Source organism: Manis pentadactyla, chromosome 6 (genome assembly GCF_030020395.1).
Source record: "Manis pentadactyla isolate mManPen7 chromosome 6, mManPen7.hap1, whole genome shotgun sequence".
NCBI lineage: Eukaryota > Metazoa > Chordata > Mammalia > Pholidota > Manidae > Manis > Manis pentadactyla.
In genome coordinates, this window is record NC_080024.1 from 45,733,633 (window position 1) to 45,857,490 (window position 123,858).

The 123,858-nt window shown below is 40.7% G+C and overlaps 1 protein-coding gene across 1 annotated transcript; it reads left to right on the forward strand.

The window, feature by feature from the left end:
* Positions 1–58,869: 58,869 nt before the first annotated feature.
* On the forward strand, positions 58,870–121,440 carry LOC130678845 (SPATS2-like protein). Its single transcript, XM_057504321.1, has 10 exons — positions 58,870–59,030; positions 59,728–59,815; positions 68,554–68,800; positions 84,974–85,180; positions 86,525–86,660; positions 106,338–106,396; positions 112,243–112,352; positions 114,865–114,967; positions 117,684–117,904; positions 120,685–121,440. Exons 1-10 carry the CDS (start codon positions 58,870–58,872, stop codon positions 121,078–121,080), a joined length of 1,728 nt encoding a protein of 575 aa, XP_057360304.1. The 3' UTR covers positions 121,081–121,440.
* The last annotated feature ends 2,418 nt before the right edge of the window (positions 121,441–123,858 follow it).

Genomic DNA, 123,858 nt, shown 5'->3' on the forward strand with positions numbered 1-123,858 from the left:
GTGAAAAAATCAGACATTATGGCTTGCTGAAATCAGAGTAACAGGGAGATGTGACTATGGAAGAGTATCCGAGACCTCTGTGTGTCACTGGCTTTCAGGACAGAGGACAGGGGACATGAGCTGAGGGATACAATGGACTCCAGGTTCTGGAAAAGGCAAGGAAACAGATCCTGTGGAGCCTCCAGAAAGGAGTGCAGCCTTGGCAACACCATGATTTTAGCGCTGCAGAACTGTAAGATAATATATTTGTGTTCTTTGAAGCACTAACTTTGTGCTAATCTGTCACAGCAGCCTGATGCATTCAGTTTCCTCTCCTGTTTAATGAGAATAGAATGATGTACGTCACAGGTTTGTGGTAAGCATTAAATAAAATAATCTGTGAGAAGTACTTAGCATAGGGAACATTGTGACATATCCTGGCCTTGCTGGTGTTCAGTCAGGCAAGGTGTGTACTGTAGGTGCACTTTTCCCAAGTTTAGGTTGCTGATAGATTTGTTTTCGTCAGTGACAACAGTCAAATTTTATATTGGCCCTCTCACTTTAAGGGGACTTTATAGATTTCTCCTCAGATTTGTTCTGAGCTCATAGAAAATGTCCAGTGTATGGATCTTGAAGAAAAAGCAGGGTAGAGCCTGCTGTTTGTATTGATTTTATATTTCACTTGTGCAAAGTTCCTTTTAGTGACTTCCACATACCACCAACTCTTATTAGGACCTTCCCCAAACCTATTCTCTCCCACTTTTCTTCCCCTGCTTTTGTGCTGTCTGAAGAAATATCTGAAGCCTTGGTGGGGTCTGTGGAGAGGCAGGGGGGAAATGCCCAGCAATAATAGGAGCAAAGCGCCAGCTGCTAAGCAACCCAGTGAGGAAGGGGGCCCCCAGGTGGGGCTGCCATTCCAGAGAGAGGCATTCCAAGTGTGAGCCTGACGGGCCTGGGAAGGAGGAACTCAGGTGTAATGGGGTTTCTTACCTTAAGGAAAGTGTGTGTGTGTGTGTGTGTGTGTGTGTGTGTGTGTGTGTGTACTTTCATTCATTTCTTTTTTAAATGACTAAGAAAAGCCTGCTGAAAATGAGAATCTTCACAATGTAACATTTACCAACGTGCTTGAGGAAGCCAGTTGGGTAGAGCCTGCTGTAAATGAAGTGAAGGCTACAGGTTTTTCTTTATCTTTGTTGAGTCAGTTATTTTCACAGAGAACAGCTTTTGCATTATCACAGGAAAGAAACCAACAGAATTGTATCCTACTACCCAAGTGCTAAAACTACATGTGTTTACATATGCTAGCTTTATTCCTCACAGCATTGCTGTAAATGAGATATTCTCACTCTCATTTCCTGCTGTGGAAGAGGGACTAGCCTCCCAATATCACTGTGAAACAGAAGTAGATGTATTACCGCCATTTACAGCTAAAGACCAGGAGCTCAGGCAGGGTGGCAGCTGGGCTGGTTGACTGGAACAGCAATGCGACTGCTGTCCCGGGCTGCTGCTAGCTGGGTGCCTCTGCAGGACCTTTCCACTGAGGCCATGCTTCAAGGCCTGGGTTTTAGTCTTCAAGATCCATACACTGGACTTTTCCTATGAGCTCAAAAATGCTCAGACTCTATAGTGATATACTCAGGCTAACAAAATTTTATATGGTTGATGGATCAACCAGAAAATTTATGTCTTAATTTTTTGGGTGGCATTACTTTCTTTCAAAAGACCACATCATCCCCCTTCCAGTATCAAGGAAAGACTTTTCTTGCCCTCCACACCACTCTGTCCCAGAGTTCTTTCCAAAATATGCATCTGGCCATTTCACTGCCTTGCTTGTGACCCTTAAGGGATTCCTTGCTGCTCTAAGGATTGAAGTCTAGACTTCACTACCTGAGTCACAAGGCTCTCTCTCTCTCTAGACTCATCTCTTCCCTCCTCATTCAGCTCTAGAGACACTGAACTACCCGGACCTGAATCTTTGCATCTGGGCTTGGGTGTGTTTTGTTTCCTCTGCTAAGATCATGTTCTTCCCCTTTCTTCTCCCTTCACTGCATATCATCCACCTGGCTAAGTCAGGGCCAGCTTAGAGCTCACACTCATCTAGAAGCTTTCCTTGACCTTCCTAATCTCAGTTTTTGCCTCTCCTCACCTCCAAGTCAAAGTGCTCTGATAAAACCTTGTACATCCTCTGTATTAGCCTATGTTGACTTGTGTTCTGTTTGTTTGTTAGTGATCCTCACCAGGACCAAAGTTCTCTGAAGCCATTGATTTCACTCTTCTCCTACCTAGTACTTGGCACAAATAATGTATATGGGAGGTGCTCAGTAAAATATTTTTGTTCTTACATCCATCTGTTTTTAGCTAGAGGAAGTCAATGAAGTCTTTTACTAATCTAAGAATTTCAAGTGAAGGACGCTAAATGAACTATTAGATGAGAACTGCAGTATCAAATAAGAAAAACTCTTCAAATTTTGCTGATTATCCACAGACTTAAGTTAGTAAAAGACATAATGCCATATATTAACTGTGTGAAATACTTGATATGAAAATAAAGGGGAGAAAGAGAACAGCTAACATGCCAGAAATACAAGTATGAATGTCAAATGTAAACCATTTCAATAGTTTATACATGATATCTTCTCAGTTAATTCCCTGGTTAAGGAATCCATGTCGAACTACAAGATTGTATTTGACTTAGACATTTTGAAAGTCACTTCCTTCTGCATTACTAATGCTTATCATCGGAATCAGAATCTTACTATGTCTCAGGTACTTTTTGCTTGTAAATTAAACATGTTTAGGTATTTCATTAATATATTATATATAATAATCTTAAGTAGTAATTTACTAAGAGTTCCTGTACATGTGATTAATTTTTCCTCAAATTTGCTCTGTATATCCTGGTAATTGTGACTAATTCAGGACTTCAAAATAGACTGAAAGTTTTTCAAAAATTCCTTCTTAACCTTACTGCAAAGTCTTGATCAATATTATTGATACACCATTGGGATAAAAAGATCACTACAAGTGATTTTTACTCTCTGTTTTAGTTTAAAGTTTCCTTGCCCAGTGCAGAATTTCTTTTATCTTTGGACAAAACTGTGTTTGGTCTAGCTGAGACTAATCAGAATTACGGGTTTTTTCTCCACTACTGTCCTGCATTGTTGCTTATATAGCAATCCATGATGATCTCTGACCTCCTGACTCAGCAAAGCCCACTTCCAGGTCAAGTGGCCTTGACCTTGTGTGGACAGATCACATTCTGTCAGCAGCACACCAAAGACAAATGGATTTGTTGTTCCTCTACTAGCAAGTTAATCTGAGCTCAAATCACTACTGATGAAAATGATTTGATGACTCAAAATCTTGGTACTAAAATCATGATGAAATTATATACTTTCCAAGAAAATAAGAATATATCTCCATTCCATATGGAAAATAATTGCGGTTATTTTAAGGACAGCTTTTGTATTTAATTATTGACTACTTACTTTGCAAAAGTAGATTAAGAAAATTAAGGAAGTAATGTCATATTTACCTGTCCTAGTATTGAAAGTAAATTCCAATTTTTATGCTACATATGGGGTACATGGATACGCAAATTAAAGCTCAAACTCTGAAAGTTACTGGTCATGTGATGAGCAACTGAATAATATTGTGAATTTGGTTATATTCTTTTAGCATGTTATTTCCATGTAGGTGGTACGGCATATAGTTTATAAACAATGTAGTACTTTGTTAGCTCTGATTTGTTTAATTGTTTAATTGAATATTTCAAATTACATTATGGGAAAATAAGAATGTTTTCATTAACAAAAGATTGAGAAGCCCTGTTTGAACTAAGGTCTGCAATTTATAAAGAAGTTTGGTCAATTGCAGAATTTATGGCAGAGAAGAAACAGAAGGAGAATGAGATGTTCTAATGGAGCAGGAACCCAGAATCTAGGGGACGCAGGAGTGGGGGTATCCAGAAACCCAAGAGAGGACACTTGGTGAGGTTAAAAGGAGGAAGGAAAAAGTAGTGTCCAGACAACTTCCTTGCACATAGTAGGCACTCAATAGTTTCGAGTGAATAAAGGAACTTAAACCACCCAACCATATCATGCATTGGTTTAATTTACTTCTAATACAGCACATAAAGTGATACAAAGGTAATTAGTAGGAATAAGAAGAGACAGGCTATTTGGGCATCTGCTAGAAGTCTTATTCGTGTTTAAATAAAAACAGAGTCTCAGATACCAATTTACCTCATTGAAATCGTCATCTCTAGGAGGGTAAAGGAAAAGAAGGGAACTGCTGTTTTGAATCTAATTTTAACTGAGAAGAGATTAGTTAATGAATAGAAATGGAAAAGAGCTTCATCCATTTATTTCAGTAAATTTTATTGAGTGCTGTGTACCAAACACATGGAAGATTGTGACATTGTCATTTTAGCTTTGTTATAACCAAGAATCACATGATGGATATAATCAACTATTTACTACAGACTTTAGGAAGAAAATTTCAAATATTTAGAGAAAAAGTAGATATGATTCTAAAACCTGAAACTCAAAAAGAGAAGATAATTAAAGAGATGGGGAACCCAACCCTAACATTCCAATCAGGGCCTTCTTTTTCTCCCAAAGCCCCTCAATCCTCCCTCCTCAAATCCAGTATCATGCTGGATCATGATTGCCTTTGTACTCATCTTATTTACTTTGATTTAAGCTCTAAGAGGCCAGGACCTCACCTATCATGTTTATCTTTGTATCCCCAGCAAACAGGACAGTAAAGGCACATAGCTGACACCCAGTATATTATACACACACAATTCTTTAAAAATATAAAGAATTAATCAGTAAACAATAATGTAATTCTGATAACATAAGATGAATATTTTTCCAGATTGTCAAAGATAATATGCACACACAGACACACACTCCAAGGCTAACAGTCCACAATTTTCTAAATGATTAGAATTAGAGGTTTGAAGGTTCTAGAAAATGAGAGATGGCTGTGGCTGCAAAGGGCATGCCCAGATTAACCTAAAATATGAATGACCATTTAAAGAGGAATGCAAGGGGAGGCAAATAAAGAAGAACAAATTCCAGAGAAAGAGACAATCCCACTAGAATAGTGTCAGAAAGCCTAGAATCCAGAGTGAGCTGAAGTATGTAAAAAATTCTAAAACAACACAGAAGACTTAAGAAGCTGGCAAGGAACAATTCCACAGAAAATGAAGGTGATAAAATAGGGCAGACATAGGAAGCTGGAACGCTTGTGATGTCAAGTGAGTTGCACCCATTTTTGAAAATGACATAGTTATAAGTTCTGTCAAGACTGGATTACTATTTTTATTGTATTTTTTATTAAAGAAGTTTGTAGAAAAAAGTACAAGAAAGGGAACAGGGACCTCTGATGAGAAAAACAAAGGACTATTCATCTCTTCTTATTCTTAGCTTTAATCAAGGATCATGATTTCCCACCTGGTAAGGGTACAACAAAAAGTGAGTAAAAGGGAGTTGAGGACCACAGTAGCACAATACCAGATCTTTAATCCTGCATCACAGATTGGGGTCTCCTGGCCCAGACTGTATCCACAGGCCTGAGAACTCACGTCTGTAACTGTCCCACTCCAGCCAGCCATCTGGGGGGAATTTCAGCAAGTGGAGAAAAACCCCAGATCCTGGAGATTAACACAAAGAGAAAACCCAGCAAAATCTTAGAATTTATTCTGAAACTTTTGAGAACTCTCAGAAAATAAAGCAATAATCATTAGGCACCAAAAGGAAGTCAAGCAGGAATAAATAGATCTCCTCTTCAGTAGTATAACTGGAAAGCAAAATGAAGAAAAGGTATACGATTTGCTATATATGAATTTCATCAAGCCAGTTTTCAGTATCTCAGGGTTTCATTATAGATTTAATGGAGATAAATGAACTGAATAAGAGAATAGTTAAGTGGATTCGCAAGTAGGTGAATTCACATAACCAAACCCAAACAGTGCTAACGAATGGTTCCATGTGATCATAAAGGATGATCTATAGACATCTACTCTGTTTTATCCTAGTTCTCTCTTTATCAAGGACTTGAATGATGATGGGTTTAATAAAAATAATAGAAATAACAGACATCTGTTGAACTTTTATGTGTCAAAGGCTTTTTGTTACTCTCTATGTATTAGTTTATTTAACCCTTACAAAAGTCCTGTGTATGTGATACTTTTATCTCCACTCTGTGAGTGAGTAAACTGCAGCACAGAGGGTTTCACTTCCTCCAGTTAAACACTGAGGTGTTGAGGTGGCAGGGCTGAGACTCAAGCCCAGACTGTTGATGACGTTAAGTCATGTAAATGATCTCCTTCAATTTGTGGATGACCAAAGTGAGGTATGCAGGGAAAGTGGAAAGCGATAGATTTGTTATCCAAAAGAACTCTAACAGACTGGAAAGACTGGCCAAATTAATCAGGAAAAATCAATTAGAACCAAATAACTCATGCACTTAAGTTCTAAAAAAAACAACTGCAAAAGTAAAGATTGGGGAAATGGGACTTACTAATACATCAAATGAGAAAGTGTTAGGGGTTTCATTTAATATAGGCTCATTATGACCAATGTATAGTGTGATGTGATTGTCAACAAAATACAATCTTAAGCTGCATTAAAAAAAGAATAAAGCTGTAGAATGAATATACATATAAAAATTAGAAGACTCAGTATATATGTTGAGAAGACAACACTATGTCACATGAGTCAATACTGTCACTTTCAAAAATAAACTTCTAACAGTCTGACAACACAAAATGTTTTATCCATAAAATAATTTAGGTTCCAAATAAATGCTTTCTGACTCTAACATCCTGTGATTCTGTGAATGATTTCATGTAGAATAGAGAAAGCATACTTAAGACACATCTGACAGTCTTGGAAGAGTGGTCAGGTTTATGGTGTCTGAAGGCACAACTAAGAGCTTTGCGTGGGAAGTTAGAGGAAGGCTGTTGACTCAGTTTCACCTAAGAATTTTCTCACAACTAGTCTTGTGCAGAAGAAGCTATGTTAGGAGGCATGGAATCTCCATCATGGAACTTGAGGAGATGCTGGATGGCCAGGTAATGAGGATACTGGAGAGGAGATCCACTTACAGGTTGGGAAGATGGGTGACCTCTTAGTCCCTTGTAACTCCCAAGATCCCAGAAGAGTAGACAACTGCTAGACCTCTCCCTGTGAAACAAGAGGTGAGGGATGGATGTGGAGTGGAGTGTTGAAGCTGTACCAGCTTGCAGGACTGTGGGGAAGTTGAGACCTAAAGATGCTTTCCATGGGAATTAGATTGAGTTATAAACCAAATCAAACAAAAACATCTAGTTTAGAGAGAACATATTTGTTTGTGCCTTCCTGGTAACATTTTCTTTAAATTTTGTTTCAGTGGTAAGTCACAAATTGTTTTCCAACAAAATCATGTGTTTGGAAGCACTTCTGGCCCTGCCTATAGGCATGCTCTTTCCATGACCATCTCAGACTCCCAGGCACCAAAATCCCAAAGGAAATAATTCACTTCTGGGAGTATGCCCAGTTATCAGCCAGACCTAACTTGGAGTCATTTTAAGCCTACAGACAATACACAACTAAGGCAGAATTAACCCACTCTAGATGCTTTATGGGAATCTTAGACTGAAAAGTAAGGACAAATTATAAAACCACATTGTCTCTCCTTTGGGAATCCTGAAGTTGCAAGGGACTCAGAGGTCCTCCACCTTCCTGAACTGTAAGTGAATCTCTTCTCCAATATCTCACTAAGTGGTCATCCAGCCTGTGCTCAAATTCTGTGACAGGAAACCCATTACCTTATAAGACAACTTCTGCCATTTAAGGAAACCAGATACAACGAAAGAAAGGCAACACAAGGAGACAACAAGTAAAGGAAAGGGTGGGCAAAAATATGGAAAATGGTTTTGGAAGTTTGCTCTACTTCTTCACCACAGTGATTTGCCTTCACTGAGAAGTAGAGCAAACTTTAAAACAGAAAACATTGTCCTTTTTCCATTGATGCTTTCTTATCCCATTTGGCCAAGCCAGCTTTACATTTCTGATTCTAATTCTTATGAATGCTAAGACTTCCCAATTAGAATGAACCCACCAAATAATTTTTAAGTGATTCCCTTTATTTGCACGGAACCAAAAGAATGGCAGCAAACTAATGGAATAAGCAGAAGCTTGGGGATCTGTTTCAGAGGTTTGAGGCCCCACCTTGCTGGTGATCACCTGTGCAACCATGGCTTTAGCTTCCCTATTCCTGGTTCCTTCATCTGTACAACAGAGATAATAATACCTACCTTGCGGAAGCATTGTGAGGAGTCAGGGGAAAGGCATAAACAGATAAAATCACCCAGTGTAGTGCCAGAAGGGGGTTTTGCTGTGTTCAGTGTTGTACCCCCAGCACCTTGGACAGTGCCTGGCACAAAGCAGGTGCTCAGTAAGTGTCTGTTAAATGAATACTGAATGACTGAGTGAATGTGCTCTGTATATGGTAGCTCTTGCAAAAGGCACAGCAACGTTATCAGACATGACAAGTCTTTATAAGGCAAGGGGCTGATTGATTATTCAGAGGCTTAATGAAGGAGAATGCTTTGTCATAGCTGAATTAATTTTTTCCCATCATGCAGTATAGCTTCAGGATTTTTTTTAAATTAACCTAAATCTATGACCATTATATATTCTTTGTAGTTTTTCCTCAGTATTACCCTATGTTTTCCATGAGATTTCTAGAGTGGTCTGTTTCTGTCTAGTCATATATTTTTGAAAGCGTGAAATGAAAAATGAAACCAAGTTATGTCTGGTGGTAGCCACTCAGAAATGGATTTTTTAAAGTAGATTAATTTTCAAACACATTTTCTCTCCTTATACTTCCTCATATTTTTAAAAGAAGCATTTAGTTAAACAAACAAGAATGTCTTTTCCGTGTCTGGTTATCTCTTTTTCAAGACTGAGTTTGGTAAATTACATAATATTAGCTTTGGTTTATCTCCCAGGATGTAAAACCAGGTAAAAATAAAACAAAATGAAATCTTTAATGTAATTTATGAGTTGCTTCCGAGAGGTAAATGTAACTCATCTACATAGGTTTTATTTGTTTGGGAACCTTTGATGTTCGTCAGACTATAACAAACATTATTGTAAAACTAAAAAGGCAAAGAATCAAGTTGCATAATTTGAAATGGTTAAAATAAAAAGATACAGTTTTTAATTCAGTATTTCAAGAATAATAGAGAAAATAGGATCTAATTTCAGAACCTTATAACCGAAATAGGATCTAGTTTCAAAACCTTATAACCGAAAACCGGAGTGGGACAGAGAACTAGGATGAGGTGGGGATGAGAAGGAATGCTCCCATTGGCTAAAAAGGAAAAGAAAACAAGGGTGTTATCTCTTTGCTGCATTACAAACAAGACAAGCATGTAATTGAAACCACACCATATAACACCTTTTCACATACGGCCTTCTGATGTTGTCTAATTGCTTACTGCCTGCTAATCTTATCTCCCTTCAGGAGCCAATCTTAAAATTATATTGCATTACAATTAGCTAAACACATTGCATGTAGTTAAGACATATAGTGGATCCCCAATAAATACGTATTGACTGACTTCTGTGTACTACGCAGGTAGGTTTTCTTCCTGGCCTTGTACACGACTTACTTGTTTCTGCCAGAAAGGTTTCAGTTTTGCTTTTCTTCTTCCCTGAAAAGCCATTCCTATCATTGCTAGTACTGCCTCAAAAGCAGTGTACAACAGTACCTCCTCTTTGAAGCCCTCTCTGATTAACCCACCTAAACTAAATCTATCTCTCCACTCTAGAAGTCCCTTTTATAAAAATGGTTGTAGTCATTTCAGAATGATTTCTTTAAGATTCTGTTACTGGCATTCTTATTTCTCTTGGCTCTGACATCCCACCTATGCCACACAATATCCACCCGTCAAGAATAGGCACTAAGTCTCATTTCCCAAAGGGACATCCCTCCACATGCAGTGTCCAGCCCATGGGGAGCACACTCAAAGCATATGGCCTGCTACTAGATGATGAAATGTTTAGTATTAGTAAAAAATCAGAGAGCCCTGATTGTCTCTCTCAGTCCTCCGAGAAATGGGGATAAATGGAATCTAGGCTGCGAGAGATGGGTCTTTTTCATCTCACAAGTGACCAAAACCTAATACGTTTACACCTCAAAATTGCTTTAAGGTAGATTGGAGGAACAGAAAGTCTTCCAAAGGAAAATAATATATGGAATTTCATTTATTCAAGAGGCCTGTACAATATTTGAACTACTGTACAAAAAATAGTTTTGATTCATTCAAACTTTAGAAAAATGATTTGGAAGGGATTAAACTACCTGCTGCTAAGGCCTATAGATCAGAAGCATTTGGTACTTTCTGAACTTCCCCCTTTGTGAGCTGAGCCAACGGGCAAGCTGGAGCTCAGTGCAAAGTAGAGAGGACGAGGTGTCTGGACTTAGGCCTTTGTAAACTAAAGGAGTGAGCGGGCAGGCCATGAGTTTTGCAAAGAACCCATAGCGTGCATACATATGTGTGTCAATAGCAATAAAAACCCGTATCTGTGGGTGGGGAGTTACAGGGGTGTACAGTGGTGAGGTTAGTGGTTAAATGTGTTTGGTATTGGGTTGGAAACCAATTATTTTTTGTTCTTTCATACCTGCAAGTATGAGAGGGTCAAAGTTCAGTCTTTCTCTTTTGGACCAAATATAGACTTTGACCAAGTACAGGCTTAGAAGGCTAGTCTAGTGTGACCTGGTTATCCTGAATGCAAGTCTCTGAGTTAACAAATAAATTACTAGAATATGTTGGGGAAGTTACCTGGTTAAAGAGATGAGAGATATAAGGCCCAATGTAGGAAGACATGGACGGCTTTCAGTGCTCGTTGAATAGACCTTGACTCTGAGAATGACTAGAACGCTGCGGGATTGGAGATAGGGCAGCCAGGATAGGAAGTGGTTTTAAGGGTGGGTAAAGCAACGTGGCTAGAATGGCTTTCGACATTTCTGGTCTTGATGGTGAAATTTAACGTGACAACCCAGTACTGGATGTTGAAACGGGGGAGTAAATTATTAAAGACTCATTGCAGCTTAGAAAGGAAAAATACAATGAGAGCACTCTTACTCCTCTTTCCCATGCTTTTATTGAACATATAATTGTCAGAAGCATTCTACTAGGTGTTTTGGAAAAGAGAAGGGAGAAGGGGAATTTATCAGAGACAGGCTTTTTAAAGGGAAGGAATTCTTTTCATAATTCTTTCAATCTATTAATAGCTTGTATATTTGAAGAATTAATTTTCCCATCACAACATATTTTAGGTGATGAATTTCTAGTGTTAATTACAGTTATAACTTGACAAAAATTCACTAAGATAGTAAATATGACCTCTAGAATTTTGAGCATATCATAAAATGGTCAGAATGAGTTTTTATTATCTGTGATTACATTAGAATAAACTCAAAGGCATTAAAGTCATATTAATTCTCTTTTATCTATCTTGGTACAATTACCTGAAATCAGAATGTACGAATGGAGATTTGGTAAATTTTAAGTTGTTCTCTAATTAGCTCTAAGACTTTATTTGAACTTTGTTCTGTTATAACTGCTTATTGTCTTCTAAAAACAAGAACCTTAGCTGTGAATTTGGTCCCTAGAGCGCTGATCACACCCGGTGGCAGCAAGGCTGGAAACCATGACCTGTCATGGACTCTGTGGGGAGGAGGTATTATAATTTGGGATTTACTTTTGATTGTGCTGAAGTTTTAAGAACATAGAAAACAAGTGATCTTGTGGACATAGTTGGAGTCCAAAGAGTTTACATCCCCTTTTTTCTACATTTTTTATTGAAGTATAGTTAATATACAATATTATATTGATTTCAAATATACAACATAGTGATTCAACAGTTATACTCATTATTAAAGCCTTACCCCACATAGTGTAGTTACTATCTGTCAACTTAGAAGGATGTTACAAAACCATTGACCATATACTCCATGCTTTGCTTTCATCCCTGCATCTAACTTGTATTATGTTTGCAGTTTTGTGTCTCTTTATTCCCTTCACCTGTTTGACCCACCCAACCCAACCCCTCCCCCATGGTAACCATCAGTCACTTCTGAGTGTCTGTGAGTCCACTGCTGTTTTGTTCGTTTTGTTTTGCTTTGTTTTTAGATTCCACATGTAAGTGAAATCATACAGTGTTTGTCTTTCTCCACCTGGCTTATTTCACTGGGTGGTTATTGAGATGGGTGGTGATGATGTGGACAAGAGAAATCTGACCCTAAAGAGAATAGCACATTTTTAAGAACATGTTGAATTTACTTGTTAGTTTTTAAAAAATAAAACCAATAAACAGGTAACATGTATAGGAGCATCTTGCCAGTAGGTAGAATAAACCTGACAGGTAAGAAAGCATTCACCATGCGGCAGAGGAATGCTAATAAAGCGTGCCATGTGCCCTCCCCCATGCTTGCAGCGCCTGAGGTCTGCTGCATTGATTTTAGCTGTCCTTTGCTCTTTTGCTTCCATTTGCATTCTGCTGCTGCAGGGAGGTGGTTTGGCACTTTATGCAAAAATGGTTAATTTTCATTCATACGCATTTGCCAGTACTAAAATGGAAAATTCAAAGCGGGGCCTGCCATCAAGGGTGCTCTGTGCTCTTCGCTGTGTCTCTGCGCAGCATATACAAGGACATGCGATTCGGGTGACTCTGCCCCCTGAGTGAAGATGCTCTACCACAAAGGTCTGAAACTTGGATCAGCACATCTTGCCCTAGATGTGCTCAAGTGATATTCTAAGTGATTGGAAGCTTTTATCTGCCACTGGAAGGAGGCCGTTTCAAATAAGTATTGACTGTTGATGACCTGTTTAAATAAAACATTCAATTTTCTTTCTTCCCCCACAAAGAACTTAGTAGGCAGCATGTTTCTGAACCAGAGGCTAACCCTGCCTTTCAACAGAGGCAGAGCCAGGGCTTTTAAGTGTGAAATTTTTTTCTGACATTTGCCCTTAAAATGCTTTTCAGTGGAGTTGTTCTAACGGTGAGTTTAGTACACTGAAGTGTCTTTGAATAAAAATGCAACCTTGAGATTTTTTTCCCTACAAATTAAACAGAAAAGCCTAGGTAAGTATCTTTATGAAATTCATATTTCAATCACTCTTCTCTGTTTCATTGTTTATGTGTCCTCATTCCTAATAATTAAAGCAACTTTCCCCTAAGGAACAAGGCACTTCACAAGAACTTTTATTAAACTATGACAGTTAAACCACAAAAGGAAGAGCTAAGCACTTGGAATGTAAGAGACCTCCATAATTACAGGACCAGATAAAGAACCACACGGGACTGAGGGAAAGGGGAGAAGGCACAACACAGAAGAGAGAGAGATGAGGCAATGGAAAAATTAAGCAATAGAAAACTTGCATAATGTTAAACTTAAACAAAGTCCCAGTTTTAGAGAAAGAACACTGTTTTCCTCTTCAGCTGGCCTGCAAGTACCCTAGGGCTTGTCCTCGAGAACTGCCTAGTTCTCAGCCAGTTTAAAGGTGATCTTTCAGAGAAATAGCCTAGGACATCGGAGACAGCAGCCTACACCTTTTATTTTTTTAAGGTGAATTTTCAGGTTTCTGCTACCCTAGCTGCTGAATGCTCCCATCACCCCCCATGGCCCTTACAGACATGCAGTACAGCAAGCTGAACAGGACTGTGGAGGGCACATGATCTGAAGGATAGAGAGTATATTGTCCCAAAATGTGACTGGAGAAGGTCAGGACATGCTACGTAAAATATGCTGCTTTCAAATATTGACTATTGTGAGCTGCAGGTACCTGAAAACCAGCAAATGCAAGGAGAGATGTCCTCTGAACATCCCTTACCTGCCTAAAATTCCTCCAAAAGAAACTCACGTGTCATCAGTCTCCTCCGGGAGTTTCACCCACTGGGAAGATTGTTGACTTGTCACAGGCAAGGAGACTAGATGTCAGCACCACACCTAGATACACTTTGGCAGAAACTGTCACACCTCCTGTCTGTTCTTCCAGGGGCTCATTCATCTTGCCTAAAAGTCATTTACTCTCCCGTAACAGTAATCCCCCCACCTGCCTTGCCACCTTGCCCTGTTGAGATAATATTTAATCTTGAGTTCTAAGCCACCTCTTTGAGTTTCTCATTTTCCCTGGGTGTCTCCCAGATGTACATAGGTATGCATGTTAATAAACATCTGGCTTTCTCCTGTTAATCTGTCTTTTATTACTGGGTCTCAGCTAAGAACTCAGAGGAGTTAAGGGAACATGATTTTTTCCTTCCCTGTAACTCCAGCTTCTTATTCTACAGCTGGAGACTTGAGGCCCCCATGCTATACTGTGGCAGTCTAGAACCTTTCCTCATATGTCCCATCAGGATTAACAGTGTCCCATATAAACAGATCTGCCAAATTTTACCTGTCTTGTTTCCCATTCTCTCAGAGCACTACTCCCTGCCAAGGGCCAACTGATGGCAGTAGAGAATGAAATCCATTAATCTTCCAGGGGGTAATAGATGCAGTAAACTGGGTGAAAATGCAGATGTGTTTTATGAAGTTTATTCAGGTTAGGCACTCAGGGAGACTGCTGGATCCTTGATCCCAGAGGCTTTTTGCTGCTACCTCCAGTCGCATGCCATAAGTGACCCACAAATCAGTCCTGATTCTCTTCCTCTCTGAGGCAGCCGTGAAGAGAGGTCTCGGGATCTGTGTGATCGCAGCACTGTCTAGGCTGTACCAGTCAGAATCATAGGCACTTTCATTACTTTAATGTAGAAAGAAGAAGCAGTTTAAACATTAGACCCTGGAACATCGTGGACTCCCTGAGCAACATCTTCCAGCCAAGGAAACAGTTTGCCGGCTGAGGGCCCACTAAACGCAGCTTTTTACACCCTCACCTAAGGTAGGAAGCCACATGTAAACAATCATCTCTTTATAACAAGCACATTCCTGCCCATTCCTGCGTGAGTTAGTGGTTTTGCTCTGCAGTTTGTGTGCTCTGCATGTGTGCAAAGCATACACCACGTGCCTGCCCCACTTGAGAAGGCGATGCCCAGGATCGGTTTTATTCTGCTTGCTGGATTCTTACTGAAGTTCACATACAGTGAGCCCGAAGACTTGTTTAAGATGGTTTTGAGGTGCTATAAGTGAAAGGAAGGGAGCGACGCACAGCAGCAATTCACCGAGAATTCCACTTTATTAGGGAAAGGTGTTGGGTTATATAGGAAGGGGCATGGGGTGATTGTGGTGTTATTTCTACAGGGCTGGTGGCCATTGGCTAGGTGCTGGGATTGGGAGGGGGGAGAGAGGTGATTGGGCTTCAGGTGGCACCAGCGGGAACCGAGGACTCGGAAGAGAAGCAGGAGGTTCGCCATCTTATGGGTGGGGGCCCTTCATTCCCCCCTTTCTCCTCTATGGGGTTGTGGACGTTGCTTTCTCTCTGACAGCTTCCTGCTGAATGGGGGCGGAGAAGGGAGTGAGGGCTTGAGGATTGGGGGGAAAGGGTTGATAGGACTCCCCACAGTAAGGACGAGTAGATGTGGACTTCTTCAGGTTGGAAATCAATGAAGGTTCCCTGTAACCATAGGTCGAGGACTTGTTGATTCCAATGGTGCCAAGAGGATACGGGTGCCAGAAGCCAGGCGTCTGCGGCCACTGTTTCCAGGAACAGTTTCCAGCGGAGAGAGGGGTCCATCTCAGCATGTGGTGAGGAGGTTACGTGAGGGTGAGGGATCTTCTGTGGCTAAAAGCTGGTAGTTCCTGAGTAAAAGCTGGTTGAAAGTTTGATTAGAGATTTTACCGACTTGGGATTTGATAAACTTTACTATACAAGGTAAGAAGAGACAGGCAAGGAGAATGATTATTATGGGGCCTGCAATGGGCCACAGCCAGGTGAGGAAGGGGTTTGTTAGTATTGAAGAGAATGGGTTGGAGGAGTAATACTGTGGGTACCGGGAGTTACTCATGTAGTGAATGGCACAAGGCCAGTAGGGACATACCTGTAGGTGTCTGGCCATTGCCTGCAACAGGCTTGTTTTTGGTCATAGAGGAAGCAGAGGTAGGGAGAATAAAGGTAGCTGCTAGTGAACACTTCGGTGGAGGGAGGAAAGTGGAGGTATAAAGGCTCGGAGCAGCCTTTCAGAGGGCAGTCTGATGTGGCAATGAGGGCAGTAATTTTTGTTTGATGCTGTGTGTAAGTCTGTCTGACTTTGAATCGCCATACAAAGGAGGCTGGGGTGGTGGGGAAGATGATAGGAATGAGGAAAAAAAACGAGAGAGAGCGAGGGAGCAGTAAAGGAGGAAAAAGTCATGATTTGGGTATGGATGGCAAAGGAGGTGAACGGGATTTTGGAGGAAAGAGGACAGTAAGGTCAGGAGTCTGGAGGGAGGGAGAGTCTGTAAACTTTTGTAGGTTAAGAGATCCTTTAGGTGATGTGGGGACAGAATGGTAAGGGGCACCCCGAATGTCAGTTTATGAGCTTCCTTCTGCAAGAGCTGTCCAGCGGCTAATGCCCGTAGGCAGGGGGCCCATCCCCGAACTGTGGGGTCTAATTGCTTGGAAAGATAAGCTACTGGGGCAAAGGATGGGCCATAATATTGGCCTAGGACTCCTAGAGCTTGACTGGACCTCTCATGAATGTATAATGAGAAGGGCTTCAACAAATCAGGAAGATGGAGAGCTGGGGCTTCTACAAGGGCTTGACAGAGCTTAATGAAGGAGTGTCGGGGTGAGGAGGATAATGGTTCTTCAGGGGGGCCCTTGCTGAGGTCGTATAGGGGTCTTGCCAACAGGGAGGGAAGTTAGGGATCCACGCTCTAAAATACCCAGCCAGGCCTAGAAAGGAAAGGATTTCTGTCTTGGTTTTGGGAACAGGCATGTCAGAGAGGAGCCGTTTTCTGTCTAAGGTAATGGACTTTCTTTGTTGAGATAGAAGAAATCCGAGGTAAGTGACAGAAGGGGAAGAGATTTGAGCTTTGACAGGGGATACCCGGTAACCTCTGGAAGCTAGAAGGTTAAGTAGGGAGGCAGTGTCAAGTTGAGACTGTTCCCACGAGGGACTGCAGAGTAGAAGATCATCTACGTATTGTAATAAGGTGGACTTGGAAGCCTTGTGGCAAAACTGTCCAAGTGAGTTGTTCAGAATGTCTTGTGTATGGGTCCATCCAGGTGAAGGTGAAAAAATCTTGGGAGGAGGGGTCTCGGGAGGCCAAGGCAGGGCAGCAATAAAAGGGTGTATGGATTTGGAACTAAGGGATGGATAGGAATGATGGCCCTGTTGATGAGGCGAAGGTCTTGGATGAGGCGGAAAGATCTGTTGGTTTTTTTAACAGCTAATATGGGGGTATTAAATGGGGAGTGAGTGGGTCTGAGGTACTTTTTGTTTAAAAGATCTTGAATGATGGGTTGGAGGCCTATGAGGGCTGAAGTGGTTAGGGGGTATTGGGCTTGACAGATATACTGAGAGGGGTCACGTAATTTGATAGAGGCAGGAGGACATAGAGCCACGGAGGGGCTTGTAATGTCCCAAACTTTGGGATTTACAGGGTGTATGAGGGCGGAACTGGAGCTTTCATTGGGTAGAGGGGAGTCGTCAGCTATGAGGGCCATTAGAAAGGGAGTACTGGGGGCTGTGGGAGTGGATATAGTTATGGAAACATGGAGGAGAGAAAGGATGTCCCGTCCTAGTAAGGGGATGGGACACTCGGGCATAACCAGGAAGGAGTGGGAGAAAGGTATGGGATTGTCTTGGATTGTGCATAAAAGGGGGGGGTGTTTAATGGGAAAATCTGTTTACCTCCTACCCCGACTATAGGAGTAATGGCAGGTGTGGTAGGGCCCCGGTATTCCCGCAAGACTGAGAAGGTGGCTTCTGTATCTAGGAGGAAGGAGATGGGGCAACCATCTACTATTAAAGTAACCCTGGGCTCCTGTGTGGTGATGGAAATGGTCAGGCGAGAAGCTCCCAGGCCCCGTCAATCTTCTTCTGCCAGCCCCACTACGGCGGGCTTAGGATGGGGTTGTTCGTCCAGCCTCCCCTTCGGGTGGCTGGGCAATCAGACTCCCAGTGGCCCTTTTTGTGGCATCTGGGGCATGGGGTGGTAGGAGATCTGGGGGAGGGGCACGCCCTTGACCAATGTCCTTCTTGTCTGCACTTGAAACAAGCTCCTGGGGGGGCTTGTTTGTAGAAGAGTGCCCAGGTTGTGGTTTTATCAGCTGGGCCAACATTTGGAAATTGGCCTGATCAGCCTTTTGTTTACGGCATTCTTTCTCTTCCTCCCGGTTATGGAAGACTTTAAAGGCCACTGTTAGGATCTCAGTCTGTTGGGTAGCGGGGCCCTGTTCTAACTTTTTGAGTTTAGCTTTAATGTCAGGGTAGCTTTGAGCTAGGAAGTATGTCATAAGGACATGTCTCCCGTCATGTTTCTGGGTCCAGGCTGGTAAACTGTAATAGGGCTTGAGTGAGTCTGTCTAAGAACTCAGAGGGTGTCTCCTCCCTCCTTTGAATTATGTCTTGGAGCTTTTGAAAATTGACTACTTTACGAGCTGCCTTTTTCAGACCTGCTATTAAGCAGGAGGCAAAAATATCTCGAGAGCGGAGACCCACAGCGGTGTTATAATCCCAGTGTGGGTCTTGTTCAGGGACAGCAGTGGGGCCAGGGGGATAGGTGGGGTCAGGCCTGTGGGTTTCGGTGGCGTGCGTTTGGGCGAAGTCCCAAACTCGTCTATGCTCTTCAGGAAGGAGGGTATTGGCCAGGAGCATGAAAATGTCATGATGTGTGAGGCTGTATGATTGGAGGGTCTATTGAAACTCTCTGATATATGTCGTAGGATCAGTGGAAAAGGAATGTAGGCATTTCTCAAGTTGGGCTAAATCTCTTAAGGAGAAAGGGACATGAACGCGCACGATGCCTTCGGATCCTGCTACCTCCTGGAGGGGGGCGATAATTTTGGGAGGCCCTCAGGACCGAGTCTGAGGAGGACTGAAGGGTTCTGGCTCAGTCTGTGGGGGAGAAACAGGTGATGGGGGCAAAGACAGAGGAGGCTCCTGGAACTTAGTTAGAGGGGGGCTGAAAGGCTCAGGCTTGAACTGCAATGGGGGTGAGGTGGGGGAGGAGATGGTAGTGGAGGAAGGGGGAGGGGTTGTTGTAGGAGAGGAGAGGGAGGCAGCGGCGACAGCGGAAGAGGGTGGAGGGGTTGTAGGAGGGGGAGGGGCTGAAAGGGGAAGCCTGTATGGCGGAGGTTCGTGGGCTGGGTCAAAGGTAATCGAGGAAGGACTGGGAGTGTGGGGGGGGGGAGGGAGACAGCTTGCAGGCTAGGAGAACTTGGGGCGGGAAACAGGTGGTGCAGAGGCTGGGATTTTGAGCTAGGAGGCGAAAAGCTTCAATATAGGGAATCTCCTTCCATTTTTTCAGGCGCTGGCAGTAGTTAAAGAGATCGCGAGTGATGTTAGGATCAAGAGTTCCCCCTGCGGGCCATTGCTTGTTATTGTTTAGGGGCTATGTTGGCCAATCTTGGGATCAGTATCTGCGGAGAAGTTTTGGTTTTATATCAGGCGTCAGGGAGAGGGTAGTTAGATACTTGGGCAGGCATTCAAGAGGTGAGCTTTCAGGGAGGGATGAGGAGGCTCCCATGGCTAAAGGACAGAGAAGGAGACAAACAGGGGAAGACGAACGGAGATCCTCGGACTGGGAGCAGACGGCAAGGAGACAAAGGGTGTCCCCGATGATCCTTGTTGGTCTGCGGAAACTCGTATACGAGTCGGTTTCTTAGGAAGTGTGGGTCGTCACCCAGACTTCTCTAAGAAGGCAGAGTGCCGGAATCACGAGGAACCTAGTACTAGGAGTTTTCGGCGGAAGGAATGGAAGGAGGGTGGGGGAGAAAGGGAGCGTTCTCATCCACAAAGGAGTCACCTCGTTTATGGCTGTTGGAGGAGGGGCCTGAGCGTCCACCGCAGCCGTGAAGGCCTGAGGCGGGGAGAGTTCCCTCCTTGTCCCCGAGCGTCAGGGCCTTGCCGGACGATCACAGACAATGGCGCTGCGATAGCTCGGGGAAGAGTGGCCTGCTCCGGGGGAAAACTTACCTAAAGGCCAGAGAGGAGTGGTGAGTGTGAGGAGCCAGCGCCGGAAAAAGAGGACGAGGGCAAGCTGCTGCTGGTGTCGGGGGAAGACGGGGCCCAGTTGGGGTGTCCCGTCTCCCGGGTTTCATCACCAATGAAAGGAAGGAGCGACATACAGCAGCAATTCACCGGAGAATTCCGCTTTATTGGGGAAAGGTGCTGGGTTATGTAGGAAGGGGCATGGGGTGATTGTGGTCTTACTTCTACAGGGCTGGTGGCTATTGGCTAGGTGCTGGGATTGGGAGGGGGGAGAGAGGTGATTGGGCTTCAGGTAGCGCCAGCGGGAACCGAGGACACGGAAGAGAAACAGGAAGTTCGCCATCTTATGGGTGGGGGCCCTTCAATAAGCACAATGGCTGTGGATGGACTTCAGATCCAGACCACCTGGGTTTGAACTCTGGTCCTGCCACCTACTGTGGGACCCTGATTACTGAATTCAGTTAATTCTGAATCTTATGCCTCAGCTTTCACATGTGTAAAATGAGAATAATCATAATTTTTACTTTATAGGTGTATGAGGATTAAATGAAAAAACTTGTGCCATGTACTTAGCAGAGTGCCTAGTACATTGTAAGTGCTCCGTAAGGGCACTAGTTCATTGATAATATGTTGGTAAAAACACTCCTTAACATGATTTGTAGGAAAATGGCCCCCCATTTATCTCTCCAGGCTTCTGTGAAAATCTGTTTGTTGTGTACAGTGATTGGGATCAAGGAAGAGACAGTGATTGGGATCAAGGAAGAGGCCCCTTTCTTAATATTCCCAGGATAGAGCAGTGGTTCTCTAAGTTCAGTTGGTTAGCATCTGAGTACCCTCCAAGGCTAGTTAAAACACGAGCTGCTGTGCTCCATCCCCAGAGCACCCCCCCACCCCAGGCTTCTGGTGAGGGGCAGAGCATCCGTATTTCTAACAAGTTCCCAGGCGCTGCTGGTATTGCTCATCTGGGAACCATTCTTCAAGGGCCACGGCTCCAGGACAGCGCTCTCCAACAGAAGTACCATGGAAGCCACGTAGGCCATTTTAAATTGACTAAGTCACATTAAAAAGGTAAAAAGAAATGGTTGAAATTAATTTTAATGTTATGTTTTATTTAACTCAGTATGTCAAATACTATTATTTCAACACATCGATATAAAAAAATACTAGGACAGTTTACATTCCTTCTTTGTAGTGTCATTGAAATCCAGGGTATTTTTCACTCCCAGCACATTCCAGTTCAGACTAGCGACATTCAAATCTGGCTTCACATGAAGATCACTCAGGGAATTTCTTTTTTCAGGCCTCAATCCCCCCCATACCAATTGCACTGGGGCCCAGACATCTCTCTTTCTAGAAGCTCCCCAATTGACTATGATGATTAGTCAGATAGTCAAGTTGGTCCCCAACCTCTACCAACTTGCTCATTTTCCCTCTCTTTGCCTTACAGTCGGGATATTTGACACTTTTGTCTTCCCTTCAGCTATGTTATGATAATTTACAAAATATTCTATTAACAGCCCCAATTATGCAATATGATTTTTATGCTTTTTAAATCATGGAAGAATTTTGCATAAATGACCTTGCAAGAAATTGTCAAAATCATCATTTTTAAATTGCTCTTATGTATTGCTCTGGTTCCTTAAACCCAATTTTTAAAATATGATATAATAGCTGAGAACCAGAAAGTTAATCTAAGAGCAGTCAGATTTCAGAGAAACAAAAGTGAAACTTTAGCACTGCTTACACAATAAAACATGAGGAACAGCTGAGATAGGGAAGTCAGAACGCATTTTGGCATTTCAATACATTGTTTTAACTTTAATGTTTTATATGACTGCATGAGAATTATAAATGTATTTTTTTAAGCTCAGTTTGGTAGTTGATCAGACTGTCATGTATATATTAAATGTCACTGAATTATGTTAACTAGAAATACTGAGACAAACTTCCTTGCCAGAATTTACACTCTTCAGATTTATTTTTCATAAAGAATACTTATCTTTACTGTAAAGTAATAGATTTTCTTACTGGCATTAATACATATTAAGTAAGACCTTTGCATAATGAGTAGTTCAGATACATATAACCTTGTACAAGGAATGACTGGTAGTAACCATATTTGTGTTTTGTTAATTTTACACTGGAGAAGTATATAGATGGTATATGGGTGATAAATTGTGAAATTCTTTTATGTGGGATTGTTATCTTTTCCTTATAAGTTTTTGACTTATATATGGAGTGTATAATGAAGTAACATTAATCTGTTATTTCATAAATAAAATTTCAGCCAATTTTTTTTCTCTAGGATGTATATAAACTTAGATACTATCTTTGTAAGGTTATTATTGAAAACTAAACTACAATTTTAAGGAAGAATATTTCAAGTAATGCTTAAGCTATTGTAATGTTGCATTAATTTCAGGACTTGTATTTCTGGCTATTTTAATTTTGTGCTGATTGACATGCATGGAAGGGAACATGCTTCCATGGATTTGAATGGTTAGGCCTCAGTAACTGGTCCGTTACAAGGACAGTCTTAAGAGATCAGAATTAGAAACTGGGTTCTTTGCCACGAAATCAGAGATCCCCATACCTTTCTTGTGGATTAAGGTTTGTCTTTGGATCAAGGTTTGTCAGGAATGGACATCAGTCATGTCCAGTAGTAAGCACTACCAAGTGTGGTGACAAAGTATGATGGGAGGGAAATAAGGAGGTCTGTGGGCCCCAAGTACCTGTCACTCGATAGCAGCATCTGAGGCTTCTCAGATTAACCCAGGAGTCTGCATCTCTGAGGGCTGGGGTTTCAGGTTGCTGCACTCCAGGCCTGTCATTTTGGAGATGACAGTAAGTTTACTGAAGGAAAACTTCCTTAAGTATCTAAGCTAAAGAATTAAGATTCACATCAAGTTGATCTGACAGTCCAGGTCAGAGCAGAAAACAGAATCCTAAAAGAATTGGGGCAGAGCACAGTTTCATTCTCACAGGGAGGAGGGACTCAGCTCAGGAAAGGTAGTGAGCATGAGACGCCATGCCACTTCTGAATAATGTGGAGGGGCTAGTGGCAGAGCGAGGGTGCAGACACTGCGAGGACTTTTGGCATGCTGGAGGCCAGCTTTGTCCTAGTGTTTGTCCTGATCAATAGAGACTAACTTGCCTACCCACTTAAACTCTTAATTCTGTAAGGCAAGCCAAATTTATGTTCTATTTAGATTAAAATCCCTCATCCAGTTTCCATAACTGGAGCTGTAGCTGATCTCCCAATCTCTGTTATACACCAGCCAGAAAACCCTGATGTGGAGAGAGCATTGGAATCCACCTGCAAGTTAGAGCCTGGAGAGGCAGCCTTCCACACAGGGGGAAGAAATTTAAGAGAGTAAAATGGGCAAAGAACAGCTCCCTGTAATTTTTATCTTACCTTTCCATCTGAGAACAATATATATATAGTAATACCTTTCTACCCTCATAGCCAGAATTTTCCTTCCACACACACACACAATCTTACTGGCATCACTACCAAGGAAGAGTCTTCCTTGACTTAGACTTTGAGGTCAAAGCAAAAAGGAATGGCCCAGGAAATATGAATGTATTTCATCCTATGAATAGAGTTCACCAGTCAGGGCTGCCACTTCCTCAGATCTCAGAAATTTAGGTCTTTAGAAAATGCTTCACACCCCAATCCTAGACATCAAAGCAAAACAAAAACAAAAAACTTTTCCTGTCAGATTTCATACATCTCTGATGGCAATAGTAGATGTGTTCAGGAGATTTAGCCGACCTACTCTAATGGAAGGAATTGTGGCTCACAGAGCCATCCTAACAAATAGCACCAAATCCAGCTGTTACCTTCAGTCCTTTCTAGTTCCTGAGGTATGACCTGTATCTTCCTCCCTCCTTATCCTCATTCTCTCACACATGCATGCATACGCTATCACTTGCAGAAAACTCCATATATGCAGAGTATGTCTGCATGATGCCAGAACTTCCATTTGAATGAGAAAAGCAGCCCTCAAACACGGCTGTAGACCATCTGGCAGGCATTGTGAGGACTGATTAAAGGTTTCACTTTTTACCTATGACTTGCCAACAAAGACTCCTAATCATTTGTCCTTGCACCTCAATTACCATTTTTATCCACTCTTAATAGATAATCAGAAAATAATCCCCTTGTCTTTTACTAGTAACTCTCAGGAGCAGAAATAAATGAGAATTAAATGCACCTATTATGTGACGGCTCATATTATTTACGTGCTCCCATATGCCAAATCAGAGGGTATAGAATTTACCATTTGGAAGTTATTGAAATGGGGACTGTATTCATTGGGATGGGCACTTCTTGCAGAGCATATGGTATCTATTACACAGGTCTCTCCTGCTAGCATGCCCAAATGCATGTGTCAGTGGCAATATTACTTGGAAACTTAGACAAATTAAATCTTGCTGTTTCTAATATTTGATAACATACAATAATGTATCTATGTGGATTCCTATTTGAGTAGTAGTCGAGTTCCGATTACATATTGTCAAGCTTTCATCCTAAATCAACAAAAGGTAATGGATATGAAATTATGTTTTCTCTAAGACCTAGGTTTAAAAGAAAATAGTGGGGAGAAATCACAGAATTTTTGCAAGATTTGTAGCAAAAGTCAAAAAGAACATAAGAGTTTTCGTGGTTCTTGACTGACAAAAACCATTAAACATGCAAATGGGTAGTATATTCATATCTTAGACTGTCTTCTAACTGCTAATTTCTGAACCCATCTGTTAGCTCTATTTCAAAAAGAGATTGAAACTATTAAAGACTTGAGAGCTATCTTCCATAATAACAGTGAAAGATGGAGATCAGATAAGAAGAAAGATAATACCACAGCTTATTAAAAATACAGATCTTCTCAGAATGAGCCACTGCACAAAAAAGATTGAACACTGAGGGCAGAAAACCTAAAGAATTTGGGGGAACAAAAGACTTTTGAGCAATATAAAGAGTTCATTTGAGACTAGAGGTCATGAATTTATGGTCATTAAAAATATGGTGAAGGTATGTATGTACTGATCCAGAAACGTGTTCATATGTTGACAAATGAAAAAGCAAGTCTAGAAACTGTTATGTACAGCATTTCTTATGTTTGAATCTGGAAATATTTCTCCTGTTTCTTCCTGGAGTACTTTGGGGTAGTTACATACATGCAGGAAAGACTCAATAAATGTTTGTTATGTTATCTAGAGGCTAATAAAAGCTTTGGGACAGTAAGGAGTTTGATGACAGTGCTTATTAGTTAAGAAGGGTACCCTTTTCCTCCTCTCACTATTTTGGACCACCTTTCTCGTCCATAATAAGAAGCACAATTTGGGTGCATACCCGTCTGTCTTTGTCACTTTTCATGTCAATACAGTATGAATCAAAGATTTTACATTGTCTTCTAGAGTTATTGTAACATGCTTTTAGAACATATCTAAAACAAGTGCTTAGCTTGAAAGTATTTTCACATTCAAAATGGTATTTATGGTTATGGCTGAATGAAATTGTCTACTCTGTTGAAGAGAGCATAAAAATAACACATTGAGAAATCAATTCAAAAATTTTTATTTTTTTTCTCCTCTACAGGGCTTATTCCACTGGAGGCAAAATGGCTGAGCTCAGTACTCATGTGAATGTCAAGGAGAAGGTAAGATACAGTTATATATTGGCTTGCAGAAACTTCAGACTGGATAATGGAGTCCCAAACCAGTAAAAACTCAATTACCATGGAAGAAGGTTTGGAGGTTTACATAGTAAACCATTACAAATGGTTTGGAAGCTACACAGTAAGTCTGACACACTAGAAAACCATTCAAGAGAAAGAATTATAAGTAACAATTATTGAATGTGTGTTAAGCATATTGCATTCATTTTCTCATTTAATTTTAACCATTACCCCATGGAGTTAGTACTGTTGTTATTCTCATTTTACAGAGGAGAGAACTAAGATGTAGAGAAGTTTGGTAATTTGCCTAAATTCACAATGCTAGTAAGGGATGCATCTGCAATTTGAACCAGACAGTCATTCTACAGTTCATACCCTTAACCACCATGCTGGGTTCTGTCTGCGAGCGAGGGCATTTTGTTGGGTCTCCAGAAATGGACTCACATAGAGACGTCCCAAGCATTACCTAGTGGTCATGCTGAGTAGCCTTTAAAGCCTTTTTCAACACTGAGAGTTCATGACTGAAAATCCCTAGATGCTGAATACACTTCAAAGCCCTTCCACATCTGTTCTCTTGTGTGAAGTTTCCTCCACTTAGGGTCACAGCCCCTCACTTGCCACATATGCTGCCTTGCACTATGATCATAAACCATAGACCATATGAGACCCTGGAGATTAATTTTTCCAACCCCTTCATCTGGCACCATGGAGACTGATGCCCTGGAAGAGATTTGTCTGTGGTCGTACAGCAGAGCAGGAGAGCCTAGACTGGAACTCTCTCCATCTTCCATAGAGCCAACTCCCACCCCTCTAGACTGAAAACTGCTGGAGGGCAGGAGTTTGTCTTTGATCTCTTTGTATCCTTGTAGTACCTAAAATATACAGAGTGAGGATAAGAGAAGTAACATTTGTGGGGTTCTATTTTTCCTCTCATTTGGTGAAGGTATATCAGATGCTGTGGAGATGGTCCTGAACATGTAAATGAGATTTCTACTTCCCTGGATTTTTAGGGCAGGGAAACAGAGGAAACATGAGAAAATGTAAATGAACACAATCATTCCAGATAGTGATAACCATCATGAGGGAAATGCAGCAGGGTGCTCTTGGGGGGCTACATTAGATGGGATTGGTCAGGACAGCCCTCCCAGAGGAGGCAATATTGGAGCTGAGCTAAAGGCAATGGGAAAGAAACACCACTGCAAAGATCCGAGGCCAGAGCATTGCAGATAGAATGCAAAAGCAGATGCCTGGGGTGGGCTAAGTTGAATGTCTTTGAAGGGCAAGTGTCAGTGTGGCCAGAGTAGGCAGAGGTATGGTAATGGGAGATGAGATCAGAGAATACAGCAAGAGCCAATGTTGATAGAATGTTGGCTCTTATCTTTGTTCCTGGACCTCTTCAGAGTTCATGAATGGAACCCAGGATTCCACAAACTTGGGTGAAAAAAGATACATTTCATCTAACATCTACATATAACATCACTGACGCTAACGTCTAAATGAAATTTGGCATTTCCTTCAGTCATGAATGTAGGCAAAGGGAAAAAACAACCCACAGTAGTAAAGTCCCTATGACTTGTCCAACTGAGAATCACAGATATCCTCATATCAAATTACATTTGTTGCAGAAATCCCAAAATGTTCTTTGTTCATCACACTTCAAAATTACTGTAGTTATAGAAACTGCTGCTGTATTTTGTTACTTGATGTTGATAAACATGTATATTACTGTAGCATGAATTTTTCATTAATACTTTAACTTTATTTCAATGTGTTTGGTTTCCTTTATAATTAAATGTATTTTATTTAAAACATTTTTCTGAGAAGGACCCATGGGCTGCACCAGACCACCAAAGGGGTCTGTGGCCTGAAAGGTTTAGAGCCATTTAGGGCTTTCTTCATAGAGCAAAGATAGCTGTTGCAGGGTTTTAAGCAGGAGCATGACTTGGTGTAATTATCTTTTTAAAAGCTCACCCTGGCTTTGTCAACTACTGGTGCTATTTTATAGATCTTCATATCAAATAACATTCCTGTTTGAGAAGACATGGAGGCTTAAAGTAAAGTGACTTGGTCAAAATCAGACTATCTGGAGGAGCAGGGTTTCAGACTCAGCTGTGTGTGGGTCTAAAGCCTGTGCTCTTTGCACTACATTACTGCTTTCTGGATTTTTCCACCCAAGTACCCTCCAGGGCACAGAAGAACAGACTTGTTACCCCTGGTCCCTAGGGATGTGGTCAAAACAACTTCCACCAACATACACTTTCCTTGGAGTCTTAATGTGTTATCTTTAGAAATGATGCAAATTTTATACCCATTGTATTCCATAATATGTTCCACATGTTATTTTAATACAAAACTGTTTTCACTTGTTGAGCATTGAGCAAACAATTAGAGGAAGATGTGCCCTTTTATATCGTGGCTTCATATTCTCCCTGGCTTAAAGTCATACACTCAGATGAGCCCGTGTGTCCCCCAGTTTGAGAAGCTGGATCCAGCACCACACTGCTGACCGAAGACTGGCCCCTTCCCAAGCCTGTTGGTGGATGGATTGGACAGCTCCTAGAGCTGGGTTATGGGGAGGAAAAGCACTTAAAAAAACCGTCACACATGGGGCGGAAGATGGCGGCGTGAGTAGAGCAGCGGAAATCTCCTCCCAAAACAACATATATCTATGAAAATATAACAAAGACAACCCTTCCTAGAATAAAGACCAGAGGACACAGGACAATATCCAGACCACATCCACACCTGAGAGAACCCAGCGCCTCGCGAAGGGGGTAAGATACAAGCCCCGGCCCCGCGGGAGCCGAGCGCCCCTCCCCCCAGCTCCCGGCGGGAGAAGAATAGGCAGAGCGGGAGGGAGACAGAGCCCAGGACTGCCGAGCACCCAGCCCCCGCCATCCGGGCCAGAGTGCAGGGCCCTCGATACTGGGAAAACAGGGCAGCAAGAACAGTGAGCAGGCACTGGAGGCTGGGCGACAGAGGACATAAGAAAAGCGCGCGACCATTTTTTTTTTTTTTTGCTTTTTTGCTGCTTTGTTTTGGCGAGCGCTTTTTGGAAGTCTTAAAGGGACAGGGACCCCAATACTAGGGAAACAGGGCAGAAAGACCGGTGAGCAGAGGCCTGAGGCTGGCACCGGAGAATAAAGAAAAACGAAAGACCACCTTTTTTTTTTTTAATTAAAAATTTTTTTTTTTTTTAATTAAAAAAATTTTTTTTCTTGTTTTTTTTTGTGGTCGTTGTTTTGTTTTGGCGGGTGCTTTTTGGAAGTCTTAAAGGGGCAGGGCGGGTCACTTAACCCAGAGGTAGGGAATCCGGGATCTCTGGGCACCCTAACCCCTGGGCTGCAGGGAGCAGGGAGGCCCCTTACGGAGATAAATAGCCTCCCAGCAGCTCCTGCTCCAACGCGACTCCACTATTTTGGAGTAGCTGCCCGAGCCAGGCCACGCCCACAGCAACAGCGGAGATTAACTCCATAGCAGCCGGGCAGGAAGCACAAACCCTGTCTGCGCGCAGCTGCAAAGCACAAGCCAGTAGAGGCCGCTGTTCTCCCAGGAGAGGAGGGCCACAAACCAACAAGAAAGGAAGTCCTTCCAGCCGTGACTCGTCCCAGTTCTGCAGACTATTCCTATCACCATGAAAAGGCAAAGCTACAGGCAGACAAAGATCACAGAGACAACACCAGAGAAGGAGACAGACCTAACCAGTCTTCCTGAAAAAGAATTCAAAATAAGAATCATAAACATGCTGACAGAGATGCAGAGAAATACGCAAGAAAAATGGGATGAAGTCCAGAAAGAGATCACAGATGCCAGAAAGGAGATCGCAGAAATGAAACAAACTCTGGAAGGGTTTATAAGCAGAATGGATAGAATGCAAGAGGCCATTGATGGAATTGAAATCAGAGAACAGGAACGCATAGAAGCTGACATAGAGAGAGACAAAAGGATCTCCAGGAATGAAACAATATTAAGAGAACTGTGTGACCAATCTAAAAGGAACAATATCCGTATTATAGGGGTCCCAGAAGAAGAAGAGAGAGGCAAAGAGATGGAAAGTATCTTAGAAGAAATAATTGCTGAAAACTTCCCCACACTGGGGGAGGAAGTAATCAAACAGACCACGGAAATACACAGAACCCCCAACAGAAAGGATCCAAGAAGGGCAACACCAAGACACATAATAATTAAAATGGCAAAGATCAAGGACAAGGAAAGAGTGTTAAAGGCAGCTAGAGAGAAAAAGGTCACCTATAAAGGGAAACCCATCAGGCTAACGTCAGATTTCTCAACAGAAACCCTACAGGCCAGAAGACAATGGCATGATATATTTAATACAATGAAACAGAAGGGCCTTGAACCAAGGATACTGTATCCAGCACGACTATCATTCAAATATGACGGTGGGATTAAACAATTCCCAGACAAACAAAAGCTGAGGGAATTTGCTTTCCACAAACCACCTCTACAGAACATCTTACATGGACTGCTCTAGATGGGAGCACTCCTAGAATGAGCACAGCACAAAACACCCAACATATGAAGAATCGAGGAGGAGGAACAAGAAGGGAGAGAAGAAAAGAATCTCCAGACAGTGTATATAACAGCTCAATAAGCGAGCTAAGTTAGGCAGTAAGATACTAAAGAGGCTAACCTTGAACCTTTGGTAACCACGAATTTAAAGCCTGCAATGGCAATAAGTACATATCTTTCAATAGTCACCCTAAATGTTAATGGGTTGAATGCACCAATCAAAAGACACAGAGTAACAGAATGGATAAAAAAGCAAGACCCATCTATATGCTGCTTACAAGAAACTCACCTCAAACCCAAAGACATGTACAGACTAAAAGTCAAGGGATGGAAAAACATATTTCAAGCAAACAACAGTGAGAAGAAAGCAGGGGTTGCAGTACTAATATCAGACAAAATAGACTTCAAAACAAAGAAAGTAACAAGAGATAAAGAAGGACACTACATAATGATAAAGGGCTCAGTCCAACAAGAGGATATAACCATTCTAAATATATATGCACCCAACACAGGAGCACCAGAATATGTGAAACAAATACTAACAGAACTAAAGGGGGATATAGACTGCAATGCATTCATTCTAGGAGACTTCAACACACCACTCACCCCAAAGGATAGATCCACTGGGCAGAAAATAAGTAAGGACACGGAAGCACTGAACAACACAGTAGAGCAGATGGACCTAATAGACATCTATAGAACTCTACATCCAAAAGCAGCGGGATATACATTCTTCTCAAGTGCACATGGAACATTCTCCAGAATAGACCACATACTAGGCCACAAAAAGAGCCTCAGAAAATTCCAAAAGATTGAAATCCTACCAACCAACTTTTCAGACCACAAAGGCATAAAACTAGAAATAAACTGTACAAAGAAAGCAAAGAGGCTCACAAACACATGGAAGCTTAACAGCACACTCCTAAATAATCAATGGATCAATGACCAAACCAAAATGGAGATCCAGCAATATACGGAAACAAATGACAACAACAACACTAAGCCCCAACTTCTGTGGGACACAGCAAAAGCAGTCTTAAGAGGAAAGTATATAGCAATCCAGGCATATTTAAAGAAGGAAGAACCAACCGAAATGAATAGTCTAACATCACAGTTATCAAAATTGGAAAAAAAGAACAAATGAGGCCTAAAGTCAACAGAAAGAGGGACATAATAAAGATCAGAGAAGAGGTAAACAAAATTGAAAAGAATAAAACAATAGAAAAAATCAATGAAACCAAGAGCTGGTTCTTTGAGAAAATAAATAAAATAGATAAGCCTCTGGACAGACTTATTAAGAGAAAAAGAGAAATCAACACACATTAACAGAATCAGAAATGAGAAAGGAAACATCACAATGGACCCAACAGAAATACAAAGAATTATTAGAGACTACTATGAAAACCTATATACTAAGAAGCTGGAAAACCTAGAAGAAATGGACAACTTCTTAGGAAAATACAACCTTCCAAGACTGACCAAGGAAGAAACACAAATCTAAACAAACCAATTTTCAGCAAAGAAATTGAAGTGGTAATAAAAAAAACTACCCAAGAACAAAACCCCTGGGCCAGATGGATTTACCTTGGAATTTTATCAGACATACAGAGAAGATATAATACCCATTCTCCTAAAAGTTCTCCAAAAAGTAGAAGTGGAGGGAATACTCCCAAACTCATTCTATGAAGCCAACATCACCCTAATACCAAAACCAGGCAAAGACCCTAACAAAAAAGAAAATTACAGACCAATATCCCTGATGAATGTAAATACAAAAATACTCAACAAAATATAAGCAAACAGAATTCAAAAAAACATCAAAAGGATCATACACCATGACCAAGTGGGATTCATCCCAGGGATGCAAGGATGGTACAACATTCGAAAATCCATCAACATCATCCACCACATCAACAAAAAGAAAGACAAAAAATACATGATCACCTCCATAGATGCTGAAAGAGCATTCGACAAAATTCAACATCCATTCATGATAAAAACTCTCAGCAAAATGGGTATAGAGGGCAAGTACCTCAACATAATAAAGGCCATATATGATAAACCCACTGCCAACATCATACTGAACAGCGAGAAGCTGAAAGGTTTTCCTCTGAGATCGGGAACTAGACAGGGATGCCCACTCTCTCCACTGTTATTTAACATAGTACTGGAGGTCCTAGCCACGGCAATCAGACAAAATAAAGAAATACAAGGAATCCAGATTGGTAAAGAAGAAGTTAAACTGTCACTATTTGCAGATGACATGATACTGTACATAAAAAACCCTAAAGACTCCACCCCAAAACTACTAGAACTGATATCGGAATACAGCAAAGTTGCAGGATACAAAATCAACACACAGAAATCTGTGGCTTTCCTATATACTAACAATGAACCAACAGAAAGAGAAATCAGGAAAACAACTCCATTCACAATTGCATCAAAAAAAATAAAATACCTAGGAATAAACCTAACCAAAGAAGTGAAAGACTTATACTCTGAAAACTACAAGTCACTCTTAAGAGAAATTAAAGGGGACACTAACAGATGGAAACTCATCCCATGCTTGTGGCTAGGAAGAATTAATATCGTCAAAATGGCCATCCTGCCCAAAGCAATATACAGATTTGATGCAATCCCTATGAAACTACCAGCAACATTCTTCAATGAACTGGAACAAATAATTCAAAAATTCATATGGAAACACCAAAGACCCCGAATAGCCAAAGCAATCCTGAGAAAGAAGAATAAAGTAGGGGGGATCTCACTCCCCAACTTCAAGCTCTACTATAAAGCCATAGTAATCAAGACAATTTGGTACTGGCACAAGAGCAGAGCCACAGACCAATGGAACAGACTAGAGAATCCAGACATTAACCCAGACATATGTGGTCAATTAATATTTGATAAAGGAGCCATGGACATACAATGGCGAAATGACAGTCTCTTCAACAGGTGGTGCTGGCAAAACTGGACAGCTACATGTAGGAGAATGAAACTGGACCATTGTCTAACCCCATATACAAAAGTAAACTCAAAATGGATCAAAGACCTGAATGTAAGCCATGAAACCATTAAACTCTTGGAAGAAAACATAGGCACAAACCTCTTAGACATAAACATGAGTGACCTCTTCTTGAACATATCTCCCCGGGCAAGGAAAACAACAGCAAAAATGAGTAAGTGGGACTATATTAAGCTGAAAAGCTTCTGTACAGCAAAAGACACCATCAATAGAACAAGAAGGATCCCTACAGTATGGGAGAATATATTTGAAAATGACACATCCGATAAAGGCTTGACGTCCAGAATATATAAGGAGCTCTCACGCCTCAACAAACAAAAAACAAATAACCCAATTAAAAAATGGTCAGAGGAACTGAACAGACAGTTCTCCAAAAAAGAAATACAGATGGCCAACAGACACATGAAAAGATGCTCCACATCGCTAATTATCAGAGAAATGCAAATTAAAACTACAATGAGGTATCACCTCACACCAGTAAGGATGGCTGCCATCCAAAAGACAAACAACAACAAATGTTGGCGAGGCTGTGGAGAAAGGGGAACCCTCCTACACTGCTGGTGGGAATGTAAGTTAGTTCAACCATTGTGGAAAGCAGTATGGAGGTACATCAAAATGCTCAAAACAGACTTACCATTTGACCCAGGAATTGCACTCCTAGGAATTTACCCTAAGAACGCAGCAATCAAGTTTGAGAAAGACAGATGCACCCCTTTGTTTATTGCAGCACTATTTACAATAGCCAAGAATTGGAAGCAACCTAAATGTCCATCAATAGATGAATGGATAAAGAAGATGTGGTACATATACACAATGGAATACTACTCAGCCATAAGAAAAGGGCAAATCCAATCATTTGCAGCAACATGGATGGAGCTGGAGGGTATTATGCTCAGTGAAACAAGCCAAGCGGAGAAAGAGAAATACCAAATGATTTCAATTATCTGTGGAATATAAGAACAAAGGAAAAACTGAAGGAACAAAACAGCAGCAGAATCACAGAACTCAAGAATGGACTAACAGGTACCAAAGGGAAAGGGACTGGGGAGGATGGGTGGGTAGGGAGGGATAAGGGGGGGAGAAGTAGGGGTGTATTAAGATTAACATGCATGGGGGGGTAGGAGAAAAGGGAGGGCTGTACAACACAGAGAAGGCAAGTAGTGATTCTACAACATTTTGCTATGCTGATGGACAGTGACTGTAAAGGGGTTTATAGGGGAGACCTGGTATAGGGGAGAGCCTAGTAAACATAATATTCGTCATGTAAGTGTAGATTAGTGATAGCAAAAAAAAAAAAAAAAAAAAGGGCAGTTCCTGTGTGGTAACCTCCAATGAGTTCTACACAAGGGTATAAAGGGCATATAAAAGTGTAGGCAAAGGGTCTGTTTGTGTTTATACAGAGGATCAAAGCCTAATTGGGCTACCCCGAAAATGAACTAAGATACGATATGAAAAAGAACTTCCAACATCTGCACTCTCTGGAAGACTCATGCCAGAAGATGATCATCAAAAAACCCCAACAAAGATCCACGCACTGCTACAGCTGTAGATGCACTCATCCCACCAGTTCCTGGACTTGCCATGGGAATGAGGAAGGAGATATCTAAGCTGGCCTGTGCATACAGTAAAACAACAAAATTGGACTGGATCTATACTGTTGGAACTCAACCAAGAATTTGGAGAAGTGCAAATTGTAGCGCTCCAAAGTCTTACAACTACAAACTATTTACTGTTAAAAGAACATATGGCATGTGAACAGTCCCCAGGAATGGGTTGTTTTAATTTGTCTGATTTCTCTCAGACTGTTCAAGTTCAGTTGGACAATATCCACCATATCATAGATAAGTTTTCACAAATGCCTAAGGTGCCTAACTGGTTTTCTTGATTTCACTGCAGATGGCTGGTAATTATAGATATGCTTTGGTTATGTAACTATACTCCTATTATGTTAATGTGTGTGTGCAATTTAAGTAGTAGCTTAAAACCTATACATGCTGAAGTTACTCTACAAGAAGATATATCAAAGAAATAATCAATCTTCCCATGTTTTCTTCCGCCTGCTACTTCTATAGCTTTTCTTCTTCCTTCCTAATTACAACCCTTAAATAGAATTCGTGCCTCATATCAAATTTACCGAGTATCATAATTCTTCCAAGTGGTAAAGATACCTCAAGACAAATGCTGGGCATAGAAGCCACAGGGCATAAATATGCAAAGATGTAAAAAGCTAACTTTTTCAAACAATAAGGCTTCTCTCTCACTTACCAACTTCACATTTCCCTGTATGGCCCCGGAAGATGACTGGTTAGCCAGAGACGGGTAAGATTCCTCAAGGGAGGAACAACCTAAGACAGGCACAGTCGCAGGGGGGCCATCAGGTGAGAAATTGGGGATCAACAGAGGTGAGGCTTAGAACCTCACCCCCCCTGTTCTGAGAGAAATCTTCTGCATACGTGAATGTTTTATTGCCCTGGTCTAGCTTGGATTAACACATAGTCTACAGGCACACACCTGATCATCTACATGTGCTCTCTTACAACACTAAACTATGTTTTCTACCTTTATCTTGTATCTACCTACCACTTCAGCATTTTATTAAAAATAATAATAATAAAGAGAGAAATGTGGTATTCACATATAAATCAAGTATAAAAACCAAATGAGTATTCATATTTGAACTGACTGTTTATAGTTCATAATGCATGAGCAAAACCGAAAGTTTCTGTGATGACTGCCCTTGTACTGTTCACTATGTAACTTATTCATTATGTAAGAATTTGTTCTACATGTAAAAACTTGTTTGTTATGCCTCAGAAGATTGGAGACTGACAAAAATTAGGCTTGGGGTGGAATAATGATTGTGCATTGAGCATTGACTCCCCTATACAGAATTTTATTGTCGTTAACAACCATTTGATTAATAAATATGAGAGATGCCCTCACAAAAAAAAAAAAAAAAAAAAAAAAAAACAAAGAAGGACAGACTTCCAATGGTAAAATAAATTAGTAACCGGGATGTAATGTATAGCATAAGGAATATAGTCAAGATATTGTAACAGCCTGGTAGGGTGATAGCTGGAACCTAGAATTATGTATATAAATGTTCTACCACTGTGTTGTACTCTTGAAACTCATGTAATGTAATACTGTGTGTCAACTACCCTTCAATAAAAAATAATTATTAAAAAAAAAAAAAAAAAATCGTCACACAAATAGTGACTCTGTGACATCTTACTACATTGATGGACAGTGATTTCAATGGGGGATGAGGGGGAGTTGATAATATGGTGAATGTAGTAACCACAGTGTTTTTCATGTGAAACCTTCATAAGAATATATCAATTTAATATTAATAATAATAGTAATAATTATTATTATTATTATAAACAGTCATAGCAATTGATTCCCTGCAAAAATAGCGAGCAGATAGACCAGTAGCTTAGGCTCAGCACGTAGAATGTCTTAGTCAAAACAGACGTGGCTTTGAACTAAAAAGGGGAAGCAGGCAGATCTGTCAGCACACAGGCCCCAGCGCTCAGCGTGAATGCTCCTCGCTCTGGCTTCGGCACTGCATTCATCCCCTTGCCCTGATCAGTGTCACACATGCATGTGAAGATTACAGTACATGGTGTTTTTGTCATTGCACTTTGGGAACTTACCAAAATGGTGCCATTATTTTGAAAGAGGATGATGTTAAATTGTAAATATTATCAATCTGCATGACAATGAAAGTAGAGCTCCTCTAACTTAACTAGTAAATCTCATCTTCCTATATCAAAAGGTTAATAGATTTCTCAACTCAATAAAATAAAACATAATAAACTGAAAATTCCGATCATTTATAATTTTACACTGATTTATTTTTGTACATTTATTTCCTTTAGTTATTAGCTTTTATGGCTGCTTTATGATTAATTTGTTTCTCAATCTGTCAGATAGCAATGACATTTTAGTTCTGAAAATTAAAAATAATAACCGCTATACCTTATATCATAAATTATAAGCTTGTAGAAATCTGAGAACGAATCTATGCAGTGTTCTTATACAATATCTGGTCAAGCACTGTGGGAAATTAAATACTTAGAGAAACCTTGTGATGAAACGACTCCATCAGTTTTCTCTAGTGTGTCCACACGCCATCAGATGGATTAAAAAGGAGTGGATGCTTTGGTGAGGAAATCATTTCTGTCTTCAGACAGCTTTTACTCCAAAGGAGAAACCTAATAACTGAAGGTTTAATATCCAAGACAGTTGAAATTTACCAATGACACTCTGTGTGGCACACATCTGTGTGATCTGACCCTGTCTTCTTTCACACCCTTACCTGTTGCCACTTCTCCACATGCCCCTTCAATGCAGCTAGGCTGACCTGGAATGTTTCTGCCTCCAGGCCTTTGCAAAGGCAGTTTCCTCCCTCTGGGATGTCCTCCTCAGGGATCCGATAGTCTCACTCACCTCCCCGTTTGGAACTCTTTCAGATACCGCCCTTCTCCCTCCCCCAGCTCCACCTGCATTATTTGCATTCCTCTGTTCTTTTTTCCATAGGGTTCTGTGCGTTTGGCACTAGACCTTCCTGGGACTGTGCTTGTTGGTTGTCTTCTCCCCTTGTGGGACTGTGTGCCCTCTGGGAGCAGGCACTGAACCTTTCTCATCTTTATGTACTTGGGTGTGACACATGGTGACCCCCAGTTACAATTAGATAAATGAATGGCTAGTGAATGAGTGGACAGGGCTGCTTGAGTCATGAAGTTTTTTAGTGGATTACATTTACCACACAATATTTTCAAAATTTCAAGCCTTCTTGAAAACTGAAATGTAGGTTAATGGAAATGTCATCCCATTTTAAGTGCTCCTTTTGCTATTAAATAAAAAAAGTTTTAAATTGCTTCTAAATTCAGAAACTAAGGTTACTTAGGTTGACTGCCTGTATTTCTAAAGATAAGCAATATTTTTATGAGATAGTTGCCAAATATAGGTTGTCTTAGGTAGGTTTCAGCATAACAAATGAGGTCTTTTAGTAAGTAACCAGTCATACCCCACTACATCAAACAACAGCAAGAAGGATAGAGGAAGAAAAAAATCCCCATATCTCACTTTGTTAAGGAAAACAGATACCAGAACAAAACCTTTAGGCTAATCAAGGATCTTATATTTAGGGCATCCTCACTTTTTATAGCTCTTTTCTAAACAACATATTTTTAAATGAATTCAATAGTAGCAACTCATAAATGAATTAAGGCTAGGGCTCAGTAGTGACTATTATTTGTCACGTGAGACAGTAGGGTGCCAAGTTAAATTGATTCATAAAATTTAGGTACAATTCTCAACTCAGTAAGAAAGGATTATTAGAACTGGGCATAGACAAAATAAAATTCTTAGCCATATATTTCCATGCATTATTATAAATCAATTTGAAAAGAATATTTCTCAGCAATACAATTTGGTAATGAAATGCAAAGGGTATCCGTGTTTGTAAAATGGGTTTACAAAATAATGTTTGCTGGTGATCAGATAACTAATTCCAACAAAGAGTGATCCCCTAAGAGTGATCCACCTTAGGAGCCTGAGGATACCTGGGAGGTGAATTCCAGTGAAGTCAGGTCATAGAAAGAGTATGGAGTTTAGAGACAGAGGCAGAGATCACTAGCCCCACTGTTACTAGTTGAATAGCCTGCAGCAAGTCACTTAACTTGTCTGGGCCTCCATTTCCTAACCTGTAGACTGGACATGGTAATAATACATACCCAACAAAGACATCAAATGCAATTTAAAATGTAGAGCTTTATGAGTTCTAATTGTTTAAACTATAAAGGATCTGGGAGAGCTCATCTGTTCATTTTGCAATTTAAAAAATGGAAAAGGAAGGAGCTCTAGTTAACAATTTTGTTTGGAACTCAAAATAAAAATTTACATAGAACTGAAATAAAGAAAACCAAATAAAAAGCCCAAATGAGAAAAAGACATAAAACTGGACTTGACTTTTTCATATTTTTATAGCTATTGCTAGGCCTCACAAAAAATAAGACTAGAAAATATGATGATATGGAAATGGAGAACAGCTTAGTCTGTAATGTCCTTGCTGAGCTATGCCACTTATTGTGAATAGCTTTTAGAGCTGTTAAAATTATACAGGTAAATTGGATTGTAAACAGTAATCATACAGAGTGATTAAAATGAAGGAAGAGGGATATGAAAGGGGAGAAGTGCCTCTTGTCCACTCTGGGAAGAGAGAGGGGTCATCTCAACATTTCTGCAGGTGACCAAAAGAGACTCTTTGTCCTAGAGTCTGTCTTCAACAAGTGGGCAGATGTTTTATTATTATTTTTCCTGTAACTTTCTTGATCTATGTTTTACAAAGTACCAAAATAGAGTTCAAGTCTGTTATGTGGAGTGGAGTATGGTCAAAAAAACCCAAGCATTTGATTAAAGAGATTTTTGCAGGACCAGTGAATCTTCAAAATATTAACTCCAGTTAATAGAGAACTCATTGCATGAACTGTGGGACAAGTTTTAATGATATGCCATTCTTTTTGAAGACCAGGCCTTGCAAGCTTTGGGACACATCTTCATTTCATAATTTTGTAGGAGTGCTTAAGTCAATTTAGTCCAATCCTTGGATTCAAACAGCAAACACAACACAAACTACACACACAGCTTTGAGGGTTCACCACAGACAGGTCTTGTCATCATTTTCTTATAGGAAAGGGTCATTAAATTTCCCTTTCAAAGAAAGGAGAAACATTGACAATAGTTACTGCCTGATGCTTATGTACAGAACTGCTGTTATTGTTGCTTGGCAACTAGAAGAGGTTTGACAAGGAGTCTAAAGAAACTGAATGAATAAATGGAAATGTCAGCATTGGTTTCAGGGGATAAGAAGAAATTTACTGTTGTAGGATTAGCATCACATTGCTTTTTCCAAACTACATGATTGGAATTCACAGTGTTTCTATTCTGTTTCTCCTGCCCTCCTTTCCTTTCAGCCTCTCATCAGAACCCCTTCAGCACTGTGGTTGACAGGTATATATAACGTAGGAGGCTGATGCTAGAGAACACAGAGCATGTCAAAAATTAAAATCTCTGACAGCAGGAAAAACGTTGCCTCTGTTGACAGTCCCTTGGTTATATGGGTACTTTACCAATATTCTAGTTCTTTCGCACAATGATCCTTCATATTAAATCGTCCCATTTTTACATACTAAAAAAATAATAAGGCTGCAGTGTTTTCTTCTCTTCTGACCTTGAGCACTAAAAAAAAAAATCTTTCCAGGTAGACAAGATAGCTAGATAGATAGATGGTAGATGATAGATAGATAGATAGATAGATAGATAGATAGATAGATAGATAGATAGATAGATTCAGGATTTAAAAGTATGCTGTTTATATTATTAATGTTAAAACCACTTTTTTCACTGTAAGTCATTTTCCATAGCTTGATTGCAAGCTCCTTATAACACAAATGGAGTTTTAATATATTTGTGTATTCAATACCTCTATAATAGTAATATCACAAACTTTATGCCTCCAAAATATTTGTTAATCAATATTTAGTTGAACAATTGGGCAAAGGTTCTTTAACAGTGGTTCTTAGCTATTGGGAAGAAGGGAGGAAGAAGTAGACCCTGTTTGGGGTGAGCATTAGCATGTCAGTGGGGAAAGACAAGAGTAATTAGAAAAAGCATATTTGTGTTCCTTTGAGTCCTCTGTGAAGCAGAAGCCAAGATGGGATTAGGTGAGCAAGAGATTTCTGGGGGCCTGCGAGGGAGAGCAGCAGGGGAGGGGGAGGGCTTGTACAAGAGAAAGGAGAGGGAACAGGAGCCGGCAGGCAGAGTCTATGACTTCCTTGCAGGCCTGGCTCCTTTGAAAAAAGAGGGGGAAGAAAGGAAAATTGGGTAGAAAGAGACTGAACTTGCAGGGAAATTCCAAGAAAGTTCTCACAAGCTGATGGGGAGTCCTTGAGCTAAAGCTGCCCACTGGATGATTCCCGCTTCCCTCAGAAATGACCCTTCACCAGCACCCTGCACCTCAAGCACCGACTGGGAGCATCCTGGGGGGAGTGTGACTTGGGTGCCAATGCAGTGATAGGCCCAACGGGATGGTAGCTGGGCTGTCAGTCAGCTCTGCTTCCTGCAGCAGGAGATTTCCACAGCCACCACAACATTCGAGAGTGGAATCATATTTTAAATTTAAGAAGAGATTTAAAATACCTATTTTGAAATAGAACCATATAAAAGAAAGTGTGACATTTATATGTTTATTGAGAAGAACTAATGAGAAGTTTGAGAACCACTGTCAATTAGTAATTCATATGCAAACCCTAGAATTTCCCTTCCCTTAGCAAGCTGAGCCTGACTGCTACTAGTATAGGGAGTCTCCTCAACTTCTAGGGCAAACAATGATTTAAGAATCTTATTTTCTATTAAAAGTATACTCTCTTTCTAATGACATTTAAGGAAATAAAGAGATGTGGTAGTTCTGCTGAAAAACTGTGTGTCTTTTGATGCGCCGTGAACCTCTGTGGACTTCAGTTTCCTTATCTGCCTGCTGAGGGAATTCATATGCAGGGTCTCCAAAACCCTTCCAGCTCTAACACCAGGTGAATCCATGGTCTTTCCCACCTTATAAGTGCCTTACAAAACTGAAATAAGGGACTCCACCAGAGACCAGAGAGCCAAGCGGCAGCCTTCATCCAGTGACAAATTTGCTCCTTCAGCTTGAACGTAGTACGGAACCTCTCTGTCCTCAGTTCCTTGTAGAACAAGGGAATTTGATTCAGCCAGCTCTGAGGGCCATTTGTGGTTCTCTAGTGCTGCATTTCTGAGGCCGCCCTGTCTACAGACCCTCAGAACTCTTCTGTCAATCCTTGAAGATAATTATCAATAAACATATATTGAAATGGTGATTGGGGATCAATTATATAACTTAAAGTTAATGGGTTTTTTCCTTTTATTGTGGTAAGAATATTTAACAGAGATCAACCTCTTTGACTGTACAGTACAGAATCGTTCACTATTGGTGCAATATTGTGCAGCCAATAGGAACAGTGGTTGCCAGGGCTGATGGAAAAGGAAATGGGGAGTTGTTGTTCAGTGGGTGTAAAGGGTCAGTTATGCAAGACGATTAAGTTCTAGAGACAGGCTGCACAACATTGCACCACGATGTCACGAGGAAACCCAGACTAGCCCATAAGGAGAGACACAAGAGGGCCCAAGAATACATGAAGAGGCAGAGATGCCTAGCTAGGCCTGCCCAGCCAGACCCCAGCTGCACCAGGATCCCTCTCCCTTACTCCACCAGCTGCTCCTGTCTGCCTGAGATGCCCCAGGGCAGACCCACTCAGATAAACCCCTGATCCACAGAAACACTGAAAAATGACAGAGTGATTGTTGTTTAAACACAAAACGTTTTGGGTGACTTATTATGCAGCAGTAGATAACTGGAATGCCCTCTCAAAAAGTAAAACTGTTCTAAACCAGAACTCATATTTTTGCAATTACAATGTTGCCTAGATAATGGAGAGGTCTGCATGAGTAGACAGTGCACGCAGGTAGATTACTTAGTAAGTAAGCAGTAATACCTAAAAAGAAGTCTGTTGTTTGCCACTTTCTTTCAATTTCCTTTCACACTGTCCCTTACCTACCTTTGACTTCCCTTCTATCTCTTATTCAGGGACCCCAGTTCTAGATGGATGTTAGAATCTCTGGGAGGAAAAAGAATACAGTGGCCAGGCCCAGATATAATTGTTCAAAGTGAGACCTAGGTATAGGTATGCTTTTAAAATTCACCAGGAGATTCCAGTTTCAGCCAAAGCTGAGAACCACAGCTTGTTGCTGACGATGCCCAAATCTGTTTCTGGCTCAGTTCTTCCTTTGAGCTGCAGATTCACAGATTCGTCTGCTTTCTAGATATCAGAACAGGGGTGCATACCTGACCTCTCAAGCATAGTGACCATCTCCACCACTCTTTTCTCAGGAAATGATACCTAAATCCACATAAACGCTAAAGCCAGAAACCTGGGTGTCATCCAGATTCCTTCAGCTTCTTCATGCCTTACATCTAGTTAAACACAAATCAGTCGCTTCTAAGTAATTTGTGAGTCATTCTCTATACTGCTCCGTCTTGGTCTCTTTTCTCTCCCCTGGATACTGCACTGAATCCTAACTAGCATCCATTGATCTCCTCCAGCTCATCCACATAGAAACCACAATGACCTTCTTAGATACACAAATATCATCCTTCGCCTCTGGTAAAACCCATCAATGGCTTGCCCTTAGAATAAGGGTCAAAATTATACAATGGCTTGCAAGGCTCTGTGCTCTTTTGCCCCATGCCTTTCTGATCCAGCTTCATCTGAAATTCCCTTCCTTTTAACATTTAATGCTCCAACAATCCTGGAGCTTCATGCTTCTAGTCACTCTGTCCTGACGGTGAATAAATGTTGTATACCTTTCCTGGAATACTCCATCCCTTTTTCCCTTCCCCTCCCCTGTCTTGGTCCTAATGACCCTTCATCCTCAATTTAAATGAACTTCAGTTCTCAGAGGAGGCTTTCCTGACTCTCTAGATGAGGATGGCATTAGATAAAAGCATCTATACTTTCCCTTCTGTAACATTCCTTAAACATCTGTGTTCCTAGACTATAAATTCCAAAGCTGGTCGGGGAACATACCTGTCACAACAGAGCAGCTGATAGCAGAGTGTCTACACTGTGAATGAAAGAATGAATGAATGAAAGAAAAAATGAACATAGATTAAGTGATAAGTATAAACTCTAAGGGAAGTTCTTCTGGTAATACTCTGGTCTCTGCACTTGGCTTTGGCCCATCCAAAACTCAATTTGGGTAGTGTATAGAAGATGTCAACTATTTTTGAAATGATATAAAACTGGAAGGGATGGTAATGCATTCCCTGTTCTGGGTGGCAAAATAGATAATAGCTAAAAATAGGTAAGAGCTAATAATAGATAACAGATGGTTGGAGCAATGGGTCAGAGTATCAGAATGAAATTTAACAAAGTTGAATGCAAAATCCTACCCTTGTACTTTAGTTGTTGCACAAGTACAGGACAGGAGACACTTGTCACAGCAAAAATCAACAATCCAGGGTGTGTTAGTAGCAAAGTAAGCTCTGTGTGAGCCAGTAATTGATGTGGATCCTAAAAGAGCTAATGTGATATTAGAGTCCTTTAATGAATAAATGGGCCCAACCAAAACAGGTGCAGGCCCCACAGTCATCTGATCTGATCCAACCACTTCTGGAACAAGGTGCTTCATTTCAGTCAGGTGCACTGAGAGAAGACTGACCAGGGTGGTAAAAGCTTGGGAAGCACGGCTTGCAGAAAGGTCCTGGAGAGCACAAATTCACACCATAAAAGATGGAATTCTGGGAAACACTTCAGTTCCTTGAACAAAGTGAAGAGCTGGTCTTTGGGAAAAGGATTATACTTACACCAGAAGGCAGAACTAGGACCAAGGACTGGCAGTATCAGCATCTCTCTGGCTCTCTGACCGATCACATCTTATCATCAGCTTTCTCATCCTCTTGCTCTCTAACATCTGCTCTGTTCTCAACTGCTTCTCTCATCCCTCGGCCTCTCCCTAGTCCTTCAATCTATCATCCCCCTCACAGGCCACAGATGCCTTAATCACCTACCTTAGTGATTCTCACCCCTGTACCCTGAGCCCTGGGATTTAGCACTATGTTGCCTGTGGTTTGCAACCCTGGATCATTCCTTTTCTCTGCTCCTGCTAGCTCCCTGAGAATTGCTAGGGAAAGTCATGCCAGTTGGTTCCATGATGAATCTGTGCTATCCAGCATTCATGGGCCTTCAGTCTTGCTCAGCGATCTTTCATTCATCTAGGCCATTTCTTACCATGTTCCTGTAAGGCAACACTAAACCTTTCCCCAGATGAAAAAGATCCCTTACATTTTCCTCTTCACAATCTCAACTTTTTACTCTATCTTCATTCTTCCTCTCCCTCCTTTCTGCTTTTCTCAAAGAATTCTGAAAATAGGAGAAAGACTCTCCCCTCCTTTCCAAAGCTTGCTTTTCCACCATCCCCTGCTCTGATCCACCCACCTGTGTAACCTGTGCTCTTCAGCAGTTTTCACAAGCTGTGCTTTCCAAGCTCTTAACCACTCTGGTCAGTCTCCTCCAAGCGTATCTGAATGACATGTGGTCCCCATAAGTGAAGCACATTGTTCCAGAGGTGGTTTGATAAGAGAAGGGGGCTGTGGAAAAGCAAGCTTTGGAAAGGAGGAGAGATGCCATTTTGATGCCATTTTCTTTCATTTCCTTGGGGGCTCTGTGTCATGCTTTATGTCCTGTCTTTCCTCTTCCCAAATTCTTTCTCACTGTCGGCTTGTTCCCTCAGACAGTGAACATGCTCATGCTCTTTGGGAAGATTAATCGTGCAGTGATTGCCCTAAGATGGATTGGAGACAGGAGAAACCAAGCCAGGGAATTCAATTAGAAGGCTCTACCCAGAGCCCAGGTGCAGGGCAAAGAGAACCTATCCTGGTTATGGAAGAAAGAATAAAGATGTGAGTCAGAATTTTGTTGTCAGAATGACTCTCGAGTTAGTTGTTTATGACTTGCTTTCTTTTCTTGCTATTTTGTCAGCTTCTTGGGAGCAAAGATTGTGTCAGATTAATCTCAGTTTCCCTCACAATATTTGGCTTGAGTGTATAGTTAGAATTCCCTCAAAATGTATGTGTGGGTGGAGGGGAGAGCTTCAGAAGATACCATTTCAAAAGAGGATAGTTGGTGAGAAAGGCAAAGACATCTCCATCTAAGGAGGAGAAAATGAGTAGATCTGGCCCATTGTACTAGTTTCCCTTTGCTGTAATAAATCACCACTGACCTGGGGCTTCAAATAACACAAATTTATTAACTTCCGGTTCTGGAGATCAGAAGTCCAAATGGTTCTCACTGGGCTAAAACAAGGTGTCAGCAGGGCTGCGCTCCTTTCTGGAGGCTCCAGGCGAGAATTGGTTTTCTTTCCTTTTCCAGCTTCTAGAAGGTTTCTGCATTCCTTGACTCATGGCCCCCTTTCACCTTCAAACCCAGCCATGGCTGGTCAAGTCTTTCTCACATCACATCACTCTGACACTGACTCTCTTCTTCCTGCTTCCAAGTACAAGAACCCAGGATAATCTCCCCATCTCATGGTCATCTGATTAATAACCTTAATTCTATCTGCAACCTTAATTTACTAACCTAAGCTATTCTCAGGTTCTGGGGGATTAGGGCATATGTCTTTGGAGGCCATTATTCTGCCTACTACATCCTTGGACAAACAGCATGTGCATCATCAGGGAGCTTGTCAGAAGTGCAGACTGTCAGGCTCTGCCCTGGGCATCTAATTCAGAATCTGCACCCTAATCAGATCCCTGGGGGACTTGAATGTACTCTATAAAGTTTGAGAAGCCATGACCAGACCATCACTAAAATCCGCTCTACTTTAAATTTCCCATGACTCTATGAAGACTGCATTTTTTTTCCACCTTTGGATCTTCATTATTCCTTCTAATCCTGGTTTCCTACCCCTCAAAAAAGTAGATTTTTATTTGTACCCTTGGTGCTAATTCCCAAAACGTCAGCCAAGAGGAACATGACAACACCTCATGCATATTTCTTTTGCTGGCAAAAAAAAGTAGGTGTTAGAAAAGGCAATTAAATTACAGAATTATTCATAATGCACAAGTATTAGTCTGCAAAGTGTTTTCATCCCCACAAAGATTCATAGAACTGCCTTCATTAATGTGTAGATAATAATACTAGGGGGGTGGAGCCAAGATGGCGGCATGAGTAGAGCAGCGGAAATCTCCTCCCAAAACCACATATATCTATGAAAATATAACAAAGACAACTCTTCCTAGAATAAAGACCAGAGGACACAGGACAATGTCCAGACCACATCCGCACCTGAGAGAACCCAGCGCCTCGTGAAAGGGGTAAGATACAAGCCCCGGCCCCGCGGGAGCTGAGCGCCCATCCCCCCAGCTCCCTGCGGGAGAAGAATAGGCAGAGCAGGAGGGACATGGAGCCCAGGACTGGTGAACACCCAGCCCCAGCCATCCGGACCAGAGCGCAGACACAGTGCGTGTGCGGGGCCCTGGATACTAGGGAAACAGGGCAGCAAGACCTGTGAGCGGGCACCAGAGGATGGGCGCTGGAGGACATAAGAAAAGCGAGTGGCCATTTTTTTTTTTCTGTTTTGTTCTGGTGAGCACTTTTTGGAAGTCCTAAAGGGATAGGGACCCCAATACTAGGGAAATAGGGCAACAAGACCAGTGAGCAGATGCCTGAGGCTGGGGCCGGACAATAAAGAAAAACGAGGGGCTATTTTTTTTTTTTAATTTTTTTAATTTTAAAAAGATTTTTTTTGTGTGTGGTCATGGTTTTGTTTTGGTGGGTGCTTTTTGGAAGTCTTAAAGGGGCAGGGCGGGACACTTAATCCAGAGGTAGGGAATCCGGGGATCTCTGGGCACCCAAACCCCTGGGCTGCAGGGAGCAGGGAGGCCCCTTACAGAGATAAATAGCCACCCAGCAGCTCCCCCTCCAACGCAACACCACTTTGGAGCAGCTGCCCGAGCCAGGCCACGCCCACAGCAACAGCGGAGATTAACTCCATAGCAGCCGGGCAGGAAGCAGAAACCCTGTCTGCATGCAGCCACCCAGCACAAGCCACTAGAGGTCGCTGTACTCCCAGGAGAGGAAGGCCACAAACCAACAAGAAGGGAAGTTCTTCCAGCCATCACTCGTCCCAGCTCTGCAAACTATTCCTATCACCATGAAAAGGCAAATCTACAGGCAGACAAAGATCACAGAGACAACCCCAGAGAAGGAGACACACCTAACCAGTCTTCCTGACAAAGAATTCAAAAAAAAATCATAAACATGCTGACAGAGATGCAGAGAAATACGCAAGAGATATGGGATGAAGTCCAGAGGGAGATCACAGATGCCAGAAAGGAGATCGCAGAAATGAAACAAACTCTGGAAAGGTTTATAAGCAGAATGGATAGAATGCAAGAGGCCATTGATGGAATAGAAACCAGAGAACAGGAACGCATAGAAGCTGACATAGAGAGAGACAAAAGGATCTCCAGGAATGAAACAATATTAAGAGAACTGTGTGACCAATCAAAAAGGAACAATATCCTTATTATAGGGGTACCAGAAGAAGAAGAGAGAGGAAAAGGGACGGAAAGTATCTTGGAAGAAATAATTGCTGAAAACTTCCTCAAACTTGGGGAGGAAATAATCGAACAGACAACGGAAATACACAGAACCCCCAACAGAAAGGATCCAAGAAGGACAACACCAAGACACATAATAATTAAAATGGCAAAGATCAAGGACAAGGAAAGAGTGTTAAAGGCAGCTAGAGAGAAAAAGGTCACCTATAAAGGTAAAACCATAAGGCTAACATCAGATTTCTCAACAGAAACCCTACAGGCCAGAAGAGAATGGCATGATATATTTAATACAATGAAACAGAAGGGCCTTGAACCAAGGATACTGTATCCAGCACGACTATCATTCAAATATGATGGTGGGATTAAACATTTCCCAGACAAACAAAAGCTGAGGGAATTTGCTTCCCACAAACCACCTCTACAGAACATCTTACAGGGACTGCTCTAGATGGGAGCACTCCTAGAATGAGCACAGCACAAAACACCCAACATATGAAGAATCGAGGAGGAGGAACAAGAAGGGAGAGAAGAAAAGAATCTCCAGACAGTGTATATAACAGCTCAATAAGCGAGCTAAGTTAGGCAGTAAGATACTAAAGAGGCTAACCTTGAACCTTTGGTAACCACGAATTTAAAGCCTGCAATGGCAATAAGTACATATCTTTCAATAGTCACCCTAAATGTAAATGGACTGAATGCACCAATCAAAAGACACAGAGTAATAGAGTGGATAAAAAAGCAAGACCCATCTATATGCTGCTTACAAGAAACTCACCTCAAACCCAAAGACATGTACAGACTAAAAGTCAAGGGATGGAAAAATATATTTCAAGCAAACAACAGTGAGAAGAAAGCAGGGGTTGCAGTACTAATATCAGACAAAATAGAATTCAAAACAAAGAAAGTAACAAGAGATAAAGAAGGACACTACATAATGATAAAGGGCTCAGTCCAACAAGAGGATATAACCATTCTAAATATATATGCACCCAATACAGGAGCACCAACATATGTGAAACAAATGCTAACAGAATTAAAGGTGGAAATAGAATGCAATGCATTCATTCTGGGAGACTTCAACACACCACTCACTCCAAAGGACAGATCCACCAGACAGAAAATAAGTAAGGACACGGAGGCACTGAACAACACACAAGAACCGATGGACCTAATAGACATCTACAGAACTCTACATCCAAAAGCAACAAGATACACACTCTTCTCAAGTGCACATGGAACATTCTCCAGGATAGACCACATACTAGGCCACAAAAAGAGCCTCAATAAATTCCAAAAGACTGAAATCCTACCAACCAACTTCTCAGACCACAAAGGCATAAAACTAGAAATCAACTGTTCAAAGAAAGCAAAAAGGCTCACAAACACATGGAGGCTTAACAACACACTCCTAAATAATCAATGGATCAATGACCAAATCAAAATGGAGATCCAGCAATATATGGAAACAAATGAAAATAACAACACTAAGCCCCAACTTCTGTGGGACACAGCAAAAGCAGACTTAAGAGGAAAGTATACAGCAATTCAAGCATATTTAAAAAAGGAAGAAAAATCCCAAATGAATGGTCTAATGTCACAACTATCAAAACTGGAAAAAGAAGAACAAATGAGGCCTAAGGTCAGCAGAAGGAGGGACATAATAAAGATCACAGAAGAAATAAATAAAATTGAGAAGAATAAAACAATAGCAAAAATCAATAAAACCAAGAGCTGGTTCTTTGAGAAAATTAACAAAATAGATAAGCCTCTAGCCAGACTTACTAAGAGGGAAAGAGAGTCAACACAAATCAACAGTATCAGAAACAAGAAAGGAAAAATCACGACGGACCCCACAGAAATACAAAGAATTATTAGAGACTACTATGAAAACCTATATGCTAACAAGCTGGGAAACCAAGGAGAAATGGACAACTTCCTAGAAAAATACAACCTTCCAAAACTGACCCAGAAAGAAACATAAAATCTAAAGAAACCAATTACAAGCAAAGAAATTGAAGCGGTAATCAAAAAACTACCAAAGAACAAAACCCCCAGCCCAGATGGATTTACCTTGGAATTTTATAAGACATACAGGGAAGACATTATACCCATTCTCCTTAAAGTTTTCCAAAAAATAGAGGAGGAGGTGATACTCCCAAACTCATTCTATGAAGCTAACATCACCCTAATACCAAAACCAGGCAAAGACCCCACCAGAAAAGAAAACCACAGACCAATATCCCTGATGAACGTAGATGCAAAAATACTGAACAAAATAATAACAAACTGAATTCAAAAATACATCAAAAGGATCGCACACCATGACCAAGTGGGATTCATCCCAGGGATGCAAGGATGGCACAACATTCGAAAATCCATCAACATCATCCACCACATCAACAAAAAGAAACACAAAAACCACATGATCATCTCCATAGATGCTGAAAAAGCATTTGACAAAGTTCAACATCCATTCATGATAAAAACTCTCAGCAAAATGGGAATAGAGGGCAAGTACCTCAACATAATAAAGGCCATCTATGATAAACCCACAGCCAACATTATACTGAACAGCGAGAAGCTGAAAGCTTTTCCTCTGAGATCGGGAAAAAGACAGGGATGCCCACTCTCCCCACTGTTATTTAACATAGTACTGGAGGTCCTAGCATGGCAATCAGACAAAACAGAGAAAGACAAGGAAACCAGATTGGTAAAGAAGAAGTTAAACTGTCACTATTTGCAGATGACATGATACTGTACATAAAAAACCCTAAAGACTCCACCCCAAAACTACTAGAACTGATATCGGAATACAGCAAAGTTGCAGGATACAAAATCAACACACAGAAATCTGTGGCTTTCCTATACACTAACAATGAACTAACAGAAAGAGAAATCAGGAAAACAACTCCATTCACAATTGCATCAAAAAAAATAAAGAACCTAGGAATAAACCTAACCAAAGAAGTGAAACACTTATACTCTGAAAACTACAAGTCACTCTTAAGAGAAATTAAAGGGGACACTAACAAATGGAAACTCATCCCATGCTCATGGCTAGGAAGAATTAATATTGTCAAAATGGCCATCCTGCCCAAAGCAATATACAGATTTGATACAATCCCTATGAAACTACCAGCAACATTCTTCAATGAACTGGAACAAATAATTCAAAAACTTATATGGAAACACCAAAGACCCCGAATAGCCAAAGCAATGCTGAGAAAGAAGAATAAAGTAGGGGGGATCTCACTCCGCAACTTCAAACTCTACTATAAAGCCATAGTAATCAAGACAATTTGGTACTGGCACAAGAACAGAACCACAGACCAATGGAAAAGACTAGACAATCCAGACATTAATCCAGACATATATGGTCAATTAATATTTGATAAAGGAGCCATGGACATACAATGGCAAAATGACTGTCTCTTCAACAGATGGTGATGGCAAAACTGGACAGCTACATGTAGGAGAATGAAACTGGACCATTGTCTAACCCCATATACAAAAGTAAACTCAAAATGGATCAAAGACCTGAATGTAAGTCATGAAACCATTAAACTCTTGGAAGAAAACATAGGCAAAAACCTCTTAGACATGAGTGACCTCTTCTTGAACATATCTTCCCGGGCAAGGAAAATTTGTTGTTTTACTGTATGCACAGGCCAGCTTAGATATCTCCTTATTCATTCCCATGGCAAGTCCAGGAACTGGTGGGATGAGTGCATCTACACCTGTAGCAGTGTGTGGATCTGCTAAGGTCAGATCCTCCTTCTGCTGACAAATTTGAGAGATAAACATGAGTGACCTCTTCTTGAACATATCTTCCCGTGCAAGGAAAACAAAAGCAAAAATGAACAAGTGGGACTATATTAAGCTGAAAAGCTTCTGTACAGCAAAAGACACCATCAATAGAACAAAAAGGAACCCTACAGTACGGGAGAATTTATTTGAAAATGACAGATCAGATAAAGGCTTGTCATCCAGAATATATAAAGAGCGCACATGCCTCAACAAACAAAAAACAAATAACCCAATTAAAAAATGGGCAGAGGAACTGAACAGACAGTTCTCCAAAAAAGAAATACAGATGGCCAACAGACACATGAAAAGATGCTCCACATCGCTAATTATCAGAGAAATGCGAATTAAAACTACAATGAGGTATCACCTCACACCAGTAAGGATGGCTGCCATCCAAAAGACAAACAACAACAAATGTTGGCGAGGCTGTGGAGAAAGGGGAACCCTCCTACACTGCTGGTGGGAATGTAAATTAGTTCAACCATTGTGGAAAGCAGTATGGAGGTACATCAAAATGCTCAAAACAGACTTACCATTTGACCCAGGAATTGCACTCCTAGGAATTTACTCTAAGAATGTAGCAATCAAGTTTGAGAAAGACCAATGCACCCCTATGTTTATCGCAGCACTATTTACAATAGCCAAGAATCGGAAGCAACCTAAATGTCCATCGATAGATGAATGGATAAAGAAGATGTGGTACATATACACAATGGAATACTACTCAGCCATAAGAAAAGGGCAAATCCTACCATTTGCAGCAACATGGATGGAGCTGGAGGGTATTATGCTCAGTGAAACAAGCCAAGCGGAGAAAGAGAAATACCAAATGATTTCACTCATCTGTGGAGTATAAGAACAAAGGAAAAACGGAAGGAACGAAACAGCAGCAGAATCACAGAACTCAAGAATGGACTAACAGGTACCAAAGGGAAAGGGACTGGGGAGGATGGTTGGGGAGGGAGGAATAAGGGGGGGGAGAAGAAGGGGGGTATTAAGATTAGCATCCATGGGGGGGTGGGAGAAAGGGAAGGGCTGTACAACACAGAGAAGGCAAGTAGTGATTCTACAACATTTGCTATGCTGATGGACAGTGACTGTAAAGGGGTTTATAGGGGGGACCTGGTATAGGGGAGAGCCTAGTAAACATAATATTCGTCATGTAAGTGTAGATTAATGATACCAAAAAGAAAAATAAAAGGCAGTTCCTGTGTGGAGACCTCCAATGAGTCCTACACAAGGGTATAAAGGGCTTATAAAAGTGTAGGCAAAGGGTCTGTTTGTGTTTATACAGAGGATCAAAGCCTAATTGGGCTACCCCGAAAATGAACTAAGATATGATATGAAAAAGAACTTCCGACATCAGCACTCTCTGGAAGACTCATGCCAGAAGATGATCATCAAAAAACCCCAACAAAGATCCACGCACTGCTACAGCTGTAGATGCACTCATCCAACCAGTTCCTGGACTTGCCATGGGAATGAGAAGGAGATATCTAAGCTGGCCTGTGCATACAGTAAAACAACAAATTTGACTGGATCTATACTGTTGGAACTCAATCAAGAATTAGGAGAAGTGCAAATTGTAGCGCTCCAAAATCTTACAACTACAGACTATTTACTGTTAAAAGAACATAAGGGATGTGAACATTCCCCAGGAATGGGTTGTTTTAATTTGTCTGATTTCTCTCAGACTGTTCAAGTTCAGTTGGACATTATCCACCATATCATAGATAAGTTTTCACAAATGCCTAAGGTGCCTAACTGGTTTTCTTTGTTTCACTGGAGATGGCTGGTAATTACAGGTATGCTTTGGTTATGTAACTATACTCCTATTATGTTAATGTGTGTGCGCAATTTAAGTAGTAGCTTAAAACCTATACATGCTGAAGTTACTCTACAAGAAGATATGTCAAAGAAATAATCAATCTTCCCATGTTTTCTTCCGCCTGCTACTTCTATAGCTTTTCTTCTTCCTTCCTAATTACAACCCTTAAATAGAATTCGTGCCTCATATCGAATTTACCGAGTATCATAATTCTTCCAAGTGGTAAGGATACCTCAAGACAAATGCTTGGCTTAGAAGCCACAGGGCATAAATATGCAAAGAAGTAAAAAGCTAACCTTTTCAAACAATAAGGCTTCTCTCTCACTTACCAACTTCACATTTCCCTGTATGGCCCCGGAAGATGACTGGTTAGCCAGAGACGGGTAAGATTCCTCAAGGGAGGAACAACCTAAGACAGGCACAGTCACAGGGGGGTCATCAGGTGAGAAATTGGGGATCAACAGAGGTGAAGCTTAGAACCTCACCCCCCCATTCTGAGAGAAATCTTCTGCATACGTGGATGTTTTATTGCCCTTGTCTAGCTTGGATTAACACATAGTCTACAGGCACACACCTGATCATCTACATTTGCTCTCTTACAACACTAAACTATGTTTTTTACCTTTATCTTGTATCTACCTACCACTTCAGCATTTTATTAAAAATCATAATAATAAAGAGAGAAATGTGGTATCCACATATAAATCAAGTATAAAAATCAAATGAGTATTCATATTTGAACTGACTGTTCATAGTTCATAATGCATGAGCAAAACCGAAAGTTTCTGTGATGACTGCCCTTGTACTGTTCACCATGTAACTTATTCACTATGTAAGAATTTTTTCTCCATGTAAGAACTTGTTCGTTATGCTTCAGAAGATGGGAGACTGACGAAAATTAGGCTTAGGGTAGATTAATGATTGTGCATTGAACACTGACTCCCCTATACAGAATTTTATTGTTGTTCACAACCATTTGATCAATAAATATGAGAGATGCCCTCACAAAAAAAAAAAAGTACACACTTCCAATTGTAAAATAAATAAGTAACCGGGATGTAATGTATAGCATAAGGAATATAGTCAAAATATTGTAACAACTTTGTATGGTGATAGCTGGTACCTAGAATTATCATGTATATAAATGTTGAATCACTGTGTTGTACACCTGAAACTAATGTAATACTGTGTGTCAACTACCCTTCAATAAAAAATAATTATCTACAAAAAAATAATAATAATAATAATACTAGTAGTTCAGCAAGTAAAGCAAAACATACACAGAAGAGCTGTTTTTAAGGCATCTCTGAACGGCTCAGCATTTGAAAAATGTGACCAAAGCTGATTATAAAATTCTTTTCAAAGCTGCAGGAATGGTAAACCCATAAATAACTCTGGTTTCTCTCTGGTGTGAAAAGGAGCTTGCTGGCTGTTTGATTGTTGTCCTTACTGTAGCTCAGGAATATCCAAGCTCTTCAAAGCTAGGACCAGCCATATTCGGTGTCTGAGACCTAGGAGGCACTTCATAAACTTTGGGCTCAAATGTTTTCTAATACCATGATGCTTTGTGCTGAATTCCAGAGATGCAAAAAAACTAATAAGTAAAACTGGAATATTGCAGTGCCCATCTCACCAGGCTCCCTACTTCCTTTTGTTCATTTAGTCTTTCATCTGTCAACAAATATTTGTGAATCATCTACTGAATGCCACCCATTGTTCTAGAGTCTGTGGATATAAAGATATGGTCCTGGTCCCTCAAGAGCTCACATCCCAGTGGGGCAAGCAGTCCCAGAAGTAAATAATTACGGCAACATGAATGCTAGAAGAGGTGCGTGAATAAGGCTCCTAGGTCTGTCCTCTCTGATCTGTCATTCACATTCTAACTGGATTTATCTTTAAAATCGTCCACTTCATCCCTTTGCCAGTTAGATTAATCATTTAGCTTTATTGTTTTGATTTTCAGCCCTAACTACTAATGTTGCCTCTAAGCACTCACTACTTGCTCTAGAAAATGAAACCCAAATTAATGCGAGTAAGAAAGAGGTTATTAGAAGGGTCTGGTATAAAAGTCATAGAACTTCAGAAGAGTTAAAGATGCTAGAAAGGCAGGACGTGAGGGGTCCTAATTGACCCCTTTTCAGCTCCACTCTGTTCTCTCCCTTTCTGTTGAGTAGTCCCGACTCCCAAGACAGAATCTGAGTGGCCCACGTTGTCTTTTCAGCCAAGCCACTTCCTGGCCACTGCAATCATTGTCGCTATATTCTGATTGCTTCCTTCATATCATTAATTTAGCATGAATGGCAATTATATATTTTTTTAATTTAGATATTTGTATCTGCTTTCCTCTCTAGGTTTGGTAGTGACCATAAATGTTTTGTTACTGCCACATCCAGCCCCTAGTGCAGTGCCTCATCATAGAAGGCAGTCAGTGAGTAAGTCAATGAAAGGATGAGGGGGGAAATGAGCACATGCTGCTAGTCGCTCAGGAGATGGGCTTCCTTATGGTGCCCATTAGCGTGCAGGAGGGAGGGATTGAGAGAATCTTGGATCCACTGACCCGCAGAGAGGCTGTGGAGGAAGGTCCTTAAGGAGGGAGGCCTACAGGGCAATCTCCCCCAAGTACATCCTGACCAACACTCTAGCCACATGTTCTTTCAATTTCAAAGACATGCCTTTACACCCAGAGACCCTTCTCCTTTGTGGCCCAGTATAAATGCCCCAACCTTATTTTCTTTAAAATTTATTGAGCAGCTGACTTATGCCAAATTCTGTATCAGACACTGTACATGCATCATCTTTTTCCATTTTTACTGAGACTCTGGCAGGTTAATTCTCATTTTGCAGCTACAGAACTGTTTCAACAATTTAAGCAGTTCATTCAAGGTCATAGAACTAGCATGTAGCAGAGCCAAGATTAGAGCATAGGTCTGTCTGTTTAATTCCAAAGCTCCTTCCGTGACATTTGGCTGTCTCCTCTATAGTAAGTGTCCTCCCTCCTCAGACAAACCTAGCTGCTCCTTTCTCAGAGTAGCACAGTACCTCATTGGTGAAGACAGCATAGCACTCTTACACACTCGCAGGCTCTGACACTTCCAGTTCCACTGCTACACTGCCCCTCTTATGGTAGGAACTGTATCTGCTTCCCCTTCATGGCCCCAGGGCCTGTCACTTAGTAGGGGCTCAACCAGTATCTGTCTGCTGGACTGACCTGTGGAAGGACAGGCACTTACTATACTAGATCATATTTTTAAAACTCCACAAAATGCTATACATACTTTATTATAAAGACAGTAAAATTATCATGTTTCATAAATATTCTCTCTGGAACTCTGTTCTTGAAATTGAAAGAACATATATATATTCTCCCTACCTGTATAATGTTTAGGGCACATCACAATCAACTGAGACTCACCCCCCTGTTATTGTGGATGGAGCAGTGGGATGGCCCAAACGCACCGGTGGACTATTCCTTTGATTCCCAACAGCAACCTGTTAAAGCTGCAAACTGGCTTTCTCTCATTCAGTAGTTATTAAATACCTACTCTATGCATATTATTACTCACTTGGGAAAAATTAAGAGGAGGATTCTGTCCTCGTGTCACTTACCATAGAGTAGACACAACATGAACACAAATACTCAGGATATAAAGTAGAAGGTGCTAAGGGTTAAAAGACACCTACTTTATAAGGGCTGTGGGAATTGAAAGGAAGCAGGGATGGTTGAGAAGGACTCATGGAACATGTGGCATTTCAGCTGGAATATAGGATTTGGACAAGCAGACACATCTCAGGGCCAGGGCAAAGCTCACACAGAGGTAGGAGTAGGGAGCCAACCTTTGCTTGGCCAAAAGGGCAGAGCAAGAAGGGCACTTGGAAAAGCAGGTTGGAGCCCAGTTGCTGCTGGCCTTGAATGCTAGTGTGTAGTGACTTAACTTTATTCTTAAGTAAGGGGGTAAAATGGTCATGGTTATACTTTAGGAAAAGCAGTCTGGACAGCAGCCTCAGAATGAATTTGCAGGCGAGAGATCAGAAGCAGAGAGAGCAGCTATTTTATGTTTATTTGATAATACTGGGTCTTCAGGGATCACACAGCTGTGTAGGTGGATTGAAAACTTTGATCATAACCGTTTTTGAAACCAAGGCAGTCTAAGTGACACATCAGTAAGCCAAGAAGAATTTCGAAGGAGTCATCACAGACAGTGTCAAAAAATGTACAGTGTGAAAGAGGAAATCTGCTACAGCTCTTAAACCAGACAGCTCAGGTCCGGGGAGGTAGGTTAATGTGGGAAACTGAAATCAAACAGCGTCTGTGAAAGCCACTCTGCCTCGCTTCTGAGTGCGGGCGAACTGCCAGAGGGCGGGCCTGCGGCAGAATGGGGCAAAGTCTTTTCGCCAGACAGAAAGCCCCGAGAGAGGAGGGAAGGGGAGCTTACAACGCTGAAGGTAAAATCCAAATAACTTACGCAGCGCAAGAGGCAGATTTCTCAATAGTAAATTGCATTTGCCAAACCAGATTGAAATTAGTAGAAGCAAAACAGGAATGTGATTTAGGAAAGGTAAAGCAGCTCCTAAATGAACCGCTAACTAGCAGTCCCGATTGTCACCCAGCAGCCTGCCCTGCCGCCCGGTCCACCCATCCTGTACCACTCTGTTTCTGGCAGGAGAGCCCCTGAGGGATGCAGTTCAAGTGCCGCTTCCAGCAGGGGCTTCGGTGTGACGCTGCGGCAGCAGGCTCAGCAGCTCGGGCTGTGGCTGCCAAGTACGGGCTGTGCGCTGAAGCACCGCCATACCAGCCTCTGCAGACCAGCTCCGCAGGCGCGAATTTTATGAGTGCACCGTATGCAAACCATCATTAGTCACGCATTGATTGATCCATTCCTACAAGAGATTCATTTCCAAATGCAAAGGCAGCCTTTCAACACAGCCTCAGTAGAACACCATCTTTGTCATCCGCTCATATATTTAAGGCTACTTCAGAAGGAGGTCTTTTTTAGTTTTAAATGCTTAGACCCCCTTATGTCTCTGCTACATCATGCATAGAGACTCTGTGAGGTACCTGTATTTTTTTATTATAAAATATTAATTTTATTATTTTTGTTAGTACAGAAGTAATATGTATTTTATAATAAAAAAAAGAAAACAAAATGCATACAAAATTCTACCATTCAGAGATAACCACCATTAATATTTTTTTTCTAGTTTTTTAATACACACATGCAAGTTTATTAAAAATGAAGATCAGACTATATGACTATGTATGGTTTTGTAACTTGGTTCTTTTTCTTAATATTTCATGAACATTAAACATCTTTCTCTCTAATTTTAAAAGTCTATAGAGTAGTGCAAAATGCTTCTCTAATAGTACATTCTTTATATGTAATCTTCATGTTAGAGTTGATTTTTTTTTAACATTTGTTATTTTTTAATGAACAGTTATTGAATACATATATACAGTCCCTATTCTAGGTGGTAGTCTGTATCTAGGTCTAGAAACTTCAGTTAAACTTTGAGTTTTTTTTCTGTTGTTGTGGCAGGAAAACCCAGATCCTGGAGCAGAGCGCAAGTATAAGGCAGGCTGGAGGAGAAAGTGGTGGGGGGCTTACTCTCAGCCTGAACTTTTGGGTTTGATGCTATAGACTCATGAGGTGCTTCAGAGATCTCTTGTGAAGCCCAAGTGGTAAATGGGAGAAGGATTTTGTTTTCTAACCCATCCCTCTGCCTGTTTTTTTGTTGTTGTTTTTTTGTTGTTTTTTTTTTGAGAGGGCACCTCTCATATTTATTGATCAAATGGTTGTTTACAACAATAAAATTCTGTATAGGGGACTCAATGCACAGTCATTAATCAACCCCAAGCCTATATCTCAACAGTCTCCAATCTTCTGAAGCATAACGAACAACTTCTTACATGGTGAACAAGTTCTTACATAGTGAATAAGTTCTTACATGGTGAACAGTGCAAGGGCAGTCATCACAGAAACTTTCAGTTTTGATCACACATCATAAACTATAAACAATCAAGTCAGATATAATTATTCATTTGATTTTTATACTTGATTTTTATGTGAATCTCACATTTCCCCTTATTTCTTTTTTTTTTTTTTTTTAAATAAAATGCTGAAGTGGTAGGTAGATGCAAGATAAAGATAGAAAGCATAAGTTAGTGCTGTAAGAAGGCAAATGTAGATGATCAGGTCTGTGCCTACAGACTAAGTATTAATCCAAGCTAGACAAGGGCAACAAAACATCCATGGATGCAGAAGATTTCTCTCAAAAGGGGGGGGGGGGATTGAGGTTCTAAGCCTCACCTCTGTTGACCCCCAATTTCTCACCTGATGGCCCCCCTGTGACTGTGCCTGTCTTAGGTTGTTCTTCCCTTGAGGAATCTTACCCGTCTCCAGCTAACCAGCCATCTTCCGGGGCCATACAGGAAAATGTAAATTTGGTAAATGAGAGAGAAGTAATATTCTTTGAAAAGGTTAGCTTTTTACTTCTTTGCAGATTTATGCCCTGTGGCTTCTATGCCCAGCACTTGTCTTGAGGTATCTTTACCGCTTGGAAGAATTATGATACTCGGTAATGTTAAATATGAGGCACAAATTCTACTAAAGGGCTGTAATTAGGGAGGAAGAAGAAAAGCTATAGAAGTAGCAGACAGAAGAAAACATGAGAAGATTGATTATTCCTTTGACATAACTTCTTGTAGAGTAACATAAGCATGTATAGTTTTTAACAAACTACTAATTAGATTGCGTACGCACATTAACAGAATAGGAATGCAAATACATAACAAAAGCAGACCTACAATTACCAGCCATATCCAGTGAAATCAAGAAAACCAGTTAGGTAACCCAGGCATTTGTGAAAACTTATCAATAATATGATGGATATTGTCTAACTGATTTTGAATAGTTTGAGAAAAATCAGACAAATTAAAACAACACATTCCTGGAAACTGTTCACATCCCATATGTTCTTTTGACAATAGATAGTCTATAGTAGCACTATTTTGAAGCACTGCAACTCACACTTCTCCTAATTCTTGGTTGAGTTCTGACAATATAGAACCAGTCAAATTTGTTGTTTTACTGTATGCCCCGGCCAGCTTAGATATCTCCTTCTGCATTCCAAAGGCAAGTCCAGGAACTGGCGGGATGAATGAAGCTACAACTGCAACAGCGCCAGGATCTTTGTTGAAGTTTTTTGATGGTCATCTTCTGGAATGACTCTTCCAGAGAGTGCTGATGTTGGAAGTTCTTCTTCATATCGTATCTCAATTCGCTTTCTGGGTAGCCAAATTAGGCTTTGATCCTCTATAAAAACACAAAAAAACCCTTTGCCCACACTTTGATATGACCTTTATACCATTGTGAAGAACCATTGGAGACCACCACACAGGAACTGCTTTTTTTTTAGAGAAAGAAATATTATCAGAAAAATGCGCTTCCATAGCTGATCATCTGACACCCTTTAAAAGATCAAAATTAAGGATATGTAAAGCATGCATTAATCGTTGATTTGCAGTTAATTTTATCCTATCAGGAAGTAATCCCCCCCTTTTTTTGTTATCATTAATCTACAATTACATGAAGAACATTATGTTTACTAGGCTCTCCCCTACACCAAGTCCCCCACACAAACCCCATTACAGTCACTGTCCATCAGCATAGTAAGATGTTGTAGATCACTACTTGTCTTCTCTGTGTTGCACAGCCCTCCCCTTTCCCCCACCATCCACATTGTACATGCTAATCATAATACCCCCTTTCTTCTTCCCGGCCCTTATCCCTCCATACCCTCCCATTCTCCCCAGCCTCTTTCCCTTTGGTAACTGTTAGTCCATTCTTGGGTTCTGTGATTCTGCTGCTCTTTTGTTCCTTCAGTTTTTCCTTTGTTCTTATACTCCACAGATGAGTGAAATCATTTGGTATTTGTCTTTCTCCGCTTGGCTTATTTCACTGAGCATAATACCCTCAAACTCCACCCATGTTGTTGCAAATAGTAGGATTTGTTTTCTTCTTATGGCTGAATAATATTCGATTGTGTATATGTACCACATCTTCTTTATCCATTCATCTACTGATGGACTCTTAGGTTGCTTCCATTTCTTGGCTACTGTAAATAGTGCTGCAGTAAACATAGAGGTGCATCTGCTTTTTCAAACTGGAGTGCTGCATTCTTAGGGTAAATTCCTAGAAGTGGAATTCCTTGGTCAAATGGTAAGTCAATTTTGAGCATTGTGAGGAACCTCCATACTGCTTTCCACAATGGTTGAACTAATTCACATTCCCACCAGCAGTGTAGGAGGGTTCCCCTTTCTCCACAGCCTCACCAACATTTGTTGTTGTTTGTCTTTTGGATGGCAGCCATCCTTACTGGTGTGAGGTGATATCTCATTGTGGTTTTAATTTGCATTTCTCTGACAACTGATAACTAGTGATGTGGAGCACCTTTTCATTTGTCTGTTGGCCATCTGAATTTTTTCTTTGAAGAACTGTCTGTTCAGCCTCTCTGCCCATTTTTAAATTGGATTATTTGCTTTTTGTTTGTTGAGGTGCGTGAGCTCTTTATATATTTTTGATGTCAAGCCTTTATCGGATCTGTCATTTATGAATATATTCTCCCATACTGTAGGGTACCTTTTTGTTCTATTGATGGTGTCCTTTGCTGTACAGAAGCTTTCAGCTTGATATAATCCCACTCATTCATTTTTGCTTTTGTTTTCCTTGCCCAGGGAGATATGTCATTGAAGAAGTCACTAATGTTTGTGCCCAAGAGATTTTTGCCTACATTTTTTTTCTAAGAGTTTTATGGTTTCATGACTTACATTCAGGTCTTTGATCCATTATAAATTTACTTTTGTGTATGGGGTTAGACAGTGATCCAGTTTCATTCTCTTACATGTAGCTGTCCAGTTTTGCCAGCACCATCTGTTGAAGAGACTGTCGTTTCCCCATTGTATGTCCATGGCTCCTTTATCGAGTATTAATTGACCATATATGTTTGGGTTAATGTCTGGAGTCTCTAATCTGTTCCACTTGTCTGTGGCTCTGTTCTTGTGCCAGTACCAAATTGTCTTGATTACTATGGCTTTGTAGTAGAGCTTGAAGTTGGGGAGTGAGATCCCCCCTACTTTATCCTTCTTTCTCAGGATTGCTTTGGCTATTTGGGGTCTTTGGTTTTTCCATATGAATTTTTGAACTATTTGTTCCAGTTTGTTAAAGAATGTTTTTGGTAATTTGATAGGGATTGCAGTGAATCTGTATATTGCTTTCGGCAGGATGGCCATTTTGATGATATTAATTCTTCCTAGCCAAGTGCATGGGATGAGTTTCCATTTGTCAGTGTCCTCTTTAATTTCTCTTAAGAGTGACTTGTAGTTTTCAGAGTGTAAGTCTTTCACTTCTTTGGTTAGGTTTATTTCTAGGTATTTTATTCTTTTTAATGCAATTGTGAATGGAATTGTTTTCCTGATTTCTCTTCCTATTGGTTCATTTTTAGTGTATAGGAAAGCCACAGATTTCTGTGTGTTGATTTTGTATCCTGCAACTTTGCTGTATTCCGATATCAGTTCTAGTAGTTTTGGAGTGGAGTCTTTAGGGTTTTTTATGTACAATATCATGTCATCTGCAAATAGTGACAGTTTAACTTCTTCTTTACCCATCTGGATTCCTTGTATTTCTTTGTTTTGTCTAGTTGACGTGGCTAGGATCTCCAGTACTATGTTAAATAACAGTGGGGAGAGTGGGCATCCCTGTCTTGTTCCCAATCTCAGAGGAAAAGCTTTCAGCTTCTCGCTGTTCAGTATGATGTTAGCTGTGGGTTTATCATATATGGCCTTTATTATGTTGAGGTACTTGCCCTCTATACCCATTTTGCTGAGAGTTTTTATCATGAATGGATGTTGAATTTTGTCGAATGCTTTTTCAGCATGTATGGAGATGATCATGTGGTTTTTGTCCTTCCTTTTGTTTATGTGGTGGATGATGTTGATGGATTTTCGAATGTTGTACCATCCTTGCATCCCTGGAATGAATCCCACTTCGTTGTGGTGTATGATCCTTTTGATATATTTTTGAATTCAGTTTGCTAATATTTTATTGAGTATTTTTGCATCTTCCTTGTGCTACAACAGTTTGATTTTAATGTAGATAAAGCAGTGCAAGTCTTCATGGATGGTGAGTATACATGACCCTTGCACCTGAAGGTTTTAGAATATTTTATATTTTTTGTATTTCTTTCCTTGAGTGCACTGAATACCAATTAGTTACTAATTCTTTAGTTCTCATAAAAATATGCTAGACTTTAAAAACATATCTACATAATAAGAGCAGAATTTGGAGGTTCTTTTTTCTCTCATTAAAGAAACATAAAACAGACTGTAGATAGTTTCCAAAGGATCTCTATTAAAATGCTGCCAATTCCGCTGTCTACCAGTCATTCCTTTTTGGTATTAAACATGTTCTTTTTTTGTTGCTGTCCTTGTCAGTGAAGGATCATGTGCCTCATTCCTGACCTGGAAAGCCATCTTCACTCTCACCCAACAGTTCTCCTTGACCTAATGACTGCAATCTTTGATCCCAATGGTCTGAGAGGACTGGTTAATTCTTTAATATCCTTAATCTAAGATTTTGAGATTGTTTAATTAACCAGAATATCAGTTCATCTTATCTACCACTAGAACCTTTCTGCTGTTTAAAAAAAAAAGATGTGTTTTTTAGATAACCCTTTGCCAGTGATGTCCTGGAATCTAAAGTTTCAAGAATGTGTTTATCCTAAAAGTTTATAACCTTTGGCTTTAGATTTCCTATAAATTCTGGGGAAACTCTCCTTTCCAAATCAAATTAAACAAGTTCCATTTATGAACAAAGTTCTCATACCTGTCTTTAGTTACCATATGCCTTCTGTCCTAGTATTTGTTTCTATTTTGTAAATATGGACCTGCTATTACCTGACAGATAAGATGAGGGAAGGCCTATTGGCACATTTCTCAGTTATATCCTATTTGCACTTAATTTGTTAAGGACAGTTTGATTTAACTTTTTTCCTAGGAGTAGAATAACCTTTCTACATCTCTACAAGTATAATTAAATTTCAGACAAATTCTTAGAACCAGGCAGCACACTCACATTCTGATATCTGCAGTCAAGGGTTAGGGTCCTAAATGAAGTAGAAATGATTATCATGCAAAATAGACTTGCAAGCAGACCACCATGCATAACTTTACTGTTCCTCCCTCCCACTGCTTCCTATACTAGCAGATAGAGAATCTTCTGTCATAAAGAAACCAATAGCAGAGAATGCAATATGAAGCTGACTTTGCACCATTTGGTGCAATTGGTGTTAAGAAAAATTTGGGGGGATTTATATGCACATCCTGGCTCAGATGAACTCCCTTTTCAGGTTTCACTGCCAACATCATCAAAATTTAAAAAAAAAAAAATCCTGTAGAAAAGGAAAAAAGGTTCTTAGCCCCGTTCCTCCCCACCCTCCTTTGGATTGAGGCCCTCACATTCCCTGTTATGAAAGTTTTTCTTACAGAGTGACCCTGATGAGAAGCACAGATGCTCAGTAACTGATAAACTGCCATCAAAAGCCTTTTGTATTTAAATGGAGCACCTTGTTTTGTCCTTCTTGAAATTGCCACCTTGTCAGTGTTGAGATCACATTAAAAAAAGAGCTTATTGATTGCCGAGAAACCTCATTTTGGTTAGGCATCAATCAAAAAACTTGTTTAAGAACCACTGAGAACCAAAAATATTTCTTAGAAATCACTTACAAGGCCTATTACAAGCACCATTTCCAAATGGCTTAAAAATCTCCCAGCAGTTTCAGTATAACTACAATTTAATAATAACAGTTTCAAAATCCTTTGTAAACAAGGTATTTCTTCCTCAGAATTAGTCTCTAAAAGCTCATTGTCCAAATTGCAAATAGAATCTATGCCAAAATATGAAAATTAAAGAAGTAGTTGAGTACTGTAATGGAAAGCAGTAAGCAACTCACCTTCCTCTGATTAAAAAGAGCAGCATTTAACATTTTTTAAGATTTAATTTTATTTAGAAAGCTGAAGTGTAGCTTTAAGGAAGAACTACCGTAATGACTATTAGCCACTGGAGTGACTTAAAAAGAAACCTAGTGAATATAACTTCCTAAAGTTCTTCCAAAGGAAAATACTGGGAAACATTCATTCTCTGGGCAAATGAGAGAAAGACCAGCTTTCTGGTTAATAGAAGTCTGAATTACAGCTACTTTTAAGTGCAGTCTTATTATTTCTAGTGCATGTAACTCAAAAAGCCATAACAGAGGCACTGAATTGGAGACTTTGAATAGATAAGAATAATTAGCCTGTCTAAATGTTAGTCAAAGCAGTATGGCCTTCTGCTTATCTAACAGTGACAGTAGACTGAATAATTGGTACCTTAGTACTTTGAAATTCATTATAAAGACCAGCCTGAAGTTTACCTTGAGTAGCCAACACACTCATTGTAGAGAACTATTAGTATAATGAGATTGTATGAGAATGCTTAAAACTGTTAAAAGAATACATTTAAGAGCTACTCTTTTAGAAGTACCTATTTATATGAAAACAGCTGATGTCCTCAGGACCAGTAACTTATTCTTGAAATTACCTCCAGGACTGTTGGAATGAGTGAAAGAACTTGGTTAGAGGACATGGAAATAGTTGTTACAACTGACCAATAGTAAAACATTTTCTTGTAAAATATTTCGTAACTTAATCGGGTTAGGCTTTCCTTCTGAGTCCATACAGTTCATTCTGCAGATGTTTGTAGATAGCATTGAGAAAACCTGGACCTCAGCTTGTCATTTGATAAACTTATTTTATTTCAAATTGGAAGCCTTGCAAAGACCCAGCCAAGGTAAGGAGAGCAAAGTTGACATCAGATAATCTGTCCTCTTTCTCACCTTTCAAGGTGTGAACATGAGTAAAGGCAGAAAAGGAGCAGCAGAAACCGAACAGAAAGCTGTGATTCACTTGACTAGTAATATTCAAAATCCCATGTTTGGTCCAGAAGATTATAGGCATTTTGATTCATATATCAAACAGAACAATTCTAATTCTGCCTATGGCAATGAAGCTATCAGAACATTCTCAAGATATATTTCATCTTCTCTAAGACAACATGATGATAAAAAAAAAAAGTAAGCTTCATGTAGTGGGGCTTAATATTTTGATAAAACCAGGATCATGAATTAAATGAAAATCTGGAAAGAAAAATGATGCTGGCATTTTTATTAAGGTAGGATTTATCAAAACAAATGAAAAGCCAAAAGGAAAGCCTTTGCTACCAAGATGGAAAGACAGAGATTAATTTTGTGTGGTGTTTTATTATGTGAATAGATGTTGAAGATCCTTTGTCTTTGTCTAGGCAGTGCAATTCAAGTTCTAAAAGAATGGAATATGACAGGAAAAAAGAAAGTAAGATTAATATTGATTGTAAATTAGTAACATCTTCAATCAAAACCTTCCTGGCTGTTATCATTTTAACAAGACTTCCAATTTCGTGCTTCTTTCAAATATGTTAATATTGTATACCCAGAAAGCTTCCAGATTCATGACTATCTCCAATTATCAGCCATCCTCACTACTAATGTCCTTGTTTTCTGTTCAAGTGTTTTTAACCACCAGGTGTGCTCTAGAAGTCCCAGAGTTTGTCTTTATAAGTATTAAGGGGAGCCCAGTCACAGAATTCAAAGAATTCAAGACATTAACTTCCTGAACATATCCTGTAGCACAAAAGAAGAAATTAGGGAGTAGACTTGTGTATGAAAATCTCCCAGCAGTTTCAGTATAACTATAATTTAATAATAACAGTTTCAAAATCCTTTTTCAAGTAGCTTTAAAGCTCCTTCCCCCAAACTCCGTTTTCCCCAGAGGATCAGAACCTTAGTGTCCTCCTTGCCTCCCTCACCCCCATCACCTCTTTAAGCAGCAGCAGCTAGTCTCCCATGACTTGATAACCGATGACTGAATTCCAGTCCTTTCAGGACAGCCATCCCAAAATCTCATTATATTGCCATTTGTATACAAAGCACTTCAATTTGCTCAAGTACTATCTTAGCCAGTTAAGGCATACCTTGTTATTTTTTTTACTTGTAAAGGAACTTTTTTTTTGTTTACTATTTTACTGGGTAAAAGTTACACAACCTACTGTAAGAAAGAAGATACTTATGTTAATTTGGTTGGCTAATAAAGATGTGGGTGTCACCCATTCTATTAGAAGAACTGGAAAGCAAACCAAAAAAAAGGTAACAAAGCTCATTTTGATCTCCCCGATTCACCTTCTATGTCAAGGGTCTGAGCTGAATAATAGTATCTCCTCGTTTGTTTCTCATTCTAGAACAATAAAAGGAAAAGAAGCAAGTCCAAGCAGCATCCAGGCAACAAAGACGCTAAAGACAAGGCAGAGAGGCCCGAGGCGGGGCCCCTGCCGCCCTCGCCACCGCAGGTACAAAACGGCCACGCAAATGGCTGTGAGAAGGATAGCTCGTCCGCCGATTGCGCCATCGAAAAACCAGTGCTTATCCCTCGTGAGAAAAAGATCTCAGTACTCGAGGAACCTTCAAAGGCACTCCGTGGGGTCACAGGTCAGTAATCCTCAAGTAAAGTTACTTAGGAAGACATAAAGGAAAAGCATGCAGGCAGAAGCCATTGGGATGGTCATTGCTACTGTCGGTATTTCTGGAAGTGAAAGGTTGTTCTTCACAGTGTAGTCGGATTCAAACAACTTCCTGCAGGAGAGGCCAGGGTCGGGGGGAATGTAACAGGGATGAAGATTAAATGCTCAAATCTAGCCCTGTACTAAGTCAGAGGATTACTTTCTTCTAAAAAAAACTTAGTTCTGGTCTGTACTAGGATTATAAGGAAAATAGAAATTCCAGTTTAAAGAAATCTCTTTATAGACAACTCTGCTGGAGTCAGAGGGAGGTAGAATTGGTGACAAGTGGAAATGTTATTAAAGGGTAGACCAAATTATTTTAACTCCTGGTATTTTATATTATCTGACAGGACATAATCTCCCAGGGTGGTAGAATCTGGGATGTTAATTATTTTGCTTTATCTATATATTAGTTAATCTATGAAAGGCACTGCTTCGCCACTGTAGGGCCTTTCATCATTTCCTCTCTAGTGACCCATTTCCATTCTGAAAAATAAGGAAACTGGTTTGGAATGTACTAGATCATTGGTCCTCAATACTATCTGACCCAGTGCTCCACTTTTATAACATATCCTAAAATAAAACCCACACTTAGTATAATCTACCTGTAAACAGAATTTCAATAAAGTAAAAAATATAAGAAACCAAGAACAACTAAAATAGAAGACCTAGTAAAATGGTCAAATGTTCACACCCATTTTGTACGTAAAAAGTAAGACAGTAGTCAACTGGATATTGTGGACACTGTTTCTTTATATTTCCCATGTGAAGTAAGAGCTAAATAAGTATTTTTTGTGTGTAAACATGAAGTCACTGTGCATGCAACAGGCACAAATACAGACTGCCCCAGGGGTGCTGGTTTTCAACTCAAATACCATGACTGCTGGTGTGGTCAGCCATGTCATTTTCCATATGGTGAAAAACTTGGTAAAGTTCTGAACATCATAAAATACATTCTTTTCTTAATTTACACAGTAGTTGAATCCTGGAAATCCAAGTAAATCCTGGAAATCCATAGGAAAACTGTACCAAAAATACTTTGTGTATATAAAGTCATGAGAAAAAGTTTGGGGTCATTCTTTATTATATGGAATTCCTGTGATTGTAAGTCATCTAGCATCCTGCCCTCCCCTCCCACACACACAATCATTTTTTAATGTTTAAAAATGCCCTCAGTTTTTTTTTAAATGGCTCCTAAAAAGTGGTAGACCCCTCAGTGAGAGCCAGTACACTAGGTGATTCCCAAAGTCAGTCTTCTAGTTATAAAATCCTGGGTTTACTCAATCAGTGGCTTTTTAAATCCTTACATGCAAAGCACTGTGCTCTTATGACACGGTAGATTCAGAGAAGCATGTGGTATGCTCAGGGTTCTGCGGGAATCACATTTGGATATGCTTGAAGAAAAGGCTGTGCACATATGGGTGAATTATGGTTTGGAGAAGAGTGCCACCTCCACCTGAGCAGCCTAGGAAGAAATCATGGGGGCTGTGGGCATGGGAGGGCCAGTAGACTTGAGGTGGTAGAGGACTTGGAGGGTTAGAAAGAAGTAGGGGGAACTTTACTCAGCTCCCTCGAATATTGCCTGCCTGCCAGCTGTGAGGCAGTGCTAGCCTCTGATAAGCCAAAGGTGAGTAAGCTGGGGCCCACCCTAGGGAAGAGTTCAGTCTAGCAGGAGACAGATGCAAACAGAAAAGCCTATGGTGACACATACCAAATCAGAGGTAACAGTGAGGGAGTGTTAAATAGCTGATACACTCTACAACACACTAGTAAGTGTTTAGATTGCTCACAAAGCACCACTTTCCTTCCATAAACATATTACCTAACAATTATATTAATAGCCAGTGCTGTATTTAGGACTTTATCCTTAATACACAATGATTCCTTAAAACAAACAACAATAAAAAGAACTATTTTCATTTAGAATCGAAATTTCCAGGAATTTTTTAATTCAATTTTAACTCTGCATACAATTCTGAGAATGTTTTGATTTGTAGTCAGGGCAAGAGAAAGAAATTAAATAATTGAGTGGCAGATTCCCAGCTTTGCTTGTAATTGCTTTCACATGAATTACTTTCCAAATCTAATTACTCAAGTTGCTGTTTTGATATCAATCATAGACTAAAAGCATCACACGTATATTTGTTCATCTACTTACAATTTATACCTTCTTCCTATAACAATTTGGTAACTCTGTCGAGTATATGACATGAGAGCAAATTCAGTATTGAAGCACTGCACTTCACAATGGCTAGCTGCCTTGAGAGTTGAGCACCCACTAGAGGAGTTCTCTGCACAAGGGGGCTTTATAAACCCTAATGTGAAACTCTCTGTGAAGGTCGTTTATTGCACAAAGAGCCACACCAACATCCGTTCAGTTTCATAAGTTTGGCATGAAGGCATTGAGTTGTGTCAGTATTATTTGGTAGTGTTTCTGGTTCAGTATAAATCTATGCTTCATGTAAATTCTTCTAATAAAGAATAAATGATGGTTCTGGAAGCTTATTAGATGCTTTTGCAAAAGGAAGGGAATCCTCCTAGTTGACCATCAACTTCATTAGCAGCTCCTCTATTATGAGGGCAAACTTAAAATAAGTTTGTGACTAGTTAGGTTTCCTTTCCCCAAGATAATGAAGGTTCATCAGCTAGTTGATGTCAAATGATTTTGAAACTCTTGCTCAATCTATCAGAAGTCCTGAGACCTCTAAGAGCTCTTTCACAGATGAGTGCTAGGACTTGGACATTCTGCACCCCATTTGGGGTAGATGCGTGGAACTGGAAAGGGTAGGAGTGAGCCTTTGATCCTGGCCACTCGCTTTATAGCTGAAGAAACCAAGGCTTCCTGGGTTGAGAAGCTGGTAAACCCACAAGTCTGTGGTAACTTTCTTTAGTTTGGAAAAACCTGACTCAAGTCCATGTCGTTTTATGCATGCTTTGAGCATTACTGCTAAAACAAAGGGCTCCCTAACTCCTAAAAATGAATAATTGAAAAATCAGGAAAAACTAATCATAACAAAGCCATATAATGATATTCTGTACTTGAGTGGGTTTGAAGTTTAAGCCTGAAAGAAATCTCCAGTCTGCTTGCAGTGGAGCATTTATCAAGCTTTCCAATAATAAGAATAATAAGAAATGGCTCAAGAAAGCCTGCCCTGCATGCCCAGCTGGGCCAGGCTGTGAACATGTGGAACATGTGTTTTATCTTTTTATAACACCTTGACATTCAAGATGTCTCTTTTTAAAAGTTTTAAACAGAATCATTTTCTGGTAGGGGAAAAGTTAGCATTAAGATGTGTGCAGGTGGTTCAGGGGTGTTAGTGTGACTTCCTACATGAAAAATAATCACCAAAGCATCATGATTTCAGGCTGTAAATATAGCCCTGCCGAGTGGGACAATGCTGCATGTCAGCACATAGCATAGGAGTTTGGGAGTCGGATTTAAACTTAGTACAAAATTACTTCTTTAAGGCTTGGAGTAGGTTTTTCTGTACTTCAGAATTTTTAATAACAGCTCAAATTAGATCTTTTACATAATCCAGTCATGATCAGCCTGTGTCCAAGTACCAAATCAGACATGTTGTAGATTAAGGTTTATTTTTACCAAAAGTAATGCTAAAGATCGTTTTTATTTCTAAGGCTCCATCTAAATGTCTAAAGCACATTGTGACTTAGGGTCCAATTTTTCCCAACGTCTCTCCCGATCTACTTTTCTTAGGGCTCAGATTGTTGAAATGTACAGGTGCTTATCACCGTATAGCTCAGAAAGGGACTTCAGATTCCCGTGTTGTCTTTCTCCCACTGGACACGGCTCCCACTGAATACAAAAGGAGCAGGATTGTAGGCCACCTAAACGAAAAGATGAATCAAAGTTTCTCTCAACAGGCTCCACTGCGATAAACTTGGGGTGGGGCTTTCCTTGGCTTCAGCATCTTGTGTGGGCCCCCAGCAAGCTTCCTTTGTATCTCTTCATCTGGTAAGGCATCCTGGGAAGCCAGCTCTTCTGCTTACCAGCTTACCTGTCACCTGTCTCAGACAGAAGGCTCCATGCTGAGTTCACTGACCTCCATGAACTGGACCTCACAGTCTGCCCTGTATCATAGGAGCAGCCTAGTCATCTTACCTTTACAATATGGGTTCTGCTTTGGCATAGAACTGCTTTCTCATTCTCAAGGTGAACTGAACCAAATGTGAGAGAAAGGGTCCTGTTATTTTAGAATGTTGGCTGCTTGTCAGTCATTTGTGCTTTTCATAAAAAAGAAAAAAAAAATCACCAGACTGTTGATGATGTGAGGTTCCCCATAAGATTTCCAAGCAGATTTTTTATGCTGCTGTTGGCCCTAGTCTCAAGTTGATCTCCCCTGTTTCTCTAAGCTCTACATTGGGCCAGAGGATTAGAAAAGACCAACAAGAAGAAAGCAGCTCACCTAGAACTTAAATAGTAAAGCTCAATGTATATATTTCAGGCTTTCAGCAGTGCCAGCTCTCACATGGAAGCAATATAATATTGGAGCTAAGAAACAGGGCTTTAGCATGAGGGATGTTTGGATCAAATCTTGACCTCGTCACTTACTAGGTCTGTGACCCTAGACAAGTTGACCATTCTGTGTCTCAGTATCCTCACCTGCAAAATAGAAAATATAACTCCATTTTACAAGGTGGTTGTGAGCAGTAAGTGAGATACATAAAGTGATTAGCCCCGCATCTGGCACAAAGTAAACCTGCAAATCATTTATTTATCCATCTTGTAAATATTTTTAAGCATCTTGACATGTGCCAGGAATTCTTCTAGAAGAAGTAAACAGGACAACAAAGTTTTGCCCTTATGGAGTTGACAGATATTTTTGAGGATGGGGAGAAGAAGTGCATAATATACCAGAATACCACTAAGTTACCAAGATGATTATAGGTTTCAGTAAATGTTGTGAAGGCAGGGAGGAGTTGAGAGACTAGAGCAGGGGTCAGGGCAGAGAGGGTGTGCAGCAACTTCAGATAAGGCCATAATGTGACATGAGTGAATGAAGAGGGGACATTTAAGCTGAGATCCAGATGCCTCAACTCACGTTCTTTCACACCAGATTATGATGGTCTGAACAGCTCTTGTTTTATTTAAACCTTAATTAGGGACTTTAGCTGAAACTCTTATAGAGTTATAACCATATGTTTTTACAGTTTTTTAAAGATCTAACACCTTATTAATATTTACAGCTGATATTAAGTAATATTACATGAACATGCAGTTTTGAAAATTTGCATTTTAAAGCACATAAGCATATCTATTGTTAGTCTTACTCCTCCTTAATAATTGTTTTAGCATCTAAATGCTTAGGCTTCACTCCTATTTATAGTTGTGTGTTGTTCGGCAGCAGCCTCAGCTTCCAGCAGCAGCAGTGTGTCTGAATTGCTCAGGTAGAATTCAGGGAAGCCTTAGAATGCATTTCACTGACTTAGACCTCTGCTTCCTGTCTCTGTGGATGATAAAGCAGAGACAGATACAGGATGTAGCGATGTGAAGGTACAGGAAATAATGAAACCCCTCAGGTCTTTTTCTGCTCTGGGTAGAGTTCAATCCAGAGCCCTCTCCTTTCTCTTTCTCATTTGAAAACTACTTTTGCTGCAGCTCTACAGCAAAAATACAAAAATCACTCATCTCTGAGTAGTTAATACCTTCATAATTTCTCATCCATAGCTTATTATGTTGATTTGTTACAAATTAAATGGAATGCACTCCTTGCAAAAAATAAAAGGCTTTCCAAAAATATTTTTGAACTTAGATTTAAATGGCTCTATCAAAATGCATTAAGAATTAAATGTTTTCCAGGGAAATAAGTAGTGAAACAAATCATGCCTACCTTGTGTCATTGACAGCTCAATCATCGACTTTATTACCTATTATCTTTTAATATAAAAACGATAAATGTATTAATGATATATTAAGCCTTGTGAAGACAATGTAAATAAAACTAAAAGATTTGTTTACAGTCAGAAAGTTACCAGCTGTATGATCTCTGAACTGATCAAGTTTATAGGGCTTGAATGAAACAATAAAGTCTATTTGTATTTAATAAAGACATTATGAAAAGGCATAACTGACTGCCTTTTCTAAGACATATGTCTTCAAAATAAACCTGTTTTGGTCTCTATTACGAAGTTATTGGTTCCTCTGTTCATTACCCTGTCTTGTGGCAAAATAAGAATGGTGAAACATGCAAATCAAAGCACACACTCACTGCAATGTGAAGAGTTTTCTTGGGGCTTCATCACTAGGACCATTATTTTGTTACATCTTAAAAGAGTTCTCTTTACTCAGTGTTCCATTTCTTCACTTTCTCACTCATCAACCTATTCATTATTACATCATTACAGACCCATCACTGGAAAGAAATTGCTCCCTCAGGGGCCTTCATGTATTGAATCTAACAGACGTATTTCAATCCTTACGTAGCTCCAGGGGGAAACCATGTTCCCAGGATGGGGCAAATAAACCAGTGAAACCGGTGAAGCTGAAATCAGTCAAGGGAAAAGTTAGATGGGAGAAGCTCTTTATTGCTTACAAGAGGCCTGACTCTGTGGTCTCTCTCCTGCAGCTACTCTCGCTTTGCCCTTCCTCACCTGTCCTGGAGTGCCCTCGCCTCTCCCCCACCCCTTCTGGGAGAAACTCCATAGGTGGAGCGCCAGCGACTGACAGGTGCCAGACCAAGTGCACAGCAGAGGGGAGGAAAGGACAGCTTCTCTCCACCCCTTGTTCCTGGAGGCTGCCAGAGGCTGCACCAGTAAACACCTATTGTTGTGTAAAATGACTAGAGCCAGGGGAGAGGTTCTGGAAATGTTGCACTTTTTACACACACCTTACATTACCTTTTGCATTCTGCAACATTCAACACTGTTTAGAAACCACACTATCCTTAACACTCTCTTTTTCCTTTGGTTTCTGTGATATGACTCTCCCCTGATTTTACCCTGGATCTTCCTTGCTTTCCTGTTTCCTTTGAGGGTCATTCTTCTACACCTAACTGTTAATTGGTGAACTGTTAATTGGTTGGTTCCAAGTTCTTTCCTCATGTAAAGTTAAACTTTTCTTACTACCATAGCCAAGCTTTAATTATGTAAGTTGGCTCACAAACTCATCTTTCAAGTCCAGGCTACTCTTTGAATTCTAGGCTTTTGACATTTCAAAGCTCTTCAACAACATGCTTAAAACAAACTCAATGATCTCCCTTCCCAGTCTTGGCTTTCTTTTAACGTTCCTGATCTTTGGGTACCATCCATCCAATTGTGCAAGCCAGAAATCTAGGCATCAGTCGTGACATTTTCCCCTCTCTCACCCATATCCAATCCATCACCAAGTCCTGTTATTTCATTTCCAAATATTCCTAGAATCCTTCTGTTTCTCCCCATCTCTACCTTTGCCTTTGCACCAAACCCACCATCCTCTCTTTCCTGTATTGCTGCAATAGTCCACTGATTAATCTCCTGGCATTTTCTCTTGGTTCCCCTCTGAATCATTCTCTGTACTGTAATCTTTTCAAAGCACAAATCTGAACTTTTAAGACCAAGAATCTTACCCTGGCCTCCAGGCCCAGCATAGTCTGTCCCTGGTGTCCTGCTCCAGCTCTCTCTGCTCCGGCAGTACTGGTCTCCTTTTAGCCCCTCTTACTGATCATGTGTATCAGTCAGGTCAAGTCAAAAGAGAAAAGCCACACTGGTTATTTGACTAGGAAGAATGAAATACAAATACAAATATTTACTAACTACAGTAGGAGGTGGTTAACCACTAAAGGGGGGAAATGAGCACTCTGAACAGTCTAGACATGTCAAGAGAACAGTTACTACCTCTAGGAAGATTGGACAATAAAGAAACTAGTACTGGGAGAGCTGTCCAACCCAAGACTGATTGAGGAAGGTGTGTGGCTACCAGAGGAACATTCAACCTTGTAGTAACAAACATAATGTGTCACAGGGCATGGACTAAACTGTTCTATAGAAGAGACCTATCATTGCCAGAGGATGTAGGTAGACTGGAATAGCTCAAAGCCACTGCCAGTCACAGGGGAAGCAGGACAAACAGCATGAGATGGCTGCAGCCCCTCTGCATGGCTGCTGACCCCTATGATGAATAATAATAATAAAGGACCAGCACCTAGATGAGAAGTGTATTCCTGTTCTGATTGCTCTGCAAGGTCACTTTATTGCCCTCTGCTGACAAAGCTAACATTTTGCTAGCTGGCAAAAGAGTTGTTTACAGAGTCCAGACCCAGTGTCACAAAGTAGGGCAAAAAAAATGTGGATTTGAGCCGAAAGACAATTGCTTGATACCTGGCACACAGTATTTCCTCCTGCCTCATGTGCTGTTTCTGCCTGGATGCACTGTCCTGCTCTCTTTACCTGATTAGTTCATGTGATTTCTGATGAGTTTAGGAGTTATTTCCTTGGGAAATTCTTTTTTACAACCTTAGGTAAAATATGCCAATTATAGATTTCAAAATACTATGTACTTGTCTTTCATAACACTTATCACAGTTGTAAGTCAACATTTATTTGCATGGTGATTTGATTTATCTGTCTTCCGTAGACTGCAAGTTCTAGAAGGAGAGGGACCATATCTATCTATGATTACCATTAAATTTCTGGTGCCTAGAACAATAACTAGATATAATATGCACTCAAACAAGCCTTCCTCATGGTCTCTACTGAATTATTAGTGAAAAGATATGTGGAGAAGTGTCGGTTAAATTTTTTAAGTCATGCTGCTTTTTAAAAAAAATTATGGATTTTGTATTTCTGATTTTAAAAGGTTTTAAGAAGAATTTATACTAATTGAAAAAATTTGAAAAAGGCAGTAAGCTTTAAGGAAGGGAAAAAAATACTATCTTCCAGAAACAACCACTATTAAACTTCACTTCAGAATTTTTTAAATGCACATATATGGGATTTTTAACAAATACCATAATATATAGTATGTATACTTTTGTTTTCTTTTTACTTACATGATTTGGTAAACACTACCTCATATCATTACATGTTCTTCAAAAACATGATTTTAGTGGCTACACTGCATTTTTATGAATTTGAAATACTTCTTTTAACTACTCCAAAGCTATTACCCATGTAGATTATTTCCATTGGTTTGGTATTATTAAAAATGCCTTAATGGCCATTTCTTACATATAAATCTGTATAAACTATGATTATTTCCTTGGCATATTTTCTTAGAAGTGAAATTTCGGTTTCTAAGAATATGAGTATTTTTGAAGTTCTTAATATCTTGCTGTCCAAAAAGACTGCACTAATCTCATTGTTTTTATTTGTAAAAACTATTAGTAAGGAAATAGAATGTTTTTCAGATGTTTAATTTCTTTTTGCATTTCCTCTTTTGTGATCTTTAAGAACACTAAGATCAATGATCAAAGAACCACCAATTATACTATCATCAGTTGTCATAAAACACTATCATATTCACTTAAGTGCTTTTAAGGTAATGGTAGCAGCTTTAAATAACACACATTAGGAATTTTAGACATAATTTTATAACAACACAATTAAACTTGTTTTTTTCCAAATAAAACTACTTTACAATACTGGGTTAATTGTCATCAAATGATGTGCTTTACTGAAATGACGTGTGTACGGGAGACTGCAAAACCATCTTAACTGAATGGGTTTAAATAATTATTTTAGAACAATTCTATATGTAATACATTTCTTAAAGTTAAATTTGAAGTTTTTGTGTACTTCCTTCAGTCTGCTTACAAGTACAGTAAAGTTTCACTAAAAAGCAAAAAAATAATGAGAAAAAAGAGTTCCCAGAAACTTTCAAATCTGAACACATACATAACTGTACATATATTATGAAAATCTTTGAATCCAAGTCCACATATTTCTCCCAAGAGGAAGATTTCTTTTCTTTGATGTTGTTAACAAAGAACAACTACCACAGTTCATGTTTCGCTGTGTAAAATAAATCAAGTCAAGGAGAAGTCAAATATGTAAGTTGATACCAAGATCCAGTAACTGGAAAACTGATAGTTCTCAGTATTGGCAAGAGTTAATTGTGAGGACAACTGCACACATTACAGCTGAATGTAAGTGGGGGCCAACTGACTGAAAATCATTTGGCAATGCATATCATAATTTTTTCAGAAAAAAACCATAAATTTATACTTCTTCATCACAAACCCCATTCAGTGATAGTAAAGGAATTTTTAAATGTAGAAGTCCACAATAATGAAGAAAAAGGAAAAGAGGGCCTCAGTATTTAGAAGAAGGAAAGTGGAAGAGGATTTACCGATGAAGCAGAGGATGGGAAGCTACAGCATAAAATTCAAAGGGAGAAAGCTTTGGCAGGGTTAAAGATGACTGCCTAGAAGATTATGGGGAAGCTCTGGATTCAGAGTCAGCAGATAGTATGGAGGGCAAGCTTAAGGAGAGAGGTATTAAACAGAGGAATTATGTGTTATTTTGGAGGACAAATTCAGTGTTTCTTAATGTGTCATCCACAGTGTTCAGTACCCAATTTTTAAAATTACAACACATGGGAAGAAACAAGAAAATGTGACCTACAATGAAGAGAAAGATTAAACATTGGAAGCAGACCTGTAGACAATTCTGACGTTGGAAAGAGTAGACAGGAATTTAAAATACGTGAAAATTTTTTTACAGAAGAAAGATGGACATATAGGTGAAGAGAAGGAGAATATCAGGAAAGATAAAAGGAATGAAATGGAAACCCTAGAACTAAAAAGTACAATATCTGAATCTTTTTTAAGTCATCAGATGTACCTGACAGCAATTTGGACAATTAAGAAGAAGGAATCAGTGAACTCAAGGACAGGTCGAAAGAAGTTATCCAAACTGAAGAACAGAGAGAAGAAGATTAAAAGAAAAAAACAAACAAAAAAATGATCCTCAAGGACTTAAGTGGCAGTATCAAGCAGTCTCATATATATGTAATTGGGATCTCAGAAGGGAAAAAAGAAAAGAAAGAGTGGGGGAGAGGCTCTATGAAGAAATAATAGTCACACTTTTTCCAAATTTAATGTAAAACAATGATCCACATACCCAAAAAGCTCAGCAAAATCCAAGCACAATAAATCACAGACAATCACACCAAAACACATCATAGTCAAACTACTGAAAGTTAAAAATGAAGAAAAAAGACTTCAAAGCAACCAGAGGTGGGAAAAAAAAAACATTACAAACAAGAGAACAACAAGAACAAAGGTTAACCTATCCAAAACAATACCTACCAGAAAACAATAGAATGAAATCCATAGTGTAAAGAGGGAAACTACCAATTCATAATTGTATATCTAAAGAAAGCATCCTTCAAAAATGAAAGTAAAACAAAGATATTTTCAGATAAACAAAAGCTTAACAGTAATTAACAGTCACCAGCAGACTTGAACTACAAAACAAGCTAAAAGATATCCTTCAGGCTGAAACTAAATGATATCAGATTGAAATTTGGACTGCAGGAAGAAATTAAAAACACTGAAAATGGTAGCTATATAGATTAAAACAAAAGGTTTTACTTTCCTTAGTTTTTTAAAAAGACAATTGACTGTTTAAGCAATAATAGTAACAATGTGTTGTGAGGTTTACAACAAATGTAGAATTAGAATATTTAACTAATTGTACAGTTGACAGGAGTGGGTAAATGGAATTATACTATTATACAGTTTTTACATTACACATGAGACAGTACAATATTGATTCAAAGGACACTGTGATAATTTAATGATACATACTGTAATCCTTAGAACAATATCTAAAAGCACGGAATAAAGAGTTACCACAGAAAAGATAATGCTGACAATTACTAGAAAACCAATTCACCTAAAAGAAGTTAAGAAAAGACAAAAGAAGCAAAGAATAAATACAACTCAAAATGGTAAACATGACCCAATAATATCAATAATCACATTAAATGTAGATAGACTAATCACAGCAGTATTTACAATAATCAAGATATGGAAGCAAACTAAGTGTCCATCAGTAGATGAATGGTAAAGAAGAGGTGGTACATATACACAATGGAATATTATTCAGCCATAAGAAGAAAACAGACCCTACCATTTGCAACAACATGGATGGAGCTAGAGGGTATAATGTGAAATAAGCCAGGCAGAGAAAGACAAGTTCCAAATGATTTCCCTCATTTGTGGAGTACAACAAAAAAGCAAAACTGAAGGAACAAAACAGCAGCAAACCTACAGACTCCAAGAAGGGACTTACCAAAGGAGGGGGGGTTAGGGAGAGTGGGTGGAGAAGGAGAAGGGGATTAAGGGGCACTATAATTAGCAATCACAATATAGATAGGCCATGGAAAAGGCAGTACAGCATGGAGAAGACAAGTAATAACTCTACAGCATCTCGCTACACTGATAGACAGCGACTGCAATGGGGGTGGGGGCAGTGAGGACTTCTTAATATGGGTGAAACCACAATGTTGTTTATGTGAAACCTTCATAAGATTGCATATGAATGATACCTTAATTTTAAAAAATGTAGATGGACTAAAAGCTAATTGTAAGGCAGAGGTTGACAGACTGGATAAAAGAGCAAGACCCAACCATGCTTATTACAAGAGATAGACTTTACATATAAAGATAGAGTCTTCCATTGCTTATTCATATTTTACATACCAGTTGTTAAGGGGGGAGACACATTGTCCCATTTATCTCCTATGACTAAGCCAGGGCTTGCACATAGTAGGGACTTCATACATATCTGTTGAGTTAAAGTGAATCAGAAACCAGAACAATACTTAAGAAGTTATATACCGTCTATGTTAGGATTTGGTAAGTATTTTTAATAAAAGGAAGGTCAGGTAATAGTTAAATTCAGAAGTATATAAGCTTCTAGGAGCCATGTTTAGATGTATGAATAAGGATTAAATTAAAATGTATATAATTTTTATTAAAATCTGAGCCAATTGGGTATTTTCAGAGATAACTTTTCTTTCTGAGATACAGCTACTTTGGTTCAATATTTGATGAATGTTGGATAAAGACACAGCCAGAGACTCATATCAAGCTAGGCTCTCTGTAATGGAAAGGACGTAGGAATGTCTAGTACCAAAGTAATGCTGATTCATTCATCCACTCGCTCCTCCATTCAGTGTTCATCACATACCTACTAGGCACCGGGTATATAGTGATGAACAAGATGTACATTGTACTCTGTTGCCACTTTTCTCGTGTAGAAATCTCAGAGGATATTTTAAGGTTTCACTAAAATCAATACTCTCTCAGTCCAGAATATAGATTAGTAGTGGTTATAGACTGTAGACCAACAATCTCATGCTCCTTCTGGTTTATATTAGTGCTATCCAATAGAAATGTAATGTGAGCTACGCATGTGATTTTAAAATTTCTAGTAGCCCCACTAAAAATCTGAAGAGAAACAGGTGAATTAGATTAGTAATATGTTTTATCTAAATATATCCAAGATACTAGTTTAACATGCAATCAGTATATTTTAAATTATCAGAGAAATACTTTTAATTCTTTTTTTGGTACTAATTCTTCAAATTTCAGGGGGGTATTTTACACTTACAACATGTCTCAATTCAGACAAGTCACTTTTCAAGTGTGCAATAGGCACATGTGGCTAGTGGCTACTTTAATTGGACAATGAAAGGAATCATCTCCAAGTCAGCTATCATATATTGAAGTTTACAAGTGGATTCTAGAAAGATAGTGAACTGATGGTACTTCTGGCCTGTAATGTTAGAGGAACATAGCTTTATTCAGGAAAGAACTCCCATTATTGCTAGAAATACAGGATTTTGGTCAAGATGAACCTGATTCTGTTATAGCTGAATAAGCCTCCACCAATTTTCATCTGAAAGAACCTCAGAGTCTCGCTGTATTTGGAGACAGATCTGTGCAGCCAATGTGCAAATATATCCTAGTAGTCTTTGAGAATTTCAACTCTTACCAGTTACACCAATAATGAGACAGCTTTTCAGGACCCTAAAAAATACTGCTAAACTTCTCAATAAATATTTGGTGGACTGAATGAGGAAAGGAACCAATAGCCCACATGTAAATTCTCTGACACACAAGCAGAGTATTTTCAGTTCTAGCTCAATTGTATTCTCGTCTTCCTTTTAAAATCCTTTTGCATTGAAATAATTTTTTCTTCTATTGTAAGGTCATTTTGTCCATTAGGCTATAGTATAATTCCCCTAAGGCTATAGTATAATTCCCCTATTTTCAAGAATAAGACTAATTTACCACAACATATACAGTGCCGTGTATTTTAGATTCTTAATTTACAATGTTTAATCAAGGCTGAATCTTAACTATGATTTAGAGAAGAAATAAGTTGGAACCAGCCTATATGTAATCACTGTTTTAACAGAACATTTACAGAGACATCAAAAAATGAGCTGTTTGTCTTTCTTAATAGTTTCTCCAGGTGGGTGGTGCCACCCATCTTTACCCCAGCAGAACCACCCTGCGAGTAGAATCCTGGGCCCAGTGCTGAGTGAGAATCTCTGAAAGGGGTGTCTGGGAGTTTGTATTTGTAATGAGTACTAAGGGAGAACTCATGCGCCCTGAAGTTTGACAACTACTGCCCTACTGTGAATTCCATTTAAATCTGTCTCATTACTGGAGGGAATGCTCTTTTCATCATTTAATTACTTCGTTCACACCTTTGCTGAACATTTCATTGTGTACTGTAAATTTCTCTTTAAGTAAATTTTAGAGAGGAATCATCATTCAGCCCATGAAAGTATGTTGTGCTATCTTGATACATAAGTTATGAATGATGTATTCAACTAAAGTCAATTTACACTTATCATTTACACTGACTATGACCCAGATTATATTCTTTTGCACTTTCTGAGTGTAGTCTCTGTAATATTTGTGATATGTTGGGAAAGATGTTTTTTGTTTTTTGTTTCTTATTTTTCTATGAAATCATTTTAAGTGTATTTTTTTTCAGTCACAGTTCTACAGATAGAGACAAGCACTGGGGCTTCAAAAATGAATCCAATTTTAGTATTTGCCTTTGAGGGAATCATAGGCTCGTAAAGGCAGGAGCAAGGAATAGACATTTAAGCCTGTGTTAAAATACAGTACACCTAGTTTTTAAGGGGTACCATGGGAGTAGAGAGAAGTGAGGAAGGCTGAAAAGAGTCTGGGCTTTATATAGATGACGTGCTCTGGGTGGGAGCCAGTCAGCCAAAAGAGTGAAGTCATTCCCACAGGGTCAGTCAGGACAGAGGGAAGATCAGAGCATGGTTCTCCCAGACCCGAGCCTGCACTCTTCTACCACACCCAGCCTTCTATAAGAATCTGGCCTTCAAAAGCGCAGTGGCTTCCCTTTTTTCACACCAAAGCTCCCCTGGTTGTCAGAAAGATGTTAAGGGTGATTAATTTCCTTTTCTGGCCGCTAAGGTGCCATTTAATTCACTCCAGCAATAACTAAATAGAAACCTACCTTTAAAAGATGTCAAAAGCAAAATGCTGCTAATTTATTGCCACATCTATTAAAACTCCAGAGAGAATCTGACTCCCTAGAGTTTATATGATGATGATGCTTCCTGATTTAATCCCTCCACAAATTAGATGAAATTATTACAGTACCTCTTGTCACTTCATTCTTGCTCTATCTCCAATCATTCTTCTGCCTTCATTAATTCAGAGTAAAATATCACAAGACATTAATGGAACACTTGGAGGCAGGAAGGCTACTTTTTTATAGCCTCAATATGAAATTGTACTTCAAGATGCCTAAGATAAAATAAACCCTGTTCATCTCATGTAAGCCTTGTAATAAACCTTCCTGGACAGTTACAGGCGAGGAAACCAAGGCTTAGAGATGTAAAATGACTTGCCTAGGGTCACCCTGCAAGTGGCAGAGCCAAAGCACTCACCCAGGTCTTCTGACTCCAAGTCCAAGGCTCTTCATATTTCTAGTATATCCTTTAGTCTTCTGGGGATTCTATTAAAACAGTTTCTCGACTGTTTGCAATGAAAGGCATTATTGCCAACATGTAAAGCCAAACAAGAATCTTGGCATCCCCCCATTACTCCATCATCAGTGTTTTTAGTGTATCACTTCACAGTCATTATTTGGTGTTTTCTTACAGAAGGCAACAGACCACTGCAACAGAAACTATCCTTAGATGGGATCCCCAAAGCTATACATGGAACACCAGAGAGGTCAGATGGCCTACAGTGGTCAGCTGAGCAGCCTTGTAACCCAAGCAAGCCTAAGGCAAAAACATCTCCTGTTAAGTTCAATGCCCCTGCAGCTCATCTTGAAATAAAGCCAGATGAGTTGGCAAAGAAAAGAGGTAAAGTGATTTCTTTTGCACAAATGATTCACCATATTTTGCACACACAGAGAAGTGCCAGAATGACAGACCTTTCCAAATGATGCTGCTTGGTGAAGAGAGATACATGTGAAAGTACCTTTCTTTTTGTGACCCACTTGGATTGAAGGGCAGATGTGATTCCTCCCACGTTAATCCAAAGTCTTGAGTGTTTAAGAGAAATCACATCCCCTTTCTCTGCCCCACTGTGGCCACTCTTCTCTTTGTAGGCATGGGTGAATTTGCACCACAGATACTTTCTGCCGTGATACCTTATAAAGCAAATGTTAATGCGAGAGCTCTTTTAGAAATGCAAATGCTGAGTGTTTTCCTGATACACAGGTACTTACCTTGCATTAAATGAAGATGAGTCTGGAGGCTAATATGTCTTCTTCAGGTATGATGGACACATAAGTTCAGTTCTGTGTTAGAACTTCAGGCAACATAACACTGCAAGAGGGTTTCATATTTGACACACTATGTTTTTATTTTTTTTTTAACTTTGATATACTTTATATGTAACTGCTATTAAAAATGAAAGGGGCTAAATCACTTCCTTTCTGATTCCCAGATTAGCATTCTTTTCATGCAGCCTCTACTGTATCTGATTTCCTTGGTTTCAGTTTGATATACTCTCCCGTTTTTCTGGAAGGAGAGTTCTTTCTTCTCAGAAACATGGCCTTGTTGGGATAAGAACAGTTTGCCTATTTGCCCTGCACTATCTGTAACCATGGTGACAGTTTCAGGAAATCAGGCGAGCTTGGTGCCCCGAGAGCTTCTTTAAGTGCTGCGGCTACAATTAGAGGCCTGGCTCAGGACTGGTGGGGCCAAAGCCGAAGTACCTGGCACCAGTGCTCCATCCTCGCAAGCTCATCTGCACCGTCTCCCAATCTCTGTGTCACCTTCCTCTCCAGAAGCCCTGCTGGCTTTTAACCAATCAGAAGTGGTGTTGACACAGAGAGCCAGCAGCACAAATGGCCTTTAGACATTAGATTCTAAGAAACTGCAGTTTGTAATAGAACAAAATGATCAGAGCCTCTCACCCAAGAGCAAAGGAGACACGTCTGCTCCTACTGCCCACCCCTGCCCCCTGCCCAGAGACACCCCCCGACCCGGTGAAACCCCAGCAGCCTCAGGGGCCATACAAACCACCCACGCTGGCTTTTAAAGACTGGGTTATAAACAACCTCTTAAAGAACAAAAAATAAATCTCTTTCTTTTTATTGGTCAGGGGTGAGTTAGTTGCTTTCTGGTTGATGTTTAGCTCACAAATAAAAAGATAAAATATTCAAGTTAACAGTTTTTTTTCCTTGACATTAATTTTAGGCCCAAATATTGAGAAATCAGTGAAGGATCTGCAGCGCTGCACTGTGTCTCTCACTAGGTACCGTGTCATGATCAAGGAAGAAGTGGATAGTTCAGTGAAGAAAATCAAAGCTGCCTTTGCTGAATTACACAACTGGTAAGTACTTTGACTTAGAAACCATAAATGTGTGGCACTTGAGCTGTTCCTACAGGTAAAAGCATCATATGGAAATCGTTGTTTATTTAATACATAAACATCACAGAACCACCCTTCAGCAGATTTTTTAAAGCCCTGCAAGCAGAGGCATATATATCTTGGAAATAAAAAAGAAGAGAAAGTGTTTGAGTAAAAAGAAACCTGATACACATAATTCATTAGAGTTTGAAGTTGGCTCAAAAGTATGTGAATGATGTAGAACACAATCTCAACAAAGAACAAAAGAGACGATATTTTTGACAAATCTCTGGAAGGTTTATATCATGAGTGCTACTAAGAAAATATATTTTCCAGCCTTATCATTATAAAATAAGATAAAATCCCTTAGCAAAACTCAGTAATATCTTACGTGAGTCCAGCAATAGAATCCCATTCTTGAGTATCTTTAAAACTGAAATTAAGAAATAGTACCCTGATGTGGTTTGGGTCCTGCCTGCCCTACTCTGTCCCACTCTGCAATTATTTTGATGGAAGACATTTCTTTGAGCTCTGTGTATTTGCTCATGTCCACAAATGGAATGAAGTATCTGTTAGCAAAGATTGTTATTATCAGTAGAAAAATGTTCTCACTGTATCAATCAAGACTCAGTTTCAAATGACAGAAACTCAAGTCCACTAGTTAATGACAAAGGGGATTTATTGGCTGATGTACATGAAAATTCCAGAAGATCCCTGTAGGCCCTCTGGTTCTAAGCCCAAAGTGTTACTAGGATTCGGTTTCTCTCTCTCTCCCCTCCCTTCCCTTTCTCCCTTCCTGCTCCTCTCCCTCCTTTCCTCTCTCAGGGTCTCCCACAATCTCCTGGTTTTGCTTTTTCTTGGCTTCATTTTTAGGCATGATCTCTCCATGTGGCAGTGAAGATGACCCTGGCAGCTCCAGGCTTTTACAATCCTCAGTGCCTATGATCTGAGGGGAACTTTATCTCCAGCAGTCCAACAAAAGCCCAAGAGCCAGCTCCAATTGGCTGGATGGCTCGTGTATCTGTCTCTAGGCCAGTCTCTGTGGCTAGTCTCTTCCCACTAACCAGCCAGAGTCCTGTGCCTGTCACAGAGTTACTGGTGGCGTGAACCCCACCTTAAGCCCCTGAACTGACAGTTGAAGAGCTAGGGTTCCCCAGAGGGAAATCAAGACTCTAAAGAGACAAAATCTAAGACAAAACACATATCCATAATGCTCAGACTCAGATAACTTGTACTTGTTCCCTGTTCTATCATTGGCCTCCCAGTGATTCCAGAATTTGGTCACATCTTCTGCATATTTTTCCTTTCTAAGTCCTTCCTTTGACACTGATGTGCTTTGTAGCTGATTATAGAGTCATGTAAAAGTAAGGATCATGCTTAACCCTAAGAATTTTAAATTTTTGCATTTTAAACCATCTACTGCATATAAGATCCCAAGGGTGCATAAGACATCAGGGACTTGAAAGAAAACCAAATCCTTTCATTCAATTCAGTGAAGAATCATTTGCCACCACCCTGTCACAGCACCGTGACCCTAATGGGATTCTTCTCTGTTTTATGAGATTGTAACCTTACTGTTTGTTCAACACAAACAAACTCCACGAATATGTTTAGAAGTACTTAGAGAAGGTAAAGATGCTGTACAAATGAAAGGTATTATCATTATCGGTGGTGGTGGTGGTTTTCAAATGTTAACAATGACTTTTCCAATCTATCCTTCAGTTACTCTAACACATATATATATATACAGACACTCAACTTCCCAGCCTGTCCTCTAGAGCCAGAGTCAGCCAACTGTGTCTGTAAAGGGCCAGCTAGTAAATACCTTAAGCTTTACAGGCTCTAATGTCTCCATGCAGCTGCTCAGCTCCAGTGTTACGCCTGAAAGCAGCCCGAGGTAATGCAGAAAGGCAGGGGGCCAGATTTGGCTCACGGGGCTTGTAGTTTGCCAGCCTCTGTCTGGAAGCATTAGTTAGCTGCTCAGAGAAGACCACTCTGTCTGACCCTGTTGTGTGGCATTTTAGAACAAACTCTTCCTCTGAGGCCTCTGTGCGATACCTTCCACCTGAGTGACTCACATCCAATTGACAAAGTGTAGCGGTGACCTCAGATTACTTCTTCCCTCCAGCTGCAATGTGTTCTTTTATTTTTTTATTTTATTTCCTTAGTAAATGAACATCACATGGGTCACAAGACAGCTTGAGATTTATAACAGATATTTTGAGTGTTTTACTCCTCAAAAGCTGAGAGTGTGGGGTTAGGGAAGTCAGCACCCAGGGAACTTGTATATCTTTTCTCCGCGTGTAATTCACAGTTTATTTTAAACTGATGGGAAGGATCACTTCTGAATGAGCTCTGCCAAGTACTACTACTGTGTAAAAGTCACCTAGTTGAGAAAATGGCACTTTTCCTCCAAATTAAAGAAGAAAACATTGAGATCAACCATTTTCTGTATGATATTGCTACAAAATGAATAAATTCCAGCACATTTTCTGATCCAGTCCTTAATAAAAATGATCCCAAATCGTTACATAAATGTTAACTTTAAAAAAAAGCATTTTTTTAATCAACCATTAACATACATTTCTGCCAAATGGAAAAACTTTGCCTCTGTTCCAAATAAGCCTGCAGCCCAGCCAACATGAGGATGTACTTGAATAAAGCCTCCCTCTTGCCTCTGAGGAGGAGAGAAGGAGGAATTTCAGGGATTGTGGTTCTCTTAAAAAACAGCAGGTCACAAAATTGAAGAAGGCAGCTTAAATGTTTAAAAAAATGAAGCTTTCCTATTGGTGGTAAAATCACCACCTCTGGGCATTAGAGAATTTAAATTCAGCGTCATTCATTTAATATAATGGAAAACTTCAGGATTACCTTGGAAGGCATATCCAGCTTTGGAGGGTGTGGGCCATTGTCTGGAGATTTCCAGAAAGAGTGCTGGTTCTGAGACAAATGCCCAGTCTTTGGGTGCACAGGCCACGATGCCCTCCTAGCTCTGCTCCTCTCCTTTCTTCAGGCTGCCAAGCTCTGTCACAAGCGTTCAGCTGGCATTGCTTGTAGTTCAGAAGCAAATAGAAACACTCAGGTAAGATATTCTAAATATTCACTTTGCTACCCAAGGGCCAGCCTCAGGAGATGATCCTGACTGAATTCCCCCCAAACGCTGGTGGAATTCATGGGAGTGATGATTTTGTGAGGCTGGGAGAATGCCCTTGTTTGCACATGCTTGGAACCAAGTGAGTAAAATCAACTAAACACTCTCCTTTCCAGTCTGGCTGTGAAGAATAGTTTATTCAGTACAATTATTGGAGAAAACCATTAACTAGCTTAATTATAATGTCAAGATTGGCATTTAACACAGGACAGTTACTCAGGGACTAAACGACCATTACGTGAATCATTCTCATTTTCCCAGAAAGAACTGGGTATTTAAGAGGGGAGCAAAGATGACACAATGCTCTCACAATATGTCTTAACAAAAAATAAATTTTGTAGCACAAGCGGCTGTGTGAAAAGTCACATCAGAGAGTCACATGAAACAGCTGGTTTCTTTTCTGCACGCTTGGCCCCCTACCACAACTGGAGAACACTCATCCTTTGGTATCATAGCTGCCAGATTTAATGGCTTTGTGTGCAAACTAGTCCAGCTTCTCATCACAAATCGGTGTGTGTGTGCATGTCCAAGTTGACAGGAAAGGCTTAAAATGAGCCATGAAACATCAAATTAAAAAACCATTGAAGGAAGAGAATAATATTGGATAGTTCTGTGATATGCTGGGAGAGAAAGGATTCTGAAATAGCGCTGTAAAAATTGTGAGGTGCTATTGTCCATTTGACAGCTAATTAAAAGCACCCCTAAAGAAAATAGAAGATGGTAATGAGGCAGAGGGGTAGAGAGTGCACCCAGAGGCTGGAGGGGACAGTATTTTTAGGCTGCTTTGCTTTCAAATAGGAAAGAGAGATAGTCAAAGCGTGCATTCTGTACAGAGGGGCCAGATGTTCCTGTACCTCATGGTATTTTTTTTTGCTGAAGCAGTGCCAGGTCTCGATAAGCAGAATTTGGAGTAGGTCAGGAGTTTCAGCAATGCCTAGGGGAAGCGCTTGCCCGCTACCCCTTTCTCTGCCTACTTTCTCTCCACCTTGGCGTTTCCTCCCTCACAGCAAAGATGGGAAGCTCCTGCTGTCCTCGACAGGCCAGGGGATCCCCCCATGACATCCCTCTCTGCAGGACAGGCACTTGTCATGGAGTCCCCACGTCCCTATCCCCTTCTCTTTAACCACTGAGACTCACTATTGTGTCATGGTGACCTCGTCCTGTTGACTGTCATGGGTCCTCCTTCCCAAAGCGACATATTTACATGTTAACAAATGGTAACAGAGTCTGTTGAGAGTCTCTCAAACAAATAACTCTAAAGGAAAAATTTCAGGCTGAAGAAAAAGCTATTTTGAAATAAGCATATCCTCTTCCAGCCTCCCTCAAATCCCACTCCAAAACAGGCCTCTCATCTGCTCTGGAAGCGCTGGTGGTGGCCAAGCAAAACCACACACAGACCCCCGAATGGTCAGCAGGGGGCCCCACACACAGACCAGAAAGCATCACTGTGACATTTCCGATAGTGTGTCCTTACCCTGGGATGTGGGCTGGAGGCCTCGCAAGGGGGACAATGCCAGGGGCTTCTTGCACTTCAAAAGAGGCAATGCAGCAACGTGTCCCACATCCCAGCTTGCTGCTCCTTGGCTGCCCAAATAATGTCAAATTCTTGGGGCATGCAGCCTTGGAACAACTTCCATTTGAGTCCAAATAAGAGACGGTCTCTTCTTTTGCTTGTTTATCACATAGCAGGATTCTTTCCTCATTGGTCGGTTCCCCCAGCTGTTCCCCAAGCTTTTAACAGCTTTTTGGTTAATACCTGGCTTTCCATCTAATGCTAAACACCTGGTTTTTCTCTGCTCATTGGGCATTTTATTTGTTCTCTTTGTGAATTACTTAACATTGACTGAAAAATGGTGCCTATAAACTGATATTTACTTCTCTTCATTCCAAAGTATATGTGGATGCATACACTATAATTAAAACCCTTAGAGCTTTGTGGTCGTTCTTGGCCGAGGTACCACTCCCAGAGATGCTGGTGTCACTGGTCTGAAGTGGACCCAGGAATAGATTCTCACTGGTTTTTTCAAAGAATTCTAGGTGATTCTTTTGTGCATTTGTGGTTGAAAACCATGGGTTGAGAATCCTGCAAAGTGGGGAGTGACACTGAGCACTGTTCTCAATGGGAGAATTTGCCCCCCTGCCCACCAGGAGACTCTTGGCAAGTCTGGAAATATCTTTGGTTGTCACAACTGTGGGGAGAGAGTGCTGCTGGCATCCAGGAGGAAGAGGCCAGGGATGCTGCTAAATACCCTGGAATGCACAGGACAGCCACCCCCCACCCCATAATGAGGACTTACCTGTCCCAAGACATCAATAATTGTGACAAAGCCTGGGTGAGAGGAAAGGGAGAGAAAGAGTGCCTGGTGCTGCTCGCTGGCTGTGGCTCCCGGAGGGAGGGGCAGGGGTTCCTCCCTTCGCGACACCTCTGAGCACCTGCCGGCCCCACCACCCGGCCCCAGTTGCCCTCCTAATCCACTGCTGGAGGGGTGAGTGAGGAAACTTCCTTTCCAGTTATTTACATACCCACAAGCATAATCGTAGTGTCTTTTCTTTTCATATCAGTGCAGTAGGGAATCCTTTTTCCCATGCTGCCTGGAACATAAACCTAGCTACACATTTGAAAGGTCAAAATTATGTTTTGGTCTCCTTAAGACCAGAAAAACAATTATATTGAAGTGTAGAAAAAACAAAGGCTTTACTATTTTTGTCTATTTTTCATTATAGGTTTCAACTCAGTTCTCAGGAAAAATGGAAAAATTAAGAACCAGAGGTTGTATTTAACAATAGACAGTCACTTTCATTAGCCATTCTGTCTCTACCTGCATCTTGTTCTCGTTTTACAATAAAACCAAATATTGCGGTGTGGACCAGGATTAGGATGAAGATCTGAGGCATGTAATGATAAATAACAGTAGGGAATTGTTCCGTTAAGTATCTGTTTAGGGGATTAATATTTTTCTTTGACTTCAGCCAGGCAGCAAAATTACTTAGTGTTCCTGGGCATACATGGCATATGTCCAGCTATTCTAATGCCAGTGACATCCTCAGGTGTGCCAGCCCTTGTGCTATTTAAACTGAATGAAAACAGAAAGTCTTCTTGCGTTTCTTACTGTGCAGTAGTGGATGAACAAATGCATGTTGACCATTTAATTACCCTCTCCTAATTAAGAGAATCATTAGAATTGTGGCACTGTGTATAGTCGGGTTAGATAAGCATAGGAAAAATATGTATCAGGTGAAACAGGACTTAAAATCAGAACTGTGTCACACTTCTGTGACACAAGCAAACCTGGGTTTTGAGTTCAGTCACATGGAGGATGTTGACGTAAGCATGGGTAAAGCGTAGAGACTCCATTTTAAAGCCACGTAGCTAAAATAGCATGCATTCTTAGTGCACCACCAGCCTGAAAAGTATGTGGGTAGCATGCGGTCCATAAAAAAAAAAGTGATGCTTTTCTATGCACCATGCATCAAGGAATGATTGTAATGGGATTACCAGTGGAGCTGACATTAGGAATCTTTTCAGCCATTTAGCATTGTTAAGTAATAATTTTACAGACATCAGTTCCCTATTAAAATATTGGCCAGTGTCTTAAATGACTGCTAGATTTTGCCAGCTCCTTGGACTATATGTATAATGAAGACCAAAATCAAGAGTTTGCATTGTAATCTTTTATGGTTTTTAAAAGAAATTTAATAAAAGGTCTCTATGTCATTGTGCTCTGGAAATGAATATAATCTACCCATTGATCAAAGCCTGTACAAACAAGACTTTAAGACTGATCCCTTTCCTTCACATCAAATGGTTTTTCTAAGGGCCCACCTGCTTGTGACTTGTACAAAGGAAATTAAACAAAACCTATCCCTTCTCTCTACCCCCAATATTTGAGATTATGCCAGCATATTAAAAGAATGCACAGCATGAAAATGAATGTACACCTGGCAAAGGATATCACAGTAACTGAAGAGGCTAATAAATACATGTGTGCCTCAAGAGAGCTGTATATATGGTTTCTGTTGCTGTCCTAGCTGACAAATTGCCCAAAATGACTCCTTTTCCTTACTTTGCACCAGTCCAATAAACAGAAATAAGCTCCAGGATCCATTCTGAAATTGTGTAGAGGGTAAATACCATATACATGGAGAACTCAAGGTTCCTATGACTTTGTAACTAAGGAAGGTCCCCATGGTACAGTGTACTGCAGATCTTGCCTTGTTTGTGAATATGTATCATTCTAAAGAGTTGCAGCTTGCTCTTTAGAGGTGAAAGCTTCTCTTCCTGCTTTCTTTACTCGCCGAGGTTTTTCTCCATGTTCGATGTTTCCCTGGGGTCATTGCAAGGACTGGGTGAATCAATCAACATGAAGGAAGAGCTGGTTGATAAATTTAAAAAGTACAGAATCAAAACCACAGTGAGATATTACCTCACACCAGTTAGAATGGCCACTATCCAAAAGACAAGAAATAACAAGTGTTGGCAAGAATGTGGAGTAAATGAAACCCTCCTACACTGTTAGCTGGAATGTAAATTGGTGCAGCCACTATGGAAAGTAGTATGGAGGTTCCTCAAAAAACTTTAAATAGAAATATACAACACAGTAATCTCACTTTTAGGAATTTACCCAAAGAAAAGAAAATGTCTGTATCAAAAAGATATATTCCCTCTTATGGTTATTGGTGCATTATTTACAATAGCCAAAATAGGGAAGCAACAGATGTCCATCAGTAGATGAATGGATAAAAAAAGAGGTGGTACATATACACAATGGAATATTATTGAGCCACAAAAAAGAAAGAAATCTGGCCACTTGCAACATGGGTGGACCTAGAGGTATTATGCTAAGTGAAATAAGCTAGGTGGAGAAAGATTAATACCATATGATTCCACTTATATGTGGAATCTAAAATTAAAAAAAAAAACAAAATGAACAAAACAGTGGTAGACTTATAGGCCCTGAGAAGTGACTAGTAGTTACCAGTGGGGAGGGGCTGGAGTGGGTGAGCAGGGTGAGATAAAGAGACACATAATATCAATAATAATATAACTTGGTCATGGGGATGATAGTGCTGCATGGAGAACATGTCAATGGTTCTGTAACATCTTTCTATGTTGACAAGACAGTAACTACACTAGTTGGGGTGGGGATTTAATAATGGGTGTAACTGTTGAATCACTATGTTGTATACTTGAAACTAAAATAATATTGTATACCAACTGTACTTCAGTAAAAATAAGTGAATAAATAAAAGACTAAATGTTAAAATAAAAAAAAAAGTACAGAACTGGCCTTTTTGGTTTTGGTATAGTCCCCGGGAAACCAGCATAAATAGCATCTTGTATTAATAGCCTTTCTGAGCTACATGTGTGATTACCTCCATACGTTATGTCAGCTGCACACTCAGCATTGGAGGCCAGCTTTCCTTTCACTGCTGCCTTCTTTGGGGAATAATAGACCCACAGTAAGAGCTGGAGGACAACAATTTGATACTGATTTCAGCTTGAAATCTGAAAAGATTTCTGAATCTTTTCAGTCAATGAAAGCTACCAATCAAACCAGCTTGGTGACATGCTCTTGAATAGGAATTGTTAGTTGTCACCATAGAATAGAAATATAAAAAGGAATTAAGCCATTTGTCCCATCTATACAATCCCAGAGGGAGAGTATGTATCTTTTGTGTGTGTGTGTGTGTGTATGTGTATGTATGTTTAAAATTTACAACATAATCCATTTTCACTGGGAAAGAAATAAGTTTGTTCTTGTAGGTTACTTTATAAATATAAAGTAAGTTACAGTTTAAAAAGTGGGATGTCTTAAATCACAGTTTCAGAATGGATCTTGGAGCTTATTTCTGTTTATTGGACTGGTACAGAGCAAGACTCTAGTCTCTTAGAGTGAGAGCAAGGAGTTATTTGGGGCAATTTGTCAGCTAGAACAGCAACAAATTATATAAAAGCAACTCAAAAAAATTCTTTGTGTATATACTACATTGTTCCTCCAATGACTGTAAATCTCTGGTTGTTAGCAGGCCATATTGTAACAGAAGTCACATTTTCTGAGGCTTATTATTCACTTAATTAGGAGGCATGAGGTGTAGCGTTAGTTAGAATAGGGTTTAAATCTCATCTTCACATATTCTAGCTCTGAAGACGGTTGAGTTTCTAAACTGCTCAGCTACAAAATAGGGACGCTGTCAGTTTCTAGGGATTTTATGAAGATTCGTGTACAAGATATGCATTTCTCAGATCATACTAGAAAATCTCTAGCCTGGCCCATGACAGAAGTTCAATCTAGGTTGGTTCTCTTCCCTTTCAGATAAGCATTTAGTAGACTTCTTTCCCTCTATACCAAGACACTTTCCCTTTCTATTTATTTAATGTGCAGCAGATCCCAGCTATGAGTCATGGATATTTCATCACAGCTTTTGACCTTTCACTGCATGATGAAGAGAGAAGGACCCCTGATTCTGAAGGGCTACAGGTGACACCAGATCAGCCCCCTTCCCCTTTCACATCTTGCCAGGCCTCTCCACCTTCTCTTTGCCTTTCTTCATTCATCCACCCCACAGGTAGATGCATGTGTGACAAGCTGGTGCTTCTCATACTTTGGAATGCACGGGTAGCATGTGGGCTCTGTTTCCAGAGACTCTGATTATGTAGGTGTCAGGCGGGGACCAGGAATCTGCCTTTAATGAGTACAGTGGGTACCAATGTAAGTGGTCTAAGGACCACACTTGAGGAAGCACTGCTAAACATACTGAGGGTTAAAAGACAATCTCTTTCCTAAAAAAAAAAAAATCCAAGTTCTAATGAGAGTAGACAGAAGCAAGCTGTGTAATGCTGTAAGGCAAAAACTGTAATGGAGCTGTGTAAGGAGGAGCAGAAAGTCTACACTGGCTGGTTAGTTAGGGAAGGGTCCATGGCAGATATGACATTTGAGCTGGCTTCTGAAAGAAGGCTAGATATTTGCCAGACTGCAAAGGGAGAGCGAGGATTCCAGCCAGAGGAAACAACACTTGGAACCAGAAGCAAGAGAGGCCACAGTATGCTTGGGGAGCAGTACATTCCCTGTCTCACTCCATCAGTGAGTGAATTTTGAGCACATCCCTCTCACACCAAGAAATACATGTTTGGATCATATATGTGTACTACTGTTAATCTGTATACTAAAGATTAGGAAAGTCTACCTCTTAAAATAAAAAGTTAGTACATGGGGTTTAATATTTTATTATTTTAAATTTTTAAAAAATATTTTTTAATATTTTGTACTTTCATTATGTAACATTTATTATTGGGAAGGCAGTGGGCTAGGGCAGTTCCTGAAGAGGAGCGGCAGCATGCGAGACTAGAGATGCTGGTGGGGGGAGCCGTCCCGCCCCTCCCCTTTCCGAGAGAGCCGAGGACCCTGGGAGCCCACCCAGAGGCCAGGCACACTCTCAGCTCGGCCGGCAGCCTTGGCTGGATGTGGGCCAGCGTTTCTGTGGCTTCTTGTGCCACATCGGTGTCTTCTAGTTTCTGTTCTTAAGTTACTTGTGTTCAACAACCCCCAGCTCACACCCCCAAAAGAAAAAAAATTGAAAAGAAATGCAACAGTGTTGAGAGTGGTTGGCTCTTTTTAGGATATGAGGCAAAGACATATTTTGCCTTATTTTGTTTCATTTTGAAATTTGTTTTATTGTGTCCTGCTTTCTATATTTTCCATTTTTTTAAATGAGCGTGTAAACTGAGGTAAAAAATGTGAGGTGTGTTACCTCAGTTCCGTAAATGGTGCCCTTGTGTTGTAAGACGTGAACATCCACAGTTGAAATTTTGCTTTCTTTTCCCAGAGATAAAGTTTTACTTTTGTTTTTTTTGTTCAAGGGGGTGGTGGTGAATCATATAATTTTTATAGCTATGGAAACTGAAATACAGCTACTTTCCATGAAGAGTGATCTCTGTGGAAAACAAAGAGATAATTAGCAAAGATGAGAAATTACATTACTAAGCAAAATCATATTAAAAGTCTGAATAGAGGTATATGAAGATTATAGATTTTTTAGCTGAATATGTGGTTTTGTGGGGTTTATAGAACTTACAATATTTTGCAATCTGATATCATTTTTAAAATATCAAGAAGAAAAAGGAATCCCTGCAGTTGGTTTGTTCAGTTAACTCTGTCCTTTTTGAGGAGTGCCAGGATTTTACAAGTGTTGGAAATTAGTCCTCATGCTAAATCTGCACGTGTCTCATTCCAGCAATGCACCTCAGACAGCACGACAAAATAGTCATTAACTGTGATTTAAATCACTTCACGATTCCAGCCCTCAGAATAAAGAACCCCAATTCTAAAAAGAATGCAGGTTGTTGTAAGGCCTAAATGCAAAGATCTGTTCAGAGAAGATGACGGACCCAAGAATCCCAACAAAGAACTTAACAGAGCCAGCCGCTCGATAACGAGCCCTGAGTTGTATTGGCAATGGCAGAAGTGGAGTGGGCTAGGCGAGGGGGTCCTGGGGTGGACTTCTGAGGACACGATCACACGGCAAGTGGAGGAAAAGGAACCATGGGGTGGGTGAGTGGTGGGACAGTGACCAGCATACAGAGTACAAGGGAGGGGACAGGCTGGGGGTGTGGGGAGGAAAAATAATGTTCTCTTTACCCTTCTGAGCTCTCAGTTGGCACTCCTAAGAAAAGAGGGATTAACAAGAGAAAAACAAACTAGTTTTATTAACAGTTTATTAATGATTAGATGTATACCTCTAATACATTGGGAGAGGTCCAGGGAAAAATGAAGAACCCAAAGAGGTGGCTTAGAATTCAGGGGTAAACACCATCTTACCAGGGAAAAGGCTGGGGGAGTTGGGGAGGAGATGTAAGCCCCTTAAGAGAGAGTAAGTGGCTTTTAGGAAGGATGAAGGGGCCCGTAGAATAGACAGAAGGTGGGACTAGTTTGTGGCAACATGCGTCTGGGTGTGGTGTTGACTTCTAGTCTCCTCTCCTGTGACAAGAGTCAGCAAACCACCTGGTTGGTGAAACTCCTGGGGAGGTAGAGGATTTATGATGATTGAGTTCTGTCTTCAGGCAGGTAAGGGGAGTTCAGAGAAAGCCTCTCACTGCATTTGCTATTGTTCGGGTGCCTCACCTCACATTAATCAACATACCAAAGTGCCCATTAGGGAGTGGCATACACTGGTACTCTTCAGGAGGCAGAAGAGAAAGGAGGTGTTGGAAGTGGCAGCACGCCAGAGCATGAGCGCCATGTGCAGGCACCAGCCGTAAGTGTTAGAGCTGCCGGGCCTCCTGCCTAGGAAGAGAAGCACACATGGTCTTGCTGCATTTGTGCCTGTCAAGCCCGAGACACAAGCTTTGTTGACAGCAGTGACAGCTGAGAAAGGAGTAAGCTGAAACTCCTAAGTGGTCTTGCCCTGGGTCAGAGAAGTCCTGGTAACACTGGGGAAGTTGGGCTGGAAAAGGCATCTGTGGTAGCAGTACCTTCAGTGTCGAAAGGAGTTTCTCCACCTGGTGGGCAAACCCTCTCATGCATAGATGCCAAAACTCCTGGGTGGTACAGGCAGCCTATTCCATCAGCTCCAGCATCCCAGCTCAAAGCCCACAGAGTGGCCGCTGGGTCTGCCAGGAGCTCATCTGGCCTCCTCTGGGCAGTCCCAGTTCCTACTCCCAAGGCAGCGGTAAGGAGCAGAGCCCACAGTGGAGGGTTAGGGGCAATGTTTTTACATTACCTTTCTCTTTAGTGAAAGAAACAGAAATTCTTTATACGAAAAGTCTGGCTTGATGGCTTGTTAAGCATTTGCATGCTTTATGCTTTTTGGTACAGGCCAGAAAGCAGACACATCACCTTAGCATTCATTAGAATCCCTTCTCCCAACAATTCCCACCTTCTTTCTCTCTGACGGGCTGGGGGACAGGTGGCTCTTCCTCAGCAGGACACCCTGCCTACACCTGCTGGGGCCTCGTCTCCTGCCTGAGGCCCAACCCCGCTGGCTTTGTGCAGCTGGGGAGTTAAGGTAGCTCCAGCTGGAGCTCTCCATCCACAAGGAGGTCCTGAAGCAAAAGTGTCTGGGATGAGAGGGTCCCAGCCAACTTCTCTCACTATAGCCTCCCTGAGGCAAACTCGTGGAGATGAAATGTGGCCTAGTTTTAACTCTTTAACATCTAACTCTGGCTGCCACTGAAGATCGATTTCTTTAGATTTCCTTTGAAATTCTGCTTTCATTCCTCCATATCCACCGGCCGGCTGTGCTCGCCAGCTTATCACCCACTGGCAGTCCTGCGGCTGCTCCCTCTCATGGCATCTTTATTAATGAAGCACCCCAGACGTGAGTGGCTGGTGCCGGCTTCCAGATGAAGCGATCTTGTCATTCAGTGTCTTAGTTTTTGAATTTAAAGAGCAGAAGATGATAAATCTATCCCTGCTGAAGTGCCTTTCTGATTCTTTTTATTATTGTTATTATTACTCCTCTATAGAAAGGAGTGGAGACAGTGGAAACATTTTTATAAAATGACACTTTATCTCTGTGATTAACTATATAATAAACCATAAAGCCTTTGCCATGGTAATCTCCTTCTCCTTACACCTTATTGCCTTAATAATAAAAGGTTCCTTATGGCAACAGAATAAAATTTTACTCTCTAGGCAGTTTAGGTTAAATGAGATGTGTTTTAGGGAAGGATAAAGGGCGTATCCAAAGCATGTGAGGTCAGCATGGGTTTTGTGTGAGCTCAGTTTATGTAGAACATGTTCGATGTACCCTAAGTGTGGTGCCCTCTAGAGGACTCTGTCCCACGGTTCAGAGAACTTGTAGTGGTCAGTGAAAAGCCAGTGACAGAGTTCTGTGTATTCCTCCAGGTACAGAGGATCACTACTGAAAAGCACAAGTATTCAAAACCTCGAATTGCAAATGATTCGTGGGGAGAAAGCACAAATCTCAATAATTTATTACCACCACCATTTGCAAGCAGAATCATCAACACCCTGTTCTGATTCTGAGCCAAAACACTCTGTGGTTTGGTGTAGAGTTTTACTGTATTTATATGTTTATTATGTCTCAAATGATTAGATTCCATCAATGACAAAAATTATACAAATTTTTGCATAAACATGATGTATATGCAAGCATTGGAGTACATCAATTAAGAAAGTTTCATTATTATCCCATAGGAAAATGAATATATTGTCTTCCTTTACATTCATCACTCTCAAGCAGTTTTTGTTGAGCAAACCACAATCTAGTATCATAAAGTTGAGCAGAAGTTTTTTTTAAATGCAGAGTTTCTCTGAAGAATTGTTGATTAAGGAAGACTCAAAGGTAATGAGATGAGGAAAGGCAAGGTTGGGAAGACAAGTTGTCTTCCAGCAGAGGGAAGGGCATGTGCCAAGGCCCTGTGGTGAGGAGAGCTCATACCTCCTGAGGTGCAGTGAAGCTTAAACAAGATCATCACAGTGAGGCACTGGTGCTCCACTTAATGTGCCTCACACACAGGAAGCACTCAGAAGTATTAGTTATCAGTTCTCATGTTGAGGCAGCTCAGGGCTGACATTTGTCTACACAGGCATACCTCAAAAGTGAGTGTGTGACTTGTCTGCTTCCCCAGGAAGAAGGTAGTCCACAACACTGTGATTTTTTTCTGTGACTGTTCAGCTCTCTGAGGTCATTCGTCTCAAAGACCCTCCGTCCTTCCTTTATGACTGGCAACTCCATACCAGGGTTTAACCCAGCACCATCTGTCCATGCCCAGCACCCTACATCCTTACCCAGTCTGCAGAGTTGTTTTTTGTGAGGCAGTACTTCAGTGTGTATCTCAGTCTTAGTACCTTTACAAAGTTGCAAATGGCACTGATGAAATTCCTCGTGCAGCAGGCTGTGTCACCAGGCCTTGTGCACCTTTGGGAGGTTTTAGATGCAGTCTTCCCTCTCTGACCCTTCCTTTGGTGTCTGGGTCACAGCTTGGTGTGATGCTGGCTCCACACTGTCTGACGGCCTGCCAGACCTTTGCAACTTCGTCCCTTCATTCCCACTTTCCACAGCATTCTTCCCTTTGGCAAGTCTGCTGCCTTGCAAACAAAATCCAAGGGAAACCTTAGGTGCTCCTTTATTGCGGTGCATGAGGAAGGTGCAAGGGAGCTGCCTTGGGCGGGCACCGGAGCCAGGTTTGCATTTGTCGCTCAGTTCTGAGCAGGACACTGACTCAGCACAGAGTCCTTGGCTTGCCCTCAGGCTCACGAGTTTTGAAATCAGGCATACATAGCAGTGCTTCAATTACTAAGGTGCTTGAGGACAATCTTTGTTGAAATATCCAGAGGAATGGAAGCATGGTTTGATGCTATTCACAGGCTATTTTATGTGCTCAAGTGGGCATTAGGCAGACAAATAATTTATTGTGGAAACTTTCATCCCTCCTGTCGCTAGCCCAGGAGGCCTGAACTAACCATTGTATGAACATCCAGCTTGGTTTCACTTGTGTTAGACTGGAGATAAGGATTACACCCCGAAGGTCCATCTCGCAGACATTCTAGGCACATAATTATGTTAACAAATATAAAAAACAGAAAGCTACCATGATCTTGAAGCTGGTAAAGAAATTAGCAAAGGTCTCCTCCTATGCCTTTCTCCCAACCCAACATACCCACAGGCTGCAGGGTTCCCAGCCTCCGGGGTCTGTGGCCTTGTTTAGGGGACTATGAGAGGCCATCCTAGCCTTCTCACTGCCTTCTGCTCTTCCCCACCCAGGGGAAGTGTAAAGACACCCAGTCATCCATCAGTGAATGCATCTCCTCTAGTTGTGAGCCTCACATGCTCTCAAAACCTAGACATTCTAATTGTAAGGTTTCTGGTTGACTGAGGGTAGGGGACGCCTCATTTCCTCTTGCCATCATCATTTTCTTCCCTCTCCATCTGTTTTTCATTCTTCCCCAGTAAGTTTGGCAGGTCCTCTCGCCTTCCTCTCGGCTCTCCTCAGAAGAGTGTGGGCTCCACAGGGATGGCAGGAATCATTTTTTAATCCCAAGCTGTATCCCAGCCCCAGCGCCCTTGCCTGGCGTATCGCAGGCACTCAGCATTCAGTGGGCAAATGTTCCACTAGCCCGCCCCTTCCTCATGCTCTTTGTGACATATCCCTGCACAGCCCTTCTTCACTTCCCTGGGGAGACAGTGGAGCACAGGGTTCCGGCAAGCCTCACATGACCTGTAGACCTTAAGTCAGCTGGGGGATTACAGCTGACGTATGTTCCAAAAACGTTGTCCTGTGCTCCTGTTCCCAGTCCTATAGCTGTTAGAAGCTCTCCCTAAGATTTGTGCCACTTCTGGGGGCAGGGGAGGCACTGAACATGCTCATGCTCACTCAGCCTTCAAGCTGTTGCCTCTTCCCCTCTGTTCAGCCTTGCATTGACCCAAATACGAAACCCAGCCACTTCCTCAGTGTCTGTGTGTGTGTGTGTGTGTGTGTGTGTGTGCACTTGCACACACTGACCGCTCCCACCAGGCAGACTGAAGATCTAGACGTCCCAAGCAGGACTCCTGGAAGTTCTTTGTCCCTCCCCATTGCTGTGATTTCTCCCACTCTTCACCCTACACAGCTCTTGGGCTTCCTCCTCTCCTGCCTCCCTTTTCTAGAGGGGATAAAAATTCAAAATATTTTTTCAGGCCGAGTAGCTTAACCATATTGTAGAATTTGGGCTCCTGACTCCAGATCCCTAAGTCTTCACCTTATTGCCCTTACAGCTTATTACCCCTTAGCCTTGTTTGCCTAAACTAGCATAGAACTGCCCTCTCTAAGACGGCTGTAGAATGAAAACAAACAAACAAATGAAAACGCTCGAACTCTATTGTGGCTACATGTGTGAGCTTGGCAGAGAATCTAAATATATCTCATAATCACAGGAGCAGGAGCCTATTGACCTAACCCAGAATTTCATACAATTAGCAAAAACATGCTGGTTTATAAATAGGTGGTCTCTGGAAAGAAGTGTTAAGAAGCTGGTAACAATGGACTCCTTCAGGGAGGGGAACTAAGTTGGGACAGAGGTGGAATAAAGACTTCCTTGTCACCAGACACCTTTCTGTATCATGTATTCCCTGCATCATAACTATATAATATCATAAGTAAGGCTCAGGTGTCCTGATGTGCTGGTCACACCAAAGTGATCATATCGAGTAACCTTAAGTCAGATGCGTCATGGGGAATAGCTGATACCTATTCTTGATGGCTTAGGCTTAGAGCCCAGTTCTGGAGAATTTCCTATTCTCAGTACACATCAGTTCTTTCCATTAGGATTTCCTGGTTGGAAAGAGCTGAGTTCCTCAGTACATAGTCCTTACTCTCCAAGTGTTTAGGTCACATGATCCGGATGAAAAGCGCCAAAACTATTGATGTGTCCCAGAAACTGCTTCCTACCTTGACAATTATTACAAAATATTTCCTTATAAGAGGAAATTAATTTTCAACACACTTTACATTTTAAAAGTACATCTGATGGAAGGGGAAAAACGTCTGATTGGGAAAGGAAAAGTACATTTGATGGAACAACTGAGTGGTAACACAGATAACTAATGAAACACACTGAATATGAGTTCCTAACTAAACTATCCAAACAAGCAAAAACATCTCATGGGTTACTTTTGGTGGATGCTAAGGAATCAACTATCACTTTGAAAACTAAGAAGTTAAAAAGAGAACTGAGCATTTATCCTGCCTTCCCTGTGCAAACTGCATTTCATGATAACCCAAATAGTTGACATGGAAAATGTCTCTTTATGGAAGAAAGATAATCAATGACTACTACTATTATTTTAAAAAATAGAGGTGTGCTTTTATTTCCTATACATTGGTGATGAGATGTGGAAATTTGAATATATTCAGGTTTGATTTTTTTTTCAGGAGGAATATGTCCCAGTGTGTTGTGTCATTCTGTAACTGCTGATAGAAGTACATAACATAAAGTATTCCTCCTTAAATAAGAAGCAAATCAGAATCTTATCAAATTTCTTTACCTCATAACAAATTTATATAAATAAAAATATAAAAGAATGAATTAAATAATACCATGCAGATGTAGTCAGCAAAACTCAGACTTTGGACAAGCCTACAGAACAAACAAACTGGATTCTTCAGTAAATGAATTGCAAAGGAGAAGAAAAGAGATGCAGGAATTTATAGATTTAAACAGATTTAAAGAGACAATCGACCAGTTGCAATGAATGGGCCTTATTAGGTCATAGTTCAAACTGTTAAAAAATGTATGTGACAACTAGAGAAATCTGAATACTGAGTGGATAGATATAAAATCATTAAGTTAAAATTGATAATTGTTAATGTTTGTAGGCATTATAGTAATTCTGTGGTTATATTACCCAAAAGCACTTATCTTTTTGAGATGCATATTGAAATATTTATGGTTGAAATGAAAATTTTTTAAATCTGGAATCTACACTTACATATACATAAAAACCTGTGAAAGTATATGCAGTTGGCCCTTAAACAGCACAGGGGTTAGGGACATTGAACCCACACATAGTCAAAAACCCATTTGTAACTTTTGACTCCCTGAAAACTTAACTACTAATAGCCTACTGTTTACTGGAAGCTCCACTGATAACATGAACAGTTCATTAATATGTATTTTATATGTTACATGCATTATATACTATATTCTTACAATAAAAAGTAAGCTAGAGAAAAGAGTTTTTCAAATTGTCACAAATCTCAAAAAAGTTTTCAAATACACTTACTGAAAAAATTGCATATAATTGGACTTGTGCAGTTCAAACGTATTATTTAAAGATTACTCATAAAGGGGGTTTCTGAAGATGTGTTGTTTCTGGGAGGAGAACTAGAGTCAAAATGGGAGAAAAATGAACTTTCAGATATTTATTTACTTTGTGCAGGTAATATCTTTCCAAAGGACCAACCAGAAAATAAATTAACTGTAATGAAAAAAAGATAATAAGCCTTGAAATGCTGATTTGGGGGAATGAGAAGGCATAGATTCATATTGTAGGGAATGTGGGTAGATTGATGCAGACCGTATTTCTCAAGGACCTTCTGCACCAGAATTGGGCCCCCGACCCCACACCCACCCCCTGCCAGCTTCAGCCAGAATCTGAAGGGTGAAGCACAGAGACATTTGAGAACTACACACCTCGGTGATCTGAGTGCCAGCTTTTCAAACATTTATCATACTGTTTTGGAATTTTGGAACTCAGAGGGCAAAAATACTCCCAAATTTAAATTCAAAGCAGTGCAATTCTGAAAGTCTGAAAAGGTTTTTTTTTTTAGATTTGCTGACAATGAGTCAATCAGCATAGTGACAGTGACAGTGTCACTACGGGAGCATCCATTCCATGTTGCCTCATTTTGGGGAAGGCAGTGTGCTGCTGGCACCAAAGCATAGAAATATTTATGGCTGTTGTGTATTTTGTTTAATCAAAGTAATTTTTCTTTTATTTTCAGTGTTCACTAAATACTTCTCTTTGATTAAGAATTCTTTGCCTTCGTTTTTGTTTCTTACCCCCAGCATCATTGACAAAGAAGTTTCATTAATGGCAGAAATGGATAAAGTTAAAGAAGAAGCCAGTAAGTAGACACATGGCTGCTTGATTAGGAGCCTCCCAATTAGAAGCAATCCCTGGGCCAGACCACCAGGGGTACGGATTCTGAGTGGGGTCCTAAAATTCACACTGAAATCCCGGCTCATGAGTCCTGCAACCTTAGGCAAGTCACTTACCCCTGGAAGCCTCAGTGATCTCAGGTGGCAAAGGATAGACAGTAGCGTCCTCGGACTAGGGTGTGCGGCAGAATAGGCATCCGCAAACACTGGGCGCCTGCTGAGTTCTTGAGTCCGAGGGACTTTTTACACAATCCTTTTCGCTTCTTCTCCCTTAGGTTCCACTAGCTCACATTTAACAAACTGACTTCTCCTAAAATATTAGCCCCGTTTGAAATTTACTGAAATTTGCCTTAACACACTTAATTACATTTATATATTAATATATACACGTAAATTAATTACATTAATATATTTCTGGTTTCTTTCAAGCACTTCAGATGCCTGACGAGGCAAACTCGCAAAACTAACAGGCAAAGGATTCCAAGCTTTTAAGCAACTCTTCAAAGATGAATAATTCAAACCTGGAGATGTACTAAATGAAGTTTTCTTAAAACACTCCAATTCTGTTTACATAGTCAAATTGGCGGACACCTGAGACCTTAACACCTTAACACCTCAAAAATCAATCGATAACATGTGAGATTGTTTCAAACAGTCCAAACACTCTGCTTAAATAATACATTCAGGTGATCTTAATCATTGCAAGAGTTTTCCTAAGTTTAACACACAGTATTGGCACTCTGGGTTTAATTTGTTATCTTTATACTTATTTCTAAACAATTCCACTGTTGTAAAGTTACTCAGCAACTAGTAGGGTAGATTTATCTAATAGGCTGAGGTTCACGGGTTGGAAATTTCACCTGAGACAAGACTGCTCAGTCAGATCCACATGTGAACATGCTGAGCCCTTATCTTATCATTGAATTCAGTCTGCCATGTTAATGGGAGCCCTAAGACACATATTTTTTAGCTGGGATTTAGTTTTACAATGCTTATCTCTTGTGCAATTTAAATTCTTCATCCTCACCCAAATTTTCTCCAGTGAATTGGATAAATGGCAGCCTGCACCCCCAGACTGGTTTCAGCTAACTTCTTTACCTTTGACTGCAATGCCTTTCTTTTTACCAGAATGAAACCATATTCCCTTGAGCATAATCCAGGTGTCACTTTTTGGAAAATAGCTATCATTATTTTTGTTACTCAGTTTTCCTAAATAATTTTAAGCGATATGTGAGTATCTAAAATACAGCAGGTTTTCATTAAGTAAAACCAAATGTAATCCAGGGTTCAGCTTTGGAATATTTAAGTAGTTGCACAATCCCTTTGATTGTGAAATCACTTTATTCTTAAGAAGTTTGTTTATTCCTTCAGCAAAATCAGATTACCACATGACTTGGGATTTTCCCTGTTTCTCAGGCTATAGCTTATTTTCTTCTTTTCGGTTTCATGTCCTATTAATGAAAATACTAACAGCCAACACAGACACAAAATGTTTCTCCAGCACCAAAACAAAATTCTTAGCACATCACTTTCTAAGAGATTAACAAAATACTTCGGATTTCACATACTCAATCTCCCTTCTTGGGACAGTAATATTAGGTACCAAGATCTGTGGAATTTGGAGCATCTCTGGAGAGCACCCCCATTTTTAAAATCAATGAACATCTTCTGCATGCTTCCTTACGTGCAGTGTACTATTACAGACTCGGGCAAATAACGAACAGCAGACCAGAGGCCCTGCACTCCTGGCGTTGGCAGGTGAGCTGAAGCGGCCAGCTTGGGTCACGCAGTTCACCTCACTTCTGTACGTGGTGCTGCAGCCCCTGGGTTCAGAACTGCCCAGAGCCCTGTGGAAGCCAATTCACATGCACAGGAGGCAAACAGAGCTGAGTTCAAATCCAAGTTTCATCCATTTATTGGATGTATGTCTTTGAACCATTTCATTGACTTCTCAAAGTCTCAGGTCACATGTCAGTAAAGGAACAATAAGAATAGTTTCTATCTCAAAAGGTTATTTAAAGATAAAATGAGAAAATACATGCCCAGCACTTAGCACAGTGCCTGACACGGTATGTGTACAGAGGGAAAAGCATTTATTCTGAAGAGGTTGCTCCGGCCTCCTCGTGGTGAGAGTCCGAGGAGCTGTGCAGTGTCCTCTCGGGTGACACATCTGTGTCCCCAGACAGAAAGGACCCTTGCACGCTGCCCACTCAGAAATGAACTGCCTTTAGAGCACCGTGTCACACTGGCCCCTTTGTGGTTTCAAGAGTGATTTCCACATTTTCTATTTCCTACACATGTTATAAACCATATTTCCTCATTTATAACATAAGTGCCTCTATCCCTCAAGGCACCTAATGAGATGTATTATGTATGTACTTCATAATATTTGTTAAATGAACTATTGTAATTAAGTCAGTGACTACAGGCTGTGGAATCCAATTTTAGTAACTGCAAAAAAAAAGGGAGTAGAGTCTAGATGAATATATCTGACTTTATTAATGATATTTATAGCTAGTCTTTTTGAGTGTACTAAACACTTCACGTAGGTTATCTCATTTAGTTCCCCAATAACCCTACAAGGTGAGCATGATTATTTTACAGATGAAGAAACTAAGCATGTTATAGTACTGTGGTCTCAGACTTTGTCTGTATACACAGGGAATTGAAGACCTAGAGAGGCATATTTTTGCAGAGTCAAATCTACCAGGGATATTGAAGAGAATATTACTTTCTATTAATAGGAACACAGATATATTATGAAGTAAAATGCACAATTCACAAGAATATTTAAGGAATAAAAAGTATTCAAAAGAATCTTTGTGCTCAAAGAGCTCTTTCTGCTCCAGCTCTTGGTCCCCAGGATTTCAAGTATACCCTGTGCCAAGGAGTATTATTTGAGAAGCCCTGAAATTTTCATGGTTCAAGCAATAAGAGCAAGCTCCCAATGTCTTCCAAAAACTGGAAGGAATGTATAAATCCTATTGAGAAAATGGATTTCAGCATACCAGATACTGTTTATAAAAGTAACTAAATAACATTAATCAAGGCATGAAAGCAGTGAAAATCTAGCTGTGTGGAACTATCTCCCTCTAAAAATTTCTGAAAGGATATTGCTTTCAAAACATACTTATTATTCTGTTTTAAAGTCAAGGATCAATGTGTCTCAGGATCTGATCTGTTCTTTGTTTTTGTTTTCTGTGATTGATGTTTTTGAAGTGAAAATGTTGGGATCCCCAAAGAATACTGACTTTAGATCTCTCATATTTTTAAGCCTTTTTCATAATGAGAAAGTTTCTGAAGTGTTAATGAGGCTGTATGTAAAACTCATCCCAACACTTGCTGATGCAAAGTATTCATTTCCATGCACATTTGCATAAGGGTAAACTCAGAATTTATTGTTGATCCTGCACCTGCATTCCTATTTTAGGGGCCGTTTATATCTATTTCTAGAAAATCTTTTGTTTAGTGTGAATGCCAAGCTCTACTTAATCAAAAAGAATGATTCTCCCCAAACGATCCATTTCGGATCCCACAAATGATCCATTAAGAAAAATCAGATCTGTTTAACTGCATAGACAGACACTCAGTGTGGACTGACCCCTCTACTATCTGCTCATCAAGTCTCAGCCTTCAGAATTTCTTTTTTTATCTTTGCAAGAGAAAAGTACCTCGTTTCATCTTCCTACTCGAGAATCGCTTTCTCATGCTCCCTACTTCAGTCCCATCCATATGTGGAATTATAATGGCAAACAAATAAATAATCAAGGTATGAATCTGGACATTCTTCTGTGGCCTCTGTAGAAAAGGAACTTCTGGCCTTCTTTGCACATTCCTTTTAAGTAATGTATTGATTCACTCAATCCTTCATTCAGCAAACATACTGGGCACCCACTGTGTACAGGCCCTAGATGGCATGGACACAGAGAAGTACATGTGCAGCCTCTGCTGTGATTGGAGATGCCTAGAGAGGCCAGGCGGAAACGTGAATGCGCTCAGCAGGGAGGGCGTGACGTGACCATGGCACACTGGGCACGGTGCTCCATCTACAAAAGGCAACAGCTCCTCACTCAGCCTCAGCCAGTTGTTGCCACGTGGGAATGCTGGCCAGCTATATCCAGGAATTCCAGTATTTTAAGAGAATCAGAAATCCAGCTTTCAAATGGAATCTTATTTTCAAATGTGGGCAATTAATTTGTAAATGTAATGTGTGAACCAAACAGAGCATTTGTACTCTGTGGCCAAAAGTGATAATGGGCCAGCTTTTTGTGACTTCTGGTCTGACTAGGTAACCAGGACATCATTCAGCAATACAATGTCTACGCTCAGGTGGAAAATTCTTTCACTCCCCTCATGGAAGCAAGTTTTTCGCCAGCTCCTCTGTATCCTGAAAGACTGCCAGGCACAGATTAGCCTCCGCCCAGCTGCATGGCATTGTAAATGGGAGGCACAGGGAGGCCTGGTAAATAATTAAAGCCTGGTTAGAGTAGTCTGGCAAATGATTAGGCTTTATGAGTTATAGATTAGTTACTTTATTGACATCTCAACATTGGTATCAGCATTAACAAGGTAATGTTTCTCCATCTGTATGAAGAGTGGTTATGGTCTACAGGAAATCTTGACTCTTGATTGCTTCTGAACTTTTGTTTTTTTGAGGTGACTGTTTTTGATATTTATAAATTAGGAACCCTTACCATCAGAAATCATATTGTTTGGTTTTGCGTGTATGCTGGGAATCTAGTCTAATAAAGTGGTTGACCCTTGTTCAGTCAAGAATGAAATATGAATTTGACATGCATATCATCTTAGTTGGATGGAATTCTCTTTTTGTGTAACTCAGAATGCTTGTCCAAAAGAAATGAAGGCAATTCGTATGTGACTTGAATTACAGAACTGACAACTCTGTCTATTGGAAGGTCAAGTCTCATATTTAAATCTTGCCCTATGAGTTTGTATGCATTGCTTTTGTGATCTTTTGGGAAACACACACATACCCACAAATTAACCTGTGAGCTACAACATTTATTTAAACCTTTGGTTCATCTGGCAGATGTGTGAGTGTGGCACCAGAAAACCCCCTGGAGTCCTCTCTGCATGTGCAGATGCTACAGAGTGAACACAAATCCAGTTCAAGCAAGCTTTGAATCACCCTTGAAACTTTTCCATTGGGAACACTTACCACAAAGACAAGATGTTTTGGTCTGGAACTCCTCTCTGGTTGCAAAATGGAAACAAATCTGTAGAATATTTTTTTAAAAAAGCAAGGCACTTTTTAGTTCACAAAAAGCTAACAAAGTAAAACTTTTATGTAATATTCAAGCCACACAACTAGTTGCCCTAAATGAGTGTGTGTTAAAATTCATAAGGTCAGAGGCTGTTAAAATTTAATAATACAGCACATAGAGAAGAATGGTTTTTGCTTAGTGGATTCCCTATCCTTGCACTATTTATTCAGATAGGATTTTAGTTAAGTGCCTTTTTTTAGAGGTAGTTGTTCAGAGTAATGCACAGATTTAAAAGTCCAAATTAAGTAAGTGAGACCGCATGCCAGTGAGGAAAAAGAGGAAGACTGTGGGTGTACGGTGAATCAGAAGGGGCGGCATGTGGCGTGGGGATCACTGGATAAGGACATCCAGAGGTGGGTGGTTAGTAACAAACACCAACGGCAGAGCCACCTCAGTAACCAACTCAGAAAACATACTCATGGCCCAACAACGCGCTCAGTGTGTGCAGGGAGAACTGATTCAAGAAATTAGGTCATTTACTGTGTTTGACTCTCTGGCCCTAATTGTTTCTCCTCCTTCTTTGGCAGTGGAGATCCTGACTGCTCGTCAGAAGAAAGCAGAAGAACTAAAGAGACTTACCGATCTAGCCAGTCAGATGGCAGAGATGCAGCTGGCCGAGCTCAGGGCAGAAATCAAGGTCAGTTCTCCAGGATCCCAGCCTGGACCCTGAGCCAGAGATCTGGTCCCCACTAGGTTTGTTTTGCATCCATGCGGTGCTGCTCTCTGAAGATCTAACAGTGTGCACCCAGCTCTCTTTCATAAGGTTGAAATAGAGAATTCAGAAGCATGAAGAACCAACTAATCACTGTATTTAAGTATACTATGGTTTGAAGGGATATATAATTACAGAGTAGAGGTACGAGCAATTTCCCTAGTCAGTGGAGACCAACCCAAATAAAATGTACTCAACCATGAATTAGAGCTGGGACAGGGATATTATTTTCACTGTATGTAATTTATGTGTACATACAGAAGCGCACACATAAGTAAGCACACACTAAGTATGACCTTGGTGTAACAGTAAGGATTGTAAAGAATATGTAATATGTAGAGATTTCTTCCCTATATCCTTTTCTAGCTTATTTGCCCTTTTATTAAGAATTTCACCCACAAATATATATTTATTGGATTTCTTCCATTGCAAACAATAGAACATGACCCTGGCTAACCCCAGGAACAACTAGAATGCAAAAGTTATCAGTGCAGCTCACCAAAGCAGAGTGTGATATGAAGACTCCGGGCTACAATTAGGCAGAAGCCCAGGTGGCCACTCAGGGACCATAGGCAGCAGTAACTACAGACTCTCTTGAGGGCACCAGCAGGGAGTGACTCCAGATGTCGTCACCCTTTGTGACACTGCATTTGGTTCAAATCCCAAAGAAAGAGATTCTTATCGGCCTCCACTTGGGTCAGTCCACCATTTGGCCGAGAGCAATCTTGATTGACAGACCCACCCACACAGTGGATCTTTGAAACTGCGTTGGAGTGCAGTTACCAGAAGGACAAATGTTCCCAGAAAGGCAAAAACAAGCATCTACAACAAAATAGGAAGTCGCAGTTTATAAATTTTCCCTTATCCTCCTCTTTTTACCCCAGTACACTGTCATACACACATATGCACGTACACCCCAGCTCCAACCAACTTCTAGGGAACTTAAGTACTTTGAAGACAGTTCCTGCTAGCTTTATAGTAGGATTGCCTGCTCATCCAGGCATAAAACTGGTTGGGCATGGTAGAATCTGGCAAGGGTCCCCTCTTCCCCTCTGTCCCAGTTAGGATGAAAGGGATCCCCTTGGGGACAAGGACCTCCCCTGAGGGTCCTGAGACACTCTAGAGGTCTTTCCCTTCTCATTTGCTCTTCTGGTCTTCGTTGCCTCGCAGTGGCCTCCTAACTAGTCTGTCTGCCTCCACTGTCTCCTCCAGCTTGGTTGTCCACCCTGAGACCATAGTGACACCCCCCCAGAGCCAATCTGGTTTCCCCCAGTATGGTCTTCCCTTCCCCTCAGAATAAAACCCACAACTGGACTCCAGCACGTATAGTCCAGCCTCTGTCTCCCGTCGGTGGGACACCACGTGAGGAACATGAAGTCGTCAGTGTCCTGGCCCACTAAACACGACTCATCTTTCTTTTCTGCTTATCGAGGTCCCGCTCACCATAAAATGGTTCATAGCACAGGCTTTGCAGGGAAACCGTGCAGCTCTGCAACTTTGGATAAATTACTTTTCTCTTAGTTCTTAGAACCTAGATTCCACCTCTGTAACAGAGAGAGATAATAATAGTACTGACTTCTTAATAATGTGAACAGATGAAAGTGAGATTATCTGTTAAGAATTTGTCTCATGTCCGATAAGTCCTCAGAAGTTTTTTTGATAATGTTCCAGTTCAAATACTTCCTCTTACACGGCTCTTTACCCTTGCCCTCAGCAGGAAGAAATTTCTTCCTCTGTCATATTCCTAAAGCACCTACCACAGTCCACCTTATATTGTATTTAGAGTTATCTGTTTCCCTTGCCATGTTGAAAAGTCCCAGTAAATTCAAGGAGGGCCTGAGTCATACTTATTTCTGTATTTCTCACTCCACCCTCTAGACACAGATCTTAATTTTAAATGAACTGAAAAATAATCTCTTTCCCACTTCCTTTAACAACACTTGAAATTCTACCATTCAAGATAATATTTTCCAGTTGCTAAAGGCTTTTTGGATTTCCTGGCTGCCTATTAAAATAGAGAAGGATATCTAGGAAGGATGACATGTTTTCTCTTGAGAGAAAATACCCTAGCAAGCCATCGCCAAATTAGGGAGATTGCCGGAAGGCAACCCAAAAATGTGCAACAAGGACATGAGGTGCTCGAGGAAGGACGAGGGGAGCTGAAAGGTTAACTAGAAGAGTCCGGTCACACGTTTTGCCAGTATCACAGTTTTGTCTAAGGGAAAGGCAGGACCATATTCCGAGAACAAGAAGGGGTCATGCTCCAGGCAGGTCAAAACCAAGCTGATTTAATGGAGCCTCACAGTGACAGAGCCGGCTTGATTCCTCACCTGGCTCACACCGCCAGTGGTAGCAGAAGAGCAGAGTGAATAATCTGCAGTGTGCCTTGGGCATTTCTGTAATTGTGGGACTCCTGTTCTACTTCTCTTTCCTCCAGCACTTTGTCAGCGAGCGTAAATATGATGAAGAGCTTGGGAAAGCTGCCCGATTCTCCTGTGACATTAAACAGCTAAAGGCCCAAATCATGCTCTGCGGAGAAAGTGAGTTTTGCATCCTTGCTAAATAATTCTGTGTGAGTAGGCTCGGTGCTATTTGGAACTGATGTTGGAAATGTCAGGTGTGCAGTCCTCCAGGGGGTTAAAGGGGGATAGAAAGAGATTTAATGATCTAAGTTCATGACACAAGTCACTAGAAATGTCAAGATTTGAACTTCGAGTCTTCAAATGCCACTGCCCATCAGTAATCCCCAGGATTTATTAAACAGAACAGAACAGACCAACTAGTTTATATCTTTTGCAAACTTCTATTAAGTGCTGCCAAATAAACTGCCTCTCTGATTTCAACAGCCTGGTTCTGCAGAGCCTTGTTACCAAGAGTGAGCTTTCGTCCCCAGTCTGGGAACAGTCAGCTATTGTGAAGGGCCCTGTTCCTGCATATGCTGCTCAGCAGTGCCTAAGCTGAGCTGGCTCCTCAGTTCCTGTGCTGAGTGAAGTCTGCAGATAATAAAAGACTTCACTTCAACCATTAGCCATAGTCTTGTTTGTTATTAAGCCCTAATTAGAGCAGCTAATGTGCAACAAAATTGGCTGATAATTGTTTCCCCTACTCCAGCCCATCCTCCAGGGGAGGTGAGAATGAGCCCTACAGTGGCTTCATGGGTGGCCATAAGGAGGAAAGGAGGACTAGTGAGGGACATGGAGTATCCATAGCCTCCTAGTCAGCTAAAAAATTGCAACTTGGCTGCACTTTTTTCCTCAAAATGGAAATTGCCTTTTTTCCCTGAGTGTAAAAAATATAAGCTTGAGCTAAAAATTACAGAAGTACATTAAATAGAACATATTACTTTTGTGTATCATTCACACTTTTTAGGCGCATATAATCTACTCTGTAAATTATATATGTAAAATTATACTAAATATTACAATGTACTGTCTTATGTAATATATAGTAGTTTGCTTTTATCATTTCACAATATATGGTTGAGATTTTTCTCTGTCAATATATTTAATCCATAATTTATTTAAATATAATCAACATAGCCAGTCCCCTGATTGTGGACATTTAGGTTGCATCAAGTTTTTCACCATTAAAATAGCACTGCTGTGAGCACCCTCATTCACATATCTTTGGCAATTACCTGATTTTCTGACTACATTTATTTTGAATTACTTTCTTCTTTTCCATATGCTCCCTCCTCTATGAAAGAATCTCTCCATTTCCCATTCTCTACCCCCAGCTCTTGCCCCATCTCTAAAAAGGCAAACAGCCTGGCTCCCAGTTGGAGCTCTATCTGCCCATCCTAGCAGCCTGATGATGAGTGAGACCCTGAAACCAAGTGTCTGTCCCCAATCTGCAGTGGGGTGGGTGGCGCGGCTACCCCCGCTTCCTCCAGGGCACCCCCAGGGCCATCTAGGGGGAGGAGCCATCCCATACCGGATTCCGAGTGTCCACGTGGAAGCCAGCCTCCCATGTTGGAGACAGCAGTCCTCAAAAGGCCCTTTCCTTTAAAGCTTTGTCGATGGCACTTTGAAAACCCACAGCTACTGAGCCAGAAACAGTGGCCTCTGAGCTGCAGCAAGTAAGGACCCCCATGAAACTGAATCTCACGAGCACAAGGGCCACCAAAACCCCCTGGTCGTGCTTGTACAGCCCCAACATGCCAGCACACGTTACCTATAAAATAAAGGGACTAGAAATATATCCCTGTCCTTTCCATTTCTAATGTTCTATGATCCCTATTAGTCACTCCTGATCCTGTAGAAGAACCCTAGGATTAAGTCTGATCCAACACAGATAGCAGAAAAAATTGCTTCTAAAAATTGGTGGTATTTTTAAGATTCAAAGGTTTTGCTGTCCAGCCTGGCAGTCAAATTCTAGTGAACTGTGAGAGGGAAGTCATGACTTTATCCTTGAATTGCTTCCCTCCAGCTGCCCTTCAGCATAATCACATAGAAATCATCCCATCTAAAACCACCCCTTTCAAAACCAGCAGGAATGGTGATCATGAATATTGAACAGACCTGCCTGAGCCTGAGTCTGATTAGCCTGCATTGACTTTAGTGTTGAAATTGGTGTAAATTTGTAGCAGGGCTGTAGAAAATGGAGTTGATAAAAGGCCAGATAATGTAGCTCTAATGGAATATAAAAGGCACTTTTGGGTATCTTTTGGGTTGGCAGGCCTCCCGATAGCCTATATGCATGACCAAGGGTGACAAACTTCCTGACCCCCTACCTCACCCTATTCCCATGCCCTCAGAACACAGAGGCTGTGACCTGCTAAGTGTCCACACACCTCTGAGGCTGTGACCGGCTAGGTGTCCACACACCTCCTGGTCTTTCCACATCCCTGCAATACCGACCGGCCTGGGATCTGACAAGCACAGCAAGAACAGGTTTCGTCATGGGGAACCCAAGAGGCAGAGTACATTGTGGATGGGGCCCAGATGGCAGTCAGGATTTCTTTATCCCTCTTCCCTTTGTGATATTTGACCTTAGGAATAATATTAAAGTTGCTCAGATGTGTCTTAACTCCCTACAAATGTCTCCCAACTTGGATGATGCTGTGATTCAGCTCAGTGATTCTCAGAGAAGAAACTTGGTGGTTTCCAATCACCAAGGTGCCCTTTCAAATAATATCCTGAAAAAAAAGTTTAATGCTTTTTTGAAGCTCTTTCCAATTTCCCCATCTCCTCACGGGTGATGGGGGCAGCAGTGTGCACAGCACAGCCCTTAACACCATGTGCCTTCTCGTTGCAGTTACCCATCCAAAGAACAGCTATTCCCCGAGAACTCCCTGCAGCTCCCTGCTGCCGCTGCTGAACGCTCACACAGCAGCCTCTGGGAAACAGAGTAACTTCACCCGAAAACCAGCCAGTCACAACAAGTCCTCCGAGGGGAAAGCAGCCGGCCCCAAAGTGGCTAGCAATCTTCCCAGCACCGCCGATGGCTCTCACCAGGCCGTGCCGACCAGCAAGCAGGTAAGCGGCTCCAGGCCGGTGGCCGTGCACTTCCCCCAGGCATCCTGCAGACCCTAGTGCTTGGTGCCAGGGAAGAGACCACTGGCGTACAGAGGAAGAAAACAGCAACTGCTTCTGCAAAGCTCCCCAGGTCATACACAGGCACCTCCTGCGGCCAGCAGCACTGCCTGGCCTGAGATCATCTGCCTTGCTGGCCTCAGGGAACTGCCCAGGGCTGGGTATCCACACTTCACAGGTGCCTTCCTGTGTGCAGGCTGTGGCCTTTCTAGGCTCTTGACAGCACTAGCAAAGTCCACCCAGGTGAGCTCTTCTCATGCCCCGAGTGCCGCCATTCCCAGGTCCCCATCAGCAGCCCACGTGTGGAAGGAACTCGCAGAGATGTGGGAGCATGATTCCGTACCTGGCCACTGACACTGTTAGTGAGAAGAAATCTGGCATTTGTTTTTTAAGACCCTTTAATTCCCATTCGTGTTTAGATTAGTAATAAGAGGCTAAAGTTAATTCAGACATGTCTTGGGCTTTCAGGGAAGAGAATACATTTCAAAATGACATTATTAATCTTTATCTGATCTGACCCCTAAGAATGCAGGTGTCCTATGGACAGTCTTCCTTCTGTCCTGCTGCTCCACTCTATCCTTGAGAGCTGATATCTCCCTTATCGTTAGAGAATGAGCAAGCAGTGGGATTTGATGATGCAGACATTGGGCGTGCTGTAAAGAGTCCTTTCATCATCCCTAAGAAAGAGAGCCCCAATAAAGACACTGTTTTTGCTAAGCATTACAAAATGCAGTTTTCTAACAAGTGCCTCTTGGATTTTGTTGTCTTAGTCTTTTAGAATTATCATTAATGACACCTACAGGCATTTTTCTGGCCTCACAGGTCTTTGTGAACTTTAAAATTGCACTTTGACAAGGAGCACTCCATATATTCTCAGGTTAAAGATCATAATCAAGTCTGTTTTATTTGTCATCTAAAGACATCTTCACAGCTTTTGTTCTTTGCTCATTATTAAACCCACATTAAAATTAAGCCTAAAATTTAGTCTGTTTCCCTTTCACAATTTCTTTAAAAATGAAGGAGGCCAGATTAAATGCTATCCACACAGATACTTTTTCAGCTCACTGTTTTATCATTTTCAGCAAAGAATTCCAGGCAATGGCTCAATTAAGTTGATATATGCCTGTGTATCTAAGCCAGAACACATAGACCTGGATGAGAAGGGCCCTTGCGCTGGGCCCTGTGCTTTGGAGTCAGCCCTCCCAGCCCCTGCCCAGCCATGGCCTCCCTGCCGAGTGAGACTGAGGAGAAGTGACTCTCCAGAAACTTCATCCTTCCTCCTGGGAAATGCTGTGAGGCTCCTGAGATCCTGGAAGTCTGTGCCCGAAGGGCCCCATGTCTGCTCTCAGGGTCTGTTTAGACCATTCCCCTGGATACGTCACCTTGAGGACAGACCACGCTACCAGTTTGCACACTCCTAGATACAAAGGGTGATCATCTGTGGGGGTAGAGATACAGAGGCTGGAGTGTCGTGTGCAAAGCCGCCTCCTACTGTGGGACGGAGCCAAAGGCAGGAAGAGACAATATGCAGACATACTCTGTGTGGGTCTGATACTGCATTCTTGCCCTAGGCCCTGAATTATTAGGGGTGAGTCTGCCCTAAACTTATATAATCCAGTCACAACGCACACAAATTAAGAACTTAATGTATTTGTAACTCATAAAATTATACATTTTAATAATAGAGGTTTGATATTCCGTGAAGGTCAGAGTTCACATACAACCTATTTATGAATCTTGAAAAGAGGCAGTATGTGAAGTTGGAACACCTCTACCATTTTCTAACCATAGACCTTAAAATTCACTATCCTTAAGTTCCCTCAAGTTCCTTAAATTCATTATCCTCATCTATAAAGTGAAGCAACTGTCTTAAAGGGTGCTTGTGATGATACATGAGATGGCTCCCTCCTCGGTGTCTGGCACACTGTAACTGCTCAATAAATGTTGACTATTGTTGACCTCAAGGAGTTCAGAAACCTTTCCCTTATGCAGGGACAGGCAGGCTAACCCACTGCTTCCTTTCTCCTCATCCAGTTATGTTCTCGGCTGCTGATTTGTTGAAGGCTGCCAGTTCTTTTTTCAGTATGATGCTTCAAAACTCATTGGCTGAGAACTGCAAAAAGTTTAGGAAAAGAACTAAGTACCTCTATAAAGGTACAGGCTACCTCCACATCCCACCAAGATCTACTACATGTATCTCAGCCCTGTATTTATTTCTGAAGAAATAAGATAATAATATAAATAAGATATTTCTGATGTATATGTGTTTTGAGATAAAATAGACTGCCTTAGAGAAGAAAAATTGCAGAGTTTTACATTTTTCTTCATATATATGAAAACTCATATACAGAGTCTACATAGGATATTCCAGAAATGTTCATAGTAGAGAATCATTATTGCCCTGCCTCTCTGTTACATTTATTCTGTTATACTTTAAGTGTACATTATGGGTTGTATTTGGCCTGGTTCTTGAGTTGTCCATCTTATATATCTGTCACCTCTCTTTCAACATCAGTGATTTCGTTGGAGTTCCACTTACAAGATAGTCCACTATCCATTTACCTTGAGGATTTTATCAGCTTGACCTCATTTGCATGTTGTCATATTCTTCTGGGTGTAAAAAAGCCTACCTGCGGCTGAGATTTGGTTTCCTGATGTGTACTGAAGTCATCTGTGGTTTGCTGGCCTATGACACCTATCTCTTTTTTTTTTTTTTTTGATAGAATGGTTCTTCTAGCCAAAGACGAAGATTTAACCCACAGTATCATAACAACAGGCTAAACGGGTCTGCCAAGCCACAGGGCAGTGGTAACGAAGCTGATCCGATGGTGAAGGGCAACAACCGCCACGATCACAGAAGACAGCCACACAACGGCTTCTGTACCAAAAACAAAGGCGGCGCCAAAAACCAAGAGGTCCTATTGGGGACAAAGCCCCTGGAGGCCCCAGCACATTCTGAAAAGCCCCGGCGGAGGCAGCATGCTGCCGACAACTCGGAGGCCAGGCCTTTCCGGGGTAACGTTGCTAGGGTTTCTCAGTGCAATCTCTGCCCCACGAGAATAGAAGTCTCCCCGGATGCCGCGGTTCTCTCCGTCCCCGCCGTGACGTTGGTGGCCTGAGCTAGCAGCGGAAGAAAGCAGTCTTCCCTCAGTGTTGGTTCCGCGCCCGAGGTGCTGACCCCACGCTCTGCCGAAAGAGAGTCAATCAGAATATACAAACCCGGTATGGTTGTGTTATCCTCTTCGATCATTTTTACTAATTCTATTAATTCACTCTAGCTTGCTTCATAATTTTCACAGCTTTGCTTGATCTGTTGATGCTTTTTCTCATCAAGACATCGCAACATTTTAGCCAGGCAGTATTTACTCATTCGTTAGGAGAATCAAGGTGTGGCTAAAGATCAGAGGCTCAGTAGCAACCTCTGTTGTAGCAGTGATGTCAGTCCGTTGATCGTCTTCAGAAGGTTAATGTTGAAAACAAATCTTTGTCAAGACAAACATGATCTGCTGAAGACATATGCGCTTTTGTAGAATTTAATGTCTGGTGTTTTTCTGAAAAAATATATATACATATATTGCTTTACTTGAAATAAATTAAAATATGCTGCATTTGACACCTGACTTGTTTTTTTATTGACTCCCACTTTCTTATCAAATGTACTGTGTAGTTACTTTCAAGAAAATCTTAGAGACTAGACGTTGCATCACACAGTTCCATACAATACTGTTTCTTTTGGGACAAGCATCCTTTCAGAAAAAAGAGTGCCTCACGATGGGCCCTGCTGGTACGCACACACACAGAGATGGATGTGCACCCCAGTCATCTTAGCACCAGGCGATAGTTTGGAAACCTTCCTTGCAGGTACCAGAAACCTCAGCTCAGTCTTGCTCACACAATAAAGAGAATTTATTAGCTCGGTGGCTGAAAAGTCCAACATCAAACTGTGCTTTGGGTTCCATTTGATCAGGGCTCCCGCATTTTCCCTTGATTGTTACAGCTCTCCCACCCCCAGCTGACTTGTATTCAGAATGGTGACAAACAGCTACCTGACTCCTCAGTTTCAAGTCCATCCCCTACTGTCTAGAAGAAAAGAGAACCTCACCAGGTAGCAACCACAAGGAGCAAGGGTCTTCCTCAGAAGTCCCAGCAAGGGTCTCATACCGCAGTGGGGGAGGGAGCCACAGAGGAGATGTGTTCACTGGCACCAACTCTTCAGAGACTTCCCCACAAGCACAGGGCCTGTGTGGACGAGGGCTGTTCCTCAGGAAGGGAGAGTGGCCACTGCAGGCCCCATGCCCCGATTTGCCCAAGTTCCCTACCTTCAACTGCTTCTATGGAACTTCCATGTGCCTTACAGTTTTGTCATCCTCTTTCAAGTGCAAATGCTTATTTTCAACTCAACATTTTTTCTGGCAACCCAGGCTCAGTGTTTCAGAGCAGCACAAGCAGCTGAGCCTGCAGCCTCACAAAATGCGTTTCTCCTTTGGCAAAGGGCAGGAGGATGCTTGCTCTCTGTAGACAGCTTGCTAAGGTCTCTGCATGTACCCAGAGATTTAATATGAATTTCAAATGTTAAGTCACATTCTGGGAAAGAATGGAGAGTTGTTGCATCAAATAAGGAAGACAGATGTTCAGGACTGCAGTCCCCATTTACTCCATCTGATGCCCTGAATGTGTACTTACAGGCAGAAGAGACTGCACAAATTTTGTGTAGCAAGATGCGGCCCGCTATTGAAAAATGTCAGTTTGTATGTGATGGCTTTAAAGATTGGTCAAATAATTTCTGCAACAGGAAAACAATGGGTTTTGTCAGAATTGGACCCAAGTTCTCCCGACCTTGACTCACTCATTCATATTGCTCTCAGGAGTAAGACAGCTCAAATGCATTCGTAAAGCACATAGCAAATGCTCCCAGGTTCCTAGAAAGAAATACTGGAAAGTGTTCAGACCTGATTACAGTTTTTTCTAGATTTTGCCTTTTTTTGTCGAACCTTGGCATGTACGTGAGCATTTACTCATTTCCATGTTTGAAAACAGTGAACTCTGTATTACTGCCAGTGTCAGGCCATTTGAATACTGCATTACTTATCTTTATGTGTTCAAATGGAACCATGGTGTGATCCTAGACATCTGAGTTACATTATACCACTCTTTTAAAATGTTTTTAAATTACTAAAAAAAAAAAAAAACCACAGGCTATGAGCACTATAAACTCTATTCTGAATGCACAATAGCCTGAAGAATAGATTCTTCTCTCTCAAAGATTTCTCCATTAGACGTTAAACCATTTTAATACCCATGAAGACTGAATAACTTCAAAACTCATTGACATTGTACCACCAAGACTCCATTTGTGAGATTTGAACCTCCCTATTTGGGTGCCTATTACATTACAAATTTACATCTCGTTTGAGAATCTCTGCCTCCTCCAGCTCTGTCCTGTTGAGCCTATCCTAGGGATACTGAATGCAACAAGTCTCAGAAAGGTAAACACAAGCTAGTAACAAAATTCACCCTCAATAAAGGCCATAGAAGAGTTGCAGCAAAAAAAAACTAGAAACACAACATAGCCAATATAAACTCAATTCACAAGTAATTTTATTCTGCTGGCATCAGAAGAAGAGAGTCTAATTAAATATTCTCTGGGAAGTGACATCAACTGAGGTGAACGGGAAAAGCTGCCAGACAAATAGCGACCTAAGTATTTTTGCCAACGTAAGAGGTCTGAGGATTCTGACTCTTTGAAAGCCTAGGCTTGAGCCTCAGGCTTGTTTCAACCATAAGAAGAGGGAATCAAGGGCCTGGACAGTGCTTTTCCTAGGGTGACGTGGGGGAAGGGGAAGGAGAGAGCAATCAGGTGAGGAGAAGCCTGAATTCAACCAGCCTTGGATAAGTGC

What these genes read in the sequence shown, in the direction of transcription:
- LOC130678845 (XM_057504321.1), top strand. Translation starts at nt 58,870, where the DNA reads ATGCAGTTCAAGTGCCGCTTCCAGCAGGGGCTTCGGTGTGACGCTGCG. An exon ending in CTCTCAGCCTGAACTTTTGG is followed by an intron (nt 59,816 to 68,553) that starts GTTTGATGCTAT and finishes TTCTCATTCTAG; the next exon opens with AACAATAAAAGGAAAAGAAG. An exon ending in AATCATGCTCTGCGGAGAAA is followed by an intron (nt 114,968 to 117,683) that starts GTGAGTTTTGCA and finishes TTCTCGTTGCAG; the next exon opens with TTACCCATCCAAAGAACAGC.